Genomic DNA, 144,179 nt, shown 5'->3' with positions numbered 1-144,179 from the left:
GGAAGGGGTGGATTTCAAAACAAACAAGGTGGGTTTCAAAACTCACAGAATGAGAATCAGAATTCGCAAGGATAATTCAATCCAAGGAGGACTAGTCATGCGGGCTCCTCCTATACGATGGACTTGTGGGATGACAGGACACATTGCACGTACATGTGGGAGCCAAGGGTATGTACAAAATGGCCAATTCTCAAGAGTGGGGACAGCTTATCATCCAGAATATAGCTCACAAGCTAGGGAAGGGTTCGCCCAAGATCAGACAGTGTATCAGGCAAAAGTGCCGCAAATGCAACAGGTACAGCAACCACAGCAACCACCTTTGAATCCACTGCAAGAGCAGTCACAGCACACCCCCATGCAGATATAACAGAATGCAAGCACAGGACAATTATTGACACCTGGAATAGGGGGTGCCACTGTGGTAGGAGGAAATCCTTTCACGGGTACGGGGGCATGCATGTATCTACAATAGGACACCTCACAGGGCGACTTGATGTGTTCAATACTATCAGTGCCACCAGACCCCCAAGAGGAACCAAGGGTTGATGTGACGATAGGAGGCACATCTTTTTCATTTCTAGTAGACACTGGAGCTAAACGCTCATGTTTACGAGAGGAAAAACATCCAATGTCAGGAATTGCCACGAATGCTCAATGGTTCTCTGGCGCTATAAATCGAGCTCCTTTCACTAATGAATTACCAGTCTCTATAGGAGAATGTGACATTGTTGTATTCATTGCAGATACCAGTTAACATTTTGGGAAGAGACCTAATGACAAAGCTTAACATGATGATTTCTTTCACTGACAAAGGCATAGCATGTTCCACTCCTGGAATACATTACATGAATGTGGGCGAATTTATACTGGCATTCACAGGGCAAGTGGCTCTGCAAGGTGTACCGATGGAGCCAGAAGGTTTCCTTTATGGGGTGAGCATTCTCTTAACATGACTACCTGGTTTAGTGGGAAGAACTATGAGGATACCGGATGAATTCTTGTTTAGACCACAGATACCAATGGACGAAGAGGGGGGACAGACTATCCCCCTGGAATTAGGTGCAGCCATAGTATGAGGGGATATGATAAGTCATTTATAATGCGACTGTACACAAGTGTTTCTAGCTGCAACAAGACAATGGAGGGAAGACAGAGGGAGGACAAGACAAACAATCTTACTAGGCCTTGTGCCATTCAGATCGTGCAAGTGCGAGAACGAGAAGTGCAAGGAGAAAGGGAGGGGGGAAGTGCAAGGGAGAGGGGAAGAAAAAACAGGGCAGCAACGCTCTGACTAAGTGCAGCCAGGACAGCGCATCTCTTGATAGTACAAGGAGTACAAGGGGCTGTAGGGTTACAGTTACAGCCCCTAAGTCTATGGTAGGCCTGGAGGCAGTGCAAGGGTGACTGATGAAGAAAGACCCTGGTACCCAGTGAGACTCTGAGAGTAGCTAAGCAACCAGTCGGTACAGCAGACAGGTAGGCCAGCAGGGGAGGGAGAGAGAGAGAAAGAAGAGGAATGTTTTTAGCTGCTTCCGGAACTTCAAGTGGTCCGGCTGAAGTTGGAGAGGGACATGGAGGCCATTCCAGAGGGAGGCACCTGCAGAGCAGAGAGCGATCTACCCCCACTCTCTCCCTGGACAAGGGTCTAACCCTTAGAGAGTTGGAGGTAGCAGAGCGAAGGGCTCAAGAAAGATTCACTGAAGCCCTGTTGGGAATATTGTCTATTTATTAGCTCTCTGCCAAGAGATGGAGACAGAATTCTCTCAAGCAGAGGCATGCTCTGGTTCTTACCAATCCCAAGTGCACATTTCTTTTTACCAGCTGGCCAGACCAGACAAGCACTAAGTCCAGATTAGAATGAAGGGGGAAACAAGTTCTGAGTCACAAAGCTAGATACCTGAGAATAGACAATCCACTCGAGGATCTTAGAAAGAAAAGGAAGAAGTGAAATAGGGTGGAACATGGAGCGGAAGGAAGGATCCAGCATGGACCTTTCAAGAACAGGAAAAGTAGAGGCATATGTAAAGAAAAAGGGAGAGGCAGTGGTATGAAGAGAGGAATTAAACAGAGCAGCAAGATAGGGAAAAAGGTAGGATAAGCAGATGGAATTAAAGCTAATGGGAGAGAGTCACCCGCTGCAGGAGTGGTATGGGCTTCAAGCATTCTTAGACAAGGGGCAAAAGGAAGACATTAGGGATGTAGGCAAAAAGGAATGATCAGGGGAGGGTAAGGAGGATGAAGAGAAGATGGTGGAGTGAAGAAGAGAGAGGAAGCAAACCATATACAAGCTCATCTCAACACCGCACAATGGCTACAAACCGAAAATGCATCTACGTTCAGTGACCTGTTTCTCTGAACTGAACTTGCCGACAACACATCATACCTCTCTTGCTCTTCTCCCACTCAACCCGACTAACAAACCCTGCTGCCCCCTTGTATTGTAGATTCGAGGTTCAGAGCAGAGGGGAAATGGTAATGCTTAAAAGAACGGATGACGAGGGTAGACCGTGGAGAACAGTTATTGCCATTAGGGAAGGGTGTAGATTGACTGACATCACTGATGATGACATGTTTAGAGACGATCCATCAGACGATGAAGTGTTGTTCTTTATGAGCATTACATATTGGATTAGGATAGAGAAAAGGGAGAACCCACAGCGTATGGCGATAATGCGGCAGCGCCCAGCATTTTTTTATGAAGAATTAGAGAAAGTACCAAGCGCCTTATGATGTAGGCCTATTGAAAGGGATAGGGGAGGTTAAAATAAAACTGAAACCAGGAGCAATTTTACCTTTAGCAAGACAGTACTCAATGTCTCGAGAGGCTGATGAGGGCATTTTCAAGACTAGTTCAGCACTAAAGGAACAATGTATCCTGGTGCCATCAGAATCATTGTGTAATACTGCGGTGTACCCTATGAAGAAATCAAAGGGAGGGTCATGGAGATTTATACAAGATATGAGACAGATTAATTAGATTGTAGAAACAGGGTTTCCTTTAGTCCTTAATACTGCAATGATATTTTGCAGTATCCCAGAAGAAGCTCAATTGTTCATAGTGATCCATTTAAAAAATGCGTTTTTCTCAATCCTGTTGCACAAAGATTCACAAGACTTGACTTCATTTACGTTTCAACAGACTTGTCTGAAACACACTAGGCTGCCCTAAGGGTACTGTGAGTCTCCATCGATCTTTAACAGAGTCCTACAGATGGACCGAGGCAATATTGATATAAAGAGCACTGTGATACAGTACGTAGATGACATTTTAAATTGTAGCACAATGGAGGATGAGTGCAAACAGGACTCGATTCAGTTAATGACTATCCTAGCAGACAAGGCATACAAGGTAGACAAAGAGAAGCTACAGTATTGTCAAGAAGAAGTGTTATACATAGGACAGTTGATTTCACATGAGGGAAAGAAGAAGACACCTGAAATGGCTGAGGCGATCATGAAGACTGTAAAACCGCACACGGTAAAGCAGATGCAACAGTTCTTGGGACTATGTCATTATGTAAGGGCATGGGTGTTTGATTATAGTTCATACACAAGACCCCTTTTGCAGGCTCTAAAGAAAGCACAGGTAAACAAGGAAAAAATAGAATGGACTGAGGAAATGGAGGAAGGGTTTGAAGAGTTAAAGAAGGTAATTTGTACAGCTGCTGTTTTAGGAATTTCCAATTATGCTGAGGAGTTTTTCTTGTTTTTGCACACAAATGGGACAGTTATGACAGCAGTGCTTACACAGAGGACTACATTAAGGTACACACCTCTGGCATATTACAGTGGGATATTAGACACAGTTATGAAAGGACACTTTCCTTGAGAACAGTCATTGGCAGCTGCTACATTCACAATTGAGAAGTCTGCAAGTATTACTATTGGGCTGTTCTATGACACTTTTTGTAGAACATGCTTGTATTGCCATTTTAGAGAATCTCAAAGGCACATTGATGTCTCAGAGATCTTCTGTGTATGAAGTAATGATCTCAAATCCAGCGATTAAAATTGTGAGATGTAAAATAGTGACTCATGCCACATTTGTAGCTGAACCAATAGATGAAGGTGAGCATGAGAATGATTGCGCAAATTATGAAGAGGTTTATGATGATATACCACGCATAAAGGAAAATGCGTTAGCAGGAAGGGAAATTCTCTATATAGATGGTTCTTCGAAAATTGATCAAACAAGTGGAGAAAGGCATTCTGGTGATACAGTAGTAAGACATAGAGCAAATGGTGAGTTTGATATTGTAGCAAGTGCAAGACTACCATCTCACTTTTCGGCGCAAGCAGCAGAATTGGTAGCGCTCATTGTCGCGCTCGAGAATCATGCAGGGCAGGAAGTGACGGTCTATAGTGACTCGGCCTATGTGACATCAACCGTACATGAAGGGCTAGAACATTGGAAAAGGAGGGTCTACCCCCGAGCAGATGGCACTCCAGTGCAGCACGCAGCTTTACTGGACAGGCTTATTAAAGCACTACAACTCCCAGTAGCTATAGCGATAGTCAAATGCACAGCGCATACTAAGCATACTGACTTCATCTCTTACGGGAATGAAGCCGCAGACGTAGAGGGCAAGAAGGTTGCATATTCACCAGATATTTCAAGTTTTGATGCTCCAGATGTTAAGGAAAAGGTAGTTATGATTATGGTAGTGACAAAAGGATTTAATCATTTACCAAGAACCCAATTAATGGCGATTCAAGGCAGTACACCACCTACAGTAAACTACATTGTATGTCAAAAGTTTACCGCTGGGCATACACTGCGAACGATTAGAGGAGTAATTCCTTGACCAAATGGTCCTTTTCAGCATGTACATATTGATTATGTTGATATGCTGCAAGTATGTAATCGATACAGGTATTTGATAGTGGTGGTGTGTACCTTCTTCTCCAGGTGCATCGAAGCAGGTCCGTGTACACACCCTGACGCCACTTGCCCAGTGAAGTTTTTAGTACGTGAAGTCTTTCCAAGATGGGGAGTGTCTGAGGTGTTGAGATCCGATAATGGGCCACATTTTGTTAATGAAGTATTTGAACAAATAGGATTATTGTTGAGCATTAAGCACAAGTTTTCTTCTGCTTATAACCCGCAAGCCGACGGAAAATGTGAGAGACTCAATGGCCTCCTTAAAGAGAGAATTGCTAAGCTCAAGTTGACGCTTAAGAAGGGAAGGCTACATTGCCTACCCTTATATGCTTTCAGAAATAAGCCTTTGAGGAGTTGAAGTGATGCCTAGAGTACAGCAGAAATGTTAGGAAATTAGTTATGTGCCTATTTGACATGTAGGACTGCTAGCATCTCTGTCATTCCACATCAACTTAAGCTCCAGGGCCGGTCGGTCTCAGAACACAGATCAAAACTATTCATCAACCAGATCTTCAGAATTATATCTGTACCAAGACTATTTCCTGGCGACACTGTGCTGATCAAAAGCTTCACTTGGAAGTGGCACGAGCCAAGGTTTGATGGTCCTTTTGTAGTTGAGAATGTTACTCCCTCAGCAGTAAAGGTCCAAGGCAGTTGAGCATGGATCCACCTGAACGACATCAAGCTCTACATCGGAGAGGCCGCAGAACCCCCAACAATCTATTCAGAAGTAAGACAAGAAAAAGAATTTCGGCGTGTGCAGACTCAATCGATGACAAAGAAGAAGGACGATAAATCAACTAACTGATAAAAAATGCAGATTGCATTTGGACTGTGGCTTGGACACTCTTTATAGATATTATAGCAGGAGTGCAATTCTTTGCTTAAGTCACAGGAATCTTTGAAAAATTAACTTTAGAAAGTTGTTGATGTATCACAAAAATACCTGAACTGGATTTTAAGTTTGGATTTGATAACTGGAAACGTGAGCAGTACCCAGATTATTTTTCCCTGAATGTTTATTTAGCTAGCTCTATGGTCCTGACCAACAGAGATGCCCATAGACTTCTACTTGCTGTCTAGGTGTTTGTTTTTCTAGTTTATTCTGCCCTTGTTAGAAAAGCTGTGGGCATTCACACTTTCTTACCTGATCCTAAGAATGGCCGTGTGTTAAGAAGGCTGATTGTAGCGGTAGTAGAAGAAATCCTGCAACTACCAGTCCTATCGTAATTGCCTGATTAAAAAGTTTTTCCTTCCTTAAACCTCCAGCAAACATGAGGAATACTGAAAATTGTACGGTTTCAGAGAATGAGCAGACTCAAGAAATTACAGAGTGGCATAAGTGGTGGGGATTATTATGTTGGTTTGCGATATACATATGCACAGTTATGCTTTGTGTCTTTCTGTTTCTTGTGATTCACCTTTTCTATTACTATGATCCAAAAGAGGCAGAAGTCCCTTTGATCCTCCCCACTCCAGAACTGGTGTAGATTTGCTCATTCCCCAGGAGTCAAGGTCACCATCTATTGGCCACCTAGTCAGATCTCCTCCTTCCTCTCTGAGTGGGCAGACCTCTCCTCTTCCCTCCTGGTCTTGACCACTCAACTCCTCCTTCTTGGAGATTTTAACATCCACCTCAATGCTTCCTGTTCTTCCTCTGGACTCTCTTGCGACCTCTGCGACTCTCTCTCACTCTCTATTTTCCCATCTGGCCCAACTCACTCAGCAGAGCACTCTCTGGATGTTCTGAACTCTTCAGACCATCCCTTTTCGATCTGGCTCACCACTCCTGTGTCCTGGAGTGATCACTTTCTCCTTTCCTCCTAGCTCACCCTCTCAACCCCCCAGTCCAAGCCAACTCCAGCACTACCTTCTCGGTTATCCAACCCATGAAGCGTGTGTCACTTTCTCACCCTCCCACCCCCTTGGCTGACTCACACCCTGACACAGCCCTTTCCATGCTCCACTCTGCTATATCTGATACTCTTGATGTTCTTGCCCCTGTCATGAGGATCCGCTTCAAGCCCAAAGCCAACTGCAACTCTTGGTATGACTCTGACCTCGTCACCCTTAAACGCAAGTGCAGGGTGGCTGAGAGGAAATGGCATGCTTCTGGTACATCCTCTGACAAACTGGCCTGTGGCCTGCTCCAAAGGCAATACCGTCTCTCTGTCCCCACCAAGAAGAGAGCCCACATCCATGCATGCGCCTCTGCATCATCTAACAACTCGGCTGAACTCTTCAAAATCTGCAAGGAGCTGGCCAATCCTGCTGCAGTCTCTACCTCTCCTGTCCCCTCTGCACGGCCTGGCTTCTCATTTCATCTCTAAAACTTAGGACATCCTGTCCTCTCTCTCTTCCTCTCCCCCCTCCCTGTACCCCCTGCTCTTCCTCTGGCCCATCTTCGGCCACCCCTCCTCCCTCCTTCTCTGCCTTTCCACTGTTTTCCCAGACGAGGTTACTAGACAAGCCTGATCTATAAAAGTCTTGTCAAAACAGGTTCAACCTTGTTCCTCCAAAACCATCAAGGACCACATTGCCACACTGGCACCTGCTCTGGCCGACTTCTGCAACCACTCCTTTGCCACTGGAGTCTTCCCTTCTCCCCTGATGCACTCCCTTGTGCACCCTCTTCTTAAGTAACCCTCTGCTGACCCTTCCTGTCCGGGTAATTATCATCCAATCTCCATCACTCCTTTCCTGGTCAAACTCCTGGAAAAGCTAGCCATCTCCCAGCTTAATCTTCAAACTGAATCTGTTGGTTGTCTCCATGACCATCAGTCTGACTTCAGAGCTGCCAGAAGAACGGAAACTGCTCTCCTGAACATCCATGAAGACCTGCTCTCCAACCTTGACTCCAACATCCCCCTCTGTCCTCATCTTACTTGATTTCTATTCTGCCTTCGACACGGTCAATCATGCCATCCTGCTCAACCGTCTCTGTGATAACCTGGGTGCACCGATCAGGCCCTGGCTTGGCTGACGTCTTTCCTCTCTGATCGACCCTCCAAGGTCCAACTTGGGTCCTTCCTCTCCTCTATCTTTACCTGTGTTGTTTCCCAGGGGTCTACCCTCTCTCCCTGGCTGTTCAACCAATACCTGGTACTTCTTGCCCACTGCATTGCCGCTCTCTGCCCGAACATTTAGTGCTATGCGGATGACCCAACTCATTTTCATGCTCCCTTCCACCACCTCTTCTCCTTTTCTCATTTCTGACTGCCTGTCTGCTATCCAGGATTGGTGTGCCGCCAATGATCTCTGCCTTAATTTCAGTAAGGAAGGGAGCCCTGGCAGGATCCCTGTCCTCTCCAGCCGGGAGAAGCTGTAACGCAGGCCAGCCAGAGCTCCCTGAGGCTGAGAAGTGATGTCCCTGGCCTTTGGTGGCTATCTCCCATATGGGTCGACCGTTCCCAAGTCCAGCGGCAGTTCCATGGAGCCCCGTGGTCTCCATTTCTCCCCGGAGGCGAAAGGTCCCCATTCCTTCCCAGAGGTGAAATCTGTAACGCAACACAGCCAGAGGTGCAGCCTGGGCTTACCGACAGTCAACCCGGTTATAGGTCAAAGTGTCGAATCAAAAGTATCGAATGACAAAAGGGTCGAAAAGGACCGAAAACAAAAGGTTCGAAAAAAATGTTTTTTTTGTTTTTTTACATGTTTTGGGGGGGGGGTCAACCCCTGTTTTTGTGATAAAAAACACTTTTTTTTTACCTAAACGGAAACCCAAAAAAAATATATAATTAAAAAAAAAATGTCAACCTTTTGTTTTCGATCCTATTGACTCTCACCTTTTGCATTCAAACCTTTTGTATTCGACCCTTTAACTGGACACCAGTCAACCCACATGGGAGACAGCCACTCCCAGGGAAACACCAATGGTTTTAACTACTCGCATAACATTGCAGCTCCTCGCAAAACAAACCTGTAAACAAAACAAAAAACATTAATTACCTATGATCAGCCCAACAAAAACAAATCATAACCAATATTCTCCTCATTGGCACTCCTGCTCCGTCCTTTCCTGTCACTCTCTGGCCGGCCTCTCTTGCCCCTCTTCCTGCTCCCACCTGTGAGGCAAAAAACCTAAAGGAGAAACTTCGACTCTACACTCTCCTTCTCTCCTCACATCTCTGACGTCTCTAAGATGTCACACTACCAGCTGCACCGCCTCAGAGGTATTCTTCCTATCCTCACCTTCCCCCAGAAGCTCACTGTCTCCAGAGCTCTGGTTCTCTCTAGGGTGGACTACTGCAACAGCCTCTTTCTAAATCTGCCTGCCTCTACTCGCTGCCCTCTGCAACTCATCCAAAACAGGACAGCAAGACTTGTCCTTGGCCTCAAGTCCAGGGATCGTATCTCTCCAGGACTGAAATCCCTGCACTGGCTCCCAGTGGCTGTGAGGATTAAGTTCAAAACCATCTGCATTGTCCACAAGGCCTTTTGGGGCCTGGGTCCTCAATACCTTCAACTCTCTCTTCCTAAATATATTCCTTCTCAAGCTCTTCTCTCATCCGCCTCCAACTCCCTCAGGGTCAGTTGCTTCTCCAAGCAGCGAGTTGGTGGTAGATCCCTTTCTTCTGCTGAGGCCTCCACCTGGAACAGCCTCCCTGCCTCTCTGAAACTTGAGGAGAACCATCTCCGGTACGGAAGCACCTCAAGACCCTCCTCTTTGCTTCTGCTTTCTCTCCTCCTCTCCCCTGCTGAATTCCTGGCTGAAACTGTAACTGCAACTGCACTGATTACCTGGCTACCGGCTGATCTTGGGCCCAGGTCCCCTCCCCACCAGTTGCACACCTGCACTGCCCCCCTCGCAACCTGTGTACTCGGGGACTGTTTCTGCATCCATACAGCCTCTACCAGCACTTGACACCTCTAGGTCTGCCCTTGCATTTGCCACCAGCTGGCCGCACTTTTATTTATGTTCTTTATTTATTTTACTGTTATCCTATCTACTGCACTGCCCCCTCCCACCCATTTCCCCTTGAACTTTTCCCCCATGCCCCATTCACTGCACTTACACAATCTCAAAGTCACCTGGCCTAGTAAGATCGTTGTCTCTGTCTTCCCTCTGTTCCCCCCTCCCTGGCCTCACCGCGCCTTGAAACACTTGCGTATAGGCGCGTTATAAATGCCTTATCATATCTTATTATGTCATGTGAGGTCTCCCCAGCATAGAGCTGCTTTAGATTTATTTCCATGGGCAGCTAAAGTTTTAAGTGCAGAGGAAGACAATAATGGGATAAATAATTATTTAGATAGCACAGCACATTTGGGTCATAACATGTGGTACCAGCATATGAAACAGGTGGGAGAGAGAACATCCAAAGAGAGTTGTTATGTTTGTGCTCTCATACCATATGCCATGAATGCTGCCAGAGAAATTCCAGAACATGATGCTAGATGTCTTGTTCACCTTGCTGCATGTATGACAGTTCCAAGGAAGTTGGGCCACTCTACGATGGAGATCGAAATTATCATTTCCATTCCAGGATGATTATATCAAGACTACGCAGATAGAAAGGGAGCCTGCATGGAAAAGCAAGATGCTCATGTATCCTAGGGCAGGACAGGATGAAGCGGTCATAAAGCAGATTAAGAGAATGTACTGTCCTGATAAAATAGAAACACCTTGGGCGGCTGGATGCTGGGAACGATATCAGACGCTAGTCTATGGACAAGTGAAAAGCAAGAAGGGATGGGAAGAAGGACTGATGTCTTGTGCAGCTCATCTATTGAAGTCAGAATACGTGTGAGAAGTGCAAAAAGGTAATGATGAGTGTTTAAAGTCATGGGCCGAACATGCTAAGCTGTTGACATGCGTAGAAGATGAATCAGGTCCAATGATGGTGATCCCATTGATAAATGCGACGTGTTTCCGAAAAGAGAAGAAAAGAAGCATGTGGTAACTAACATAGGCTGCAAAACTACAGTTAATGTCTCCAAAATGGGAGCAGGGACAGTTGTCCTGATGGATCGATATTGGGCTTGTGGATACACAGCTTACATGAAGCTGCCTAAAGATTGGGGAGGAAAGTGTTCCATAGTGATCCTTCATGTTCCAGCGTTAGTGATTCCTCAAAGTGACCTAAACATTGGTTAAATTTCCAAAGGCAGATGCCCATATGAGGAGATCACTTGAATTTCTCAACCGAACAAGGAGGGAGAACTATTTTCAGCAAAATCAATAGAAGCCTTTGATGCGATTCCGTATGAACAAATGCTGTTCAGCAAAACTGCTTCAATCTTCATGAATATCTTCATGCCAGGGATCCAGATGATGGCTAATGTGAATCCTGCCGACGATCAACACTACCATAAAGGGATTTAATGCTGTAAGGGAATAATTGAGAGCTATAAGACTGATGACTCTCCAGAACAGATACGTCCTTGATATGATCCCAGCAATGGAAGAAGGCCAAAATCGGGCCATCATTTTGCACATTCATACCTTCTCATGACGACGAGAATGGGACCCTGACAGCGACCATAACATTGCTGATGGACTTGCACAAGATGGAAGATGAGACAGAAGACATTGCAGATGACAGCTGGTTTGCGTCGATCTTCTCATGGATTCCACACTGGATGGAGAGTTTTTTCAAGTTTCTTGGAGCAATCTTGGTGATGATCATTGTCGGATTCTGTTTAATTAGGATAATAATCACACAATGCAAGTAGACAGCAAAGAAGGCCGTAGGAATGAAGATCATGATCGATGTTGAATCAGGATTTAAAACAAAGGAATTGACATATGAAAAAATCAGAAAGTACATAGAGGCCAGCATTGTAGCACCTGAGGGAACAAAGTTCCTGTATCCAAAGAATCACAAGAATTACGTAGGCCGATGGGTCTACTGCAATCCGAATGGACAATGTAGCTATATGACTTGGAGTGTTGATGAACACATGAAATCAGCAGGATCCCTGAATGGAGTAGTAAAGATCTGGACCCCAAAGAAGCACTTCTTCAAAAGAGGATGTCTGGATGTGAAGATCGATGAAGGTGTGGTTGATGGATAAAAGAGAGGGGGGAGTGTAGAGGAGCAGCCAAATGCCTCTGCAGGAAGTCCCGCCCCACTGCTACCCGCATGCTAGAAACCAGAAGTCACGGCAAGTTTGATACCAGTAACAGTGACTATTCCGCGGAGAGTCTTTGAGGTGAAGTATCCATTAAGGAAACCTTATCTGATGTATCCTCGGAGAACTGATGATCCCCTGGATGAGGTCCCCGAAGGAATATGAAAATAAGAGAAAATAGAAGTTGGTGATGTCACAGGAGGTGAGCGTGACGCACTGAGAAGAATGGCCAAAGAAGAAGATGCATAGACCTTATAGAAATCTGATGACGAGTAAACTTTGATATGCTGATTGAAGATTGCACGTGTGAAGAGCACAGCAGAAAATGCAAGCCATTTTATAACTGTACAGATGCAGCAATGCAAGTAGACTAAGTAATCGTAAAGGCTGGCTATACGCCATTATTTAGAATCGGATGTTCAATGTCACAATTTTAGTAAGCTCAAACCCACGGAGAAAGAAGGATTGATGGCTATGCATGAGTCGCAGCAAGGAAATAAGCTGAAGCGCGAACGAAAACCAAGGAAGGCTGTCTGGCCTGGTGTCAAAGGCTGAAGCAGCCAAAACTGGTTATCAGTCCTTGAAGAACAAAGAATGTGAGATGCCAAGGCATCCCTTGTTAAGTTGCAAAGAGAGAACATCATGAGTGCCAAGTTTCTTCATTTAAAACAATTAAATTCTATAAAATGGGCCAAATCATGGTCTCCTGTCATGTGAGCCAAGGATGCAAATAGGAGTTGGGGCGCACAGACCAGAACTGCGATAAGAAGGGCCGATACTCCCTTTTATTCTCAGGAGCAGTGATATTTTGCAAGGATGAGTTCAAAGACAATTTGAATGGCAGACGGCATGAGTGATGAGGCATGTAGAGCTAATTGTGTGGTGAGACACAGTCAAGTCCACCTACTGACACCTGGTGTACCAGCTTACGTGCTGCTAGTAAATCGAACGTTCCAGAAGGGTAAATGCGTGCCAACCAACTGTAGAAGGCCATATAACGAAGGGCCTTATAGTTTTAGCGCCAATGATATGTATCCAATGACATGTATCTAATAACTATTGAAGATGACTTGCACTAGGGGTAGGCATAAGTTGTCCACTTGACTGTAGAGACCCAATTATAACCCATGCCTATATAGAACGTATACTTAGATATTCCCATGAAGCCGATCACAATCCCACGTATGTTTTACTTGTTTGCCACGTAGTTTGACATCACGTATGACACATTTTTGCTTTATAAGAATGCTTTTTTTATTAAATACGTTGAGACTGTGCAATGCAAAGTACATTGATGTCCGTTTTAGAGAATTGAAAATAAAACAGTCTGACAAGACATTTTGCCAACTTCCTGAGTCGGTCTTATTATTTGGTGTAAGAGTTATTCTGCATCCCATCCATCGTAGAATGTGTTACCTCAATTAATGGACCATAAGGGTTCAAATTGAAGGCAAATGCCTGAACGTTCAGACCTGAGAGAATACAACCCGTTAGAGAAGAAAGGCCTAAGTCGATTATGTAAGGATAACACGTTTTAATCTCACACAAAGATGGAACAGCAAAGAACTCTGCTGCCAAGAACGTTCTGCTGAAAAAGGGTACAACCAGAGACTTAAGAGGAGACACATTGCCATGTGACGCAATACTATACAGTAAGAACCCACATGGCTGGTTGGTGTGTGCCTATACAGGATCCGCCTGTCCCATAAGGAATGCCAGGTCATTCGTTCCAGCCCAGTCCGTCCTTATTCCATCACGTGGGTAATGCACAGATCATCTTCTTCTCACCAACAAAGGTCAAAGAACAAATTAACTACACCACTTAGACAATGCTACTTCATCATTATACTGTGCACCTGGCAGGCTTTAAGACTGGCACAAAGGAGGTTCTGGGTAGCTCTGACCTCCACGCACACATTTCACTCACTCCCTTTCACGTCATCCGTCATTTATCCCTCCCAGCACCTTGCAATACAAATCATATGGTTGTAGCTCACAGATGTGCAATGTCTGTTGTCTTTGAACATTCAAGATCTGTTACTTCAGGGGTGATGGTCGAAGGTCACCTAGTACCATGGAATTCAGTGATTCTTAGTCAGTTATATGGGCTATAACTCGTGGTCGCCTGGGGGTGGGCTGGGTCAGGCTTTGGCCAGTGCAAGATAACATGCACACCAGGCGCCAGTCTATGATTGTAGCCCTGTAGGGCACATTCAATTTGGGTAGAAAAACATCTTTGCAACACTTTTAGAACAATGAATGAGCATTATGGCAGTTGGGGTGTGTGTTGTCCTCATAGGAGCTCAGGCATGACTGGAAGTTTCCCTTGTCTCGCAATTAGGGTCTAGTGCATGAAATGTGGCATTCGCTGTGCAGGCCTTGTCTTCTAACTCTGATTACTAACATCTATGCAAAATGCACTAACCTCTACACAGAATGGCAGTCTTGTTCATGTCTTGGGCTACACTATGTGGGATGATTATATTGGAGTGGAGTCTTACGACCGTCCCTCCTCACCCCCTGGCCCATCATAGTGCTTCGAAAGCAGCTCGCCTTACTCTGAAGCACTTAGGGGGGTGGGACAGGGCCCCCCTTCCCTACACCACCTTGGGAAGGGGGCACAACATTTTGTTTACGGAGAATTTTTTCTCCCAGACTTCACCATCAAGACATCAAGAGTACTTTGTTATTGGAATTGTAGATGGAGATGACTCTATGCTGTGAACTGAAAAGTTCTATAAAAAATGGTATTACATTCTCCTTTTTGGAATAGGAAACCATTTTATTGTGTTAAAACAAGTTTGTCATTATTTGTTTTAAATTAAATTAAACTTGGAAAATAAGTAATAATGTACTTGCGTTATAAAAGTGGGTGACCAGATATAACACCAGAACAGTCTCCCACGTGTGCATGTTTCATACATTAATAATAATTTCACATGGTTTGATTTAGAATGTGTCTATTAATAGTCACTTTTAAAGTAAATATGATTTACTTGTGAAGAGTAAAAATATTTCCTTATTTATCTCACAAGTGAAATTGGGACATGATATGTTTAATTTCTGCAGTAAAGCCGAAAACGAAAGCTACGGAGACCATGGGAGTTTGAACTCACAATGAAGAGTTTCTTTTATAGTTTTCCCTGAATGTATTGTAGTAAACATTTCAAGGATACAGTTTAGTAAGTAAGCCAGCGGAAAAGATAAGATGCACTTGTAAGAAACAGAAAGGATGAAATTCAAGTATCTATTAGTTAGAGCTGTCGAACGAGAATGAGCTGCGTTTTACATTGCTAAAATAGAAAGTCAACAAATCATGTAAGCACATTTTTTGGTATTGCTATAATGTTTACGCAAATGTGTGCTTTTGGAGAGTAATGATGTGCTACATTGATCTTCAACTTGACACAAAGACAGTCCATTTTTGTTATTGAAATACAACATATACAGACAAAGTCATTTTTAATTGAATGTTAATTGTGGTCATTATTTTGCCAATCGGTACCAAAATAATACCTCATAAAGATGTGCGTATGTCATGGCAATCATCTGCCCATCAATGGTTTCTTCAACCAGAATTGGAGTTTCTCCAGTCCGAATGGAACAATCATCAGCATCTTCTGGGATGATCGACCCACCCAAAATTGCCCATTTGCAGTATCCGTCATCTGAGCGAACTTGCCTGCATTCATTCAATGTAGACATGCAGACAGCAACATCTTTTCCTCCAAAACGGAACGCCATGTACTTCGATAGAAAATAGGTGATAGCACATAATGTTATTATATTTTACTCCCCAAAGCTTTCACTTCAAAAATCCAAGCATTGGGATTAAAACAACAAAGAATGGAATCTGAAAAACTGCATGTAATGTGACTGTCTAACTAAAAAGGAGTATGCAATCTGTTTTCCACCGATTATGTGCACCAAATGTTTGAATGTCTTGTTGGCTGAACTCAACTGTTTCTGTTGAATTAAGAAATATAACAAATTGGTAAATTCCCAACTATGAGTTCTTTTTATTTATTTGGTTTTTATTGAGTTTTCAGAATCACATCAAACACAAGAATCAAGAGTTTAGTCAGTCAGATTAACAGAACATAGAGTAAAAGCATATCAACATATCGAATGAACAGACTGTGCTGGTGTGTTACCTTGTATTTCTCATCCCTCCTTGTTAACCCCCCCCCCGCTCCCGATTGCATTGCACCGCTGGCTCAATTATATAATTTTTTACCAATTGACATCATCTGAGGGACCCCTGCAACACATAGGGCGTTTGCATTTCATTTGGCACATACATCTTTTCAAGGGGTTGTTACATGTTTAATCATAGTTCTTTTGACCGTAGCAAGTATGTGATCATTATTTCAGTGATCATATTTCGCACAGAAGTCATGCCATTTCAACAGAGCCCTGTTCCCCATGGATGGCTGCAGTCAAGCGGTCCATGCGATACAAATTACACGCCACATTAATCCATTCAGTCTTTGTCGGCAGAGTGTTTCTTTTCCAAGATGTCGTGAGACATGCCCTTGCAGCTAGAAGCCAAACATGAGCCATCTTTGGTAGTTTCATAAGTTCATCATCTTGCACTTCTAGACCAAACAATATTAACATTGGTAGTTTGTCCCTTATATCCCCATCTAAGTCTTTAATCCAACTAAGAACCTCGTCCCAGTATGACTGAACCACTGTGCAACCTCACCACATGTGCCAGTAATCCGCTTTCATTCCACATTCACGCCAGCAAAGGGGACTAACTCCTTGGTACATCTTAGCGAGTCTAACTGGGTCATATCACCATCTGTAGAGGAGTTTAATACCGTGGAGTTTGTATTGGTAGGCTATGGATGTTTGCGAGGTTCTTCTGCATATCTTAAGCCACGAACGTGGGGACAGTTCCCTCCCCAAATCAACTTCCCATTTTTCCCTTAGTTTGTCAGATGGGGAATTGTTTATTTCTACCAGGGCTCTATATAGTGCACCTATCAGACCTCTGGAGCCTGCACCAGTATTCAGTATCTTCTCGAAGGGAGTGAGCTCTCTCTGCAGTTTGTCTTTCCAGATTTCTCTGGTCATTATTCCCCTCAGTTGTAAATAGAGAAAGACTAGAAGTGACCCAAGTCCCAGTGCCTCCGCGAGTTCTTGTATCGTGATATAGTCTCCCCCTTTCCATAACTGTCCTGCCCTTTCGAGTCCGGCCTCAAACCATGCTTGAAACCTCTCTGGGTCTGAAATGGCGTTCCTGATTCCAGGTACCCATTTGTGTCCCATAGGGGATGCCCATGTTGTGACGCCCTTCATCCCCGCCCTTGGTTGCCAGATACACCACAGGATTCCCAGTATGGGGTGTTCCCGTATCCTTCTAAGTAACTTTGGCCTGGGTACCCACAGCCACTCCCTTAAAGTTGCAGGACAAAGGTGGTGGTTGTCCAGGCCTACCCACTGCAGGTCTTTCCGTTGTCTGCGGAACTGGGAACTAGGATCCTTAGTTGGGTGGCTTCATAATATAGGCATATGTCTGAAAGCCCCACTCCTCCACTGTATTTGTTGAGATGTAGCAATGCATAAGGGGCTCTAGGTTTCTTACCCTGCCACAGAAAGCATAATAGGGAGGCCTTGGATTTCACAAAGCAGTCATCGGGTATCTGTATGGGAAGCATCTGGAACAGGTATAGGATTCTCGGTAACATCACCATTTTAATGGTGTTAAGTCGTCCCATCTATAAGAGCGTTAATTAAATCCATTGTGTGAGGTCGTTTTCTACCACCGTTATCAGGGAGGGGAAATTTGCCTCGTATAAATCTTCAAGTTTCCTGGTGACGTTTATGCCTAAGTATTGTAATATCCCCAGACGGACTCTCATGCCCAAGGGTCTGAACCGTCCCACATCTGCGTCTTTATTTTTATCTATTGGGAGGAAGACTGATTTTCCAGGGTTTATTTTGAGCCATGCCAGTTGACAATATGTTTCAATTACCTCAATCGCTGCTGGGATCGATGTTAGGGGGTTCGTTATGTGCAGCAACATGTCATCTGCATAAAGCCCCACTTTTTACATCTTGCCCCCAACCATAATACCCCCCACCCTCCGATCTTGTGGCAATCTCTGAGCGAGTGGTTCTAAGAGGAGAACAAAGAGTAGTGAGGATTCTGGGCACCATTGTCTGGTCCCTCTTCCCAGGTTGAACCATCGTGAGTAACCCCCATTGACCGCTATGCAGGTCTTCGGGGAAGAATATAGTGCTTTAATACCTCTGAGGAGTTTCGGACCGAGCCCAACCTTCAAGAGGACCCCATCTAGAAATTCCCATGCTACTCTATCAAACGCCTTTTCCGCGTCTATCGAAAGGAGGGCGGCGTCTCCCCGCATTCCCTGAGCTTTGTCCATTTTTTCCTTATTGTATCTGCTCCCTTGCCTCCTAATACAAATCCTACCTGGTCAGAGTGCACCAGCTTTGGCAGGTGACCATCAAGTCTGGCTGCAATGACCCTGGCATATATTTTGGCATCGATGTTCAGGAGTGATATTGGGCGGTAGAAGCTACAACATCTGGGGTCTCTGCCCTCTTTGAGTATGACTGTAAGCGAATAAGCCAGGTGCCTTTCCCATCTTCAGTATGTCATTAAAGAGTGCCGTTAAGAAGGGGATCAGAGTTGGCGAAAATGTTTTGAAGAACCCTGGGGTGAAGCCATCTTTGCCGGGTGCTTTTCCCAGTTTGAGGCGTCTGATGGCTTTTTCTATTTCGTCTCCTGTGATTGGAGTTTCGAGCGTGTCAGCCTCTGCCCTCGATAATGAGGGGAGGTGAGATTCTATAAGGTATTTCTCAATGGCTCGAGCAGGCGCCGTTTAAACCCTGCTGTATAGGGTTTCGTAGAAGGAGGCTAATGCCTCCTGAATCCCCTGCGCTACATCCGTATTATTTTGATCTGATCCCTCTATCTCCTTGACCCATCTCTCGACTTGTTGTTTTCGCAGTCGTGCCGCCAGGAGGGCATTGGCCTTGTCCCCCTTTTCATAAAATTTTTGCTTGAGGAACTGCATGGTTCAGACAATCTTTCCTTCTTCAAGTAACTTCAGTTCCTCTCTTAAGTCTCTGGCTTCCCTAATATAGTTCTGTCTGTCTCTGGGAGAGGACTGTGCGAGCCTCTTGGCTTTTTTCTATTTTGCCTCTTAACCTTTTTTCTATGAGTGCAAGTTCTCTTTTTTTCTCAGACCCCTTCCCTGATGAGGATACCCCTCCAAGTGGCATTGGCCGTGTCCCATACCGCCCACTTCTTCATTTCCCCCGTGTCATTAGCAATGAAGAATTGTTTAATTTCGTTCTCCATTTCTTCTCTGAAAATCAGGTCCTTCCACAGTGAGTCATTGCACCTCCATTTCGAGTTTCCGGTGCATAGACCTTCCCAATATATGTCAGCTGATACCATGTCGTGGTGTGACCACGAAATTGGGTGAATGTGAGAATTCCCTAATAGCACCGGTAGTTCTCTTGAGATGTATAGATAATTGATTCTCGTGAGGGTGCCATGCGTGCTAGAGTAGAAGGTGAAGCCCTTCTCCTGCTGGTGACGATATCTCCAGCTATCTGTCAATCCATTTAGTTCCATGGCCGTGTTTAGGTCTGCTCCCCATTGGCCCTGAGGTTCATGGTTCACGTCTTCCCTAGTTTGTCTATTCAGGGTCACGTTCATCCATGTGTTAAAGTCTCCCCCGAGTATAAGGTGTCCCTGCGATGCCCCAATTATTTTTTCTGTGGTCCTCTGCAAAAATCTCTTCTGACCTTGGTTAGGTGCATAGACTGTTGCTAATGTGATCTTTGTGTTCTGAATTTGGCCTGAAATCAGTAGAGCTCTCCCTTCGGTGTCTTCTCATGTTTTAGTGACCTCAATACGTATCCCCTTCCATATCAGAATTCCTACACCCGCCTTCTTCAGAATCCCATAGCTTCAGTATGTACTTCCAATCAGACCACTAGGCATCCTACGTTCTTCGTTTCTTTGATATCTGGTCTCCTGTAGAAATAAGATATCCGTACCAGATCTCTTGAACTCTCTGGCAACTAAAAATCTTTTCGAGGGTGAGTTTAGACCCTTGTTATTTAAGGGGCATATTCGAAGTGTGCCGCCTTTATGTGACCCTGCTAGTGCCGCCATCTGTGGCATTTGCGATTCTCACCCACCCTCATGTGCTGTATAAGTCCCCCAATGTAGTGTTCTTAGTTGTGATAGAAGCCGTCTCTTGAGCCATGTGACTTATAAAGTTTCCTTTGGAATCTCCCCCCTTTTCCGCTCCCCCATACCTTCCTCTCCCATCCCCCTGCCCCACCCATGCTTCTCTCCATTTGAGGCACCCGGTCTTTCCCAGTTGTGTTCACTAGGCGAGTCCGGGACACCAGCGAGGTCCTTGCTCCAGATCCCTGCACTTTACACCACCATGTCGGGTGCCCCCCGTAGAGCCTGAGCAATGATGCATCACTTAACTATTATAGTCCCAACATTGCTAACATATTTTAACATATTACAACTTTACCAGGTTACGATGTGGGTGTTTTCTTGCACCACCATTTCTCTGATTTTACAGTGTCCTCATGGCGCGTTAGGTGAGGATGCGTTGAGTTTCATGAGCTTTCTTGATCCTGGCATCTTTTTCCTCCTTGATCCTTTCACTTGTCAACTTGCATTTCTACCAGTTTCTGGTTGGTTTTCCAGGTTGTGTTTTTCACCTCCAAGTAATTCCTTTGTGGCATTGTTAATCTCAGTTTCTGTTACGAGTTTGTATTTATGTCCATTCAGCTCAAACGTGATTGAGAACAGGAAACCCCATCCGTAGCGTATTCCCTTGTCTCTGAGCCATTTGGTCAATGACTGGCACAATCGTTGCTTTGCAAGGGTGAGTGATGACAAATCTTGGAATATGCGATGCACGTTGTGCCCAGCATCACTGCTCCTTTAGTCTTGGCCTTTTTGAGTATCTTGAGGTTGTCGGGGTAATCGTGAAAGCATACTAAAACAGATCTTGGACCCCCGGCCGGTCCACCAGCTCTGCAGAATCTTTCAATCTTTGTAACATCAATTGAGTCTTGTCAAATAGGTGTTTCACAATCTGGTGAATCACATTTTTTAGGTCGCCTTCTGTCTCTCCCTCTTTTTCTGGAATACCGTCATTTAGCCGGACGTCCATTTTCATTTCCAAGGTGTCAAAGGAGGACTGGTTGTGTTCCACTTCTTGGCGTCTCTCCTCCATTTTGTCTATTCTGCTGTTGATCTTGTCTACTTTGCCACCTATATCTGCACGCATGCTCCTAATTTTGTCTAACAGCGAGGCGATATCAGCTTTTGTGGCCATTGAGTCCTGACTCCCTGGTGCCATGGCTGCATTGTCAGTGAGGTCACTGTTGTCTTTTCTTCCAGAATAAGCGAATTCCTCCAGCCTGTTTCTGTGTTCCATAAGTAAGCGCTCCTACCTTCAGCTATTCATCAACGTTACCGATGTCTGGCGTGTTCTGCGTTTGGAAGTGCCGCTCTAGAGGTCACCAGGGCACCAATGGTGGTCAATTGTTGCCACCAGGAAGGGCTGCTGTTGTGGAATACTGGATATGCGTGATCCCTTGATGCTGCGATAACCCAGCGTTCGTTGTGTGGGCACTGTTTGGCTGAGGGGCCACCCGATCACTACGATGGGGCTGTATTCGGGCTCAGATGTTCATCACAGGAGGGCACATGTGCCGAGTTGGGGGCCACACACCTTTAACACCCTTTCCTTGCCCTGCTGCAGGTCAACCTTTATCCCTGTTTGATCAGTGGGTGCTCCTTTTGTCACCGCAGGGTTAGTATCTTATCATGACCTTTGTAGAATGTAGCTGTTGATGGTTCTTTGGTCCTTGGCTTGTTTGCACTCCGATTGCCCAGTGTGGCACTTCTTGGGAGGCCTCGACCTGTTATGATGTGGGGAGGCTGCGTCGTAGAGCCGCCGTCTAGTGTGTCCTGTTTCACGGGAGAGGAGACCAGGTCACTCACTTGTTGGTTAGCCTACTCTGTGCTAGGTGTTAAGGCAATTGTGCCTGGTCTGCAACATGAGTTTACACCACACAGATGGAGGCCCACGCCTCTCGTTCCGTGCTCGGGTCTTCTTTGTTGTGTCTAATTGTCCTCCCAGGATCTCCCATTCACCAGCGGCGTATGCAGTCGTCGCTATACCCTCAGAGTCCTACCTTCTCGTGCTGCGTGGGTCTGTGTCCTGCGGTCGGGCCGTTTCAGCCGGGGCCTCCACTGCGAGGACCAGTGTCAGTCGTCTCAGGAGTTTGGAGCTTTCAGCTGCACAGTTGATTCAACCACTGAAGGTGGGATGTTAGCGTAGTTTGGGTGGCTCCGGACCACCGTTACACAAGCGGTACTGTTTGTGGGTAACCTCTTCCTTTCCACATACAAACGGTCTCCTCCAGGAAGTGGGCAGGCCACACTCCACGCTGTGCTTTCTCTGTCAGGAGCCTGCCTTGGTTTCGGCAGTGTATCTTCATGAATTGTTAGCCGATTTTGTCCGGATTTTCACCTGTTGTGTGCTCCGTTGATCGGCCAACCCACTGGGCGTTATAGTACTGTTAACCTGGGGGCAAATGTGGGCACCTTTGCCAAATTGAGGGGTCAGGTACACAGAGGAGCTCTATCCTGCTTCCTCCATCCGTGCGCCCCCAAATGGCCGTCTCCAACTTTTTTTATTGAAAAGTGTAAGTTGTGTGAAAATCAAGTACATTTTTACTGTGTGTATGTGTGTGTTCATCTTCTAGGTTGGCAATTTGGTAACATAATGACGTAGTTGATGACAGTGTATGTTTGGCTACACTGTGCACCAACGTCAGTACCAAAGGCATAGCATATCCATTTGACATGTCGATGTCAGCATGAGATTGGGGGTGTTATGATTTAATGCCACAAAGGCACTTGAACATAGGGTGATTGATCAACAGATAAGATTATCACAAGATGGCAGTTCCCGAACTGTGCGGTTCACATGTCTAAATGTCAGAATATCAAAGGTAGGATGCATTGGAATAACAATTCTGATCGATAGAAATATGCTCAAAAATAAACAGCCTTCCCATTGGGACAAAACAATCCCTGAGTGAACTGTCCCTTTAAAAGTAAATGTTTGTGCACACAGCAAAGCAGAGACCCGCTGTTCCTGTCATCTGTGTCCTCGGTCAGCCGCCTAAGGTGCCACAAGCAGTGAGCAGCAAGCAATGGTGTCAGAATGGTCCTAATACATCAAGTCTGGCCCCATTGTACTGAAATGGGTGCACCAAAATGGAATTATGCATGGAAGGGCTATACATCCTTGCACCAAGACTGAGTATGGTAAAGCACAGGCAAGAGTGAAGGGAGCCCACAGTGGGCCTTCTTCAAGAATGGCCAAGAGCAATGTTGGGTTTCTTTACAATGTACACAGAGAGAGTTCAATTTGTAAACAACCCCAAACTCTTGGCTCAAAGGGGTCCAAAGGCAGAGAGAGGAATAAAGGCTCTCTCTCATACAAGAGGCCATACCACCAGGTCTCAACAGACCCATAGGTATGGATCACGCCTTCCCTCTAGAAGGATGCACTAGATGCACAGATACTGCAGTAGCAAATGGTGGAGCCCAAATAAAGAACCAACTGTCTTTCATTAAACATTGTGCAAGAAAAAAGAAACAGAGTGCTTCAATTTGCAAAACTACAAGAATAGCTGTACACAATGTGATGTAGAATACATTGCTTGTTAAAATCGTCCAGAAACATGTATGTGTGGGGTGGAAATAAAACTAAAATATCACCAGAAAAGTGGCAGACTGAGAATGAGGTATAGGTCTTAACAGGAAGTATCTGTGCTGCACACCACATGATCATATTTTTTTCAGTGTAAGATTCAGTGAGTACTGAATCACTCATGCATTGAATGATGTAAAGTGTGGCCTGGAAAACTGCCTCTTGCACCAATATATCAAAAACCGCACTCTGTGTTGAAGCCCTAATAATTCAACACAGGCTGCTGATGCACACTACACAATAATTCAATGATTCCAAAGTACAATTTTTAGTTATATAAAAAATATACATGATACCCATAAACCTGGTGTGTTTTCCACTTCAGTGATCCATAATGCTATTGACTTGTGTATTCTGTGATTAATCCTGTGGCGTCATCACTGATTCCACAGCAAGGATCTCCTCCCATGTTGCCAGGGGATGGCAGCCGCTACCTGATCCTGAGCCTTGGGCTGGTACAATGGGGGAGGATCACATGGGAGGAGACGGTTATTGCGGGAAGGTAGGGACCCCATCAGGAGAGATGCAGTATTCTTTCCCTTCTAGAGAGAAGGACCTCATAATTCCTAAGTTCTTGATGGCTTGTTGTCATTATACAAATCAGCCCGTTGTAAAACCCAGAAACCCCTTTCTGCAAATCAATCTAAGCAAAATACCATTCATACTTCATACACACACCTAACATCTCATGTCTCTAATGTTTTTTAAATAAAAGCCCTAAACAATATCACTCTAGAAATTGTATGGACTTCAGCTCCCTTAAAGACTCAAATACTGAGATGAGGAAGGAGTTAATGCAGATTGAAAAACACAAAGTTGAACATGTGGTCTAGTTGTTTTGGTGAAGCACGAGTGAGCGGGACATTTGAAAATGGTGTCCGCACTCAAGAAGGGAGCAGAGCCAGAGAAGAAGGCAGAACCAGAGAACAAAGCAGTATGGTGAAGAATCGCTGCTACATGCGTTATTTACTGGCATGGCGCGAGGCCAGGAGGCACACAGCAGGCACCGTGGAGGACCATCGGAGTACCGGTAGCAGCAGCAGCAGAGCTCCCGGAGACACGGTTCTGCCAAGAAGAAGCAGTCTTGCCAGAGGGTGAGCACGAAGCTGACGGGTGCGCTGGAGGAAGGGCTGCAGTGCGAGGGAGGCCGTCCCAAACAGGAAGCTTTATTACAGCAACGTGCAACGGGTTGGGAACGCTGCAAGACACTTGTGAGTCTGCCCAGATCCACTGGGGACCCCAGGGCATACCGAAAGGCATGTGAGCAAATATGAATATTTGAATAACAACCAAGTAAAGTAAAAAGACAGAACTTAAACAAGTCCCCATATATGAGATGTCAATGCGGGAAAAGTTGGAGCAAGTGTTATCCCAAGCAAATAAATACTAATGAGCATATTAAAAGGCAGATCTTGAACAAGTCCGCATATATGAGGTGTCAATGTGGGGAAAGTTGGAACAAGCAGTATCTCAAGCCAATGAAGTAGGAGCACAGTGAAGTAATACAACTGTGCTATACTCAAGGACAGTGAAACTGTGAAGAAGTCCTGGGGAAAGGAGTACATCAGGCAGTGAACATTTGGGAGGGAGATACATGGCAGAGAAGTGTATCACAGGGATCTGCAAGACCCCAGAAAGGGATTCCTGGAAGGGGAGTATACAGGCAATCCACTCAAAGTATATGGAAGTATAAGTAGTTGTTGAAAGGAAGCCCTGGCTAGCAAAACACCATGCACTTTGAAATTGAATAAGAACTTTAAAATTGTGGGAAGATACCTGGCAGGAGAGTACACCAGGGCACTTGAAGAACCTACTAAAGGATTCCTAGCATTCCTACCAGGAGTATACCAGGAGGTCCACTAAAGTCTCTTAAAGAAGCTCATTTTCTTTGAAAAACACATAGTAGAAAAGTATACCAATAACTCTAGGGGAGCACATGGAAAAGATAGTTGAACAAAGACCTTTTCATGTTGAGACCAAAAGACCTGGCACAGCGGTGTGCCCAGAGACCTGAAAAGCTCACAGGAGGGTACCTGATGGATAAGCACATCAGGTGATCTGCCAAGATACCAAAGAGGTCATGGGAAACCTTATATTGAAAATGTCATCTGAATAAGATCGTTTTTTGTGAACTCAGTGCAAGTAATCTAGGAAGAGCTAAATGGTATGGAACATATTGTTTGCACAGGAACTTTCCAAACCTGGTATAAGGAACCCAAGGAATTTTTGTTTGAAAGAGACACTTTTGCCATCCTTAACAGATTGTTGTTTGAAAGAGACACGTTTGTCATTCTTAAGAAACTGTTGTTTGAAAGATACACTTTTGCCATCCTTAAGAAACTGTTTGGAAGAAAACACTTTTGCCACCCTACTTAAAGATACAGGGGGAGGCAACCACCCTTTATATCCAAAGGTTTCTCCCTGGAAAAGACTGTGGGCCTCATTCCAGGTTTGGAGCTAACCATGGAGTAATTAGCTCCATGGTTGTCTCCGAAACCATCCCAAATCCGGCATGGTGAATGGAGTAATTACCGGTCCATTCCAGGGTTGGAGGGACCGGTAATTCCCCATTCACCCTTTGCCCTTCCCCATTCCCATTTCTGCCCCATAGGGCTCAATGGGAATGGGGAAGGAGGTAATTACAGCACTGTAAATTACGGTACCGTAATTACCTCCGAAGTACCTTTGCGGGTCCCGTACTTAATTCCTGCTAAAAGCAGGAGGTAAGGAAGGACCCGCAAAGGGACCTCGGAATACGGAGGTAAGGGATTACCGGCCTCAGCACCCTTACCGGTGCCGGTAATTCCTTACCTCCAACCTCGGAATGACCCCCTGTTTCTGTTGAATTTATTTACTTGCTTTAATTGTGAACACTTTTTTCAAACATAAGTCAGAGACATTTCCTTACACCGTTAGTTGTTAAGTTCAGCTGTGAGGGTCAGACTAGTGTTTTGGACACAAAAACAGTTGATATGTTTTCACGACTAGACACAGACTGATCTTTAGTTTTAGTTTCCTATGTAGGGAAACTCTCTTTAGGATAGGGACAAGGAGGCCTTTATAGAACCCTGTTATTATGTCTGAAAACGAAAATATTACAACTTTGTGTCCGCCTCTCATTTCTGCCACCTCACAATTCCTAATGACTTCAGTATTGGTTTGTCATAATTCATGCGGATACAACCAAACATTTACATATATATAGAGGATCCAATTGATGTTTCATGCATGCATCTAAGCCTTATTGAGTGTGGGAGATGCCATGAACGCAGACTTATGACATGTCTCCAAGTCATAAGCCTATACATTTAAGGAGGGTCACTATCCAAGGTGATGATAACTCCTCCCTAGGTCTGAAAGACAACAAACACAGAGAGATGTGCAACTACAAAGAAAATACGATTTTAGGCTGCGGCTCAAGTGAGAATATTTGGACCATGATCTATATCAGAGAGTATAGACCGCATTCCAAGTTGAAAAGAGGCCTATAATAGTATTCCTCTGTTCATTAGGCTTTATAGACCCTGTCCAAGGACTGCATCAAGCATTATGGCCCTGAAGTCTGAATTAAAAGCATTAGCACAGCAAGTGCATTTAACAAGTTTGACAGTCCCATAACATCTGCTCTTGCCCTATGTCTCTGTCTAGGAAGTTATTATTAGCCTTATCCCCCCTCACACCTTTGACAATAGTTTAGGGAAAGAGGAAGGGTGGCAAAAAGTAATTACTATGGAGAGAAGGCAGTTTTTGGGAAATTGCTAATAGGTTGGAAAAGCTGTGAATATATTGAGGGTTTACGCCACTATGGGGGTGGTTGCACTATTGAGCACTTTGAATGAAGCATGCATCATTGCAGTCTGGACACCCTATCATTGCTCCATGATCTAACTAGAGACGAGGAAGCAGGAGAAAAGGACCATTGAGGACGGTGTTGCAGAAGGGAGCCACTCTGGGCGTGTGACAGTGCAGTGAAGGGAGAAGAGGTGTGTGGGGAAGGAAGACGAGAGTGGTCAGACAGAAGAGTGAGGATAAATGCTGGAGGTACAATGGGGAGCAGTATGGGGAGGGGAGGGAAATGTTGTTGCAGCAGAACTGAACCAGTGCATGTTGAGTGCCACACTGAACAATCTGAGGGCTATACCAGTTCATGAGATCCACAGACTGTCAATAAAAACTCTACAGACATTTCAAGGGTTTTAAATAAGCAATAACACCAGATTGTTAGCACCGGATCGGGTGGTTAGCCCCGAGCATAGCAAGGACCTTACCATTAGGCCCTTGCACCATTACCACACGATGTGAGCTGTGTGATCAGGTGCTATTGCTATTAGAACCCTGGGTTTTAAATCCGGAAACCCGGGGTGCTAAGAGCAAGTTATTTTGTTTCAATGAACGGGAAAGGTTAGGGGGGTGGGTGCCAGGGGAAGCAGCCATCAGGTTACTTGGAACGCAGGATTCAGCCTGCGATCTGAGCAACCTGATTGGTTGGCTCACCCGCCCCGGGTGATAATTTGAGTTTTTAAACAAAGTTATCTTCAGGAATGACCATTATCTCTCCAGTAATAAAATGGTTTTGCAAAATCTTTAAAAGAAATTCATTCTACCTCTTCTTTACCCAACACAGAAAAGGTGAAGTCTGGACTTGATTGAATCTGAAGTTCCTCAAATCTACCATCCAAAATAAGAAAGCTGCAGGGAATGGAGCAGGAAAGTATGTTTCAATTATACCCAAGAAGGACATACTTAATGGTCATAGTGGTCTTGTATGGAGTTTTCAATTGAATACTCAGCCTCTATTGGTTGGCTAAAAAAGTCACAATTGGTAAAAATCATAGGAATGTTTCAACTCTTTCAAGGTCAAGGCCGGCTAAAAGTGCATTGGGACCCATTTCAAAACAATGTCTGGCAGCCCACCTTGTCTATGGCTGGAAACACCTGTCTGACTATGTCAACAACAAAAATTGATTGATGTGGTGTAGTTGAAGTTTTATAAATGTCAAATGGCAATGGAAACATGACATACATGTTTTTGGATCATTTTGGTACAGTTCTGTAACCCCTGGTGGACCAAGTTCATCACGCAATTAGAATACAGTAGTACCAGGAATGGGAAAAATTCTTGCAAAAAGATCTATTTTGTGTCTCATGTTTCACAACTTTTCAACACCTTCCTTGCTAAAGTACTGTTCTCCTAGATCTGCATTACAAAAAATGTATGGTTGTATTCACTTGCTGTAGTACTGGGAGTGCCTTTCTACTAAGGTGCTTTTGGAGCGTATCTAATCTGATGACCTTCGTCACTCTTTTAGTCAGGGGAACTCTGTTTCTGAGACCCTACTAGTTTGAGAAATTATGATTGTCAAATCATCTTAGTCTGGGTGGTTCTTACGCAGACACTCTCCTCATAGGGTTCCCTGAACTTAAATTTATCATAGTTTCTGAATTCTGACACTCTCCTAAACTGAGTACCTCCAAAGCTGTGCCTCTGTGATTTTCGAAGTCTCAGACCAGTGTATGCAGGGCAGAAAAACAAGAAGCGGTTCAATATTTCTTTGTTTTCTTTTTTACAAAATAACATATGTCCGTTTTTGACTTGTCCCACTTTACACTTGCTCCTGCTAAAGGTAAAGGATTCATTCAAAATGTTGTATACAAGTTATTTTTCTCAGGCAGGTGACCAACTCTAGGTATGAGTGGCAAGCCCAAGCATTTGTCAAACAGAGATATTTGATAGACAAAGGGGCTATGCATGGTTGCATTAGAAACAAAATGTCTCAAAGTCCACTCTTCATATATGTTCTTAATGGCGTTATAAGATTCTCTAAGATACAAATTCCCAGAAAACCACAGGTGGGATAACTCTTTCAGAAGGAATTTAATGAATTGGAGCCATTCCCAATTTCTCCTTTCCTTTTTGATTTCTTAATTCACCCAATTTCTATGCAGTCATAACTCTTCTTTTGTATTTAGGTGGCACCAGAAGAGTAATATTCTCATTTATATTTCATATTTAATTCCTAACATGCCCACCTTGCAATATGAAATGATTGTGGGAGCACTCCTTGGAAAACAAAGTAAAGATTTAAAAAATCTCTTTTCACACAGTTTGACCATACATAGGTTTGTATTTCCCCAGAATTCTGAGCCATAAAGCATAGATGAGTGTCTGGGATTTGTAAACCCCGATAATTTCCATGCTCACGTTTCCCCTAAATGTATTAGACAACCCAAGTACAGCACCAGCTCACTGGCTTAACAGGCAACAATTTCGATCTGTTTAGTCAATGAGCCATTACTGGAAATGTTCACACCTAGATAATGAAAGTTTTTAACCTGCTTGACGGGTGTGCTTTAGGGTGTGTCGTAGGAATGACACTGTTATATTACATTTTTGAGAAATACCATGGCTACCGTTTTTGCCAAGTCCACCTCCAAAGTCCACCTCCAAAGTCCAATTGTCACAAAACATTTCTAAACAGTACAACAATGCGTCCCTAAGGATGATTACGAAATTAAAACTATATCTTCAGCATATAAAAGATTCACAATTTTTTCGAGAATCCAATTTTGGTGAATAACATTGTAAAGTAAAATGCAGAAAAAGATGATGCCCTAAAATAAAAGTGAGCTGAAAAAGAGCTTCCTAGCAGAGCAAGAGAGACACAAGTCATATCATTTGTTGGAGAGTTATGCCTATTGTGTGCTGCCACCATTAAAAAAGGATGCCATTTCAAAGTGCAAAGAAATCTACACACAATAACATTGCAAATATGGTAAAAGTAACTTTTGGATTCCAATAGTTTTTTAGGCAAGATTTCACATGTAAAGCCAATGGTGAGGACTACATATTTTCCTTCAACTAGTGTGTGACAATTCAAAAGAACAAGGCTGAAAACCAAACAAGAACTATGCTCCATCTAAAAGAAAAAACCTTTGAATGCATTTTTGAGGAAGAACATGGCACAGATACAGGAAACTTCAGGATATTGCCATCAGTGTGAGGCTACTGGATTCCCAGCATACAAAGAAGAACAATTTGTATTTTATATGTGGTGTGTGCAGAAATGTATCTGCAAGTTAAATGTGATTTGTATTCAATGACTGCACTTGCAGGTGGTTCATTTACATAAAAAAATGAAGAGTCATACATGAATCAACATAACAGTTCCATTTCATTATGCCATGTATATTTTTCACTTGAAATCCTTGCATTGAGATTTAAAGTGACGTGCTTTACTCTGGTGATTGAAGGGGGCAGAGTCTTGAAACTGCTAAAAAGGGGTATTAGTAAAAGGCCTTACCCAGCCCATGAATACATATCAAGGGTTTACATACAAAGGGCCTTAATGTCCTGTTTAAACCTCTACCAAAGATTATACAAATCCAAAACCAAAGATGTTACTAATGGATCTTGGGGCTTTCACCTTCAATTGGGTTGCCATCATTTGTCAAAGGTCCAGGCATCTCATAACACCTGCATTAACCCAGGTCAAGGGAAAGGTTACTGAATTGTATGTGCCAGGCACAAGACATCCTGCCATGAAACATATAAATAGCATAGAAAATATATGTAGGCAAAGCACAACCACTGAAACCTGCAGGAAAAAAGTTACTAATTTCCCACTAGCAAATCTGATTCATAAGAACATGAGGAAAACCTTAGATTAAATGTCTAATCACTAAATTGATCACTGGGTCACAATGCAAGCTCCAATCATCACATCATTTTGACAGTTTGTAGATGGAAGTAATATCTATCAGATCCTGTAAAAATATATATAACGTCCCATCCTTTGAATAGGAGAAATATGGCAAAAATTCACAAATGCACAAATCTTGTCATACCTCAATCATTTAAAGTCTCTAAATATGTGCACCGACTTGCAGAAACTGAAAGTTTTATTAATCTTGCATATTTTAATCAGGAATCAGAGTATAACAGTGAAATAGGCGTTTCTCAGTAGGACTGGTTTCCCTCCCAACGTTGAGACAGGAAAGGCACACCTCTGCCAAAAGGCAGAGGTGGAGTCAGAAACGATATATAATTGCATGCACATACGACAGCGGAAAGATGGACTACTGCGTGAAGATTAAGAATTGAAAAAAACTGGAGATTGGCGAGCAAAGCTTGAAGGACTGGCTGCAGGAAGATTGGAGACCAGCTCATTGAGAGGAAGACCTTTCCTTTGGAATTTGGGGTTCGAGATAAGCCACCTGAAGAGAGGGTTTGGTGAAAGAATGATTGCCGGCTGACTGGGTTCCCTGCCAGTTCTCCAAAATCAGAATCCATATTCAGAAGGTATATTGAAAAAGATTGTCCTTATAGATTGACTAGGGTAAAATCTGGGACAATAGAATAAATAGAACTGGAGGGAATGCAATTTGAAAACAGGGGCCAATGTATTAATATCTCAATGCCCTGTGTTCGCCATCTACAATGACTACAAAGTGAGATATTGCTCTTCAAAGTCTAATCTATGTTGTATTGCAAAACGGAATTTAAAAATGTAATGCCTTTTGGTGCCACTTTAATGTGAAATTGCCTGAGTGAAATTAATTACTACTTCAAATACAATTAGTGGCCTAAGCCTGTCGAGAGTCCTTTGGACCACAGCGTGTTTCACAACATACTACTGTTTGAGGAAAAGCCATAGTCATAGATCAGATGCTGTCGCAACAAAAATGAGTATAAAGAATGAATTCCTTTTACTAAGAATTGTGCAAAGTGCAAACCCCTGCATTCCCTTACCTTTCAATGCAAAGGCAGACTCGGGTGCAATGTCTAAGGATATTTTTTTTTACATTCTACATGTCACGGGGCATAGAATATGTTCAACGGGAAAACACATGCTGGCTGAAAACTACACACAGAGATACATTAAAGTTGTGCAAGCATATGCAGATTGAAAGGTTGCACAAGTAAGTCTCTTGAAAAAAGCACATTGTGATGAATCCTGCTCGAGTCAGAAACCCTACCTAAAGGCCAGGGAAAGGCAGGTGCTTCCTGACCCTGGCTCTGGGGGTGGTATTAGCAGGGTGGATCACCTGGGAGAAGGGCCCCAGGGGAATTGGAGGACTTTGTGGAATGAGAGCCAGTATTTGTCTTCCTCAAAGAAGAAGTAATTGTAAAACCAGAATATGTAATGGCTTGTTGTCATCAAGAACCTTTATTTTCTCAATCTAACTGTCAGACTGGGGGTGAAGACCCTGCTAATCAGCCAGGTATTAGAAATATGAACCATCCTTTTAAGGGTTACTGACATTCATAGAAGTGTGAGCTTTTAGAAGTCCCAGTGACTGGGTAATCGCCACCAATTTAAACCCTGAAAAATCCCATTCTTTAATAATACCACAAACGTTGTATAACCATTTTGAGATTCCATGTTTTAAAATATGTGAGAAGAGTAGTCAACTTAATGAGGTTAATTTCACTGTAAAAACCAAACTTGATGTTGGGGACTTCAAGTCCCATAATTCCCAGAGTACTGGGAAGAGGACTGCATAGGCACCAATACCCGAGGAGAACTAGGAGGCATAAAAGCCCCCTCGGGTGCAGGCCAGAGGAGAAGGAGGAACAGAAGGTGAAGGAGAAAGCAGTAGTAGCAGATGAAGCAGTTTTGTATTCTCCATGAGGCAGCAGAAGCCGAAAGCAGACAGGAGCAGAGACGATGGAACCTCAGCTGTGATGGCATTGTTATGCCGGTCCAGAGCGGGTCTCAGAGGCTCAGGTTTGCAGCTGCAGAGGTCACACAGCAGAAGACGTACCATTTTGTAGCCTTTCCCACTGTCAGATGAGCACAGAAGTCGGAGGAGTTCCACGTTGCTGTGGTAGCCGGGAGAGGTCTGGAACTGACAGATGGGAGCCACGGGATGCCGTGCAGAGGAGATTGCTGTGCTGCGCAGGGAAACCTAAGCAGATGACTTGGAGGCAGCGAGGCGAACGGACACGCACACCAGACCCAGTGAGTTCACTGTTATATTGTGACCATGGAGCGCTCCGTAACTGCTGAGCGTGAATTAAGAACTATGCAATCATACCAGAGAGGTGTGATTGTGACAATGTGGGGCAGAGTGGGAGCCAACAACCACAGAAGGCAATATAACTAGAAGAAAAGAGAAACCACCATTGCCAAAGCCAAAAGAAAAATAAACCAAGGCAGTTACAAAAGAACCAAAATGCCCAAGCCAAAAGAAGGTGGTTAAGATATTGAGCAACGATAAAGACTGTTGCCCCTTTAAAAAGTGGTCTCAAAGGAGAATGGCTTAAGCCCACATTGCCAAAGCCAAAGAAGTGTGAAAGTGGAGCAGAATTCTTATCAGCAGTTGGTTGGCAGAAAAGGGAATAAACAATAATGGCAGGCCTGCTGCCCTTCTGAAAGAGAATATTCACTGCAATATATGGGCCTCATTACGACCCTGCTGGTCCGGTACCAACGGTGCCAGTAGGCTTACCGGCACCGTTGTTACCGGACCGACAGAGTACAAGTTTGCGGACTGGATGCCCACCCGCCCACCAGGTCAGACCTGGCGGGTGAAACGCCACCTGTGCGCAGACTTTGACGGTAGCACCGGCACCATTATAAATGGTGCCGGTGCTACCGTCCTCCCCATTGCCATTGAGTCCTATGGGACTCGAATGGGAATGCGTAGTTACATTTTCCAACGCCTGGCTTCAAGGACTGCTGGGGCTGTAATGCACCAGTGATTCTCTAAAGCCAGGCGCCGGAAAAAAAACACTACTCCAGCGGCAGCCTGCCGTTTTTACCGGAATGGCTACCGCCGGAGTTGTAATGAAGCCAATTGCCTTGTTAAGTTGCGTATGTTTAAGTGTGAGGGATCAAATCCTTTTGTTAGTGTGTTTCTTTTAGTTTATTTGAGGCAGGGAAATCGTTGTCAGGGTAGGGATAGTGGGGCGTTTATCCAACCTTTTGAATGAATAAAATGGCATCTTTTGAAAGAATCTTCACAAAGTTGACCGCCTCACAATTCTGACCCCTCACAACATACCAACTGCAAGTAGCACATTCATGTTTAGTGAAAGCCACACATGCATGATTAGTAAAAGCTGCACCCACATTTTTTGAGAGCACAATATGCATGTGTGTTAATCTCAAACCCTTAGCCCTCAATGAAAACATATTTCTGAAAAAAGCTCCTTGGACTGCCTGATAGTGCCACATATCTAATGCTGCATATGGAACTTGGCCATAGAGTATTCCATCAAAATAACGCCATTGTCAATCAATTGGCTCCGTATATAGGCCTCACCTGAATTAACAGCATACAAAGATGCCATGTTAGGCGTATTACATTCCTTTAGAGAACTCAGTTTGGCTTGGACTGGACATGTCAACCAAATCCTATATATAATAGGTTGGGACCATCAATGGCGACACCCAGAGAACATAAACCTCACATATACCCAGAAGGTTAAAGACTCATGTCATCAATGAGCTATTACAGAAATGCTTAAAAAGGGCAATGGTTAGTGCCTGTTTGATGATTACATGACAGTAAAACATGAGTTCCATATTTCTCATCACTAGATTATACTAAGAAGTGGGCCCCTAATTGCAGCACAGTAAGTACGTTATGTCAACATCCCACTGAAGACACAAATCAGTTTTTACTTGGGTGCTCTGTCCTGACAAAGCAGAGAAGAGACCAGCTATTGCCAGTATTTAGGAAGTACAATGTGAAGACTGTGGAAGAGGCATATAGGCTGTGTAAAGACACTGCAAAGAAAGCTGTAGTTGTTGCCATAAACTCATATCTTGAGATAACGTGGAAAATTGGATAAATACATAGTAATTAATAGTTTGGTTCTTAAACGTCACCTCCCTAAAGAAAACTAGATGTTGTTATATAATCAAGAATGTATTACTGTAAATATCTTTATGAGATAGGGTGTACAATCCACATAATATGAGATCCTACATATGGGCTTTGGGATCAAGGGCCCTATCCTTATTTAATCAAAAGAGATCTTGTAATGTAGTATAAAATTATGTATTTATATGTATATCGTATTGATATGAAATGTGCACTGCTTTGTATCTTATCTTTATTCTATGTTGCTCTGATGGATTTTTATCTGAAAAAGTTTATACAAAAAATATACAGATTGAAAAGTTGCACAGAGAAGTCGATTGAAAACAACACATCCACACACGTGAATTTAAAGCTGCATATTAGCTGTAATCACAGTCATGCATAGGTGCACACACACAGATACCAACTGCAAGTAACACATTCATGTTTAGTGAAAGTCACACATGCGTGATTAGTGAAAGCTGAACCCACATATTTTGAGAACACAATATGCAGGTTCAGAATAGAATCATCACCTCCCTTATATTATTATTTCTAATTCGAACCCACAGGAGATGCATGCAAGCTGGCCATTGTCTACAGTAAAGTGGCCTGCACATGGCTATACATCGACACTACCTCCCACTTAATTAGGGAAATAAACCTATTGTAAATGTATTCAAAACATCAATTATTCAAATAACTTTCTCTGATGCCAAACTTGTTTTGATACTGAATAAAATGGAAAGTTTGAAAGACATTTGCATCATGTTGAAATGTAATCTTTAAGCAACTGGTATTTAGAGAGAAGCATATATAGTAGAAATGCTTATAATATCTTCTATCTTATAGAACATAATATATTTATATGAGAAATGTTTAAATTTAGAGTGATTGCTTGCAAGGACTGATAATAGTGAGATCTATCTAGGCAGGTTATTCGGCTTTAGAAAAGATTTTTGGATTTGCTATGCATAGCTTTTGATTGAGCTCCATGGTTTGAAGTTGGAGACTAAGTTGGTTGAAGTTGAATTATAATTTTAAATAAATTTCGATTTGTGATACTTGACTGCCTACTCCTTGCCCAGAATCATGGGATGGGATTGTATAAATGGGAGGGTCGGATTGGCATGCCACACCTGTGTGAGCCAATAATAAAATACATGAAATGATCTACAATTTGCCAGATTAGTAATTTCCTCAGATACAAAGTTAATATATAAACAAAATGCTAAAGGTGATCAAACCCAACCCTGTTTCACTACCATTTCAATCTCAAATGTATCAGTACATTCCCCCCTTTGGCCAAGTTGTTACTGTAAAGGGCCTTTACTGCAGCATGAATCAGGGAAGTTCCAGCGCCGTCCATAATTTGTCACTATCCACTCTAACAAACGGTGCTTTGAAGTCTATGAATATTAAGTATAAAAACTTTTTTTATTGCAATATTTTTCTATTAATGCATTAAGAAGCAAGCAGTGTTCGATGCTACCTGTTTTTTCTCTGAAGCCCCCTTGGAAATCATATAGGACATTTTATTTTACCCAATTTTTCAGCCTAGTCTGTAAAATATTACTGTATATTTTATTAATTAACAAAATGGGGTGATCAGTCTCTGGTAAATTTGTATCGCCTTTTTTAAAAATAATTGGGATAATTTCTGCTGACTGCTACCTATCCTAATAATGCCATTATTGTTAATTAAATTGTAAAATGTATTTATTTTATTTATTTGACATTTGTAGAGCGTGCCGAACCCTTAGGTATCTGGGCGCTGGAAAGTACATGTTGAATACAGTCATCGAGCATGGCATGCAGTATTTACATAAAGTATTTGCCTGCTATATATTTACATGTTATAATTACAGTGCTTAGTAGTGAGAACGGGTCAGGCATATGTTCATTAAATATTTACAGTTTTAGCAGCGAGTGAGGATCCTAAAAAATAAGTTGTACTGGGTATTTATGCTAGTGTGCTGGAGGATCTTGGGTGGAGAGGTGGTCATAAATTATAGGTTGTGGGTTCTGAGCCAGGTTTTAAGTTTTTTACGGAAGGTTGTGTGTGAGTGGTCGGATCTGATGGAGAGGGGGAGGGTTTTCCAAAGTTTGGCTGCCATGAAGGGGAAGCTGCGACCCCTGCTTTCGTTCTCTTGAATTTTGGTACTGCAAGGTGAGAGGAGGAGGCACAGGTGAGCTTACTATTTTGGGATGGTGAGAGTGTATTGGTGAGGTATAGCTAATTCGATCCTGGACCGGGAGCCAGTGGACGCTCCGTCTAGTGTCAGAGATGTGCTCTCTCTTTGGTATTTTAAGGCCTGCTCGCAGGGCATTGTTTTGGGTGACTTGGAGCTTTTTGGTGTTGCTGGTAGAGGATCTTTCAAGCAAGAGGTTGCAGTAGTCGAGTTTGGATAAGATGAGGGCTCTGGCTAGTGTAAGGCAGCTGTCTGGGGTGAGGAGAGGTCTGCAAGCGTTGATGAGCTTAGCGGTGTAGGCTGCCGAAGAGACTGTGGCGTTAACTTTTCTAGAGAGCGTTAGTGAGGTGTCGAGATACAGGGATGGTGCTGCCGTCTATTATGAAGGATTTGTATTTTAGGTCAAGTTTTTTCAGATGATTTTGGGTCCCTACCAGGAGTAGCTCGGTTACGTCGTTGTTGAGGCAGTATTCATGTTGGATGATTTGGAAGATGTTGTTAAGGGTGGCAGAATCTTTTTCATAGTTGCCTGTGATGTGCAGAAGGATCTGTGTGGCCGTCGGCATAGTTGGTATATGTCACATTGAGTTGGTCTAATCGATTGAATAGAGGCTTAGTAAATATGTTGTAAAGCGTAGTTGACACGCACGATCCCTGCGGCACACCACAGAGAACTGGAGCAGGCAGGGCACTGGCTATGTTGGAGAAGACCCTTATTGTTCTTTCTGAGAGGAAGGAGTTTTTCCAGCCAATGGCTTTCGGGGAGAAATGCGCTGCACTTGATAGGTGCTGGTACAGAATATCGTGGTTCACTAGGTCAAAAATCGAGGAGGAGTAGGATATCTAGGTTTCCGCTATCGATGATAGAATCCATTTGGATTTTCAGATCTAGAAGGACTGTTTCAGTCCCATGTCTAGGTCAGAAGCCTGATTGTTGCAGACCTAGGATGTTGTTTGTTTCGAGGTGTTCTTGTATCTTCAAGTATGCTGCTCGATCAAGAATCTTAAGGAGGAAAGGTAAGGTGGTGATGGGTCGATAGTTGGTGGGGATTTTCGGGCCTAGCATGTTTTTTATTTAGGAGAGGTAGGACCCATGCATGCTTGAGATTTTTTGGGACAGTGCTTAGCATGAATGAGCTGTTGATGATGGTGGTGATGAATGGGGCGAGCTCCGTGATGCAGTCTTTCATAACTGGTGCGGGACAGATGTCCTCTTGGCATCTCATTGGTTTGAGACTGCAAATGATTTTGGTGACCTCTAGGATGGTGACAGGTCTGAAGTCAAATGTAAGGTTAGGTTTGCAGTGGCCTGTGGGTGTTACGCTCCCCCTGGTCTCTGCGGGGATGTTGGGGCACGGTTGGAACCCTCCCTGGACTTGGCTCCCCTGGATTGGTTCTCTCCCCCAGCTACGGTAATGTGGGCTGCTGTGGTTGCTGGTACTGCCCCTGAGAGAATACGAGAGGCAATGAGAATTGTGTGGTTGGATCGTGATTTCCCTCGAACCCTTCGGTCCAGAAGGAGGACAGCAAGCGTTTACCCAAATAGGCTCACCTGATTTCTTGTGAGGCTGAGCTCTCCGTCCTGCTTCTCATCAGCAGGGGTGCCTGAGGTGGACCTAGTTGCTTCACTGGTCTGTGGGTGTGGCGGCCCAGGCCGGCTGTGACCGTACCACTTTGAAGATAAGTGTTCTTAACAATGATTATTGTCTGTATCCTTGTTCAATGTCTTTTCACCGTGATTATTGTCCGTAATTCTTGCAATGTCTTTTCTCTCCCCAATAGGTGTGAAGATGGTCACGCGGAGTCGCACTGTTGAGAGCGAGTCCAAATGGTGCCAAAGGGGATAGCCAGGCTCTCAATTTAGAAGGTAAATTGGCTTTCAGGGTTGAACGCAAGGCTCAGGTGTTGAGCACCAAGCGTAAGTTATTTATGCAGTTTCCAACCTTGTATGTTCTTTTCTCTTGCAGGGAGGGCATGGCGATGTCAAACGGGAAGCGGCTATCCGAAGACCCGTCAGCGATCACTGGATGGATGACTCTGCGAAGATGATGGACGAGAAGAACTCCACGTAGCTAGACATCCGGAACAGGTGAGGATGCGCACCGACTCCGATGACAATGGGAATCAGGTAAAATGTGATGCGCTGCAGGCAATGGGATTGCAGGAGACAGATAACATGCCCATTCAGTGGTGATGTTGCTGGAGCCAGGTAAGCTGCGCGTCAAGCAGTGGTATTGCTGGAAGCAGGTGCACGCTGAAGAAGATGCACTGGAACCAGGAGAGATGCGCGTTGAGATGATGAGCTGGAAAACAGGTAAGGTAAGCGGCGCTAAGCGTTACGCTGCTGAAAGCAGACTAACGTGAAGCGCCTGTATGCGGGTGGGGCTGGCTTAAATAGCCTCGTCCCAGCCCTTCCCTTTGGCCCCGCCTTGTGGCTCCACCTTGCCACTCCCAGAGACCCCTGCACGTGCTCCGAATGTTCTCAAATGGCCACGCCCGGCCTGAATGCACCTGCCCTAGACACAAAGTGTGCAAAGCACACTTTTTAATGAGCCTGGTGCCACAGGCACCAGGACTGGGTCCATTTGGACCCTTTAGATGGCAAAGATAGTGGCCCTTGTCCTGTGACCATGACAGTGGGCTCAGTGATAGGGTCTAAAGTGAATACCTTGGTTTTTTTGTTCGCGATTTTGGACTGTAACATTGTTAATTTCCCCAGGATCACGTATTGGGTGTCAGTTATATCTTTGAGACATGATTCTGGTGGGTTAATAGGGGTTTCAAGTTCCCTCATGATGCCAAAGAGTTCTTTGCTTCCTGATTTGGCGTTGGCAATTCGCTCGTTGTATGCAAGGCTCTTGGGTTTGAGTTCAGAATGTTTGCATTTTTTTGCTGAGGTGAGGAATAGATCTCCGTTGGCTTTAGTTGGGGAGGTTTTCCAGGCTGACTCAGCAGTGCGTTTGTCTTTTTGGTTCGGCGTAAACCAGGAGTTGATGTGGGCTTTTGGGTTGGGTTTACGGAGGCTCATTGGTGCTATTTTGTTGATCACTTTTAGGAAGGTGGTGTTGTAGAGTTCTACCATGGAGGCTGTGTTGTGAGATGAGGGTGTGCCTTCTGTGATGGCACTCAGCAATGGGAGCAGGTTATAGAGAGGTTAATGTTACGTAAGTTTCCTGCTAAAAAGGCTGGGGCGAGTGGGGGCAGGGGTTTGGGGGTGTTTTGTTTGGGTATGGAGAAGGTAATGATGCTGTGGTCCGACCAGGGGCAGGGGGCGTTGACCGTAATACTAGTGTATCCGTTCAGATCGGCAAGCCAGTTTAGGATGCCCATTTGTCGTGAGTAGGATGATTTATGCGCTGGGTGAATGCTAGTGAGGCAATTGTGTTTTGTAGGGTGGTGGCATTAGTATCTGTGTTGTCGTTGAGACCAATATTGAAATCACCTAGAATGATGATTATGGACGATGGCTTGGTGTTGTTGGATAGCAGTAGGTATTCGTCAAAGGATAGGATAGGTCCTGGTGGACGGTATACAACATGGAGGGTCAGTGAGGTAGTGTTTGGGATAAAGAGTTTAATTGAGAGTATGTCTCATGATGTGAAAGGGTGGCTCAGTAGCTCTCTGAGAGGCATGTCAGACTTAATGATGAAGGCTACCCCCCCTGCGTTAGCGAGGGTCTTTCCCGATTATAGTGAAACCCTCTGGTATCGCTAGGGATAGAGTGGGGCCTGATACTGCATGTAGCCATGTTTCCGTAATGGTAAGAAAGTCGAGATGACTGGTTGTTATGAGGTCCGAGAGGTCGAGGGCATGTGCCAATAAGGATCTGGCATTGATGAGCCCGCCCTTAATGACACTTGGTGAGGGAACGTTAGGGGTGGCAGTATTGTGTGCTTGTGGTTCGTTTTAGTGGCAGGGATATTTGATTCTGGGGAGGGGGGTGTTGAAATCAGCTGCAATAGCATTTAGTTGGCTGATGTAAGGGTGCTTGGACATGGAGGCAGCATATTCAAGGGCATCAATGGCTAAGCGAAGTTTGCACAGTGTGGCTGTAGCCGAAAAGGCCAGGCCGTGACCACAAGTGGCAGCAGCAGAAGCACATGATTCGAGGGTAGGGAATGGCAGTATTTGTGTACGCAGGGCTATCCCCGACAGATACACAAAGATCGTAGTTGCGCAGGTGGCAATAGTGCAGGCAGGGTCATGGTCACATGAGCCAGCAGTAGGTGCGTATGATTTAACACATTGGAAGGGGTAGAATTTGTGCAAATGGCAGTGGGAGGTACACCAGATTCAACATTAGGGGGGCTGCATTAATACAGGTGGCATTAGCAGATACAAATGATTCAGCATTGGACATGGCAACATTTGAACAGGTGACAGTAGCGCTATGGAATTCAGGAAACTACTCAAAACTTGGCTCTTTGCTCCAGAACCAGAAGGAAACGACTAGGAAGCACGCACTCAAGGGGGGAAACAAGAACCTCAAAGAGTAACCCATGGCCCTTACTTAATGTTCCCTAACCGGAGGGCGGGGGAGGACACCAACCCATGTCCACATGAAAATTTCAGTAGGTAAGGGCCTCCTAACCCCCAAGTGACAGGCAGGGTGTGACCAGAACCCTCTTATCACAATATTCATCAACCCAGGCTGGGGAACACACCAGCATCAGCCAGGTAGACATACCGCTAGAGTAACACAGAGGAAAACTGGCACTCTTAAACGTTCCCGCCAACTAGGCGGACAAACTACCACACCAAAAACACAGGATAAACATAGATGTTAAGGACAAACGCAAAGACAAAGAGTTAAGGAAAACCTGCAAACCCAACTCTAAAACCTCAACTTTCCGCATACGCTTCCCATACAGAAACTCGCACAACCACATCTTTGCACAGCAATACGAATGCACGTCACAACACTGCTACAACAGACCACCAACACACAACCCCTCGCAACAGCACATGGGAAGTTGCACTGACATGAAAAGCGCATTTAGGCTTACCGAACGGTGCAAGCCGAAATGAAGCTGTCAACAGGAAATCGCAACTCTTCCTTTCCTATCCCTACTAAACCCTCTTATTTTTTTTATTTTTTATTTTTTTTCACACCCTCCTTTTCAGATCCGCCAAAGCGCTTGGGGACCGCTCAGTGGTGACGGTGCGCAATACAAATACCTTTAACATTTAACCAAAGCCCAAAACTCAGGATTTCATCTCATTGTAATCATGGATAAGGCATCCCAAGGTGGTCATATATAAATGTCCCATACAAGTACACTCAGTAAGGACATGCTGGACGGTCTCTCGATTTACTCAGATTTTACACATCCTACAAAATCTGGCATCTTGCGACAGCTTTCATTTGGCACCACACACCGCACGAACTAGCAGCTGGTTGGTGCGCATTTTTAAATGAAAAACTGCGTACCGCCGGATCCGGACAAATTAACAGATATAAATGGGGTTTCATGAACCTAAGGGCCACATGATTAAATCCATTTAACTTTGCCAGGTGATCCTAGTTACATTGTCAGTCCCATTTTGGCAGACGGCAGCTGAGGGACCGTTTTTAATGTGCAAAAAACGGAACATTGCTTAAAATTAGCAAACCAATCCACTGGATCACAAATATCTGTAAAACATGTCACAAATGGCCCTTTCGAGACTATGGTCTGGATCGGGGCCTTCATTCTCACCCAATTTTGTCAGAAGACAGCAGCTTGGAGACATTATTGCCTTTAGGCACCTCTATGCTTCAACAACTGCGCTTTTAATAAAAGCAGCCCTAATTCAAGGCGTACATATTCGATCGCGGCAGACCTTGATGAACCCTAAAACATTCCTCCAAAAATAAGCCTCTATTACATCTAACCATTTCAGGTTCTTTAGCACCAATGCCCCTACGCCATACAGAATCATAGGACAAAACCACTTTTTATAGCGTAAAATGAAAATACTGCGAGTTCAATGGTAAGTGTTCTCACCAGACAAGTGATTTTGTTTTGCCCTTCTGGATTTGGCTTCAGTTATGTCACCATATCCAGAAGTAGCCGACATCTCAATCCCAAGATACTTATATGATTTAGTATACTCAATGGGGCCAACATTCACAATCAACTTAGATCTATTCACTTTCTTGGCAGACGCCCGCATTACCTTGGTTTTGTTTACATTTACTGATAGCTGATTCTCTATTGACTACTGCCCCAACTCATTCAACATGGACTTAATCCCTGTCAGCAAATGGTCAAATATTGCCAGGTCGTCCGTGTACAACATCATCGAGACCGGGCCAGTACCGATGTTTGGTGGGCATCCAGCACTACCTTTCCAATGTCCCAGTAGGTTGGAGATATAGATGTTGAACAGCAGGGGAGCAAGTATACATCCCTGCCTTACTCCCCTGCTTAGTCTCATCACCCAACTGAATCTGTGGCGTTGTGTGGAGCCATGATGACTTCCAACAACCAACTTGCACAGCCCCACCTTCTCATTTTATTCCATAGAATGTTGCGGTCCACTTGATCAAAAGTGGACCTAAAGTCCACAAATGTAATATATATTGAGGGATTGTGGCTCAGCTTTGTCTGAGTAATTAAAGTGTCCAATACACGAGTATTATGCGTCGTACAGGACCAAGGTCGAAAACCTGTCTGGAACAGGTGAAGAATGTTATTGCTACTAACCGAGGTATGTGGGTGTTCCAACACATAAGAGGCAAACACCTTGCCAGTGTTTATCCCTTATCTTGAGACCCTAGATAAGAGTAGGTGTTAGCTTCATCTTATAATTATTACGTTGGTAGTAAGGAATAGCGACCATAGCGTAAGTTAATTTCTGCAATTGCTGACAAAACCTTGGATCTGAATATGCTTGAAAGCCTATATACATTAATTGATTTATTTTCTCCAATTTCACATCTTATAATAACCACATAAACATTGAGTAGTACTTATAAATGTAAGATTTTCTTACATTTCTTAGCATTGATTGAAGATTTTTTTCTTCTACATATGCCATCTTTTTTAAAAGATGCAGCAGGATAATCGGAGTATAGTTAAAGGATAGTTCCAGGACTTTTTTTTTATTGTCCCTACAGTTCGGCCATGTGTTTTTAAGCATAAATCGGTAGATCGTAGAAAACTTTCCTATGGACCATACCCGACTTTTCGTCCATTAACGCACTCGAAATCAGCCGCCATTTTCTGATAATCCTATCACTTGCCGCATCGCCCTGGCTCACCTGCTTTTGCGGCACTAAATCAAATCCCCCGCCCCTGAAACAGACTTTATCAAAACATTCATATTCCCCGCCTCTATCCGTGACGTGACTGAGCTGCGTAGGCAAACGCGCCCAGGCGTCTTCTACGCGACTCCACACAGAACCCGGAAATCAACACAGATCAGCTCACAACACAGCGCGCCACAATTCGGAATATGAAACTGTACTTTAAAATTAAACTTCAAGATTGTAAATTTGGTAAAGTACATTTATTTGACATCAAATGTTTAGAGAATATTCAGCGATTTTCATTTTTATTTGCTCACGTTCCAAAAAGTTCTTTTTGAGGCATGCGATGTTCCTTTGCTGTACACAGGGTCTTAGATCATCTCACAATGCAGCGCCACAATTCGGAATATGAAACTGTGGTTTAAAAGCAAACGGCAAGATTGTACATTTGGCAAAGTACATTTATTCGACATTAAATGTTTAGAGAATATTCTGGGATTTGCATTTTTCTTTGCTCTCGATCCAAAATAGTTCGTCTTGAGGCAAGCGATGTTCATGTGCAGTACACAGGGTGTTGGTTTACGATAAAATAAGCTCTTCGGTCGCACTGATAATCGCATGGCTGTTCCAACAACGAGGCACTAGGCCACCACAACGGTCTGTATGTTGCATCTAGCCGTTAGTACCGCGTAAGGGCATACTTGTACTTGGCGATCGTCCCATAAAATGGTCAGGGTGGTAACGTTGTTCACGCGGAGAAGCAACTGGCGGCTGTAAAAGCCATCCGCCGGTGTCTGGTACTCGTGACACGGACAATAATGTAGAATGTACCTGTTTTAAAAACATAAAAAATGAAATTAGTCTCACCATCAGATCTTTATTAAAATTATTCATTTCATATATTAGGTCGGGAAATTATTTCATAGCTAGGACAGTGCAACTGGGTATTATACGTCATTTCCAGTAACCCACCCCCTCTCCTCCGCCTTTTTCAGAGCCGCCTGAGCGCCAGTGGACCACTTCGTCACTGATATGATATAATATGGCATTTGCAACGCGCCTATACACAAGTGTTTCAAGGCGTGGCGAGGCAGGGAGGAGGGGGGGCAAGGAGAAGACAGACAACGACCCTACTAGGCCAGGTGTAATTCAGATCGCGCAAGTGCAGGGGTAGGGGGAAGGTAAAAGTGCAAGGGGAAGGGGAGGGGGAAGTGGAGTACAAGGTAAGTAGCATAAAATAATAAATACATAGGGCCAGCTGGTGGCGAGTGCAAGGTAAGTGAAGAACAAGTGCTGGGAAGGGGGGGCTGTAGGATACTGAGACAGTCCCCCAGTGCAGGGGTTGACAGGGAGGCAGTGCAGGTGGAGAGTGGAAGGGCCCAGGACCGAGGTCGCAGACAGTGGACCAGTTGTAGCAGGGGAGAGGGAGAGAGAAAGCAGAAGCAAAGAGGAAGGTTTTGAGGTGCTTCCGTAAAAGGAGATGGTTCTCCTCAAGATAGTGCGCGGTACAAAACAATATGCCACATAGAACGAACAAGTACAACTTAACCCGTCTTTAAAGCTACTGTATAGTAATTAAATTGCGGTATAAACTCATCTAAAGAGTTACTTACATTATATTTGCATTTTCCATTGTGTCTGTGCGTAGGGCAGCCCCGAAATACCACTCCTTCTATGCCGACGTTATTTCTTCTAATGAACGAACATTAAATGGCTATCGTTTCTGAAATTTTATTCATTATCGTTTCTTATGTTATTGCACCACACCCCCAAAAAGAAGTCTTTCGGGATGGTCCCGGCCTGTCAAGGTCAAATAACAATAGAACCTTATACTGAGTCGTGGGCCATTCCGGCACCCGAGCAAAAAATCAAAGCAGCTGACCTTCACTTTGAACGAGCACACATTCCAAGTTAGCTACATTCAGTGTAAGGCCATCTCACAGGACTTGAAATTTACACTCCATCTTTGCATTTTGTCTGCGTGCTTTGGAACCCCAGAGAACCATAAATACGGAGACATTGTATATTTTTTGAAAAATGATTTATATTACTGTTTGGTTTAATTTAATGCGCAAATGAACAAGGTTGGATAGACACATTGCATGTACACTGAGCAATCACTTTTATTTACACAATACATAGCTACACATATTCAATGGCCCTGCGACATGAGGAGACTCGAGAGCAAAGTCACAGGTGACACCCGGGTGGTTCGCACTACTGCAAGGTGAAGGGAGGGGCAAGGGTGGAGAGACACATTGCATGTACACTGAGCAATCACTTTTATTTACACAATACATAGCTACACATATTCAATGGGCCTGCGACATGAGGAGACTCGAGAGAACAGACAATCAAATGACAATCATTTAAACCGTGATGTGTATTTCTCAATGAGCTCTGCTTTAGGTGGACATGGAACAGAGGCAATGTTGGGTGGCAATGCAGTTGTCCCCTGCACTGGTTCGTTCACTACTCCGTGTATGTGCCTATCTAGGACATCAACAATAAGTCTCTCAATAAACTCATATTGCATATCCTCAAACACTGGTTTGATCACCCATTGTTTACTTCTTTTAGTGAAGGCCTTATTGTAGCGAAGCGTCCCTAAAGTTCCGGTCGTCCTACTTTGTTGACGGCCAACATTATGGTTATGTGCCAAGACCGCTAGAAGAGTCCGATTTATCATGCCCTCCATGCCAAAATGCAATCGTTTTGGCCTGTACTTTAGGCACATATTGTGGAACACCTCCAAATCTCCTGTGTGGCAGAATTCCGTGAGTCCCCTCAAATCTCTTGTTATAGTTTTATCAAATACAATCCTTTCAATGGCTTTGTGAGTGGGTGATGAAGGAATCAACCACCACTTCTTCCGTGCCTCCTCTGTGGACAAATGGCCATGTTCACAATTGTGGAAATGTTGGTTTGTGTTCCAAGTGTGAACGTTTGTACAGTGTAGCATTACTGACCGCCATTTTTCCAGTAGAATTTCCAACGACCCTCCACATGTTTTTGAGCTCCACCAAAGATGGTTGCTGATTGACTTGGACCACTGTGAAATACCTTGCGTTTCTTTTTTTTTACCTGCAGCAGACATTTTTTTATTGATTGTTTTTGCAAGATGCCAAACGTCAAATTGGTGATTTATATTTTTGTACTCTTCTCTCATTGTCTTGGCAATTGAAACGTGTCTGTCCGTGGCTATCAGGTCGATCACCATTCCCCGCGATTGTAGTTCTTGCAATGATGCTACAAAGCCAACTTTCTCCATGGCCACTGAGGATGTACTTTGTGACACCTGCACGACCACCGAACTCACAATTTTCTTACTTTCCATGTCCTGAAAGTGGTAGGTGCAGTACTTGGCTGAAAATCCTGGGCTGTCGCACTGTCCATCACCGGCTAGCCTGAACCATTTGCCCGCAAATGTACTATCAATAGACATTTTTTCCATTCTCCAAGCTTCGCTAATGGCTGGAAATAGATAATCGGTTTGGTATTTGTAGAACTGAGTTTTCGCAATGAAATGGATTCCCACAAACTGAAAGAAAGACTCTAACTTTTTAAAACTTGAACCACTAAAAAGTGCAGCCGCTGCACAAAGTAGATTGCCTGCTGGCAGTTGCCCCAGCATGGGTTGTGCAGACCATGAGAAAGGATGATATTTTGTACAGGTGGCATGTATTTTAAGGTTAGTGCCTCGAATTGCACGAGTCACATTAATCAATGGCTCCCCACATACTTCCCCACCAACCGAATGCCCACATTTCATTTGAATAATAATATCAATCAAACAACTATCGAATACAATGAATTTGGCCTCTTTCCTTATACTGTCACTCTGCATCCCAGCTGGTTCAGCCTGTAACGTTGAGGACATGTCACTCACATGAAAGGTAGAATCTCTGATATCGTCTTCCGCTATGTTCAGTGATATTGATGGTGTTTCATTGCCGTCCACTTCATTCACTTCCATAGCAACATCTGTTCCTTCTCCGGCGATGGGTGAATAAAACAATTTCTTCAACTTTCTCGCGGTCTTAGTTTTTGCGGGTGTGGATTCTGTGAACTGATCTCCGACTGCATCCGAACTACCAGGAGGACATTCACTATCAATGGCTGGATGTGGTATAGCTCCGTTGTCAATCACTTCATATTCTTCCCATTGGCACGATGCATCTCCAGTCTCAAGTCCCTGCCAAAAGGTTTGACAAGCAACATCTCTCGTTCGCTTCACTGTCTGTGTAGATCTAGTTCGTACACCCACTCGCAACTAGAGGACAGATTGGAAAAGGGATGTTCAGTTTAAACACAACTTACAGTATTGAACTATTAACAGTGAAACACCATAATATAGTGACCAGGACACTAACCTTCTTTTGCTTTCTTTTCTTTGAAACTTTCTTGCCTCGAACTTCAACATCAGGACGCTGTTGCTCCGACTCGTGTGTGTATGTCTCCACTTCCTCTTGCGCTGTAACGACTGTATTTTCATGATAAGCACAACCATCACGCACTGACGCTCCATCGACTCTCTGAAACATAGAACTTTCATTAGTATGTATAATAATATCGAAAACACAAAATGTACTTGGGGACCAATATCCACGTACATCTCAATAGCAAAACACGAATGAACGCTTTGTGTAGAACATTCAAACGACAATTATTCACGCATTGTTGATCTAGTTAGATGGAACTGTCAAGATCCATACCTCGGGCTCCTCATAGACTTCCATTGATGATATTATTGAAGATGATGCTTCAGTGACTCCCTGAAACACAGTAATTGCATTAGTCTGGTTTTCTATTTTGATAAAAAGAACAGAAACTTTGTGCAGGCGTCAACGGCTCATCTAAATAGACCTGCACAAATGATCAGTTGTCTAAAATAAATAATGGATATGTAAATATGATTCGATTTGCTCGATCGTTGGAAGTGTCACCACCCAGAGATCTGCATCAACTACTAGGGGTGATGTTCTTGTAGAAGAAGGTCCGTCATCTCCCTGAAACATAGTACTTGCGTTAATAAAGAAGGAAGTATAGCGGATGTAATCACGTCATATGATTTCGCTTGATCGAACTGTCAGTATCCATTCCTCGAAATGCATAAGAACATCAAGGGACGATGTAACTGCGGTGCACACTTCTGCAAGCTGTTGCGCCGACCCGTAACTGCATGCTCCCCCTTCTTCTTGGACTAATGCTCCATCGACTCCCTGAAACGTAGGACTTTCATTAGTAATGAACACAATATTGAAAAAAGAAGACACATAGGAGGGCGACGACAGAAAGACATATCAATGGCTAAAAACGAAAGAAACATTGTGTGTAACAATCACGCTACAAGAATGCAAGATCTGATGATCTCCATCGATGGAACTGTCCGGAAACGTACCTCGAGCATCTGAGTGACATCAACGGTTGTCGTCAATACGTTGGACTCCTCAGCATCTCCCTGAAAGACAGTACTTGCATTATTTTGGATAACAATAATTATAACTGAAAACAAAGACTAGAGGACGAGTACAAGGGTGTACCATTAGGTAAAATAATTACACGATCAATTAAAACTATTGATTTACATGCCTAAAAGAAGTCAATGGTAGAATAGCCAAGTAAGATTACCCGATAGGCGCTTGAAGTGGCTGATGACTGCAATAACGACACGGATGGAGAATCTTCCGCCTTCATAGTGAGTGGATACATAAATGGGGAAATAATTGTTAGCTACTGCTACACACTACCGCAAGGCCGAGAGATAAGTACGTAAACTTGACTCACCAGTGGAGGGATGTGGACGAATAGAGTGGGAATAGCGGTTGAGAGCAATTTTCGCCTCGCTCGCGGTGTGTTCTTCTTTATTAGCATTGATGTGGAGTACATGTCTGAGCTAAAGTGCCTGCTGCAGATGCGGTATCGATCACCCCTCTTGTCCGCAAAGACTTCTAGGACTCTACTTTCAAGCTCAGACGGTGGATATCCGCAATATCGGACCCATTCTCTGATCTGATCTATTGTCTTAGGGAAAACATGCATTATAGTACCTTCAGATTTATTATGGGTCTTCGAAGGGCAACCGCCAATGGAACAGGCAGGCATTGTGGAAAGTTCTGAAAAGTAAAGATCAACAATTCTCTATGAATACCAATGTGTTAAAAAATTAAATGACACATAAAAGGTTCAATGCAAGGTTCGTTTTGTTTCTTGGAACTATACACGTTATTCACATGCGGATAAGTATTTGAATAACTTTAAAAAAATAGAAAGATAATTTGACTAGACTCAGAACATGTGACTAGTTCCTTGCATGTACTGTCTTGAACGAAAAGAAATTGGACGCAAAATGATTATGGTACATGGCCTTACCTTGACGAACAAACAGTTAGATACAGGGATCAGAGTAGTTTCTTGTCGTAGAACAGGGAGCAGTTCACAGGTTGCAAACTGACGAGTTTCCTCGAAGTGGTCACGGAAGTTCACAGAGACGAAGAGCAGATAACCAGCACCTTCACGGGTTGACTAGCAAAGCGCAAAGAAGTGCTCATTAGAAATATAAAGTGGGTTATAAAGAATTCGAAACAGGGGTGTGTTTGTGAATGAATGACGTCTATATGTCGTGGCATTATGCGGATTGCAGGGGGCCGTCCAGCGTGAGGGGGGATGCTTGGCAGGAGACACGGGGTCTGGAGGTAGACATGGGAACAACAACCCATGCTCTATAGACCACTTTGAAGTGTACATGGTCTTTGGCACCTCTTGGCCTTTATCGCTCCCTGACAGCTCCACTTGGCAGCACAAGTACCCCGGTGCGAACTGCCTTTGATAGGGCGGGGGGGTGTGGATTGGGGCGGTGGTCGTACAGACAAGACTCGTTTGCCGCAGGGCCTCACCAAGGAGAGGCCATCTAACTGCATGTAAGAGGCAGGCTGCAGGATCTAGTACATGGAAGGCAGGGGGTGAGTTTATAAATACCTCACCCTCCCAGGAGAATATATGGGTGCAGTTCACCCTGGAGACCCTGGATGCCTAGGCAGTTAGTCTTATTATGATCAACCATATTGATTATTTACCTATAACCATGTTTTGTGTCAATAAAATCCAACGGCCTTCCTTTTATTGCCAACGCTTGAACAAAGTGGTGTGGTAAGTATTTTTGGGGGAGGAGGCAAGGCCGGGAGGCTTGATGCCAACCCGCAAAATAACATATGTATGTCTGCTGCATATGGGTTCAACGAGACATGTGGTGTGACAAGACAAGGCACAGGAAGACTATTCAATGGCGACACACCAGATTCATTTAAAAAATCAAAACAACCATTGTTAAAATATATGTTGGGTTTTATTTTAGATCTTAATTTCAATTGAACATAAATAATAAACATTACACATTGTAAAGTTCAGGTTGCAGCACATCCAGGGAAAATCCGCGGTATTGTCCACTGTCGCTGGGGAAATGTTGTCTAATGGCAAGTACCGCACAGGCAGGTATTACTCTCCGAACGCGGTGTCCGAGCCTCCCGTGAAGCCACCAAGTGAAGCAACGATAGGCCACCAGCCGGTACCACCTGTGAAAATGAAAGATGCAAACTGTATTAAAATGACAAAACTTTCATATCATTATGCTTTGAAAATTAATTCGATCTAGAAAATGCACAATATGGAAACAATTTACATGCATTCGAATGATATGTAGATGTAATTTTATATGTGGGAGACGACCATGACATAGTAGTGGCATCACTGACATCACAACCAGAGTATACTTACTCGTTACTCGGATTACGCGGACGAACAGTGCCGCGAAGTTCATGCATAAGCACCATCATCATCCTCAACACGGTCCGTGAGAGGCAGGCTTCCCTGAACTCTGGCAGCTCGGTGATGCATTGCGGACTTGGCTCGCCTTCCGAAATGTAGGCCAAGCACCCGGAATTTTCACGGCAGCAGCAGTTCTCCTCCTCAGTTGGCATTAGCTCGCACCGATTGCACGTGCACCAGGTGGAGACGCCGTCCATGCGACATGGTCCAGGCTCTTCATCCGTTGACTGGTCCTCCCAACTGCCGTCCGAATCCCCATCGTTTTCGCGTGCTTGCCTTTCCAGTAGTTCTTCCTCCGTGTACTCGGGCTCGTACATATACGGCATTATTGTAGCCATTGTGTGGTAAAGAAAGTAAAATAATTTACAGAGATGGTACAGGTGTTCACAAGGCCTAGAAGCGGCGAAGGTAGCTGACCAGAGCACAGAAACGAGTCACAGAATACTCAAAGTAACACAGAGAGAGGAATGGAATCGAAAATCTGCTGCTGTGTGTTGTGAAACGGTGTGTTTATACTTATTGAGGAAAGAGGCGTCCTGCCATTTCCATGGCGACACGTCATTAGCTGAGGCGCACCGATTGTTGACACGAAACGTGCTTTGGCGTTGGGAAATGGGCGGTACGCGTCTGCTGATGTCAGGCTCAGGGGCGGGGGATTTGATTTAGTGCCGCAAAAGCAGGTGAGCCAGGGCGATGCGGCAAGTGATAGGATTATCAGAAAATGGCGGCTGATTTCGAGTGCGTTAATGGACGAAAAGTCGGGTATGGTCCATGGGAAAGTTTTCTACGATCTACCGATTTATGCTTAAAAACACATGGCCGAACCGTAGGGACAATAAAAAAAAAGTCCCGGAACTATCCTTTAAGTAGGACTTTGTCCGCCGCCTAGACCAACTAAGCGAGTTGCAGATAATCCTATTCAGGCAGAAATTAATAAGTAGAATACAGGACTTTCCGGAGATCCGAATATACAGATTAAACTAGCAGGTTGAGAGCACCCTATTTTATCTCGGAACGACAACAAAAAGTGTCAGTTTCTTTTGTGAATATATCACTCGCATCTAGCCTCACTCGAATTTTTGTGCAAGTAACGCGATTATCACTTTTAGAAGACCTTTCAATGCCTCATCTCTTTAATTTAGTCCACAAGTTTGCTCTAGTTGCCCGATCGAAGGCTGCTGTAAGATCAAGACATGCAGTGTAAACTGGTAAATTACCTGTCATACTGATCTGTATTTGTAAGGGATTATAAATTAAACATTTCAAATCAGTGCTTGTACATTTACGGAATTCCGTATGGAATGTTAAAACGCCTTCCGAACCCATGGCCCACATGGTACGGTCTTGTGGGACTAAGGAAGCAAACGTGTTGTTCTCTCTGTCCAATAAAGCACTTTGGCAGTAATTGCAGGGATTTACTCTAACACTAGTCTTAAAAAAATCAGTATTACATGTGCTACATGCTACATTTTGATAAGTTGAGCAATAATATTTCCCTGAGCAGTATATGTAGGCGTATTGCCCATGTTGTTGGTTTTTGTCATTACAACAGTTTCTAAATCATCTGCGCCAGGTGCCCTTGATTTTTTTCAATCTGCAAATCATTCTCTCAATTTTGCGAAAAAGGGAATCTTCTCTCACAATTTGGCAATGAATGCCAATCAATGTGAGCCTCTTCAGAATTAATGGGGGCATATAATTATGTAAAATGTTGCATCCAACTTCCTTGCCTACTCTTATTGCTATTCATCTTCCAAAAAGTTGAGGTACAATGCATGATTATGTATGTACAACCATTTTTTATAAATGTCGACTTTTAGATTTTATAATGCGTTATCTATCGCTAGTTAGTGCCCTATCTCTTAAGAATTCCATAGCACCTTCCGTGTTACACACTGCTTGATTTGTATCTCTTGTTCGATAGCATGCAAGTGTTGAGGATTAATGAAAGGCTTTTTTTGCACGTCCTTGTTCTTGGCTAACTAATGTCCACATTTTAACAGTAGAAGAAAAATTACCACTACCCAGTAAAATTATTTGTTCTTCTGCAAGAGAATCCAAACTGGATATATTATATTGGTTTAATTGTTTTATCTTTCTGAATGTCCTTCTTCTGTTCCCCTTTGTTAAGGCCCAAATAGCTTGTGTTGGAATAACAGGTCATTTTTAGGTAGGCATGGTTACATTGGACATGAGTGATCACTTTTTTTCAGAACCGACCACTTTTCATGTACTTGTATTGATGTAATTGTGGGAATGTAAAGATGTAATCTATAGCGGACTTAGACAATCAGAATGCCAAGTAGGTTGGAATGGGATATCTCCCAATACATTCCATTTAGCTTGATCAGGTCGTGGTCACTCATGGTTTCCACATACTCCTCACTTGTGAATTCTGTTACCTCTGTTAATTTGTTTTGGAACCCCATCTGTGTCTTGTCCACAGTGATTATAGATAACGATTGCATATCATAATTTAAATTAAAGTCACTGAGCCAAGTGTCTGAGGCGGGCCACCCATAACAAGCCAAGTTGTCAGTAGATCATTCAGGACCATGATTATCTTTTGGTCATTATGACTGATGCAATTCTCATGTAAGTTAACCAACAGGAAATCTACACTATGAGTTATATTGGGCCAAGAAAGACTAATAGCCTTAGCCAGAATGGTTTCTGAGGTAGTGTCCCCCATTTTAGTTTTCAAATTAAGAGCATTATTAATGGCGGTAATCATTCCACCTGCAGATCTACCCCTAAGGCCTTTCCTTGCTTTGTTTAAATAAAAAACATGTATCCATCCATACATGGTAGGTCTTGGAGACGAACCAGCTGCAGTAATACAATATCAAAAGGCATTATATCTTGGGATATACTCTCAGAACCTACCTTTCATATGCCTGCTAACTAGCATTTTGCCCCGCCTCTAACCTGCCTCTGTCCCTCACTTTCTCTGCCTTCACTCTAGCACTTCACCCATCATGGTGACATGTCGAGCCCAGCTGGCCATATCGCCTACCGGGGATTTATAAATGTCCAATGTTGCTTGTCCTTTATGTCAACTTATGCATTGTCCCCAGTGACTGTTCCATTTACTCCACTTCACAACCTGGTCAGAATGTCTCTCAAATTCACCCCATTGTAAGAAGCTCACTGCTTCCACTCAAATCCGATTTCTTATCAATTGTGCTTTCTTTTGTGATCAAAAGAGCATTGATATTGATATTTTATTTCTATTGTGCTCGTACACCAGTGTTTCAGAGTGCGACAAGGCAAGGGAGGGGAACTGGGGAGAACAAAACAGCGATCTTACTTGGCCCAGTGACCTTGAGAACGCGCAAGTGCATGGGAGAGGGGGAGGGGAAAAGTGCATGGAAGGGGGGGAGTGGAAAGTGCGAAGCAGAGGAGAAACAGATAAATAATAAATAATAAAGGCAACAAACAGTGGTAGTTCAGCCAGCAATTTGCAAGTGCTAGGTTTAAGGCAGCAGACAGGGTAGGTCTGATAAGTGCAGGAAGAAAAAGGGGGAGGCTGTATAGGTACAGATACAGACCCCAGTGCAAGGGGTGGCCTGGAGGCAGTGCAGGAGGGTGGTGGGGTGAGCAGGTACCTGGGCCCGGAGGACAGAGGGTGGCCAGGTGCACGGTGCCAAGAGAGAACAGATCAGCAGGGGAGAGGGGGAGCAAAGGCAGAAGAAAAGAGGAAGGTCTTGAGGTGCTTCCGGAACCGGAGATGGTTCTCCACAAGTTTTATAGTGGCAGGGAGGCTGTTCCAGAGGGAGGCCCCAGCCGAAGACAGAGATCTACCCCCAGCTCGTTTCTTTGAAAAACGACTGACCTTGAGGGAGTTAGAGGTAGAGGAGCGAAGAGCTCGAGAGGGGAGGTATTTGCAGAGGGATAGCTGAAGGTATTTTGGACCCAGGCTCCAGAAAGCCTTGTGGACAATGCAGAGGGTTTTGAATTTAATCCTTGCATCCACTGGGAGCCAATGGAGAGATTTAAGAGTTGGAGAGATACGATCCCAGGGCTTAAGGCCAAGGACAAGTATTGCAGTCCTGTTCTGGATTAGTTGCAGAGGGCGGAGAGTAGAGGGGTAGATTTAGAAAGAGGCTGTTGCAATAGTCCAACGAAGGGAGAACCAGAGCTTGGGATACCATGAGCTTTTGAGGGAAGGAGAGGAAAGGCAGAGTACCTCTGAGGAGGTGCAGTAGGAAATTTGACTTTTTAGAGACCTCAGAGATGTGGGCGGAGAAGGAAAGGGTGGAGTCAAAGATGACCCTGAGGTTCTTAGCCTCACAGGTGGGGGTAGGAGGAGGGCCAAGAAAGGCCAGCCAGAGAGTGAGGGGAAAGGATGGTGAAGGTGTGCCGATGAGGAGGATCTACGTCTTGTTGGCATTCAGACAAAGGTCATTGGGGGCACACCAATCTTGAATGGCAGTTAGGCAATCAGAGATGAGAGAGAGGGAGAGGAGGTGGCAGAGGGCAGCCTGAAAATGAGTTGTGTCATCAGCATAGCACTGGAAATTTGAGTAGAAAGTGGCAATGCAGTGGGCGAGAGTTGCCAGGTATTGGTTGAAAAGCCAGGGCGAGAGGTTAGACCCCTGGGGAACACCATAGGTAGAGAGGAAGATAGCTGAAAGGAAGGACCCAAGTTGGACATGGGAGGGTCGATCTGAGAGGAAAGAGGTCAGCCAGGACAGAGCCTGATCAGTGATACCCAGGTTTTCACGGAGACGGTTGAGCAGGATGGTATGGTTGACCGTGTCGAAGGCAAAAGAGAGATTGAGGAGGATGAGGACAGAGGGAATGTTAGAGTCAAGGTTGGAGAGCAGATCTTCACGGATGTTCAGGAGAGCAGTTTCCATGCTCTGGCAGCTCTGAAGCCAGACTGGTGGTCATGGAGACAGCCAACAGAATTGGAATGAAGGTTAAGCTGAGAGATGGCCAGCTTTTCCAGGAGTTTGCCCAGAAAGGGAGTAAGGGAAATTGGGTGATAGGTAGCTGGACAAGAAGGATCAGCTGTGGGTTACTTGAGAAGAGGATGCACAAGGGAGTGCTTCAAAGGGGAGGGGGAAGGATCCTGAGGCACAGGAGTGGTTGCAAAAATCAGCAAGGGCTGGAGCGAGGGTGTCAATGTGGTCCTTGATGGTTTTAGAGGAACAGGGATGAAGCTGTTTTGACGAGGCTTTCATAGATCGGACTTGTCTAGCGACCTCGTCAGGGGAGAAAAGAGGAAAGGACGAGAAGGATGGTGGGGGGGTGGCTAAAGGAGGGTGAGCAAGCACAGATGGAGAGGGGAGGAGAGGAGAAATGGGGGTGGACAGGGTGGACAGGATGTCATGGGTTTTTTAAATGAAGTGAGAGGCAAGGGCATTGCAAAGAGCCTGGGAGGCAACAGGAGGGGTAGAGACTGCAGCAGGGTTGGCTAGCTCCTTGCAGATTTTAAAGAGTTTGACCGAGTTGTTAGATGCCGCAGAGACACGAGCTTGAATGTGGACTCTCTTCTTGGTGAGAACAGAGAGACGGTATTGCCTTTGTAGCAGGCGACAGGCTAGTTTGTCAGAGGATTAACAGGAAGTCCTCCATTTCCTCTCAGCCGCCCTACACTTACGTTTAAGTGTAGCTAGGTCAGAGTCATACCAGGATTTGCACTTGGCTTTGGACTTCAAAGTTCCTCCTGATATAAATAAATAAAATATGGTTCCCTAAGAAGCTATTATGGCACATATAGTTCCAAGATTCAACAATTGGGCTCCTGGTTGGGAGCCTATTCTACCCAGTGGGGGTTGTTTAGGAAACAAAAATTACAGATGAATAGGTCCAAGTTAAACTTTGCTCAGAATATACTCCTACTCCTTGTCACCCTCTGCATATATAAAGAAAATAATCACTTTTTCGTACTCTGTTTGTGAAACCAATGTCGTTTTTTTATTTATCTAGAGTTGTGTAAATCAACATACAATGAACATTTAAGAGATATGACATCAAACGGTGCTTAACCGAACATACAGACAAAAATATTTACAACACACAGAGCCAAACATTTTTTGGCACAACTGACGATTTGTGTGTGCAAGACAAACTTGATCAATCGTGGCTTGTCAAAGAGTTCACATATTGTAGTATACACATAAATCATTCAACATTGTATCATCACATAGAGGAGTTGGAGACGGGGGTTCTCTTTGTATTGAAAAGTGTCAATGCACTCAGAGAACTTTTGCATTGGCACTGTTTAATACAGGGAGGGCTTTTGTCTTTAACTTTTCTGTTTTTTGGTAAAGGGAATTTACGGTTAGTTGCCGTTTAGCAATACTACCATAGTTTAGGTTCTGGATATATAATAAAACCAAGTGATTAAAAAAGGTACAACGTCCATTCATCAGCATTTTCTTTTTCGCTGCATTTTTTTGCGCAGATTTTTTTTACCGCAATAAAACATCGAAAGAAATATGGAGTGAGAGGGATATAAGGTGTAGGTGGGTGCAGGGACTAGATTGCAAATAGGTTTGAAGGGATGATTGGGGGTAACCCCACCCACCACCCCCCAAAACAATCAGAAGAATTTTTGCAGCAAAAAATGCTGCAAAATAAAATTGGCCGATGGAATGGCATGGAACTATTAAAATTACCCATTTAGATATATAATCCTATTATACACCATCCTTGAATTAATATAAGCCATACTATCTATCCAACCATCATCTGTGAATTCAGTCTGGCCTATATTAGATGGCACTTTGGAGAGAAGTAATTGTAGATGGCAAATGTAAAACTCTAGCACGATTTAAAGGAAATGCATTTGAAGCAGTAGAATAAGCTTCTAAAATGAAGGCATAGGTCAATTTTGTATATTTTTCATTAAAGTATTAGGAACGACTTTAGCCGCAATTAAGGAACAGCCATATCTCTAGGTCACTATTTTCTCATCACTCTGGCTCCTTATCTATCTTTTACAGGAGGGTCAAGCTTCCCGGTGCTAGCTGCCAAACTATGGAATGCTATCCCGATCAACCTTAGAATGGAACCCTCATTCTGGACCTTCAGAGCTAAAACCAAATCTTGGCTCTCTTAACAAGAAAGGTGCCACTGCTTGAATATTTACCTGCCTGTGCATGCATTGCTCCTCATACTGTCTCACCACTATGACCACTTTGTAACCTGGTCAATTGCACTTATATCTACTGTCTTGTATAACTCTGAAAATGTTTTGTAACCTATTGAAACTCGCTCTAAGTTTCTGGCACCCAGTTACCTTTGGGTTTGGCGCACGGTACAAATAAAGAAACTAAACTAATTATAAGTGTGACACAATTCATCTTAGGAAAGATTAAATTTGATACCCTGATTGACCTATGGCATGGGGTCTGCAACCAGTGGCTCTCCAGATGTTGTGGACTACAAAGCCCATCGTCCTGCACCATTGACTATGCTGGTTTAGGCAGATGGGAGATGTCATGCCAAGCATCTGGAGCGGAACAGGTTGCATTCCCCTGACATTTTGTGGCGTGAAATTGAGCAAATGTGTGACATGATTGACATTCTGTAATGCATTTGGCCTTTACAAGGTGAGAAGACCTTGTTAGGAAGGAGAGGGGTTCTTCCCACCCCCTCAATACCAAACAAGATGCTAATCGAGTACGTCCAGGGGTAGAGGAGTGCACAGGGCGTACTGGAATGCAGGAGTACAAAGGGCGAACTGGAATGCATGAGGGCGTGGAGCGTACCGCAAAGTAGGGAACAGACTGGGTGCATAGAATAGATAGGGTGCATGGAACGGATGTTGTGAAGTAGAAATGATAGTTTGGAATGCTGAAAATGTTCGAATGACCACATAACCCACCATATGCTTACTCTCTCCTTTACACCACCACTCAACTAGAAGACAGCAATACTATGACACCATTCGATATAACTGTTCTCATACCAACAACCGCCACATACTCCACATCACTCTATGAAAACACTGCTGGTTTCACACCCCCAGCCAGGCTTACTCCTCAGGCCTAACGCAGCCACATCCGGTCTGGATAAACCCTGCCAGAACGAACACATATTCCTGACCCTGCAACCACCACACCTACCGCTAAGAAGCAGCTATTTCACGCTCAAGCTGCACACATACCTGGTGCTCACACGCACCTTTGACTCTCCCTTACTCCCTCTACTGATCTGAACTTCAGTTCCCAAGGGTGTTCAACCTACCAGCGCCTTCAGACCATACCAATGGTATATAAGGCGCTATATAAATGCAAAATAACATAACATAACATTTACATAAGGTTCAGCATTGGATGGGACAGCAATTGTGCAACTGGCAGTAGCAGGTACACATGGTTCAACATTAGAAAGGGCAGCATTAGTACAGGTGGCAGTAGCAGATACACGTGATTCAGCATTGGACGGGGCAACATTTAAGCAGGTGATGGTGGCATTTACACAAGGTACAGCATTGGATGGGGCAGCAGTTATGCAAATGGCAGTAGCAGGTACACATGATTCAGCAATGGAGGAGGCAACATTTGTACAGGAAGCAATGGCATTTACACATGGTTCAACATTAGATGGGGCGGCATTAGTATCAGTGGCAATGGCGGGTACAAATGATTTGGTGTTGCGCGGGGTAACAGCAAATACACATGGTACACAAAGGGCATGGCAGCATTTGTATAGACAAGGTCATGGTCCCATATGGCCACAACAGGTACATGTTATTCGAAAGAGTGCGGGCTAGCAGCAGCAAGTACGTGCAGTTCAGAGTTGTGCAGGGCAGCCTATGCACCGGTAATGTCAGAGCACTCAGGTCCTAGGCGCAGGAGCGACGCAGTACCAACCACCCCCACTATGGTCGTGGAACCTGCAAGTCGAAGCTTACGCAGGCTACCCGGACCAGAGCAGGGAAGGAGGGTTAGGGTCTCGTTGATTGGATAGGTTGGGGAATTTTAGGGAAACCGGATTGAGGGTTGGGTAGAGGTTGTGGATAGGACGGGGAATTGAAGGGTTGATTGTTGCACACTTTAGATTGTACTTGGTACCAAGTAGCTATTTGCACACCACCTCCCCATAGTCAGACTTAGGCCCCCTCACTGTTCAATCTGATGCACAAGTCTAACCCATGCACCTAACTCTGTCCACAACTAGTTAACATTTTTTCAGCATGCAAACTTAGCTCTGGGTTTCAGTGTCCAGTCCAAGATGAAGCCGTCAAGTCTTGTGGCAGGTCCGTAATGTTCAGTGCTGGTCCAAGAAGCTAAAAGAAATAACACAAGTTAGGGTGTTGCCTCCGCATTCCCATAACCTTCTCATTCATTCTTCACACACAAACACACAACATTCTAGCTGCCACCCGGGCTCAAACCACGGGCTTTTGAGTGTGCCAAAGTTCGCCACTCTTCGGGGCTTTCCACTTATTCCTGATGTGGAAAGAAATGCCAGTGTTAACTTCCGCAGGGGGTCTTCCTTCAGACCGCCGCGGTAACTTTTGCGCATGTGTTTTCGCCTCCCGTGCGCCGAGTTTTCCCTGGTTCCAGGAGGCGGGAACACACGTGTACTAGTGTTTCGTAAGGATCACTTCCTTACTACAAAATGCTAGCGCGGATTAGCGACGCGCCTAGGACACGCCCACTTAACTTTCCGGTAGGCGCAGGGGCTAGGAATAGGTGGGCTAAAGCCCCCTGCGCTTCTTCCCCGATCCCTCTGATCCCCAAGATGGATTTAAAGACTTATCTTGCGGGAGCGAGGGGCCGAACTGCTTCTCCGGCGGGGCGGGGCCCCTCGCGATTGTTTCTGGAGGAGCTGGGCTTTGCACGTCCTCTCCTTCCGAAGTCTCAAGCGCAAGCCCCGTGCCTCGGGGCTTGCGCATGCGCGTTGATGTGCCACACCCTGCTGGACTCCTGATTGGCCCGTGGTGCCCCCGAGCATGCTGGGAGTTGTAGGCAGGAGACTGCTTCTGCTGGGAGCTGTAGTTTTTGAAGGCTGCTTTTCTGCAAAAGGGGCACAGCAGCCTTTTAAATGGATACAGCTTTCTGGACCCAACTTGTACGCTCACCACAGCCCCCACCATGCCCCTCTGCACCCCTTGTCTTGGTTTGGTCTTGGCTTTGGCCCTGACAGCACTCCCCCTCCCACGGAAGGTAGGCCCTCCGGGTTTATTTGGATAATTCTTGTGGAAAGTGCGCAACAATCTCGGAGCATGAACGTGATGTGAGGGCTCCCACGAGCGCTCTTCAGGTCCATACCCCACCCAGTCCACTAAATAATACAACTGGCCGTTAGTGCTCTTTTTGGAGTTCAAAATTGCACGTACCTCATATTCAGGTTCCCCGTGAACAATTATCGGGGGGGTTTTCTTAACCGGAGTTCCATGCGGGGCAGGTTTTAGCAGGGACGTGTGGAACGTGGGATGAATTTTCATTTGGGAGGGTAATTCCAATCGAATTGCAACTGGATTCACGATTCGTTCAATTGGGAATGGGCCTAAATAACGGGGCTGTAATTTCCTGGGACCATCCAATCGAATATTGCGGGTGGAAAGCCACACCTTGTCACCCACACGATAGGGAGGACTGGCACGGCGATTTTTGTCTGCATAATACTTATAAGAGTTTTTTGCTCTAACGAGATTACCTTGTACCTCCTTCCAAACGTGCTCAATTTCAGTCCGCTGTCCCGCTAGTGTGGGCAATTCCACTCCTAAGGACGGGACAGCTACGGGAAGAATACGTGGATGTCGTCCATAAAGACAATAAAAGGGAGTCTTTTTGGTGGACGTGTGTAAGGCATTATTGTAGGCCAGTTCAGCTAACCAAGTATGCTGGACCCAAGTGGTTTCCCTGCTTGCAGCAAAGCAACGCAAGTATTGCTCGAGCCCTTGATTTACACGCTCGGTTTGGCCGTCCGTCTCGGGATGATACCCGGATGACAAATGGACTTCCATCCCAACGATCTTACAAAATTCACGCCAAAATCGTGAAATGAATTGTGGGCCTCTGTCGGTGATAACATGGTGTGGAAGCCCGTGTAGGCGAATGACGTTTTGCAGGAAGAGTTCTGCAATTGCACTAGCGGTTGGGACTCCTTTGCAAGGAATAAAATGGGCCATTTTCGAGAAGGTATCAACTACAACCAATATTGACGTGTAACCCTGTATAGGCGGGAGATCCACAATGAGGTCCATGGTTACAGTATGCCATGGTACGTCCGGAGTTGGTAAAGGACGCAGAAGGCCTGCAGGTCTTTGGTGACTGGCCTTATTGCGGGCACAGGTGTCACACTTCAATATGTGTTGCTGAACATCCTGTCGCCACTTTGGCCACCAGAAATATCTAGCCACCAGCTCTTGTGTTTTTGACCTTCCTGGATGACCTACAAGGGATGAATCATGACACCACGACATGGCCTTTTCCCGGAGTGCCGCAGTAGGCAAATACAGAGCATGAGCGTGGTAGGGAAGCCCTGCAAGAACTACGTTCCGAGGGTCCTGTTTGCACCAATGGTGCAGTTCTTGCATAGAGATTTCTTTCTGAATTCCTTCAAAGAAATCAGAGGTCGCTCCAACAATATGAGCGGGAGGGATTATTGATTGGGGCGTAGGTTTCCCCTCTCGAATTGTCGGCTCGGGATAGCGTGACAAGATGTCAGCTTTCTGGTTACTGTTTCCGGGCCTATATGTGATGATAAAGTCGAATTCTGCGAAATACATGGCCCAACGCAGCTGACGCGGGCTCAGGGTCTTGGCGGTTTTGATAAATTGTAGGTTTCGAGGGTCCGTGATTACTGTTATTGTATGACGTGCTCCCATCAGATAGTGCCGCCATTCACTAAATGCTGCCTTTATTGCCAGCAGTTCTCGATCTGCGATGATGTAATTCACTTCGGCTGGCAGCAGCTTCCTAGAATAAAAGGCCACTGGATGTAATAAACCCGTCATGGGATCCCTTTGGGACAGAACGGCCCCCAAAGCATAACTGGAGGCGTCCGTTTCAACCACAAACGGTCTGGACAAGTCTGGGTGTTTTAGTACCGGAGCGTCGGTGAAGGCCTTTTTGAGCTGACTAAAACCCTGTTCGGCTGAGGCATCCCAAACAAATGGGCAACTCTTACGAAGAAGCTTCGTGATTGGAGTAACCAATGCTGAAAAATTCTTAACAAAGCGTCTGTAAAAGTTTGCAAACCCTAGAAAGGATTGTATATCCTTCACATTAGCAGGGGGTGCCCAATCTAAAATTGCCTGCACCTTTTTGGTGTCCATTTGTACGCCGGTTGGGGTTAAGAAATAACCTAAGAACTCCACAGTGGTACGATGAAACTCGCACTTTTCTAGCTTTGCGTAGAGATGATGTTCTCGCAATTTTTGCAACACCGCACGAACATGTTGGACATGTTCCTGGAGACTACTGGAATAGATGAGGATGTCGTCAATGTACACAACGGCACATACATCTAAATATTCTCGAAGTACCTCATCCAGGAAATGTTGAAAGGCGGCGGGGGCGTTACAGAGGCCGAATGGCATGACCTGATATTCATACAATCCGAACTTGGTTCGGAAGGCGGTCTTCCACTCGTCTCCTTCACGTACCCCTACCAAGTGGTATGCGCCTCGAAGGTCCAACTTGGTATAGATGACCGCATTCCTAACTTGGTCAAGCAGTACTGGGATTAGAGGGAGCGGATAACGGTTCTTAATGGTTATCCGGTTCACTCCGCGGTAATCGATACAAGTCCGGAGCTCCCCAGACTTCTTCGGTACGAAGAACAGAGGTGACGAAACCGGAGAATTGGAGTGCCGAATAAAACCACTCTTGAGGTTTGATGCTATGTATTCCCGGAGGTGGTCATTTTCAGCCTCGGTCAAAGCGTAGATGCGGCTACATGGTAATACCGCTCCTGGCTCCAGGTCTATCCGGCAATCAAAGGGCCGGTGTGGAGGTAAAGACTCAGCAGCCTGTTTGTTAAACACATCCACAAAGCCGGCATACTCTTGGGGCAGATCTTCAGGGCGTACCTCTGGTTGACTGCTAGCAATGCAAATGGAGCGTATGTCTGGCAAAGCCTTTTCTAAGCAATGTTCTTTGCAATATGGAGAATTCAGGTCTATTGACCCTGAGGTCCATTGAATGTGAGGGTCATGTTTCTTTAACCATGGCAAACCCAGGATAAGCCCAAATTGCGGGGCGGCAATAACATCAAAGGCAATCTTTTCTGTATGCCCATCTCCACACCGAAGGATCATTACACAGGTACTATGGGTAACGGGACCTGAACTAAGGGGAGTATCGTCAACTGCATGTACCAGTTCTGACGCAGGTTTACATTGCACCGGAATTCCTAAAGTACCCACGAACTGGGCATCGATGAAATTGCCAGTCGCCCCCGAGTCGATTAGCAGTGTAACCTGTTTCCTTTTTGTCAAGAACTCTAAGCAACCCTTCAGAGTGATATAGGGGCCATGATTCGAATAGCCTGCAATTGGGGCCCTGCTGACTAGGCTCGGCCGGGTGACCCCCACTACCGACGAGCCAAGGCGTTTCCCTGGGTTTTTGGTTTGGCGGGGCATTCGCGAACGAAATGCCCAGCCTTACCGCAATACATACAGACCCCGTCTTTTCTTCTCTGCTCTTTCTCTTCTTTTGTTAGGGGGCCCCGGATGGAGCCGATTTGCATCGGCTCATCCCCCTCAGATTTGTCCACCGTCCCACGAGATCCTTTAAACTGGTCTAACCGTGGTACAGGACGAGATTCTCCTCTTCTCTTATCGCCTCGCCTCTCCGCCAAGCGGTGGTCAAGACGCAAGGCTAAGTTTATCATATCCGAACACTCTCTTGGCTGTGGATCAACCTGAGCTATAAGATCTTTTAACTCGTCTTTTAACCCCTGATAAAATAGGGACATCCTCTTTTCTCTGGGCCATTCGGCTTCTGCCACTAGCCGGTTGAACTGCGTGACATAAGTCACCAGTTCCCTATTGCCTTGCCTTAAACTCAGCAATTCCCGATCCTTACAGAGGGTAGCCACCTGTCGATTAAAGATTTTCTCAAATTCCCCTAGGAACTCATCCCAGTCGTACAGGACGGCATTGTCCTTTTGAACCAAAGGATTCGCCCAAGAGGCGGCGTCCCCTGTAAGGTACGATATCACGAAGGCAGTACGTGCTTGAGCAGACCGAAAGGCTGACGCCTTGGTGAGAAAGTGGAGACGACATTGGGTCAAAAATGTAGAGAATTTTTGCGGATCCCCTGCATATCGCTCTGGAGGTGCAAGGGGAACTATGGCTTCCGGGGTTACATGTACCTGTACCGGGGTAGACGGTTGACCAGGCAAGGGCGATGCTTGGGCAGCTAGACTCCGTACCTGCGCAGACAGAGTTGCATAATCTTGCCTGGACGCGGCTAACTCCCCTTGCAAATCCTGCAAGGCTTTAGCAATTTCTTCCATGACTTTGTTGTGAGGGTTGGCTGTGCCGCTCAGGCGCCTGGAAAATACGTGGGCTTGCGCTTCTGTCAGAGCACTCAGGTCCTAGGCGCAGGAGCGACGCAGTACCAACCACCCCCACTATGGTCGTGGAACCTGCAAGTCGAAGCTTACGCAGGCTACCCGGACCAGAGCAGGGAAGGAGGGTTAGGGTCTCATTGATTGGATAGGTTGGGGAATTTTAGGGAAACCGGATTGAGGGTTGGGTAGAGGTTGTGGATAGGACGGGGAATTGAAGGGTTGATTGTTGCACACTTTAGATTGTACTTGGTACCAAGTAGCTATTTGCACACCACCTCCCCATAGTCAGACTTAGGCCCCCTCACTGTTCAATCTGATGCACAAGTCTAACCCATGCACCTAACTCTGTCCACAACTAGTTAACATTTTTTCAGCATGCAAACTTAGCTCTGGGTTTCAGTGTCCAGTCCAAGATGAAGCCGTCAAGTCTTGTGGCAGGTCCGTAATGTTCAGTGCTGGTCCAAGAAGCTAAAAGAAATAACACAAGTTAGGGTGTTGCCTCCGCATTCCCATAACCTTCTCATTCATTCTTCACACACAAACACACAACATTCTAGCTGCCACCCGGGCTCAAACCACGGGCTTTTGAGTGTGCCAAAGTTCGCCACTCTTCGGGGCTTTCCACTTATTCCTGATGTGGAAAGAAATGCCAGTGTTAACTTCCGCAGGGGGTCTTCCTTCAGACCGCCGCGGTAACTTTTGCGCATGTGTTTTCGCCTCCCGTGCGCCGAGTTTTCCCTGGTTCCAGGAGGCGGGAACACACGTGTACTAGTGTTTCGTAAGGATCACTTCCTTACTACAAAATGCTAGCGCGGATTAGCGACGCGCCTAGGACACGCCCACTTAACTTTCCGGTAGGCGCAGGGGCTAGGAATAGGTGGGCTAAAGCCCCCTGCGCTTCTTCCCCGATTCCTCTGATCCCCAAGATGGATTTAAAGACTTATCTTGCGGGAGCGAGGGGCCGAACTGCTTCTCCGGCGGGGCGGGGCCCCTCGCGATTGTTTCTGGAGGAGCTGGGCTTTGCACGTCCTCTCCTTCCGAAGTCTCAAGCGCAAGCCCCGTGCCTCGGGGCTTGCGCATGCGCGTTGATGTGCCACACCCTGCTGGACTCCTGATTGGCCCGTGGCGCCCCCGAGCATGCTGGGAGTTGTAGGCAGGAGACTGCTTCTGCTGGGAGCTGTAGTTTTTGAAGGCTGCTTTTCTGCAAAAGGGGCACAGCAGCCTTTTAAATGGATACAGCTTTCTGGACCCAACTTGTACGCTCACCACAGCCCCCACCATGCCCCTCTGCACCCCTTGTCTTGGTTTGGTCTTGGCTTTGGCCCTGACAGGTAAGGTCTTCATCATTTGTGGTAGCGGTCGGATCAGATGTTTCAAAGATAGGCAGGGCGGTATTTGTGCAGGCAGGGTCAAGATCACCTACCGTCTCCGTAGGGACGCAAGAACTCCGGTTGAGATGGGGCCCCTGCATAGCGATCTCAGGTATGGAGTCAACAACGGGTATGCCCAGGTTGTGGCATTGTGGTGGTAGTTGTACAAGCATTACAGGCAGTGTCATAGTTCTATCTGGCTTCCGGGGGTTTGTGAGTCAAAATTAGGGGGAGGCTCACGTGTGATGGCCCCTGATCCAAGTTTGCGTGCCGAGTCGTGGTTGGTTGTGGGCTGGAGTCGGGGGGCATTGTTGGCACGGAGATGTGTAGCATTGACATGATGTATGGAATTGGCATTCCAAAATAGGGCCAGAAATGGAATGCAAATGAATACTTCATTTAAAAAAAATATTTTGGAATTCTTTCAGGGCCAAGATCCCCAAGTACCTAATTTTTGGTGTATTTAATGACATTCTCACTTCCTCTTCAAGAAAAATTAATTCACACATGTAATTAACACTAATATCCATTACTATGTTATCATCCATTATTCTACTAGACAGGTTTGTTTTGCTACACACATTTCTAATATGGTAATGCATGTCTTCAGGGGTAATTTCTGTAGCAATAGCACTCTGGTTATCTTTTACGGTGCCTTTGGCTACAATGTTCCAAAAGGCGTGTTGATCCTTATTGTGTGTTGCCTTTTTGAGGGTACCCCATAGTTTGTTCATAGCTAACCTTTTCTTTGCATTTAGTAATAACGTGCACTTAGTAATATCTCATACATCTTCCATATCCTGGCAAATAAACATGATTTCTATTTGCCTTTGTCTTTTTTTTTTACATTCTTTATCAAACCAATGGCTTGAGTTGGCCAATTTGCAATGTTTACTAATAATACAGGTGGACTTACGGCCTCTGTAATACTCACATAGTTCATATTAACATTATTGTTTAGATGTTGCATATGGAATGTATCCAATACTGGTACCAGTCTTGAACAAATACCAGGTAATATATGAATAAAATAAATATTAGACCATGTTACGATCTGCCTGATATCATGTTTGAGTATCTCCATACTTAGGGCAGCATTATTCTTTATTTGATTATTGTGCTGCAGTTTGTTACAAACTTTTCACAAATCCAGTCTCCCGGTACAATCTAAAACAAAACAAAACAATAAAAAAAAGAATTCTACATAGTAAAATACCACATTAAACATGTTGTAAAATTAAGTCATGGGACCTTAAAAGCCCTAAAATGTAGGATGGGTTGACCAAACCAAATCGGCCAATAGCGATTACTTGGCCTAGGACCGAAAACCGCTCAAGTTCAAATATTTAAAATGTTATAGATCTTTCTCTAGAGTACGGTATGGTAGATAATGCATGCTTCATGTTCCTCACTCATGAACAAGGCCCAAATGCCTTCCATCGTGAAACTCCCACATAAACCGGCAGCCTGAAGCGCCTGTCGCCTTAAGATCTGTAGTGACTCACTTTGAACCAGCAGATGTTTCACTGTTTGCAACGTGCCCTGAGAACACAGACGACACTGCCTGTGTTCTCTTGGTGTCTGAGTCCAGGCCCCCTCAATTTCCTTGGTTCTGACCATGTTAAATCTAAGGGGGTCATTACGAGTTGGGTCGGTAAGGGGTTAACGGTGCCGGTAAAGGTGCCGGCGCCGTTAACCCCTTACTGCCCTATTACGAGTCTGTTTGTGGGACCCGCAAAGGGCGCCTGTTAAAACCAGGTGCCTTTCGCGGGTCCCGCAAGCAGACCAGGGAGCTAACAACGGGCCCGTTGTTAACTCCCTTCCCGTTCCCATTGAGCACTATGGGGGCTTGAATGGGAATGGGGATGGGTTCCCTGAATGGGGAAATACCGGGTCCTCCAAGGTTGGAATGGCCCGGACCTGATATGCGGTATGGGGGTAGCCATGGCGCTAATAGCACCATGGCTACCTCCAACCTCGTAATGACCCCCTTAGTTTCAGTTAGTCCCAAACCAGTGAATTTCCAATAAAACACTTTCTCTCTTCCCTGGATATAATGTACATATTCCAGGGCATGAGGGTGAGTGGCCAGGTTAACAATAGCTTGTTCCCGGCCAAAATGTATTTCATGTGAGATTTATAAAGGCTGAATGTGGCACCCAAGATGCCACCTGGGGCCTTTTGTACCCATTTGTCTGTGATAGCTGCTATCTTAACAATGTGGCTACCAGGCATCAGCGAAGATCTAGATAGCAGCACATCATATATCAAACCCTGTACAGTAGCGGTGGGAGCTATAGCCAGTTTCCAGAGTGTTGTTATGCAGATCAATTGGATCTTTTGGATGGTGGGCATGATGTTGAATTCCAAGTATACCATTTCAATTTTTAAGATGGAATGCTCTAATTTGCCCACCTCCTCGAAAATTGCCAGTGCCTAGGTAATAGCCCCATACATAATGGAGTTGATGTTGGTCTAATACAATTGAAGGAGCGTTACAAGAGAGAACCCCCCCTCCCTTGCTAGCAAATGCACCAATGAGTCCCAATGTTAGAGATGTGATTGCTCTTACCTGATCTGAGCATTACCTCTGAGCCTAGAGTCTAGGTGAATCCCCAGATATTTGTAGACAAAGACCTTTTCAATACACACACCCTCTAAATTACAACGTACCTTTTGTGGGTGTTTCTTAGATGGATTGAAGACCATAATCTTTGTGTTGTTGATGTTAATTACCAAAGTATTAAGATCAGCATCCCTCTTGAGGTTGTTCAGAGAGGACTGAAGACCCCCAGGAGTGAGATCAAGGATGACAAGGTCATCCACGTAACCTAACCACTGTAGCACAGTGGAGCCAAGTTTGGGCGGGGGTGGTTGATATATCATTAAAAGCACATCCCAGATCAGAGTGTGGGGTACATTTATCTGCCCAGCAGAGCTCCCTGTAGAGATGTTGGTTAATGCAGGGCTCGCGCTTGCCGTCGCTCGCTGTCCCGCATCACGTCTGCCTTAGATTCTATTGTGGGCGCGAGGCGAGACGCGAGTGACGGTTGGCGGAGCCATAGATTGATGTGTGCTCCCTGCGGGCCTGCTATGAAAATAAAGCTAAAGCTTTAACTGCTTAACTGCCTCGGCCCATTCTTTTCAAATGGCGACGAGGATGGGATGAGCAGGCCCGCGGGGGAATGGATGCAAGCGGTACCGCTCTTGTTTTTTTTGGCTCCTTTGAAGTGCTCTGTGGCCGCGTCGTGAATATACCTCCTAGTGTTAAGGATTGCGGAAAGGTCCGTCTGGGTTGACGGGGCCAGTGTTCCTCACACTGCTGTGTGTCAGTCACGCCCCTCCCTTCAGGACATTTCGTGCAGAGGTGAGGAGGAAGACAGGAGGGAGGGGTTTGGAAGCAGAACATATCGAATGGGAGGATCTTGGCACTCAAAGTGCGGCCCTTTCTGAATGCTGTCCCTGGACATCTCAGTTACCGTATTACTGCTAGTAAGCGCTCAAGAAAAAAAAAAACAAAAAAAAAACAAGCGTTTTTTTGGATGGAATCCTGCCAAATTGGGGCACAGTGAGTGGTGATCTTTTGCTGTTGTGGCAAAGGCAGTGTTTTAGCTCCAAGGAGCGTTTGAGTGTGACAGATCTGAGTATTTGGAGGAAGGATACTCTTGTAGGATCTGATGACTGGAATTAAATGCTGGAGAGCACTATTTTTACATTTGGGTAAAAAGCCCACTGTTGACAAGAGTACATTTTAAAATTGGGGCGCTGTTTCTGATTCAAGTTAAATTCAAAGAACAGGGGCATTATGGCTGCGGCAAGTATGGCAGCACCCCCACCTTTCCTTCCGGAAGCAGGCACAGCCAATATAAGATGGGACAGATGGAAAAGGCTATTTGATACTTATCTCATCGCAATAGGTGGAGACAAATTTTCATCTGCAAGGAAGGAGGCCATCCTCCTACACAATTTGGGCGCGGAAGGGCGCAGTGTGTACGATGGGTTACCGGAACCGGCTCAAGAGGGCCAAGGAGAGGCTGACCCTTATGGCACGGCAGTAAAGAAACTGGAAACTCATTTTGAACCCAGGAAAAATGTTACGTTTGAGAGACATAAGTTCTTTAAAAGGGGTCAGGAGCCGCAAGAACCAGTTGAGAATTTCATAGCTGCGTTGAGAACTCTCAGTCATTCATGTGATTTTGGTAATCTTGCTGACTCATTAATAAGGGATCAATTAGTACGTTGTACTAATAGTGAAAGGATACAGGAGAGGTTGCTATCCAGAGATCTTCCACTAGAGGCGGCGGTAGAGTTGGCACGAAGTATGGAACAAACGACCAAATATATGTCAAATATGAAGGCGGACAAGTACGGGAGTGAAGTTGCTGCAGTTAGAAGTCCTACTCCAAGGAAACCAACATTTTTCAAGGAAATCAAATGTTTTAAATGTGGAAGCAATCGGCATATAGCCTCAAGTGTTTTCTGTCCGGCCAAGAATATTAACTGTTTAAAGTGTAAAAAGAGAGGTCATTTTGCAAGGGTTTGCAAGGAGTCAGGACAAGTCAACAGTGTGGAGATGAGCACTCCGGAACAAGAGGAGAGTCGTAGTGCACCACTTCAGGGAAGGCACGTTTTGGAAATTGCCGAATTATACCCTGAGGGGAGAGGTCCTACAGATGTTTTTTTGGTCCAGGGCAGAGTAGTAACAATGAAAGTTGACAGTTGTTCGCCGTGGACCCTCATATCGAGGAAGACGTATGAAGGATGTGTACAAGGGAAAGTGGAACAGCTCAGCGAACATGATATTGAGCCGTATGCTTATGGAAACATCAAGATCAAGGTTCTTGGAAAGTTTTGTGCGTCCATTAAATACAAAGGGCGCAGTTGCGATGCAGATGTGTATGTTACACATGAAGGTTCATCCTTGTTAGGGTGGGCAGAACAAAGGAAGTTGGGTATAAGAATCCAAGCTAATGCAGAGTGTCCTGTGACAGTGGCAGAAGTGAAGGATGTTTGGGAAAAAAAATATCCTAGGGTGTTTACAGAGGATTTGGGGGTATTGAAAGACTTTGAGCACAGTATTGTACTAAAGAAAGGTGCAGTACCCAAGGTGCACAAAGTTAGACCTATTCCACACAATTTGTATGATAAGGTGAAGCTAGAATTGCAAAAACTGCTGCAAGGTGGTATCATTGAAAGAGTGGAGAGCTCTGAGTGGCTTTCACCGGTGGTGGTAGCAGCAAAGTCCAATGGTGACATCAGGTTATGTGTGGACTTAAGGGACCTAAATAGAAACATTTTGGTTGATAAACACCCTCTTCCAAATATTGGGGAAAAACTGTCCACGCTTGAGGGTGCAACGGTGTTTTCTGTGGTAGATTTGTCACAAGCGTATCATCAGGTACCATTATTGAAGGAAAGTCAAATTTTAACGGCATTTGTGACTCCCTTGGGTACATTTAAATATTGCAGAATGCCTTTTGGGCTGGCGTCGGCAGCTGCTGTTTTCCAGAGAGTAATGGAAACTGTGTTAGAGGGTGTACAGAATGTAGTGGTTTTTCAGGATGACATTCTTGTCTATGCTGGCTCGGAGGATGAACATGATGTGATTTTTGCGAGAGTATTGGAGAGACTGGATGAAGCAGGGTTGACAGTAAAGAGGAGTAAATGTAAGATAAAAGTGAGGAGTGTGGAGTTCCTGGGACATGTAGTAGACAGTGGTGGTGTGAGACCTAGAAAAAGTTTGGTAGAGTCAATCAAGAATGCGCCTAGACCCGAGAATAAGGAGCAAGTGAGATCGTTCCTTGGTCTTGCTGAGTATTATCACAAATTCGTGGAGAACTTCGCAAGCTTATCTACACCATTGAGGTTACTCCTGGGCAAAGGGACAACATTTTTGTGGTGCAAAGAGTGTGAAAAGGCATTTAAAGATATTAAAGAGGCAATAGTGAATGCACCGTCAATTGGTAGGTTTGTAGTCCATGATAAGTGTGTGTTGGTTGTGGACGCTAGTGGTGTAGGATTGGGGGCAACCCTTTTACAGTTTAACAAGGATAATGTGGAGAGAGTGATTGCATTTGCCTCACGGCCACTGAGAGGGGCTGAAACGAAATATTCAGTTATTGAAAGAGAAACGCTGGCTATGTTCTGGGCGGTTCACCATTTTAAATTTTTCTTGTGGGGTAGAAAGTTTGTAGTGAGGTCTGACCACAAGCCTATGGTTCAGCTTTTTGAGAGTGCAAGATGGGCAATGGGCTCGCCCAGGATTAACAGATGGGGTTTGGGACTGCAATTGTTTAATTTTGAGGTGAGTTTCTTGCCCGGAAAGAAGAACGTCGTAGCGGACTATTTGTCTAGGTTGCCAGGGAAAGAAGAAAGAGAGATTGAGAAGGGTATGAAAGAGGAGATATTGGATGAGGCAGTTGTAGCTGAGGTTGAGCAGGCGGTTACGCGGGATGTATGGTTGCGAGAAGGGCAGAAAGATGAAAACTTGGAAATGGTGAGGACATGGACTATGGAAGGATGGCCAGAAAAAAAAAGGCTAGACAGAAACTTCCACATTTGGTGGGACATTAAAGATGAGTTGTATTGGATGGATGAAAAGTTGTGGAGGGGAAAACATTGTATACCACCAGAAGGTATTAGGAAGTTATTGATAGATTTGGCTCACCAAGGTCATCCGGGAGAGGGAGCTATGAAGAGGAAGTTGAGGCAAAGCTATTGGTGGCCAGGTTTGGACAAAATGGCAGAAATGAAAGTAAAACATTGTGCAATGTGTCAATCCTGTGATAAGAGTAAAGTGGTTCGTGAAACTCCCATGATCCCTAATACTGTTCCTAGTCAGCCTTGGGTGAAACTGGCTGTTGATATTATGGGCCCAATTGCAGGTTTGGGAGAGAGTGATAAGTATTTACTAGTATTGGTAGATTTCCATTCTAAATGGATAGAGTGGGAGTCAGTGAGAGATGTGACAGCAAATGAGTTAATCACATTTTTGGAAAATATCTTTATGAGAGAAGGTGTTCCGTCTGAACTGGTAACGGACAATGGTGTGCAATTTGTTTCAGTGAAAATGAAGAGTTTTCTATCTAGTTATGGTATAACACACACAAGAACTGCGTTATACCATCCCAGAGCTAATGGACTAGTTGAGAGAGTAAATAGGTACCTCAAGGCCGGTATTCAATTAGCTTTGAACAAGGGGCAACCATGGAGAGAGGTGTTAAAACATGTGACGTGGAGCTATGTAACCACTCCACACTCTATTACTGGGGTTGCACCTTTTGTTTCGCTCAAAGGGAGAGAACCAGGGACTAAGTTGTGTCCAGGTTGGCTTGGTTTGGCAAGGTCGGTTGTGATTGATAGAGAAGAGATTATGAAATTAATAAGGGAAGGTCAAGGAAGGAACAAAGAACATTTTGATGACAGGAAGAAAGTAAAGGAGCGTGAATGGTATGTAGGTGAAGAGGTATACATTAAAAATCCTAGGGTTGTGGAAAAATGTACTGAAAGCAAATTTATAGGACCTAAAATTATTTCTGCTGTAAGGAATGGTGTTGTTATTCTAGAAGGAGGTGAAGTTTGGTCAAAGGGAAGACTAGCAAAAGCTAATGAGATAGATCAACCTGAGGATGAGGACGTAGATTGCCAGTGCAGAATGAATGAAGAACTCGGGGGTCAGAGTGGGATGTATGAAGAGTCAAAAGATAAAGTTGGTTATGATCTGGAGCCGATGTGTGAGGGAAGTGAGAGTGTTACTTCAAAAGGAAGAATGGTTAGGAAACCAAGTTGGATGAGAGAATATCTTGGTTGAACTATATCTTGTATTTGATATTCTTGGAATTTCCTTTAATCCATGTATTAGTATAATAGAATTTTAGCATTGTTCATATACATTTGTTTTCTAGTTGCATTGCAACTAAATATTTTAGATCTTGTTGTTTAAGATTTTTTTTATTGGGAATATTACTTAGGGGGTTTTTCACATATGGTTTTGTTATTATGTTACTTGTTTTAAGGGGGGGAGATATGTAGAGATGTTGGTTAATGCAGGGCTCGCGCTTGCCGTCGCTCGCTGTCCCGCATCACGTCTGCCTTAGATTCTATTGTGGGCGCGAGGCGAGACGCGAGTGACGGTTGGCGGAGCCATAGATTGATGTGTGCTCCCTGCGGGCCTGCTATGAAAATAAAGCTAAAGCTTTAACTGCTTAACTGCCTCGGCCCATTCTTTTCACTCCCCTACATCACCAAGCTGCAATTCAGCAGTACCAGCAGAATGGCTGCACTGGCTCCATTGAACACCATTCCCTGGCATCAAAACTGTGTTTTGCTTACTAAAACTATAGAGGAAATGTAACGGACGAATTACCTACCCTTCATGGAGAAAATCAAATCAAAACTGATAGACTGGGGACCACTATCTATCTCATGGCTGAGCCGTATCAATGTCTTAAAGATGGTCGCCCTGCTGCAACTGCTATACCATTTTGCGGCCCTACCAGTAGGAATCTCACGTTTCTTTTTTAGAGCCCTCCCAAAAGTCACAAACTGATTTATCTGGAATCATAAGCAACCGAGAATAGCCGCAAATCTCACGAGGACGCCAACAGCCCAATGGGGTATGAGGGAACCGGATTTCAGAGCATACTACACGACAGCACAAATCAGAATTCTTAGAGATTGGCAAAGGAACGACCGAGGCAAAATGTGGTGGCCAATGGATAGAGCGGTAGTAGCAGGGCCTTTAGAGAGAATGCTATGGAAACCAAGGGCAGATATGACTCTGCAAATGTATAGCAACAAAATCACCTCGACCATAGGACAGATATGGGACACCACAGTTAAAAGGGCACATATCACTACCTTTCCCTCCCCCTTCACACCCCTTTTTGACAATCCACAATTTACCCCGGGCTGTAACACCTCGAACTTCGGCCCCTGGTATCTAGGGGGATGTTGGCTGCTGCGAGACATGTATGGGGAGGGCAAGGTTAAGGATTTTGAGCAGTGCAAATCCGAGTTTGGGCTGGGAGAAAGGCACAGATACACATATGTACAGCTCAGACATTGGCTATCCCATCCGGAGATGAAGCACGCCGGCTCCCAAGCCCTGACCCCATTTGAAAAATACCTAGACACACATGCAGGGGACAGGGGCTTGATGTCGCAATATATAAACATATAAAGGAGGGGGAGAAGCCACCGAACAGAACCTACATGAGGAAGTGGGAAGCAGACACAGGTACCGAAATAGGAGACAGAGAGTGGCAACACCTGTGGGCGCAGATCCTGAAACTAACCAGATCCCAGCAGATCCGTGAGATCTGGCTGAAGTTGATGTTTCGGTGGCACTTAACCCCAGTCAGATTAAACAAGATGTTTCCTCAATCCTGCTGGGGAGAGGACAACTCTGCTGGGGGGAATGAGGGGGAACTGGCACCTGGGCCCACATATGGTGGGAATGCCCGAAACTAGACACATACTGGTGGGAAATACAGCAGGCCATTTCCCAGGTCCTGGGGTTTGTGGGGGGGAAGAACGGTGGAGTAGACTTGATAGGTCTGAATGTGGCTCTAGTAGATATCCACACAAAATCACGCCGAAAATTATACGTCATCATGATGATGTCGGAAGCAATGGTGCTGGCGCATAAGTCGAAGTCGAAAGACCGTCCCCAGGAACATGAGTGGGTCACCAAAATCTGGTCACTGCTGGCTGTGGAATGGTTAACGTACTCAATACAAGGAGACTCGAAGGTAGTAAAAAATCTGGGAGTCCTAATGGACAACACCCTAACCCTGGAACCACAAATAAATGCAACAGTGAAGAAATGCTTTTTCCTCCTCCACACGGCAAGAAGAATTCTACCTTTCCTGTCCTTCACGCACAAAAACTCACTATCGCCGCCCTAATCATGTCAAAAATCGACTATGCAAACAGCCTTTACTGCGGAATACCAGAATACCTCCTGAAGAAACTGCAACGGATGCAAAATGCAGCAGCAAGGCTACTCCTCAAACTATCCAGAAGAGACCACATCACTCCAGCCCTAAAAACACTACACTGGCTCCCAGTAAAAGATCGCATCACCTTCAAAACAATGTGCATAACGCACAGGGCAATCAGCGGACAAGGAGCAGAATTCCTACAAAAGAAAATAACAGTCTACAAACCAAAGAGACCCCTCCGATCAAGCAACTAAATCTGCCTGGAACTCAAACCATACCTTAAGAAAAAACTTGGAGGCACCTCCTTCTACCACTTAGCCGCAAAAACCTGGAACAACATCCCAAAAGAAATAAGAAACACTGAAGATCACCTAAAATTCAGGAAATCACTAAAAACCTGGCTCTTCAACACCACAGACTAAATCTGGAAATCAAAACCGGAAAAAGGATGACTAAACCCGAAAGGACATGGACATCCCCGACCCGAGAGGGTAGCTCCCATGGCACCAGGACGGGTGACACCGGATAGACTGGAACACAGGCGGCACGCACGGAGACTGAGTCAACTACCCCAGACAATCCCACCAACACTTTTGCCCGCCCCTTAGTTATCGCCAGGTACCACAGTAGTGTGGAATTGTCGAGATATTGGCAATCACCACACTACCTGAGAGGTTGACATTGGCAGGTGCACTAGCCATAGGAGTATGAAGGGAGGATAAGGGGAGCTATGAGAGAGCATGTTAGAGGTGGGGGCCAGAGGAGTAAGGAACCTTGTATGCCAGCCGGACCCAGATCAGGACAGAGCCGCATCAGGGGAGACTATGCAAGCCGAGCGCCTCAACTAGGATAGAGACGCAAACTAACCAACCCTACTAACAATTTCCCTTTCTACATACAACTCTCAAACTCCAAACCAAACACAACCAAAACCTACAGCACAACAAACCGCACAAACTTCACTACATTGCAACAACAAAACAAAAAACACACATAGTCTTGCACAACAGTACACGATGAATACCGGCCGCAAACACCCCAGGCCCAGCCAACGGACCCACCGGGCTGAGGCCGCCAACAGCACATCACTGCTCTCTTGCATTTTCCTGCTTCATCCCACTAACTCAACCTCCCCTCCTCTTTCAGAGCCGCCAGAGCGCCAGGGGACCACTCCGGTGGTGATAGTGCACAGTACAAAATGTCCTTTAACATTAACATTAACATGAAGTTTACAACCGACTGGTCTGCTCTCATAATATATCTAAAGGTGGCAGCGTGCAGAGCATGGTGCCCTAAATCAATGACACTGCTGGGAATTATAGATCCTCAAGCGGGCTCTGATCCATGAAGGCAGGAAAGGAGGGGCTACCTAACTTGTCGAGCCCAGGCAAGGGGAGACCACATAAATCTCCCAGCCGCCACTATGGGATTCCCCGGGGGGGGAGAAATCTTTGGTCAACTCCTAGACTGAGGGGGAGTGGTAAAGGGAAGGAGAAAGAGGGGTGGGGGTGGTGTTCTAACTGTTGAATGCTGTAATAAAAATGCTAATAAAAACAAGTTGAAAAAAAAACTCTTTTTGCAGCTACAAATATTATGGCTGCGCTGTCTTACCAGGCACATATGGGGCGAGATGAAACACAGAATACCTTAAGAATTGCTGCCAGTAATTTCTTCATTTGCACCAAAGAAAAGAAGTCAAGGGCAGTACTGCTATGCTGGCAGTTTAAAATGTCCCATTGAGAAAGAAAATATTCTGCCTTTTAAAATGACTGCGCCCTGATGCTCTTTTTCATCTGTTCAACAGTACACAGTTCTGATCCAGTAAGACCCAGTTATGTCCTTCCATATACAGGTTGAGCTCCAGCAAAAATGGGGTGTTTCTCATTGAATGACAGGCTGTGTCAGGCAAGATCTGCGAAATAACAAAGAACTTCACTCCAAGCTGTACGCAAAACACTTTCCTTTTTGCAACAGAATTACACAGATAAACCCTTCATAAGAAGCTCTCTCTCTCTCTTGGCTCATATGTCGGTTTCATTGGAGCCTTTCTTTGAATAGATTCCTGTACAGTAGAAATTGAGTATGGCCATGGAAATGCTCAGAATAAAGATACCAAGAAAAGCTGCATTTGAAAGTGACAGTCAAGGAAAATTAACCACGTGTGAAATGGTGCTTTTTACAAACAAGAAAATATCTGTTTAAAAGTCCTTGCATAGAAATGTGATGGGGGGGTTGTTTTAAACATATATATGATATTTAATTCCAACAGTCTTGCTTTCAGGTTGAGAAATAAATAAATAAATTTGCTGTGAGGCCAGCCAGAAACAGGTTTGACAGGTCCTGGCTTCAGAGGGCTCCTGCCTTTCCTGGGAACAGAATTCACTGCCCCCCAAATGGCCAGCCCCTTGGAAACTATGAATGGACCAAGAGGAAGCATCTTGCATGCTCGTCAGACATTGCGGCAGTGCTCCAGCCTTGGACAATGGATTTCTGGAACACATAGGTGTGACTTTCAGGTAGCACCTCCCCTCCACTCAAACTGGGGAGCTTCAAAGACAAATCCATGGCAACACAGGGCTGGTGCCTGACAGTTGGCTGTGGGATGAAAAAAAATGCCCTTATTTGGAAGACAAAGCCGGCCCATCTGGGGCAAAAGACTTTTCTTATTTCATAAACTTTAAGACTCTTATTTCTGCAACCGGAAAATGCAGGAATGTTTAACAGTTTAAATGTAATTTTTGTGGCATTAAAACAAGACATTGTGGCTTTCCCTAGTATGTATGAGACGCAAACGGCAAGAAAATGTAAATGAGGGGAAAAGTGTACATGATATAACTTTGAAATTTAAAGCAAACATGCTCTGTGATAATAGGTATGCATATATAAAACTGTAGAATTTTAAGTGAAATATTTCCCACCAAAACTTGTGAAAGATTATTAGAACGACTAAACAACATCGTACAGATGTGTGAATTGTAATGACAGGTTCAGTGTAAAATATGGAATCGGCTAATGTGATTTTCAAAAGAGCCAAAACTGTAAAAAGGTGCAATTTATGTCATAACTGATTTTGGCTAAGAGAACTGTGGGAGGGCCATGGGTGTTGTAAGCACACACCATAAACATTGATGTCATGTCCCTTATGTCCCACCTGCTGACATGAAGGCGGTAATAGTCATCCCTGACCAATCCAGTTGTTAGAGGCATGTCAAGCCAAAGGTCTGCCCCCATAGTAAATCCTGTGATGTCATGATCCCTACATAAAGGGGAGGCATGGGGAGCTCTGGACACACACACTTCTGAATTTTCCAGCTCCTGCGCATCCAGATATTACATATTCACTCTACAAGATTCCAAATTCCACTGCCAGGCCAGAGCATAGCTGACCCTATCCAGGCAGGACCACTTATCCAGAATAACCCCACTAAAAATCCCAATAACTCAGGGAGAAAGGGGAAAGGTGGCTGAATCCTAATTGGGGTTATCCAGTACTACTTGAAACACTTGTGTGTAGGCATGTTATAAATGGCATATCATATCATACCAGCTTGCCCTGCTACCCGCTTTTCCAGCCGAGGTGCTGCTGTGCCGTGACCAGACCTTGCCCAGCAGTTTTCTTCTAGGAGATTCTGCCGCTGTGACCAGTGACCAGATATTACCTTGCTGTCCAGAAACACTGTCCGCTGTCCAAAATACCCCATTCAAGTGCTTGTTGTGAGTATTTCCCTTCCCCAACAACCACAAACTGCATCCCTTGCTCTTTTACATTGTACAGGGTCCAATCCCATAGAAATCCCATAACTGCCTTAGCAGAAATCCTTAAAACTGTCAGAATCCTCTGTGCATCCTGTCCTTGATCTCCAAGTGTTAGCGCCATTCTTCCACTCATTTCTGTCTTTGTGTAAATCCTTAGTACTATTTTGATTAAATAAATTAATTCTCCCTAAAAGAGGCACACAGCGTGAAGAGGTTACAAATGCAGCTTAAACTTCTTATTCACGGGTGGCGTTTCTCTTTTCAAGCCACTAAAATCTAGTTTAAGTGAGACATGTCCTTTCCAAACCGATTTTTCCCTGTCCACTGCTTTCACTTTTAATACCGAATTTCCTTTCCTGTTAAGAATCTCATCCAGTCATTCATCTAGAGTTCCCATTTCACTTTCATATTATCCTTGTGATGTGTATCTGTCCATTAGCAAAAAAATCGCAATCCGATTTTGTCTAATCCACCCGTTTTGACATTTAAAACTGTGAAAGTAAGCAAATGCAATTTCTACGCGTGTGATTTGGCTGCATTGTGTTTTCACGTCAAAATTGATTTTCTGAACTATATGCCTGCTGTTAGTACCTTGCCTTATAGTTTGCTAGTGTTCTAACATCCCTGGTACTGCTATAACTCATATTTACTTCATTCATTCAACCCCACATGTAAAACAAATATTTACTAATTCCGAGTGCTATTTTGTGCAATTCGTGGGGGAAGGTCGGATTTTAATTCTGTTTGCTGCCTAGCATACCTCACTCCTTGCTACTCCTTTCTATCCACCCAAATTCAGTTAATCGGGGATTGAGGGTGTGTTGCAGGGGGAAATCTTAACTGGGTGCTGTCTACCCAAAAAGTAATATTGCTCCCATTCAATTGTGCTTGTTGTATGTCATATTAGAAGGTCAAATTAAGTCTATTCTATCATTTTACAGTGTAATTATCACCCCGTTGGTGATTGCTGCCCAATATTACATATGTGAGATTTTGATGGAAATTTAAAAATAAACAAATATTGTATTACCACCCACCGGCCTGGTTCATGGTCCATTGTGGCCCGGGGTATTTGTAAAAGGGGGTGTGAGACGGATTGGGTGCCATCTCAATCTGAATTCTTAGAAAATAAAGTATAAGTGTTTTAATTGTGCGCTGCAGCCTAGGCCAGTATCAAGAGTCCTGGTCTGTTGTGTGACGCCCCATTAGAATCCTTAACAAAAGAGATAAAGGTTAAAAAGCATCAGGGATAAAAATGCATCCTTGTTTTAAACCCCTACCAGTTAAGATCCAGCTAGATGAACGGCCATGTTGATCCAGCCTAACTTTAACCCTTGTTTGGTTATGAAGGAGAATATTCATCTTAAGGAGACCCGGTGGGATACCCCAAGTTTTCAACTTATTCCATAGGCAGGCACAATCTACAGTATCAAATGTGGCACTAAAATCATCATAGGCCGCATATACTGGGATCTTTCTAACCTCCGATGAATGTTGGATTGTATTGATGAGGGCCAAAGAGTTAGTGGTCGTGCAGTAGCCCGTCCAAAATCCGGTTTGGTTGAAGGGTATGATATTACAGGAGTCAGCACAAATTTACAACTCCTTCAATAGCACTCGTGCAAATAGCTTTGCTGGAGCTTCCAGCATAGCAAGAAGTGGTAGTTACGTGGATCTTCATAGCTCCCTTTCTTCCAGACCAGTACCAAAATGCTATCCCGCTATGAGGTAGGAATGTCTTTAGTCACCTCAATACAGTGAAATAGCCTTAGAAGGGCTTGCGACCAGGTGACAGGGTCGCGCTGAATGAGCAAGCTGCAAATCCCATCCGGGCAGGGGGCCCTACAATATTTGCTAGCATTAATCAGCCTACAGATATCATCAGCATCCTACCGAAACTTCCATACTGCTAGTGTCTGTTCCATTGTCAAAGCCTCTGCCTTGATGACTCCAAAAACCTGTTATATATGGTGGACCCATGCAGTTTCAGAGACTGCATTAATGTCTCTGATTTTGGCTTTTGTCCCATTAATTATTTGCCAAAATTCAACAGTGTTCTTACTGGTAACTGCAGGCCCCATTCTGTTTTTAATTAATTGAGCTAACACCTCTAGGAACGGTTCAGGCAGCATGGTCTCAAGTACCGTAGCTGTGATGTCCTTTGCCAGAGGGTTCCCCTTGATCTTCCTCTGTCCTCATGGGAGATATAGTAATTTTGCATGTATATAGCGCTACGAACCCTCAGGCATCTGAGCACTGCTTATTATTACCAACGGCGTGTGGTGCTCATTTATCGACCTCGGAAGGATGAGAGGCTGAGTTTGGCTTTGCCGGGATTCGAACCTGCGTCGGCAGGCTCTGCACGCGTGTCAAAGCGAGTGCTCTACTCGCTGTGCTATCTAACCTGCATGCAGAAGAATCAACTTATCCAACTGGTGTACCGTATTTGAGGGCTTAAAAATATTAAATAACAGAGGTCTCAGTACCTGAGTATTTGTTAACACTAATTGTGGCAGAGATTGACTAGGTTCAGCCAGAATTTCCTGGGTGTCTGGAGAAAACTGGCGAAGAATCTTCAGGTTTGCAAGTGCAGTGGGTTACCTTCCCTCGTATTCATGTACCTGGAGATGGGAACTGTGCGGTCAGTCTGGGGTTTGAAGGCTCTAGTTGCCCTACCTAACCCCCTGCCACCTCCAGCCTTCCTCTCTGTCCCCTAGACGCTGCAGACACCACTGAAGACTGCATCAATAGGTTGCCCATTAGTACAAATGTTTCTACCCTGGGATCCTCTTATTTGGTGTCCTGTGCTTTAGAAACATGTGAGTTTGAATGGGGTCCATCCCAAAGACAATACTAGATCATTACTTATGTTTCCATTGGCAAGAATGACTTTGCCTGATGAGAAGGCAATTTCCCGAACACTCCAGAGGTTTCCGGTTTGTATTTTGGAATAATCTCCAGAGCCTGCATGGGCTTTACCAAAATCTCATATAATAATTTAGAAGGATAAATAGAAGCCTGATCGCCATCTGATTCAGTATCTGTGTCTCTCGACACTTTCTGCTTCTTGTACAAAGAAGTAGCTTCCGGTACCTCAGTTCTTACAGGTGTCGGCATAGGTAGTGGTGGTGTTTCTGTAGAAGTCACCTTTTGTGGAACCTCTGCAGGCCCCATTTTGTCTTTCATTAATTGAGCTAACACCTCTAGGAATGGTTCAGGCGGCATGGTCTCAAGTACTGTAGCTGTGATGTCCTTTGTCATTTCAGAGGGTTCCCGTTGATCTTCCTCTGTCCTCATAGGCGATGTAATAATTTTGCATTTATGTAGCACTGCGAATCCTCCGGCATCTGAGCGCTGCTTACTCACGGTGTGTGGTGCTCATTTATCAACCTTGGAAGGATGAGAGGCTGAGTTTGGCCCTGCCGGGATTCAAACCTGCGTTGACAGGCTCTGCACGGATGTCAAAGCGAACGCTCTACTCGCGGTGCTATCTGACCGGCATGCAGAAGAATCTAATTATCCAACTGGTGTACTGTATTTGAGGGCTTAAAAATATTAAATACCAGAGGTCTTGGTATCTGAATATTTGTTAACACTAATTGTGGCAGAGATTGACTAGGTTCAGCCAGAATTTCCTGGGTGTCTGCAGAAAACTGGGGAAGAATCTTCAGGTTTGCAAGCGCAGTGGGTGACCTTCCCTTGTATTCAGGTACCTGGAGCTCAGACCTCTGTGGTCAGTCTGGGGGTTGCAGGCTCTAGTTGCACCACCTAACCCCCTGCCAATACCAGCCTTCCTCTCGGTCCCCCAAAGGCAGGCCGTCATGGTCTGGGGATGAGCTATTGCAGGGGTGGGCCGGCCGTGGAGTGGCTTGCCTCCGTCGCTGTGGGAAGCCCTGTTGCGCTGCTGCAGAAGACGGTGGGTTCACAAGCTAAGCGCCTGCAACTTGTTTGCTTAAAACCCTGATGGTCTTGGCCGACTCCCAAGTGCAGAAGCTAGAAAGGGCGCCAGGCCATTTTGGTGTGCGCTCAGGGCGAGTGTACAGCATCCCTGCAGCCTTTCCTGCAACAGCGGGTGGGGCCAACCTCATCCAGCAGGCAACCTCTCCCAAGGCAGGCTTCGGTGCAGATAGGGACAGAGCAAACTCAGCCGTGCTGGAGTCACAGACCTGGAAAGCCCCCCTACCCCCAACAGCCCTGGGCCCATGGCTGGCCGCCTGAGCTACAGCTCCCTGACTACGACCTCAGATCAGACGTGGCGACCCGCTGAATTTAAGCATCTTACTAAGCGGAGGAAAAGAAACAACCATGATTCCCTCAGTAATGGTGAAGGAAGAGGAAGAGCCCAGTGCCGAATATGGTGGCGGGTGCAGGGAATTTGGTGTAGAGAAAACAGACTCCCCAGCTTCGCTCAGGGAGCCCAAGTCCTTCAGATCTAGGCTCTCCCCATGGACGGTATTAGGATCAAAGCAGATCCTAGTGCACCGGGTTTGAGTCTCCTCTGAGTTGGTTTGCTTGGGAATGAAGCCCAAAGCGGGTGGTAAACTCCATCTAAGGCTAACTACGGGTGTGATACTGATAGCCAACAAGTATTGGAGGGAATAGTCGGAAACAAGTTTGAAGAGAAAGTTCAAGAGGGCATGACACCGTCAAGAGGTAAACGGATGGGATCCATGCAGTCCACCCAGAGGATTGCCTGGAATGGTGGATGCCTCAATGGTGCATTTCCTCCGCTGCAGTGCACCGCCTTCAGCTCTGGGTTGGCTGAGAAGTTGGCTCTCTGCTCTGGCAGCGAGTGTTATAGCCCCCTGGCAGCAGTTTTGCTGTGTCCGAAGGGCTGACAGAGATTGTCTGCCACTGCACCCTCCTCTGGTAATTGTCCTGGCCTCTCTCTTTCTCGTGTCGATGGAGGCGGTGACAGGAAACAGGGCCCACTGCTCCCGGTGACCTGCTGACTGTAGTGGACTGTCCTCAGTGCGCCCAGACTGCATTGTGCCACCAGGCGGAGGAGGCCCACGAAGAATACCAGGTGTTTGTGGTGATGGTGGTTACTGACCCGTCTTGAAACACAAACCAAGGAGTATAACACAAGCGCAAGTTGGAGGGGGGAATGGAAGTATGTAGCGCAATGAAGGTGAGGGCCGGCGTGCGACGTCTGAGCTGGGATCCCGTTGTGGAGGGTGCACCACCTGCTAGTCTCACCCACTCTGTTGGGGAGGAGGTAGTAGTAGTCATTTATATAGTGCCTTTTCCCATTAGTATGGTCCAGAGTATAAGAATATTCTCAGAAAGGGCTTACAATACATGTGTGCAGGTCGAGCATGAGAGTGTGTGATAGGACCGGAAAGATGATGAACTATCCCTGGGCAGCGCAATGCCAGAGGAAACTCTGGTGGAGGTCCATAGCAGTCCTGATGTGCAAATCGGTTGTCCGACCTGGGTATAGGGGTGAAAGACTAATCGAACTATCTAGTAGCTGGTTCCCTCAGAGACCCCAGTTTTATCTGGTAAAATGAAGGACTATAGGTCTTGGGGCTGAAACCTATTCCCAAACTTTAAATGGGTAAGAAGCCTGGCTCGCTGGTGTGGAGACAGGCATCAAATGCAAGTGCCCAGTGAGCCACTTTTGGTAAGCAGACTGGCGCTGCGGGTTGAAGTGAATGCCAGGTTGAGGCACCTGATGCTGATGCTGACACTCATCAGATCCCAGAAAAGATGTTGGTTGGTGGTGTGAGAAACCACAGGGTGTCTCACCCGCTAGTCCTCAGGGACTTGTCATTCAGGTGGCCAGGACACGGCCATTGCTTTTGGATCCAGTTCCTGGGGTGGACCAGTGAGCGAGGATCACCTGGGTGAGGGGTCCTCAGGGAGTGGGGGGTGAGACAGCCGATGGTGAGATGCGGTATTCCCCCCTTTTTTTTGTTCATCTACCCCATCCTATTTCATAGAATTTTCTGAAGTCCCAAACCCCCCTTTTCACACAAACACTGGGACGAGGAAGAGAGTGACTGAGAGTAACCAGACTAACTCTCTCACATCGTACTGGACATGTCCTGTTAATTGGGTCAGGCAAAGTCAGGCACTTTACACTAAGTGCAAACACCTGATACCAGTGAGCCCTCCTCACACGAATAAAAGGCAACACCTAAAGACACACTCTGAGCAAAGCAGAACACGGGTATGAGCAGAACTTCTGGGATGAAGGCACACCTACTGGAGCAGAGCAATGGACCAAGGGACAAGAGCAGCCGGCCGAAACCCAAAGGGTTCCCTACTGGAGGTTGTTGCCTCCGACAGACTGCAAAAGACACATGGAGAAGGCCAGAGCCCACAAGTGAAGATTGCATTGTGTTTTGAGGAAGCAAGCGACCTTCCCAGACGAACGGCAGACTTGGGGAGGCAAGGCCAAGCCTGTGGTACTAAACTTGACTCGTAATTTGAAAATAGCAAAGCAAGAAAGAAGCGCACACAGCCGGTGAGTTGGAAAGCGACCTGAGAGACCGGTGTGTGTCAAAGCAAATGAAGTTGCAACAATTGATCACAAGTGAAGGGTGCACGCATGCGGATTGAGATGCAAAGAAAGACAGACCTATGAATGAACTTCGAAGTGAAAGGCAGCTGTGAGATCAGTGATAATAAGTAACAGAGTGGTCCGACGAAAGGAAGTAGCCCATTCGAAAGTCTCCTTGAAAGGTATATTGTTTGAAGCTATAAAGTGAATTAAGCACTTGTGTCATTTGACTTTGAGTCAAAGTGGTCCTGCAGAAAAGGAACCATGCACATTCGAAAGTTTTCGACATCCGAAAGGTGTCTGAGCCCAGTTGAGGGATACCTGGAATACAAAAATCTTGGGGAAGGGAGCACCGGCAAGGTTGTGTTGAACTGGGACATGAGAGGTCTGAGCCTGACAGAGCAGGACCTACATAAACTGTGTGCTGGAAGGTGTGAGCCTGGCAGAGGGGGACCTTTGTAAACTTTACGTTGGAATACAATTTTGAAAGTCAAGAAAGAGACTTTAACGTGGAAGGCCAGGTGGGCCTCAATCCATGATTTGGAACTGCTTAGTGTGTTAGAAACCGAGCCGGAATGCATCATCCTGCCTACAAGGACAGCCTTACTCTGTGAGGTTTAATGTGAGGAGGGGAGCTGGTTCAACTACCTTTATTCTTTTGAACACTGATTTTTCCTTTGCATACATTTCTCCTTTTTACACTTTTTGTACAAGATAAAGGGCAGGCATTAGGTTTTTGTTAGTATATTAGTATAGGCCATGTTGATTTGACAGACTCCACTGGGACTGTTTTGTTTATCCTTTGATGGTCGAGACTGCTCCCTTTTAGTTATAGGGCCAAATAGGAGTTTCTCCGACCCCAAGATTTTCAATAAAGGCTTCAATAAAGTGGCGAAGGGAGTCAGAAACCACTAAGGAGTGTGTAACAACTCGCCTGCCAAATCCACCAGCCATGAAAATGGGTGGTGCTGGAGAGTTAGGTCCATACCCGGACGTCATTGTCACTGAGAACCATGGGGGATAAATCAGGACGTGTAGGATGGCGGCAGCGGTGCCCACGGAGGTCCGGTGCAAAGGCCCAGGTGTAGCCGCTGCATGTGCTGATGTGGGTGGTAGAAGCAAATATTCAAAAGAGAACTTTGATGTTCGAAGTGAAGAAGTGAAGTGAAGAGGGATTCGTGTGAACAGCAGCTGAGATAGGTGAGCGCCATTCAGAAGGGACGGGTGATGGACTCCATTGCCCTCCACCAATCAAAAGGGAGTCAGGTTCAGATCCACATAACAGGAGTGGTGGAGACAGGCGCCCTCAGGGCATCCAGTGTGGTAACACAAACACTCCCGGCGAAGCCGGCAGGAGCCCAGAGGAGAGTTCTATTTTCTTTGTGAAGGGTAGGGTGCCCTGGAATTGGTTGGCCTCAAGGAAGGGGTCAGAGACTTGGAAAGCAGCACAGTTCGGTCAACATCCGGTGAGCTCTTGCTGGTCCTTAAAATCCAGGTAAGATGCATTAAACCTCGTGCCGGGCCGTACCCATATCCGCAGCAGGTCTCCAAGGTGAACAGCCTTTGGCATGTTTGGACAATATAGGTAAGGGAAGTCGGCTCTATAACTCTGGGATAAGGATTGGCTCTATGGCCTGGGACGGTCAGTCTGGGGCGCGAAGCACGACTGAGCGTGTGCCACGGCTGGGTGAGGCACTCCCCCATGGGCGGCGCAGACCCTGGATGTGGATTGCCCCAGCTGCGGTGGTCACCTCTCTCCGTTCCCCTCCCAAGGTTTGGGACCAGTGTTCTGCCTCATCCGACACCTAGCAGCTCACTTAGAATTGGTAAGGACCAGAGGAATCCAATTGATTAATGAAAACAATGCATCACAAAGGCCTGCTGTGGGTGTTGATATAATGTGATTTATGCTCAGTGCTCTGAATGTCAAAGTGAAGAAATTCAATGAACCGCAGGTAAACGGCGGGAGTAACTATGACTCTCTTAAGGTAACAAAAAGCCTTGTCATCTAATTAGTGACACACTTGAATGGATGAACGAGATTCTCACTGTACATACCTACCATCTATCTAAACCACAACCAATGGAATGGGCTTGGCAGAATCAGCGGGTAAAGAAAATACAGTTGTGCTTGACTCTAGCCTGGCACTGTTTCGGCCAAAACATTGTGAATAAAAAAAGCTGAATGCACATTTACTGTGCATTCGGCATGGGGAAAAAAATGGAAGCCTATAATATCAAACAAGGAGAGCAGCATTATGGGCTTCAGAAGTTGTGGGGCTGGCCCCCGCTTCCTTGACATTGCAAGCGGGGGACAATAAAGTAAGAAAAAATAAAAACAAAGGACCCTGCAGCGCCAGCTCCAACCCACGTTACAGGTTAGTGGGAGGGAACTGATGCTGCAGGGATAGAGGGGCATCAGCGGCACACACAGAGGTGTGCTTCCAAAAAGGTAAGTAGGAGCAAAGGGGTATGGGGATGCAGGATGCAGGAGAAAGTTATCTATGTGATCACTGTGCGGTGTGATTTTCAAATTCGACGTTTTCGGAATCGCAATTTCACGCCAGGTAGTAATCATGTAGATCCGTCTGGCACTATGAAGTTACATTAGAGGTGTAGGATAAATCGGAGGCCTTCAGGCTGCTGGTGAAATACCACTACTCACCCGATAATGAGGGTAATAGAAGTGTCTGGCTTAAACCATCCTCTACGGCCGTTGCTGTTTCTAATGAACTAAGCGGGGCTTGACTGTCTTCTTTTCTGCAAGCCAACCATCGGTCTCGTCCATAGCAAATATGTTTAGTGTGTTATCCTGGAAAGCGTGGGTTAACAGTCACTTATTTGATAACAAGGGATTATTTTCAGATTGAACTTCCATTACCATCTTGGCTCTACAGGCTCACTGACGAAATCGTGCTTGATGGCAGAAGTACCATTAAAAAAAAAAGCCAGGAAAGGCAACAAGAGTTTGCCTAAGGAGGGAGAGGGGGTTGTTAATCAGTGTCAAAAACTGTTTTAACTTGGTTGAGCTACCCACTTCTTGTGACACCATATTGGCCGGCATTCTTCCCTGGCCTTCATCTAAGACCTCTAAAAGATCCCTGCTTATTGTTACGATCTATGACCCACGTGGTAACTCTCCAGGGTGTGTAGAGGAGCAGACGTGTATGTCATTGATAGGACCCGACAACTCAGCTCCGACATACTAGACGAAGGACACAAAGACACTGTGCATGACACTAGGATTCATTCCCATACCACAGCAGGTGTATGAGAGAGATGTTATGCACTCAGACACCCGTACCGAATGTACCATCAAACTGAAGTGGTAGCAGGAGATTTTCAGACACCAATGAACATCGAAGAGCTGTAAAGAAAATCTGACGGATGCAAAGTGATGTCATAAGAAGAAGACACAGGATGCAATGAAACAATGTGGGTATACTTAAAGAATGAAGATGTAACTGAAGAAACAAGAGTAGCCTACATACAAGCGAGAAGAAACCATGTATACAAAGAAGATAAATAACTGGATGAGTAGTAAATGTATATACGCAGGAATGGAAGGGAGATGAGTCACATGGAAGCTTGCTGCAGTAGAAAATATAACAAGGGTAAAGCAGCCATGTTGAAAATATGGGCTTCAGCTCTGAATAATACTAAGTGAAAAGCTTGAAGGAAAGAGACTAGGGCTGAAGAGCTGACAGACACTGGAAGTGAATTTGTGCATGAACAAAGAATAGCTGTTGGACAAAGATCAAGGATGCCACAGCAAGAAGCAATTACACAGTACAAACGGAGTCAACGAGGATAAGCAATATACACGGGACATATTTCTCTCAGATTAAGTAAATGAGCGAATATTTGTGAATGCCAAGTATTGAGCAATTAAAGATGCAGAAATCAGATGTGAGATGAAGCAACACAGTCTCCAGAGGCTATAGAGAGTCATGACAACCAGCATAATTGAATCAAATAGCACTAAATAGAAAGGCAAGATGGACAAAATCATGGTCTCTTCACACGTGGTGCAAGACCAGAAAACAAGGTCTATACATAGCCCCCAGATGAGAATAACAATGTACCTTAACTCCCTTTAAAGATCCAGAGAAGAGAACATTTTGCAAGTTCAAGTACAAAGAAGAACCCTTGGTTGAAGGCCTGGCTGATGAGAGATGGTAGACTAATTGGGCAAGTGGGCAGTAGTCTGATGATGTTCTCTGCACTTGGGTTTTGTTTTGCTTACGTGCTGCTAACAAGTTGAATGTCCAAGGTTGGGAGAGAATGCCAACCAATCAGAGGGCCCATGCAATGGTGAGCATACATTGTTGCAGGGGCCAATCTGCTGTTATGTTGTTATAATCTCTATTATACGTAGTTAGAGGGAAGTTCAAGGAATGCCTGCAAGAAGAGTGGCCGCCAATGATGTTACTAACACTTACAGAAACTATAAGTAGATCTGTTCTCCCTAACCAATCCCTCCGTCCAATAGGTTTTATTTGCCTCATAGGATGACATCATAGCGGATGCACATTGAGGTATAAAGCCTTTGTGTAACTGAAATGTTATTGAGAGTGTGTGGACTATGATTTGTTGTTTGCCAGGTTGCCCTACTTTATTGAACTGATAATAAAGTAGTAGCTTGCCCTATTCTTTGAGCCTGTCCGGTTATTTGGGTGCAAGATCATTTATTATGGTAATCCCATTCTGCACATAAGAACGCCCAAAGGTGATACCGCATAGGGGCGTAGTGGTGTAATATATATACAGCCTATGTAAAGTCCGGAGTCGATGAGTGACAATGTCGAATCAAGAGGAGTCATGTCGAGCTATACGCCCCTAGTCTAAAAAGTTTCCAAGTAGCTGACACTGGAAGGATATCTATATGATGAGGAATCTGCCGGAGAATGCAATCCAATGAAGATTGTCGCCCTGCTGTTATGGCCTGGACCTGCAGGAACTCTCATGTGGCCAGAGTGGAAGGGAAACCCAGGTCAGTATGAGAAGGTAAATGTTTTTGAAAATGTCCCTCTCCATGCACAGGGCAGAAGTGGGTTTTGCCATGACTCCTGGACTGGGTCTGCACAATGAGCCACAATGTCTGTCCGTTTATATTGGACTAGGACAACAATCTTGGCCATAGTGTTTTGAAAAGCTGCATTAGAGTTTCTGTAGGTGGAAGCTTGCTGGAATAAAAGCTCAGGAGACTTGTCCAAGACACAGACCTTGTGCAGTCCAAAGGCCAAAGCAGTCAAGAAAATATCTGCAGGTTTAAATTTCACCAGGAGTCCAGTCACCTCTCCAAATCCCATGGGCTCTAACCCATGATGAAAGGGGTCACCATTATCAAACATCTGTCCCACTTCGATAAGAATGCGGACCTGGAAACAGGCGCAAACTCCATCAATGTGTTGCCATTAAGACTGGAAGAACCTGCACCAAGGCTGCAATGGGTGAAGACAGAGCAAAGTGGTGCCATGGAGGAGCCTACTCCCCTACTGGAGCAGGTCAGAGCAACCAGGCATGCAGCTGCTGCCCAACAAGTCTTACTGACAGACCTGGAAGGCATATTGATCTCTGATTGGCAAGAGCGCTTGGGCCATAGCAAAGACTTCTAAAATCTGCCACTTCTGAACGGCTGAAGAGCGATGGGGGAAATGGTAACTATTCCTTGGACTTCTTTGGTGGCACATCCTCTCAGGAGTCTTTGTCACTATCTCTTTTTGAAGGAAAAGGAGTGAACGAGATCTCTGGTGGTAGTGCTTGGTCTTGTTCTTTCTAGTCTCCTCAGGCATGATAACGTGAGAATGATAAAGCAAAGGTGGGATTCTGTAAGAGTGCATTGATTGTACAGAAAAAAGTAGCAAGAGGTAATGGGGCTCTGTGAGTTCCATATATACTACCCACAAAGCCATATCCAAGTCATGGGAATCATTGACACTGAGCCTGCTGGAGCTGCACTGCGTGCCCTGGTGGCTATAAAATGTTCCAACGACCAGCTGGCATTAGAAAACATCGATGTAAGTTGAAGAATCACTGGAAGGAAGGAATCCATTAGAACCTGCCTTTACTTATTGACTGCTGGAGAAGCCAAGCGACACAGTTCAAATGGCTGTAATTGTGAATTAACACACCATATGTCTGTAAGGTCTAGTAGTAAATTGATTCAAGAATTTCATGGTCAAGAAGGGTTGTGGGTAAGTCACTGTAGGGGAAATATGGTATCACAAGTATGACACTGACAATAGTTACAATTTGTAAAACCTTTATTGAAGTTTCTGAGGTTGGAAACACTCTTACTTTGCCCTATAAGTAAAATGGGAGTAGTCTCAACCATCAAACGATAAACAAAACAGTCCCAGTGGAGTCCTTCAAATCAAAATGGTGCATCCTAATTGTGATGATGGAAATGCATTGGAGGGATAGGGCCTCCATGTCCTTCTGCCTCATTACGGGTTTGGCGGTAGCCATGCCCTTATTGAGGGCATGGCTGCCTCCAAAACTGTGTCCGGGTGCCCTGAATGGGGAATTACCGGGCCATTCCGAGTTTGGAGGGCCCAGTAATTCCTCCCTCAGGGAACCCGGGCCCGGACCTTCCCCATTCCCATTTGAGCTCCCATAGGGCTCCAATGGGAATGGCAGCGGGAGCTAACAATGGGCCGATTACGATCGCCAGTTCACCCGGGTCCTCTTCTGTCTGATCGATAATATGGTGCAGTCTTCTATGGTTATCAGTTATGTTCCTGCCAGGGACGTAACCTGTTTGGTCGGGGTGTATCAGTTTGCCGATGACTCGCTTCAGCCTGTTAGCTAGCACTGCTGTAAGGATTTTGCCATCCTGGTTAAGCAGCGATAGGGGTCTATATGACCCGCAGTCTGTGCTAGGCTTACCCGGCTTTAGAAGTGGAATGATCACCGCCTCCCGTAGGGATTCTGGCAACCTACCATGCTCAAATGCCTCATTAAACATATCCAGCAACGGGGGAAGCAGCTCTTGTTTGTAGGTTTTGTAGAATTCGCTTGGGAGCCCGTCTGACCCTGGCGCTTTACAAGTGGGCAGGTGCTGAATCACTATCTCAGGTTCATCTAATGTGACTGGGGCGTCCAGGTCTGCCCGTTCTAAATCATCTAAGGTGGCCAAGCCTATATCTTCTAGCGTTTCCTGGATTTCTTGGTCCCTCTATTCTCCTGGGTCCTCATAGAGACGTTTGTAATATCCAAGGAACTCTTCATGCACTCCCTCTTGGGTATCCAGGATCTGGCCTCCCTCCCCTCTAATTTCCCTGATCACCGGCTGTGCTGCTTCGCTCTTATATAGCCAGGCCAGCAATCTGCCCGGCTTGTCTCCCCCGCATGCTGTCTCTCCACATATTTCTTATAGCTTAATTTACATAGCCTATCCCAGTGTTCACCGCTAGCTTGTTGTAACTGTCTCATCCTGACCCCATCTTCCCCAGAGGTGCCACCCCTACGCATAAGGTCTTCCAACTCCTGCTCCACTTCCTGCAGCTCTCGTACAAAGCCCCCCTGGAGTCCTCTGGATTTCGACATAGCCACCCCCGCACTACTACCTTGATCGCCTCCCACACAGTTCCCATAGTTTGAACACTACCGGTGTTAATCTCAAAGTACTCTGTGATCGCCTCGCTTAGATCCTCCCGGAATCCCGAGTCCTGCAGAGCCTCAGCTCTGAGTTTCCACGTCGGAATCCCTGCTCTAGGGGGTTGGTGTCGCCACTCTAGGACCAAAGGGGAGTGATCTGAGAGCTGCCTAGCCTCATATTCTGCGCCTCTCATCTCGCCTACCAGCTCGACAGCGGCGAACACGTAGTCCAGCCTCGTGTGCAGGTCATGTGGTGCTACATAGTGTGAGTAATGCCTATCTGCTGGGTGCAATTGCCTCCAGATATCTATCAAGTCAAAATCTCTCAGGAGGGCCAGTAGCACCTTTACAGCCGGGGTGGGTTTGTCTAGTTTACAATCTGATCTGTCCATCTTAGGATTCAGTACACAATTAAAGTCTCCACCCCATAGGATCATGCCGCCCAATAGGGGGCTGATTTTGCCATACAAAGTCCGAAAGTAAGCTGCTGTATCCTGGTTAGGGGCGTATAAATTTATAATACTCACTTCCCGGTTTTCCATCATCCCTCGTACTACTATCATTCTACCTTCTGGGTCTCCCGTAGACTGGAGCAATTGAAATGGTACATGAGGTGCTACCCATGTGATGACTCCCCTTGTGTAGGCCGAGTATGTGGCTCCCGCAATGCTCCCTCTCCACTTCCTCTTGACCACCTCCAATTTCTCCCTGGTAAGGTGGGTCTCCTGCAATAATGCTATGTCGATCCTCATCCTTCTCAGGTACATCATTACTTTGTTACGCTTCAACTAACTATTGAGGCCCCTGACGTTCCAGGTAATCACTCTAAGGCACCCCGACGCCATAGGTATAGTATATCGCCTTCTTTCTCCACCTTCCATCCCGCCTAACAAGATTCACAGATTGGCTTGTTACCCACCCTCCCCCAACAAACTCCCCTTCCCCCCCATGTCCCAACAACAATCCCCAACACACCGCCCTTCTCCCCCCCCTCAGCCCCAACAGGTGCCCAGTTCCATCCCTGGATCTCAGGCGACCCCGCGTTTGGTCCTGCCTCGGAATGCCGAGGACAGGAGCCCGGCAGGGTGTCACCGGACTACAGGTGACCTAACTAAGCTACTCCTTATGGGGGTTTGAGGACTAGCTCTGCATGGCTCCCGTGCTCGTATCAAGAGTCTCAGTGTTCACGGATCATATCCACTTATATCCCTGAATCTGCACGCCCATAAGCTACATCTTATACGATAATCAAGTCCCATTGTCTTAGGCTACAACACCCCTTGGCGCCACTGACACAGATTACTTATCTTCTACTTCTCCTTCTCCCATCTGGATTCCTGACTCCTGAGGGCAGCTCTACGTGTCAAGCCACCCCATAGCTTCTTCCGGGGATTCAAAAAACAGGGTTCTGTTTTTGTGGAACACCTTCAACTTCACTGGGTAGAGCAGCATATACTTGTAGCCTGCTTCACGCAATCTTCTCTTCACAATCCCAAAATTCATGCGACTACGCTGTACCAGCAGAGTGTAATCTGGGTATACCGTTATGTTTGCTGTCCCTCTTTGTATTGTTCCACCCTTCCGGAAGTGTTCAAGGATTCTTTCCCGATCTCGATAGTTCAGAATCTTGGCAATCACCGGCCTAGGGGGGTTCCTGGCGGCAGTCTCCTCATTAGGGCCCTGTGCGCTCTTTCCACCGCAAACCCCTGGGACAACACTCCGCCGGTTATCTCCTGCAGCAGCATAGATTCGATGAACTCCGTAGGGTTGGGTCCCTCAGCTCCCTCCGGCAGGCCAACAATACGGATGTTATTCCTCCGGGCACGTCCCTCCGCCTCCTCCGCTCTGCTTTCTAGGTTGCCCACTCTTTGCACTAGGGCGTGAAGATCTGATTTTTGTGTTGCACAGTCCGCTGTGTTCAGGGCCACCTCTTTCTCCAAGTTCTCTGTGCGTTCTGCCAGCGACCTGACATCTTGCCGGAAGAAGATTCACTTCCTCTTGTACTGCCCTAACTTTGTTAGTGCTGCTTTCAATTCAGTCATAGCCAGTCCCAGTTTGGTCTCCCAGGCCACTTTCAGGTCAGCGATCGCAGCAAGAACTTCCTGATTCGTGCCCATGGTGACTGCACTCCCAGCGGGGGTTTTGTCTTTACCCTTGGCTCCTTCCAGGCCCGATGGTGTTCTGGCATATTTGTCCAGCGTGGGTTGCTTGCCCTTTGTTCTTAGAGGTTTGCTGGACATGGCGTTGTGCCAGAAACTTGTAGGCGAGCCCCACCGCCTGTGGCTACCGGTTTCAGCAGGGTTAAACTGCTATTAGCGGTTGGGCCCAGACAGGCCACGCAAGGGGCATCTTGGAACTACTTCTTTGCTGCAGGAGTGGGTTGTGTCCTCCCACGTAATATTGAGAGTCTGCACTCCGATCCTACCAGCACCCTGCGGATCTGTGGGTCCATCAATTTTAGGTGCGGTGTGTCCAGGCTTGCTGCGGGCCCGAACAGGTCCTCCAGCTCTCTTCATATGCCCCGCTTCTTACACTCGCTCTCTACTCTTGTGCATGCTGGGTGTTTGCGGCTTTTTGGGATACTTTTCTCCCTCAGTCAGGCAATGTCCTAAGTCTCCGCTGCACCGCTCTCTGTCCTGGACTTGCCACAAATTTGAGCTTATCAGCCGGCCATTGTACCCTCACTGTTGCCACAAGGTGTGGGAATGTTAAAGGTGCTTTATTCAGTATTCCCAGGTACGCAGCGCGACCAGAGCGCTTCTTTATGAGGCCGCCGGACACCGCGCACACTGTTTGTGTCCTCTGGAGCACCACTGTGTCCTGGTGGGCGCTTCTTGGTTCAGCGCCACTGCCTCCGACTCCCTAGGCAATCAGCTGCTGGGCTGGGATCAGCCACCCGCCACCTCAGGCCCCGGGATGTCCAGAGCGCTACACCGCTCTGGCCGCAAAGTCCATTACGTATGCGGTCCCAGCGCCGGCCGCCCCTTAGCCTCGCTTCACCTACAGCCCCTTATTTCTGTAAAGTCGGGGCCAGCAGGAGCATATTATGCTCATCAATGTCACACAAGAGAATTGTTCTTTCCCTGGTCCGCTTTGTCCTCCAGCCGCTCATGCAGTGGGTGCTGCTATAAGTCTATGTGTTGATGCTTTGGTTCTGTTCCGGTCCGGGATGTCCCCCATTTTTCGTTCCCAAGTCTCTGTCCTTCAAAACTTCGTTGTAGCTGCAGTTGCGTTCAGAGTGTGGATCCTCCGATACATATGTATCCAGCCGAGGAGAGGCACGCGTCAGTTTCTGTGCCCGGAATTCCACCACCTTATTCACTCATCGACACTCGAGACCGGGGCCACAATGTAACAGTGTCCGGGCCCGGTCTCAGCTACCCAGCTCGCTTCTGGTGTAGGTTTCTCTGCCAACGCAGCCCGCCTTTCTGCCCGCAGGTCGCCGTGACCAGATGAAAGGCTATGCAGCGTCTACGGCACCGCCGCTGCGCTCCGTTTCGAGTCCACACGCCCAGGGATATCTGCAGATACTATTGTCAGGCGGCCCCTCTGACCATGTCCGTCCACTTTCCTTTGTCTCTCAGGCGGTGGCCATCTTTTTTTCCCGGCGATCGGATCCTCTGAAACTTCCCAGGCCTGTAATGTTGCATCTGCCTGGAATTACTCCTCCATACCGTGTCCATGTGCCCTGAGGCTTCCACTGTTCAATCCTCCTTTTGTGGAACTATTGCATTGTTTTTAACGCAATCTGAGACAGGATGATGAACGGATCGGCAGGAGCTTCAGCTGAGACACGTCCACCTACATGGCTCCTAAGCCACGCCCCCCTGCTGCATGATTTGTATGCTATATAATAACTGTTAGCAGTTGATGCATTTTAAAGGAATATAAAGCTTAAGTATGGTGCCATATATAAATTGTATATATTTGCCATATTAGAATTACCAGAGTACAAAGTGTGTTATTAAGCGTGTATATATCTCTGAACCTTATTTTTATATAAAGAACTGTGTTAGCACATAACATAGTGTGTGGACATTCCTTTGTGGGGTCTTGGGAACTCACTGTACTTAAGAACCAGCCTGCATCAACCCCTTCGAGCTTAAGCCTTAGTTGCTTGTCCATAAGCTACCATGTAGAGAACCGTGGCTGGGGTGCTCTGTGCCTCTGCTCTGCCATATTGTTAGGACAGTTTTTCTGAAGTACTACCCACTTCTTCAAAACCATTCAACTGAGGCAGTACAAGACTCCACTCTTAGTATAAGACTGTACCACCGGAGTACATGGTAGCGTAGGCAGAGCAGCCAGGCTTATATTAGGAGGGAGAGAGGGCAGTAGATACAGTAAAAGCGAAATTGTAATACAAATGGATCCAAAGAAACACTGAAACACTATGTATTGTAAAAATAAAGAATTTATTTAAATACAGGTAGGCCCAGATAAGTCTAGGGGTTAAGTAAGTACTAACACATTATATGAAATCACAATATAAAACACAACACTATACTTGAAAGTACACAGACCCAAGTATAGACCTTATTTGGAACACCTAGCAGTAGTTCTAGGGAAGTCAAAACCTTGTTATACACATTTAGTATAGGTCAAGCCTATTCTTGGGGAGTAAAAGACCAATGGTTACTTTTAGATTACTTTTGGTAATACAAGGACAGTAGGCCCTTCCAGTTGTACAGTGACTCTTGGAACAAATCACATAAACAGTCAACTGGACAATATACTTTTTGGTGAATAGTGAAACACTTATTCTAGGTGCAGTAGAAACTTATAACTACTTTTGTCATAACACACAGTTATACCAGGTGAGTAAAACCTAAGGATGTAATATACAATTACAGATGCTTTGGAAATCAGGGAACCCCAGATTGAGGTAAGCAATAACTCTGGTAACTTGTTTTGGATGGCACACAGCTAACACAAGGTAATTAAAACCCACTTAGTTTAACTTAACAATGAAGGGAAAAGTAAAACCCAATGTCACACTTTACTGAATAATTATTCTAGGCAGGCAACAACCTAATGTAGACTTATTAAGGACAGGCTAGCAGCAAGTCAGGGGAAGCAAGACCCAGTTGGGTGGGGGACACTCATACAGCTATCCTAACAGGACTAACCTGGTGATACCAACAGTTGGAGGACACTCATACAATGACCCTACAGGAATAATCTGGTGAAACCAACACATTACTTTTGTAAAGAGGCACAACCTAATCACAGGAGAGTAAAATACCTTTACATCTACTTTCTTTTAGACTGGTAAAACAGTGGCTAAGGAAGAAAAGATGTTAACCATACTTTTAAAAATAGTGCATCACACATTCAAGATCAGTAAGAACTTTTGTAACTGTTCACTCTGAGATTTACAGTTACCCACCAACTCTTCACAAGTAAGTAAAACACTTGATTTCTTTTCTAGGCAGAAGTCCCAATCGCTTCAAAGTCTTTCCCTTAGAGCATGAGTGTTCTCAGTGGCAGAAGGTGGGGTCACTAGGACTAGTGACCAACAGGCAGTGTTAGAATAAGTTCTTTAGTAGCAAAAGTCAGAGTTCCTTAGGAAAACTGGGCAAACAGGTGAGTACTTTACTTCTAGGGTTAGATTAGGGTCCAGGGGCTTCACAGAAGACACTCCTGCAGGATTCTAGTAGTGGGACTGGGTGCACTGTATGAGGGACCTCCCAATCACAGAAGACACCCCAAAGCTACACAGAAATCCCAACAGGCTTAAGGTAAGTATATACCCAAGCCAACACAGTACCTCAGCAATGAAGAAGAGATTGCAGCAGGAAAACTTCAGGGACTGCAGCCAAATACCCGGTCAGTGGATTCCTTCTCCTGGAGACTGAACACAAGACCTCAGAAGGGACTTTGCAGCAGGGATCGATGAAGAAGGCTCTAGGCAAGATTTCTCTCGCGGCTGAATGCGGTTCTGTGGGTTTGGCGCCCTTTCAAGGAGCACAGAAGACAGAAAATCGTGGTTGAATTCTCGTCGTTACAAAGGTCCAGCACTCTTCTGAGGGGACATTTTGGACTCGATTCGTGTCTCTGGAGATACACCAGGATGCCCACGAAGTTTCAGCGAGATTCAGAATTCGGAAGACAGTGCACCGCACAGTGGCTGGAGGTCCCAGGGTATTGGGGTATTGCAAAAACGCAAGGTCGCAGCAACCCGTGGGATGGGTCAAAATGCAGGTCGTCTTGAGTTTAGTGGGTCTCACCAGGCTCTGAGTTTGGGTCGTCGTTTTCAGAGACCCCACTTTTCCTTCGTCATCCTCTTCGGTTTTCTGTTCCAGTGGTTGACATGACTTCAACTTCCAGGTTTCCAGTATTTATCAGTAACTACAACACAACCTCTGAATTCTCTCCCCGCATTTTACAAGAAAGAGGCGTCTGGCTGTCCAATCAGGACATCCAACCCCCCACTGGGATTTGGCCCAGTTGAAGGATGGCATGAGACAAAGGAGGGGAAGGTTTTGGACTCCGCCCCTACTTCCTGTGCTTACAGACTAACTGGAGCCTGGGCGGGGTTTCCATGGGACTCCCACCAAAGACAAAACTCAAACAAAGGAATTTCCTGCCCTGGATGTCAGGGGAAGGAACAAGAAACAACAAGAAACACTAAAATGGCAGAAAAAGAAGACAGGGGCCATTTTGGTAAAATTAGCACCCTTAGGTGCCTTTACTGCAGCTGTGATTACAGCCCGCGGTACAGTTGCACCAAATTAGTAAAAAGGTATCACTGCCACCAGCCATTAAAGGTAAGCTTGTCACTGTAACAGAATTGTTACAGTTTTAATGTGAAAGGGGATACATTGTATCTCCCCAGCACTCCACATAAGGTGGGGTGTGCTGGTTTCACAGAATCAAATGTAAAAGGGATCCAAAGATCCTTTCTACCCTTATGAACTGTAGTTCACTCAAGGTTAGCACAAGAAAGTTAAATGGGGAGCCTCTAGGGCAACCCAGCAACAACAGGCACTTATTGCCAATAAGTTGTTAGACATGATAACTTTAAAAAGACACTATGGAGAGTCTTAAAAATGACACCCATAAAAAGAGTTAAAGACAGGTGAGTGTGGAAAAAGGTTCCCACTCACTGAGGTATTAATGAAAAATATCCCACTAGATAAACAAAAGGTTCTGGAGTTGAACCAGGAAAGGAAGATTTACCAGCTCTGTGGAAATCTTACCTAACACATATACAGGGCAGATGTACAGATACCCCCTCCAGTCTTTACACTGGTGGCAGCGGTGGGATGCTAATGGTTTTAAGACTCATTGTGTAACCTTGCCACCTACAAAATATCCACACTTTGTTAATTTGAGGTTTAGTTGTACATACTATAATAACTACATTACAAGCAATGGAATCTATTGCAAATGGCAAATTGACACGGATGAGCTTAGAGGCTCTTGACTTTGAGGATAAGTCTAGGGCAGAGCTTGTAGCTGCCCTGGTGGACTACCAGACTGATTGTGATGCTCTTGATGAAGGGGTGGATGGAACCACTGAGGACCATACCCCTGGGGTGATTACCGAATCTGTTTCTGGTATTTCCACCTCTGCTGCCACTTCTATTCCGAAACCCAGGATTGTCTCTTCAGGGAATGCCTTGGAACTTGAGTTATATTAAGGATTGGCCTTTGAATATAAAAAGTTGGACACTGAAGCTGAATTGAAGGAGGAGGAGTTGGCACAGCAAGTGATACTCAAAGATAGGGCTCCTGAACGCCAAAACAAGGACACTGAATGTCAAAGAATCCAGCTAAAGAAAGCGATAGTGGAGACTTCAGCCAAACCAGTTGAGAGTGTCAGGTTCCCTGCCACCAAGTTTATGAAATATTTGGTTGGTGTGTATGTGCAGGACTCCGATATCCTCCAATGGATAGAAGCATGGCTTTTGGAATCCATGATGTTGATAAAAGAGATTGGGCTAAGTGTTTGTTAAGCAGAGTCCCTCAGACTGGTTATGACTGTATTCTGAAACGGAGTGTGGAAGAAAAGGTCCGTATAAGTGCATGAAAGCTGCTTTGATTGCAAAGTTTGGCAAGACACCTACCCAATACCTTAAAAGGTTCAGGGAATATAAGAGGAGAATGTGTCTTGGGTAGACTGGGTGAGTGCTGCGCATATGAACATGATGGGATGGATTGATGGATACAAGGTGAAACATTTTGTTGAATTGTCCCACCTGTTTTTTTAGCATTATTCTGAAGCCTGTTCACCAGAGCTGTGTCAGTACATTGCTGAACAGAACATTTTGGATCCCTTTAAGCTGGCCAGGCTGGCTGACAAGTGGGTCTCCCATTGGGTGGTTCCCTAAGGAGCCCAGTGTCAGGATCGGAATCCACTTGGGTAAACCCAGTCTCAAATGGCAACTGGGGTCTCCTTTCACGGGGAGACTCCCCCCGCACCCCCACCTCCCAAGAGCGCCGCCTGCAGAGGATAAGAACCTGTCAGGCTAGGGCTCAGGTGAAAAGGCAGGAGCTAAAAAGGAATAAACAGAAATAACAAATCAATGCCCCTTCTTTTCCTAAAGGGATACAAACCACACCACCTCAGACAAACCGCACTGCTATCTGTTGTGATGTAGTTGCAAGCGATGAATCTACTTGCACAACTCCAGCCAGAGTAGTTCAAAGGATTCAGGGTTCCAGGAAGAGAGTTGAAATCCAGGAAAGGTCCGACAAGATCTTTGTTGCACGGGAAACCTGACACGACCAGCACGAGGGCGCAATCGAGGGGTAGAACAGTTCAGGGTTCCAGGATGCAGGCAGTCCAAAGAACAAATGTACCCAAAGAGTCAATCCAGGAGAATGTCCAAGTTCAGCTCCAAGGAGGAAGTATGACATCCAGAGAAGAATAGAACCAAAAGTCCTCAGAGAAGGCAGCAGGAGAATCCAGTGAAAAAATCTGAGTAATCATCAGCCAATAGGGACAAAGAAATGTGGCAGTCCAGTGAAGCAAGAATCAAGATCAAGGGGGCCCAGGTAATCAAGTCAAGGGACCAAACGCCAGACAGAGAGGAGGGCAGATGCAATAATCGGCGTCAGGAAAACTGATATGCTGAGGTCGAGGGAACCAGGCAGTCAGTTCAAAGGGGCCAAGCGCCGGGAACAATGAGGAGCGACGCACAAGCAATTCCAGATATCGAGGCCAGGTGGTTGGGAAAAACAAAATGCCAGGTCCAAGGAAACAGGACAACAGAAGGCAGCCTTGCCAGGCGAACGCAACGGTTTAGGAGCACCGCCCGGCAGTCCTCCTTTGCTTAAATGTAGTCCCTTCCGGATAGCACATCACGTGGGCATTGAGTGCTAAGGTTGCTGGGGGTTGAAGTCCACAGCGAACGCCGGAGCATTTGTTGAGCCAAGTGCCAAGGCAAAAGCCACTGATCCTGATACTTTGTGTTCCAGGAGTGACAACCACTCAGGAGCAGGCAGAACGCGACACCCAGTGCGAAGGACAAGGACAAAGAGAAAGGGACCTCTCAGAAGCCTGAAGAGTCCCATAAGCAATCAATGTCGAGTAAACCTAAACATCTCTCTCCTAAGACCCAAAAATCTAGTGGGGCTAAGTCTCATGGGGGTGGGAGCAAGAGTAGCGGTTCTCCTCCTGTAAAGCAGGCTCCCAGTGGATCCAGTACAGTACCTCACTTTCCTGCCACTTGTTGGGATTGTGGGGCTCTGGACAGAGGAAGGGTGACCCCTAAAGGTAAGGCACTTGGAGTCCAGTCTGTCAGACTGACCTACCCTTGCTTCATGCCTGAGGTGGAGGCCACTGTACTCCACTCCAGAATCACCTTTGGTGCTCCTGCAGAGATTTCCCTAGTGTCCCATGGGGCCTGGGACCAGTATGTAGAAGTACTGGCTACTATCCCACAGAATACCCGCAGAAATTTGAGAAATGTCCTCCTAAATGGCCAGCCTTCCACTGGTTTGAGACACTGGCACAAGTTTGACAGTGGTGGACAGGACCCTGCTCGTGCCAAAGGACTATGTAGGTGCTCCTCTGAGAACTACCAGGTTAGCTGGTGGGCCTCCCAAAATATCTCCTGTAGCCCTACTCACCATCCAGATTGAGGACAAGACAGAAAAGCTTCCCGTCCTGGTACAGGACAATGTGCCTGCCCACATATTGTTGGGGAATGATCTAGTAGAGTTGGGGTTGATCACTGATGGACTACCCCTGACTACTGCTGCAATCACTAGGTCTCAGGTCGCTCAGGGTACGACTGCTAGTCAGCTACCCATGCCAAAGTGGAGACCAAAGGCAAAACAGACGAGCAAGAGGACTACCTCTGCGAACTGGGCTCCTTTTCCTGCTGTTTCAGCAGCACACACTGGGATCCAAGCTCCGGATGGGCTAGGTCCAGTGTTAACCCGAGACTAAACTCCTGAGGGAGAAGAGCCAGAAGACCCTCCTCGGGGAGAGGGGATTAACCCAGAGGACCACCCTGACATTCAATGCCTGCTGGCTGAAGGTGGGCCCTCTAGGGGAGACTTCTGTAAGGGTCAGAGAGAGTGCCACTCGCACGAGGGTCTAAGAAAACAGGCCCAGGCGCCAGGCACAATGCTAAGTGCCTAGGTCGTTCAAGATTTATTGTGAGGGTGAGCTCCTTTGTAGTGAGCCCACTAAGCCTGAATCTGGTGCCCTCAAAAGGTTGGTGGTAACCAAGGTTTACAGGACCTTCCTGCTGCAGTTGGTGCATGAGGTGGCATTCCGTGGTCATCTTGGTACTAAGAAGACTAAGCAAAGGCTCTCTGCACATTTTTATTGTGACAGGATGGGAGTAGAAGTGGAGTCCCACTGCCAGACCTGTCCCACTTGTCAGCTGTCTGGCAAGACTGAAGGCAGCATCATTGCCCCACTGCAGCCTTTGCCAGTGGTTGGCACACCATTTGAGAGGGTAGGCATTGTCATTGTCGGTCCCTTGGACCCTCCCACATCAGGTGGATACCAGTTCATCTTGGTACTGGTTTATCATGCCACCAGGTACCCTGAGGCAGGCTATACTCCTTCGAACCATTACTGCCAAGGTGGTTGCCAGGGCTCTCCTGGGCATTTTTACCAGAGTTGGTTTCCCTAAAGAGGTAGTCTCTGACAAAGGATCCAACTTCATGTTTAGTTACATGCAAGCGATGTGGACGGAATGTGGGGTGACCTATAAGTTCTTTACCTCCTACCATTTCCACACTTTGTGTCTGGTTGAGAGGTTTAATAAGACTCTCAAGGGCATGCTGGGTGCTTTGGAAGAGCCTCTAAGGAGGAAATGGGATCTCCTCCTACCATGCCTGCTGTTCGCTGATAGAGAAGTGCCTCAAGAGGGTTTTGGTTTCAGCCCCTTTGAGCTTCTCTTTGGACATACTGTGAGGGGGCCCTTGCCTTAATCAGAGAAGGTTTGGAAGCTAGACCTCCAGGTCCTGCCAAGCAAGTGGGGGACTATGTGTTAGGCCACAGAAGAAGGATGGCACAGATGATGGGCCAGGCATCAGCGAATATTTGTTGTGTCTTGACTGTCGTGTAGCCGAAGAGTCCTCTGTCCACAAGTGCCGCACAGAGAGAATCAAAGTCACTCTCTGTACAGCCTTTGAGGCCACAGGTGGGAGATGTTCTTCCGGAACTGCGGTACTCGTGGAACCCCGAACCACTGTAAAGGAAACACCGGTTAAGTGACAAGCCAAAACAGAATCAACAACCAATCAACAAGTAAGTGGAACGGTCTTACCAAAAGGTGTCTGTGGAGTGGTGGTTGTACCTATGGGGAGGTTCCGAGACCCAGCAAGGCTGTTCTTTCAGTATGTAACTATCCCAGCAATGTTGCAAGTGCCAGGCCCACCTGATGCCAGAATCCGCACAAGAAGGGCGGAACGTAGTAGGAGTCCGTGAAGCAGTCCGTGGTCGTAACAATGATCCAAAAGCAAGTACCAAAGCCAAGGGTTATCCGTTGCCAGTCCGTGAAACAAATCCGAGGTCAAGATCCAAAAAGGGGTGAGACAAAAGGTATGTAGCACCGTACAGGAATCTGAAGAAACAGCTGTAAAGCACCGAAGCACCGCAACAGAGCCGTTTAAATACTGGCGCTGCTATTTCCTCCCAGTCACATGACCCGCGAGCGCATCACGTGAGTGTAGTCCAGAAACACGTAAGCGGAAGGCGGCGGTCATGTGATGCGGAAGAAGCCGGTCTAGCAGCCGCCACGGAAGAAGCCACAGGGGTAGACGTCTCCGCGGGCAAACAGCATGCCGACCCAAGCTTTGTGGCAATCGGTGCCGTGGCAACTGGGGCGAAGAGAGAACCTGTGAGTCCCGGAACCGGGCGAGGGGTGTTCGGGGCACGGGGATGAGGAATGGGACCCCCAGAGGGATGAGTGGAATGTGTGACAGAGCCACCCCCCCCCAAAGGCCCACGACCCCGTGGGCACGAGGGATGGTCCCTATGGAACCGTGCCACCAAACGGGGAGCCTGGACATCAGTAGCCGGGACCCAGGACCACTCTTCGGGGCCATACCCGGACCAATCTACGAGGTACTGGAGACACCGCCTAGAGACACGGGAACCCAGAATGGCAGACACCTCAAAAACATCTGGAGTGGATAGAGACACCGGGGCCACAGGAGAACGAAGCCGTGTGGGAGCGGGACAGGGCTTGAGCAGAGAAACGTGGAAAACAGGGTGAAGCCGCCAGGAACCCGGGAGAGCAAGTCAATAAGACACAGGGTTGATAACACGAGTAACCGTATAGGGACCCACAAAGCGAGGTACAAGCTTGCGACAACCCACCAAGTGCAGATGTCGGGTGGATAACCAAACGCGGGATCCCACAGTATACAACGGGGCCATCACCCGTTTCCTGTCTGCCTGCGCCTTCATGGACGCCTGGGCCTCGACAAGATGAGTCGACACCTGAGCGTGGACGGAGGCCAGGTCCCTAACACATGCAAGGGCAGCTGGATTGGCAGAAGTAGGCAAATCCGTGAAGGGCATAACACGAGGGTGCTGACCATAAAGTACGTAGAACGGGGAGAAACCAGTGGAAGAATGGACAGCGTTGTTGTACACGAATTCCGCAAGATGCAATACGCTCAACCAGGAAGACTGCAGCTGTAGGGTCAGACAACGTAAATACTGCTCCAGCGTCTGGTTCAGTCGCTCGGTCTGACCGTCCGTCTCAGGGTGATATGCTGAGGAGAAGCGGACGTCCATCCCGAGCAACCTAGTCAGGGCCCGCCAGAAACACGAGGTGAACTGAGAAACCCTTTCCGAGACGAGAACCGAGGGAAGCCCGAAAAGACAAAAGACATTCTCAAAGAACAACCGGGCCAGTGTAGGCGCCGAGGGGATGCCCTTACAAGGGATAAAACGAGCCATCTTAGAAAAGGAATCGATGACCACCCACAAGGTATCGAAGCCCCAGATCCGGGGTAGGTCAGTGACGAAATCCATGGTCAAGGTGTGCCACGGTTTGGGAGGGACAGGTAAAGGAAGCAAGAGACCCACAGGGCGACCCCTACGGTGCTTACACTGTACACAAACCGCACATGCGTTGACGTAAGATTCAACATCCTTTCTCATAGACGGCCACCAGCACCACCTTCTCAGCAGCGCCAAAGTGCGTTTCTGACCAGGATGACCATGAACCAGGGTGTCGTGAGACCATTCCAAGGCCATATTGCGGGTGTCTACCGTGGGCATGAATAGACGATCAGAAACAAAGGGGAGACCATTGTGAACCACCAAATCCCAATCGGACAACTGGCCTGGGTGTGAAGTAACCCAATCCCGTATCGCGTCAAGTAAGGGCAGGGTTGGAGTACACAAACAAACCACCTTGCCGACGTCCAGAAGGGTGTCTGGAAACGTCGGCAAGGCCACCCCCTCAGGGGAACGCGATAAGGCATCGGCTTTGCCATGGGTATTACCCGGGCGATGTTTGATCACAAAGTCGAAGGCCGCAAAGAAGAGATGCCACCTGACCTGCCTGCTGTTGATACACTTCAGAGATGCCAGGTCTTGTAAGTTCTGGTGATCGGAATAAACCGTGACACGGTGCTTAGCACCCAAGAGGTGATGCCTCCAAACGCGGAATGCGTCCATGACCGCCAGTAGTTCCTTTTCAGTCACGGTATAGTGGGATTCGGCATCCGTGAATTTACGGGAATGGAAGGCCACAGGGTGAAGGCGACCAGAGGTAGGGCAAGTCTGTGACAATATAGCACTTAGGGCAAAGGATGAGGTATCAGCTTCCACTATGAATGGCAGATCTGGGTCTGGGTGCTGCAAGATGGGGTCAGTAGTGAATGCTGTATTTAAAGCCTCGAAGGCCTGTTCATGTGTGTCCGTCCATAGAAAAGGTGTGTGAGGACTAGTCAGGGAAGTGAGGGGTGCCACCAAAGAAGAAAACCCAGAGATAAATTGCCTGTAAAAGTTAGCAAAACCAAGGAAAGACTGGAGCGCCTTGAAAGAATCGGGGACCGGCCAATCCAGCACTGCGCGAACCTTGAAATTGTTCATGGCTAGCCCTCCAGACGAGATGTGAAAACCAAGAAACTCTTCGGAGTCGGCATGGAACTGGCACTTCTCGGGTTTGGCAAACAAGGAGTGCGTCCGTAGACGAGACAACACTTCCCTGACGTGCTGTATGTGGTCCTTCATGGTCTGGGAGAATATCAGGATGTCATCCAAGTAGACCACCATAAAAACGTCCAGGACGTCAGAGAAGATGTCGTTCATGAACCTCTGGAACGTGGCCGGAGCGTTGCACAAACTGAACGGCATGACCGTATACTCATACAAGCCATAGCGAGTACAAAAAGCGGTCTTCCATTCGTCCCCGGAACGCACACGAACCAGATTGTAGGCACCGCGGAGGTCTAATTTGGTAAAGTCAGTGGCATGTGTGAGAAGGTCCAAGAGGGGCGTGATTAGTGGAATGGGGTAGCAGTCTTTCTTGGTGATGGCATTGAGTCTGCGGTAGTCCACACAAGGCCGTAAGTCACCCTCCTTCTTAGGAACGAAGAAAATGGGACTCGCCACCGGGGATGTAGAAGGACGTATCTGGCCCAGACGGAGGGACTTTTGAATGTACTCCTTGAGGGCTAGATCTTCAGTAGGAGACAGGGAGTAGATACGACCTGTGGGGATAGTGCTGTCCGGAACCAGATCTATCGGGTAGTCGTACGGGCGATGTGGCGGTAGAACTTCTGATGAACCATGGTCGAACACTTCCAGATAGTCTTGGTATTGGGCCGGAATGAGTGTGGAGACCAGTCCAACCGTGTGGTGTTCTGTGGAGGGGACAACGGGATCCTCTAGAGATAATTGAGCCATGACCCCCAATGCTTGAGCGGGTGTCTCAATACTGGTGGCTGCGGTTAGACAGAAGTGTTGACCGAGATCGGATTTGAAATGCACCGAACCCTCTTTGCAGTCAATTAAGGGGTTGTGCTCCCGTAGCCAGGGTATTCCCAATATTACACCGAACTAGGGCATTGAGATGAGATCGAAACTCAGGGTCTCCCTGTGTATAGCCTGTATGGTCAAGAGCATCGGACGGTCTGCTGTTTGATTGGTCCGGAAACCAGAGCAGTTCCATCCACTGCTTGTACTGGTTCCGGCCGGGTTTTGGCTAGAAGAGGTAGGTTCAGGGTTTGGGCCAGTGTGATGTCCATATAATTACCTGTAGCCCCGGAATCTATGATAATCGTAACTGGGTGTGAGATGTCAGGTGTGGGTTGTAGAATGGCCTGCACATATATGGGTCTGATGCGACCGAAAGCAAACACGGGGTTCGGGGTATGATAAGGAGCGCTCAACCCGGTCCCCGAGTTTAGGGTCGAGCACTCCGTAAACCTGATGGTTTCAGCTTGGGGCGACGGGGACACTCCTTCACGTAATGGCCAGGTAGACCACAATAATAGCAAGCATTGTCCACCCTCCTACGTTCCCTTTCTATGGGTGTGATCGGGCTCCTGATGCCCCCGATTTGCATGGGTTCGGAACTGGTGTTTGAGGGGGCCAAGGTGGAAGGAGATGGGGCAGTGGTGTGCATGAAACCGGCCTCAGCCCTACGTTCAGAACGTCTGGCATCCAATTGCAGAGTTGAATCGACTAGATCATGGCAAGAGGTCGGTAAGGAGGGAACAACCGCAAGGGCATCCTTCATGGCGTTATTTAAGCCGCGATAATACACAACGGCTTTTTTGGATTCAGGCCAGGAAGTCTCGGCTACAAGCTGATTGAACTTAGTAATGTATTCGATTAAAGACCCCCTACCCTGCCCCGGGTCCAGGAGTTCCAGGTCTCGGGACTGGACTTTATGGCGCGTATCGTACACTCGGGACATCTCAGTGACCAACAGATCAAAATTGTAAAGGGCTGGGTTGTCGTTTTCCAGGAGTGGATTGGCCCAGGCAGCAGCAGTGCCTGCTAAATGAGAAAGAGTAAAGGCTGCCTTAGAGGTGGAGTATGGAAAAGCCATGGGTCTACACAAAAAATGCAACTTGCATTGATTCAGGAAGGTTCTGAATCTGCCGGGATCCCCATGATATCTCTCAGGGGCAGCCAAAGGAAAAGGAGAGGGCAGTACTACGGGGATGGGGTTAGGAATGGGTGGAATGGGAGGTTGGACGGGCGGGGGGCCTGGTGGGGTATCCCCAAATTCAGCATCTGAGGGTAGAGGATGTCTAGCACTCTGGATGGTATCCAAGCGTTGGTGAATGGCTGTATTTGCTGTGGCCATGTCCGCACGTAACACGGTTATGGCCTGAACCATAGTGGTCAAGGGGTCATCCGCAGCTCCCTCCATAGCAACACGACAGGATGGCTTCACGGTCTGTTGTGTCTTGACTGTCCTGTAGCCGAAGAGTCCTCTGTCCACAAGTGCCACACAGAGAGAAACAAAGTCACTCTCTGTACAGCCTTTGAGGCCACAGGTGGGAGATGTTCTTCCGGAACTGCGGTACTCGTGGAACCCCGAAGCACTGTAAAGGAAACACTGGTTAAGTGTCAAGCCAAAACAGAATCAACAACCAATCAACAAGTGGAACAGTCTTACCAAAAGGTGTCTGTGGAGTGGCGGTTGTACCTATGGGGAGGTTCCGAGACCCAGCAAGGCTGTTCTTTCAGTATGTAACTATCCCAGCAACGTTGCAAGTGCCAGGCCCACCTGATGCCAGAATCCGCACAAGAAGGGCGTAACGTAGTAGGAGTCCGTGAAGCAGTCCGTGGTCGTAACAATGATCCAAAAGCAAGTACCAAAGCCAAGGGTTATCCGTTGCCAGTCCATGAAACAAATCCGAGGTCAAGATCCAAAAAGGGGTGAGACAAAAGGTATGTAGCGCCGTACAGGAATCCGAAGAAACAGCTGTAAAGCACCGAAGCACCGCAACAGAGCCATTTAAATACTGGCGCTGCTATTTCCTCCCGGTCACATGACCCGCGAGCGCGTCACGTGAGTGTAGTCCAGAAACACGTGAGCGGAAGGCGGCGGTCATGTGACGCGGAAGAAGCCGGTCTAGCAGCCGCCACGGAAGACGCCAATGGGGTAGACGTCTCCGCAGGCAAACAGCATGCTGACCCAAGCTTTGTGGCAATCGGCACCGTGGCAACTGGGGCGAAGAGAGAACCTGTGAGTCCCGGAACCGGGCAAGAGGGCGAGGGGTGTTTGGGGCACGGGGATGAGGAATGGGACCCCCAGAGGGACGAGTGGAATGCGTGACAATATTAAGGCAAGCCAATAATTAAATAAGTACTGGAGTGTAGAACAAACCATTGCTAAACTTAAATTGTCTTTTAGGAATTGGATAAAAGGACATAGAGTACTCCTCTTTCAAGCGATGCTCAGAGCACTGTCCTCCCGTAAAATGGCCAATTTTTGGAGTCTAATTCGAGTGGGGGGGTGGGCAATTTGCAATTTTTGTTGCAGCATCAGTCTATACCAGTACAAAAAAGAAGGTGGGTGAGGCGCGCACTCCCGGTCCTGGTCAATTGAACCTGTTGCAAAGAATATAATAAGTAGCTGGGTCAAGTCAGGTACTCAGTAATAACAGGGTTAAATCCCTCAGCTGCAGTTCTGTGGTCTGTAGTTGTTCTCCTCCTAGCGCTTTCTTATCTCAAATAATCATCAGGGAGGCTGTTGAGCAGGTGTGTCTAATTAGACTCAAAGGATTCTGGTAGCTGTAGTGAAAACGTTTTTTTCTGTTCAGGTGACCAGCAACCGACACCCCTCCAAAGCACAAGTCCTTCCCAAATTTGGGGGAGGGGAGAGAACCATCTTTATGATTCTCCAAAGTGGGGCACAGTCACCCCGTGGCGCTGCCTCTGGAGCCCGGGACTCCCATAGCATTCAGTACAAAAAAGAAGGTGGGTGAGGTGCGCACTCCCGGTCCTGGTCAATTGAACCTGTTGCAAAAAATATAATAAGTAGCTGGGTCAAATCCCAAAATGGACAAATATTCACAGGGTTAGATCCCTTCTGCTGCAAATCAGGTACTCAGTAATAACAGGGTTAGATCCCTTGCTGCAAGTCAGGTACTCAGTAATAACAAGGTTAAATCCCTCAGGTGCAGTTCTGTGGTCTGTAGTTGTTCTCCTCCTAGCGCTTTCTTATCTCAAATAATCATCAGGGAGGCTGTTGAGCAGGTGTGTCTAATTAGACTCAAAGGATTCTGATAGCTGTAGTGAAAACGTTTTTTTCTGTTCAGGTGACCAGCAACCGACACCCCTCCAAAGCACAAGTCCTTCCCAAATTTGGGGGAGGGGAGAGAACCATCTTTATGATTCTCCAAAGTGGGGCACAGTCACCCCCTGGCGCTGCCGGGACTCCCATAGCATTCAGTACAAAAAAGAAGGTTGGTGAGGCGCGCACTCCCGGTCCTGGTCAATTGAACCTGTTGCAAAAAATATAATAAGTAGCTGGGTCAAATCCCAAAATGGGCAAATATTCACAGGGTTAGATCCCTTCTGCTGCAAATCAGGTACTCAGTAATAACAGGGTTAGATCCCTTGCTGCAAGTCAGGTACTCAGTAATAACAGGGTTAAATCCCTCAGCTGCAGTTCTGTGGTCTGTAGTTGTTCTCCTCCTAGCGCTTTCTTATCTCAAATAATCATCAGGGAGGCTGTTGAGCAGGTGTGTCTAATTAGACTCAAAGGATTCTGGTAGCTGCAGTGAAAACGTTTTTTTCTGTTCAGGTGACCAGCAACCGACACCCCTCCAAAGCACAAGTCCTTCCCAAATTTGGGGGAGGGGAGAGAACCATCTTTATGATTCTCCAAAGTGGGGCACAGTCAACCCGTGGCGCTGCCTCTGGAGCCCGGGACTCCCATAGCATTCAGTACAAAAAAGAAGGAGGGTGAGGCGCGCACTCCCGGTCCTGGTCAATTGAACCTGTTGCAAAAAATATAATAAGTAGCTGGGTCAAATCCCAAAATGGACAAATATTCACAGGGTTAGATCCCTTCTGCTGCAAATTAGGTACTCAGTAATAACAGGGTTAGATCCCTTGCTGCAAGTCAGGTACTCAGTAATAACAGGGTTAAATCCCTCAGCTGCAGTTCTGTGGTCTGTAGTTGTTCTCCTCCTAGCGCTTTCTTATCTCAAATAATCATCAGGGAGGCTGTTGAGCAGGTGTGTCTAATTAGACTCAAAGGATTCTGGTAGCTGTAGTGAAAACGTTGTTTTCTGTTCAGGTGACCAGCAACCGACACCCCTCCAAAGCACAAGTCCTTCCCAAATTTGGGGGAGGGGAGAGAACCATCTTTATGACTCTCCAAAGTGGGGCACAGTCACCCCGTGGCGCTGCCTCTGGAGCCCGGGGCTCCCATAGCATTCAGTACAAAAAAGAAGGTGGGTGAGGCGCACACTCCCGGTCCTGGTCAATTGAACCTGTTGCAAAAAATATAATAAGTAGCTGGGTCAAATCCCAAAATGGACAAATATTCACAGGGTTAGATCCCTTCTGCTGCAAATCAGGTACTCAGTAATAACAGGGTTAGATCCCTTGCTGCAAGTCAGGTACTCAGTAATAACAGGGTTAAATCCCTCAGCTGCAGTTCTGTGGTCTGTAGTTGTTCTCCTCCTAGCGCTTTCTTATCTCAAATAATCATCAGGGAGGCTGTTGAGCAGGTGTGTCTAATTAGACTCAAAGGATTCTGGTAGCTGTAGTGAAAACGTTTATGAGGGATTTAACCCTGTTATTACTGAGTACCTGACTTGCAGCAAGGGATCTAACCCTGTTATTACTGAGTACCTGATTTGCAGCAGAAGGGATCTAACCCTGTGAATATTTGTCCATTTTGGGATTTGACCCAGCTACTTATTATATTTTTTGCAACAGGTTCAATTGACCAGGACCGGGAGTGCGCGCCTCACCAACCTTCTTTTTTGTACTGAATGCTATGGGAGTCCCGGGCTCCAGAGGCAGCGCCAGGGGGTGACTGTGCCCCACTTTGGAGAATCATAAAGATGGTTCTCTCCCCTCCCCCAAATTTGGGAAGGACTTGTGCTTTGGAGGGGTGTCGGTTGCTGGTCACCTGAACAGAAAAAAACGTTTTCACTACAGCTATCAGAATCCTTTGAGTCTAATTAGACACACCTGCTCAACAGCCTCCCTGATGATTATTTGAGATAAGAAAGCGCTAGGAGGAGAACAACTACAGACCACAGAACTGCAGCTGAGGGATTTAACCTTGTTATTACTGAGTACCTGACTTGCAGCAAGGGATCTAACCCTGTTATTACTGAGTACCTGATTTGCAGCAGAAGGGATCTAACCCTGTGAATATTTGTCCATTTTGGGATTTGACCCAGCTACTTATTATATTTTTTGCAACAGGTTCAATTGACCAGGACCGGGAGTGCGCGCCTCACCCACCTTCTTTTTTGTTCAGTCTATACCAGAACAGGTGTGGGAGGAGTACTTCACACAGTGGTATGCCCTAGATGGTGCCAAAAAGGGAGTCCGACCATAAAATCTGATGTTTCTTGGGGCACAGATGTTTGGGATCTGTTAGAAATTGATTTAGCAGGCATTTTGTTGGCCATAAAGAAGGCTAAGGAACAAGTTACTTACCTGTAACTGTTGTTCTCCAGCATGGGTCTGGCATGGATTCACATGCTCATGAATATTCCCCGTCGTCAGGCTGGGAATCCTCAATAAAGAAAAAATCAGTATCAGTTTCGTTTCTGATCTGTCTTTCTTAGTAGTAACCAATCACTGGTCTCTGGGTCATACTGCCCCCAGCCAATGACTGCCATCTCCCTAAGCCCCGCCCCTGGCAGCCATCCTCAGATTTGGTAGCATGTAAAGTGGCAGTATGACCAAGTGAAGAGCCGCAGAGGGGTAGGAGGGAGGGTTCGCATGTGAATCCATGCCAGACCCATGTTGGAGAACAACAGTTACAGGTAAGTAACTTCCTTCTCCAGCATGGGGTCTGGCATGGATTCACATGTTCATGAATATAAGAATACTTAGCAGTACACACATGCACAACCACGGGAGGTGGCAAGGCTGAACATTAAGCATTACATAAAACTCAACATTAAGCGTCTCTTACCTCCTCACCAGGCTCACCTTAAGCGAACAGGTTGTGCAGCACTGCCTGGCCGACTCTGGACTCCTCCCTGGAACCCTGGTCGATGCAGTAGAATCTTGTGAAGGTGTGCGTCGACCTCCACGTAGCAACCCTGCAGATGTCCAGCAGGGGAACACCAGACAAGAACGCCGTGTTAGCAGCGATCACTCTGGTCGAATGGGCTCTAGGACGGCCGGGCAACGGTCGGTTTGCCAACCGATGACAGTGCATGATGCAGCCGGAGAGCCATATGGAAATGGAAGCCTTCGAGAGAGCCTTCCCTTGGTTCACATGTCCAAAGTTCACAAACAGCTGTGATGTCTTCCGAAAGCTCTTTGTTTGGTCCACGTAGAACTTTAGTGCTCTAGCTACATCCAGCGAGTGCAAAGTCCTCTTGGCCGGCGACGAAGGCGACGGGAAAAAGACTGGTAACACCAAGGGCTCGTTGAGCCGGAAGTCCGACGGCACCTTGGGCATGAAGGAGGGGTGCATCCTCAGCACCACCCTCGTCTCGTGGAAAGTCAAGTATGGAGGCTTGCAGGAAAGGGCCTGAATCTCTCCAACGCGTCCTGCAGAGGTGATGGCCACAAGGAACGCTGTCTTCCACGACAGAAACTTCAACGGAGCCGAATGCAAAGGCTCAAATGGCGGGCCCATGAGCCTCGTCAGCACCACGTTGAGTTCCCACGCCGGAGCTGGAGCCTTCACTGGCGGGAACGATCGGAACAGTCCTGTCAAACTCCTTCACCAGGCGATGAGACCACAAGAACGACCGTCCTGCAGTTCTGGTGTATCGGGAAATCGCTGCCAGATGTATCTTGATGGAAGCGTGAGCTAGTCCAGCTTTGGCCAGCGACAGTAAGTACGGTAGCACTTGAGGGGCTGTAATCCATAGAGGGTTAATCTTCTGCGCACGGCACCAGACAGAGAACCTCTTCCACTTGTGTCCGTAGCACTTGAGAGTTGACGACGCCCTGGCCTTTGCAAGAACCTCTCTGCAGTCATCCGGGATATCGTACCCTCCAAACGCTAGTGCTGCAGGAGCCAGGCCTGCAAGCTCAGTGACTCCGGGTCATGATGAAGAATGGTGACTCCTTCTCTGGAGAGAAGATCTGCGTCCGTCAACAGTTTGACTGGTGGGGACGCTGACAAGTCCAGAAAGTCCGGGAACCATATCTGTCTCGGCCACCTCGGTGCGACGAGGATCATCCTGCACCAGGACCTCGTGAGTTGGTTGATGAGCCTGAGCAGCAACGGCAACGGCGGGAACGCATACAGGAACAGGCCGTCCCAGGGGAACGAGAAAGCATCGCCCATGCTCATCGGCTGGGGGAACCTGCTGGTGAACCTCTTGCACTTGGAGTTCGTCGCTGTCGCGAACAGGTCGATTTGGGGTTTGCCCCATCGCCGGAAGAGTTGATCCACTTGATCCTGGTGTAGTTCCCACTCGTGGAAAGAGCGCAGCTCCCTGCTGAGCAAGTCGGCGATGGTGTTTTTTATCCCTGCTAGATGAAAAGGCACCAGAAACATCCCCTGGGCAACGGTCCAGTCCCACAGATCCTGGGCTTCCTTGGATAGGGCTGGGGATCTGGTTCCTCCCTGCTTCCAGATGTAGAACATTGTGGTGGTGCTGTCGGTGAAGATCCTCACCACCTTGCCCTTGAGGGACGGGAGGAATGACTTGAGGGTCAAGAACACTGCTCGGAGCTCGGGTATGTTGATGTGGAGCGGCCTCTGCTCCGGGAGCCACAGGCCTCTCGCGTGAAGATCTCCAGTGTGCGCTCCCCACACCTCCAGGGAGGCATCCGTCTTCACCGTCACTTGGTATGCTGGGGTCTGAAAGTCCGTGCCTGCTGCGAGATGCGCGCGGGTGCCCCACCATCGAATTGCCTGGCGGAATACTTTGTTGAGCGAGATCTTGTCCTCAAAGCTGTCCGTCGCTTGTGTCCAAGGGGCGTCGAGGAACTCCTGCAGAGGACGCATCCAAAGCCTGCACAGGTGCACCAGGTAGATGCAAGAGGACATCATCTCGAGAAGGGACTTGATGGACCTCACTTTGGCCACGTCTGTGGCCAGCAGACGCTGTACCTTGCCCAGGATAGCCTGTGTTCTTTCCTCCGCCGGCGAGGCCAAGTGCGCTACTGTATCGAGCTTGGCTCCCAGAAACAGCGCGACCTGCGACGAAACCAGGTGGGATTTGGGCAAGTTGATGGAGAATCGTGAGCAGCCGGATGGTCTTTTCCGTGTGTTCGACGGCGAGTTCCCTTGTCCCTGCTCGGATGAGCCAGTCGTCCAGGTAGGGGTAGACATGGATTCCCTGCACCATGGGCGCCGACTTCAATCCGAATGGGAGGGCCTTGAACTGGTAGTGCCGTCCTTGGACTATGAACCTGAGAAACATTCGGTGTCCTTTTAAGATGGGGATGTGAAAGTACGCATCCTCCAGTTCCAGCGACGCTAGTAAATCGCCTTCCTCCAGTTGTCCCAGCACGTGCTGGAGGGTGACCATCCGGAACTTCTGTGCCTTGATGTATTTGTGTAGCTGACGCAAGTCCAGGATGGGACGCCAACCTCCTGTCTTCTTTCTGACGAGGAAGTATCTTGAGTATACTCCGGAGCCCCAGAGCCTCTTTGGGACAAGCTCGATGGCTCCTTTCTTGAGCATCGCCCTCACCTCTAACAGCAGTTGAGGGATGTGGTTTTCCTTCCTGGCCACTGGAGGAATTTGGGGGCACTTCTTTAGGAATTCCAGAGTGTGCCCGTGGGCCAGAGCATCCAGCACCCAACGGTCGGTGGAGATGGACTCCCACATGCTGACGAACTTCGCCAGCCCGCCTCCCACTGGGGTGCTTCAGTGGGGGCCCGATGCCATGGCCGGTTCAGTCTTGTTTGGAAGCAGCCTTGCCTCCTTGGCCTCCATGGCGACGACGGCGAGATCCACCGGACTTGCCTCGTCTCCGGTAGGCTTCTTGCGACGAGGAACGGGCCTCTTGACGGTAGGTCAAGGAGCCGCCGCCGAATCCTTTGGAGGCACCTTGCTTCCCTCTGGAGTTCCGAAAGGGCGGCCGCCACTGCTGCAGAACTCCCAAGGCCCAAGCCGTCTCCGTGTCGGTCTTGAGGGCCTGCAGTGACTCATCCACAGTCTTTCCAAACAGATTGTTCCCGTCGAAGGGCATGTCCAAAACCTTGGCTTGCACGTCCTGGCGGAAATCTGTCGCCTTGAGCCACCCCCGCCGTCAAAGGCAAACGCCGTTGCCCAACTGGCGGAAACAGGTGTCGGCAATGTCCGTGGCCACAGGTATGGCTTGGTCCGACGCCACTTCACCCTCCTGTAGGATCGCCAGGGCCTCTGCCCTCTTGTCGTCTGGTAGGAAGTCCAACGGGGGGGCCATTTTGTACCACAATTCCCTGTCGTAGCGGGCCACAATCGGGAAGGCGTTAGCCGCCTTAATCGTTGTCGCCGCCGACGAGATGACTCATCGTCCCACGGCGTCCAGCTTCTTTCCCTCGCCGTCCGGTGGGGAAGTTGAGGGTGAAGCCGATGCCCCTGCCCGCTTTCTTCTTGGCCGCCGCTGAGACGACCGAATCCGGGGTCGGCTGCGCCCTAAGGCACAACGGGCCGGCATGGGATCCGGTACTTCTTCTCGTACTGGTCCCTCTTGGCAGGTGTCGTGGACGGGTTCTTGAGGAGGGCAAGACCCTCATCCCAGATGTCATCCAGCAACGGCACCGCGAGGACCGTCTTCCTTTTGGCCTTGCGCCGTTGGTAGAGGAAGCCTTCCTTCTTCTTCTTCTCCTCAGGGCAGAGTTGAAAGAGCTCGGATGCCCTGGCAATCATGGCGTGAAAGGAGCCAATCACGTCGGGCGTGGACGCCAAAGGAATCGGAGACGGGAGCCCAGTCCCGTCGTCACCGCCGTTGTCATCCATCCCCGTCATGGCCGTGTCCGTTCCCGTGTCGTCCCTCGGGATCGGGGAAGGCGACAAAGGCTGAGAAGGCCGTGAGGGCTGAAGGGGCACTGGATGAATTCTCCTCCTCTTGTTCGGTGGGCTTCCCGATGGACCCGGTACAGCTGGGTCATCCGTCGGGGGTAGGGGCAGTCTCGTCCTTATCTCCGTGCATAAGGCTTGGATTTCCGTCAAAATGGCCGCCGAGTTGTCCTGAGGCTCGGGTTGCGACGGGCGTGCCGGGAGCGACAGTTGTTCCTCCACGTGAACCTCGTCGTTGTTGCCGCCCTCGTTCTCGTCGTCCCCCTCCTCGGGATTCCTCCCGTGGGGCTGGGCCTCCTCCAAATTCTCGGTCAGTTCCTCCTCGGAGGTTCTGTCTGTGTCCATAACAGCCACCGCCTCCCCCTCTTTTTTCACCGGGGTCTTCACGGGGGTCTTCTCGATGGGCTTAAAAGAGGATTCCCTCCGCGGAGGCAGGGAAACTCAGGGCCCCGAGGTCGCCTCCACTGGGATAGCCTCCACAGGCTTCGCCAGAGCCGCAGCGACTCCCTCGATAGAGGCCTTAGCCAGTGAATCAAGGCCTTAACCTTAGGGGGAGGGTCACCGCCTCGCTCCCCCTCGGCCGGTTCCTCCAAGATCAACTGGGCCTCTCCAGAAGCTTAGCCGGGTTCTCGGATTTTCTCTTCCCCGAGCCAGAGCGTTGGCTTGCGGCTGATGGCGTCGGTGAAGGTGCGCCCTGCCTGGCAGCCGAGGAGCCCGACCGTTTGGCGCTCCCGTTGCCCGCGGACTCGCGGTGCTTTGCCTTCTGTTGGGCCCCCATCGCTGGGGTGCCCTCACAGGACTTAGAAGACCGCTCTGACTTCTTCTTCTTCTTCTTCTTCTCACCTGCTGGGCTCTTGCCTTCCAGCCAATTGGAGAGACGGATCCGGCGATCCCTCATCGTCCGATCCGACATGTTAAAGCAAAACGCACAGTCCTTCTCCACGTGTGTTTTGTCCTTGTGGAGGAAGTAAAGGCATTTCGAATGCTCGTCCTCCTTGAACACATTTTGTAGGTTGCATCCAGGGCAGATCCTGAACAGTTTGCTGGGAGTCAAGCTTCCCTTCTCCTGGGCCATGTTCTTCTCGTCCACGAGGTAGGCCTCAGAAACTTCTGGGATCCTCCAAAAAGCGTAACTCGACGAAAACCCTTGAGGGGCGTAGATAAATCCGAAACGGGTACCCGTTGATCGGAAGTAGAAACAGTGGAGCTTGAGGCTCTATTAAACTGAAAAATTAGATAAATCTCTTTGAAAAAAGCGCAAAACGCAGTAAAAGCTCGAGAGCTATAGCACGAGGACTCTCAACACTTGAGCGTGCGGTAAAAATCTGAGGATGGCTGCCAGGGGCGGGGCTTAGGGAGAGGGCAGTCATTGGCTGGGGGCAGTATGACCCAGAGACCAGTGATTGGTTACTACTAAGAAAGACAGATCAGAAACGAAACTGATACTGATTTTTTCTTTACCGAGGATTCCCAGCCTGACGACGGGGAATATTCATGAGCATGTGAATCCATGCCAGACCCCATGCTGGAGAAGTCCTCAAATGCTTCTGGTCCTAATGGTACAACCAATTTAACCCTGAAATCCGACCTTTATTATGGGCTGCTGTCTTACTACAGCTGTACGGCAATGTGGTAGGGTGGAATGTGTGTCCTGCTACATGGAGGGAAGCCATCATTGTTGTAATGTACAAAAAGGGTGAAAGGGCAAATCCGGGGAACTATCGCCCCATTTCCCTCTTGGACTACTCGTATAAAATCTTCTCGGGATTCCTAGTGCACGCTTTGGAGAGGTGGGTTACATCAGCAAACAAGTTGGACTGTAAACAGTCCAATTTTCATAAGGGTACAAACACAGACCTTAACAGTCCGATTCTTCAGCTGCTGAAAAATCAGGCTTTTCAGACCGAACAGACAACTAAGCTATCTTTCCTTGAAATAACCAAAGCTTTCGATTGTATAGATCGTAATAAGTTATGGGGAACACTTAGGTTGTGGGGTTGCCCAGAGACCCTTATTTTAATGTTGGAATTTCTAAACAAAGACCTGAGGATCAGGGTCTGGCTTGATAAGCAAGGGGGTTATTCAGGGTGGATTTCGGTTCAACGTGGTCTACGACAAGGGTGTGTTCTTGTTACTTTGCTTTTCAATTTGTATATTCTGGGCATCAGGGCTGCACTGGTAGGTTCATGGGTTAATCCCCCCCGAGATTGGGTCATATCACAATACAAAATCTTTTTTATGCAGACAACCTCGTGTTAATTGATTACACAGCAGATGGACTTCAGAGGTCTCTTTAGCGAGCCCATAACTTTTTTAGGGAATTGGGCCTGGAGATTAGTGTTCCAAAATCAAAAATTGTGATCTTCAATCGTAAAAAAAATGTCTCTGGGAGAGCAAACTTTATATATCGCATTGAGGGCAAGAGGCTACAGGTGGTAACCAAGGTTAAATACTTGGGAGTCACCATTAGCTCCAAGCTGCTGGTGCCAAATGAAGTAAGAATGAACATAAGAGCGGCAGCTCAACTCTGTGTATTAGATAGAAATTACGGTCGCTTTTCTTTGACCCATGCCCTAAAATTATACAATCAGGTGTCTGTCCCAAAATTGACATACAGAGCAGACATTAAGGACGCCAAATTAGACTGGGGCAAGGAAGAGGCATTTTTGTGGAAATGCTTTTTGAAACTTCCAGGTGGCAGCCCATTTCCTGAGATAAAGCACATTTTGGGCATCACTTCATTAAGTTTGAAGGTAGATTGGAAAAGAATCTTGCTCTTGCGCTCTGTAATGTTCCCTCCTGTTTTCATTTTTTTTTTATCAACTTCATGTTCTGCTTATCAAGGGGAACTGTGTGGTTTTCGAAAATTGGCTGAAATCTGTTTGGTTGACGCTGGCTGATAAATGTATTCCCATTGAAGAGTTGGATCGTAATCCAGGCAAAGTGAAGAAGGTGCTTTTTGAGGCCGACTGGATTATAAACAGGGACAAGCTTGCATTATATAAAGCATTTGATAATTTTTCAATGGACATCAAACCATTCAATGTTTTACAGAAATGTTTGATTAAGCATGCTTCACCATTCCTCAGAGTATTTTGGCTATGCATTAAATTGATTCTTGTTTTAACAAATGATGTCATAGGGAGCCATTCTGTGTTACTACAACCTGATCGTTTATGTCGTTGCTTCAAGTTGGGAGTTGAAACCTTGAAACATTTATTTGTTGACTGTTCAATCTTAACAGCTCTTCGGGAAGAGACTTTTAAAGGATATTTTAGTACTCGTCCATTCTTAACCTGGGATGATTTGTGGTGGAATTTGCTGAATAATCCAAATGATAGATTTTTAATAAAAGCATCCAATGTTTTTAAGTTGCTTTTAGCTCTATATGAAATTTCTTTGTTTTAGTTATGTTTCATTTTTTATGAATTGTTGCTTGTATGTGTGTAAAGACTGATTTTAAACTAAGTCACATTGGACTCCAGGCCAGAAAATCCTTGTGATGGAGCCTACCAATCCTCGAGCTCGGGCAGATAACTGGACTGGACCCTTCAGGATATTCTCCAAGATGGGTGAAGTCAACTATGTGGTTAATATGAGAGTCCCTGGGGTAGCCCCTCAGGTATTCCATGTTAACAGGCTCAAGCCTTTCCACAGAAGAGAGGAAGTCTCATGCCTTCCGAGTATGAGAGTGAGCCCCTTCCCGATTTGCTACATAGCAACCCTCAGGATGGATGGTTCAGTAGAGGGAGTACATTTTTATTTGATTGCATTTATAAAGCGCACTGGCAGCCCAGGGGCATCGAGGCGCTGTTTACAAGAGAGTGACTTAGTTACAGGTTACATCATTGCTACTGGTTACAGGAGGCGTAGCACACTGCAACAGGTTCCATGTTAGGCATAGTAAGTACAAGACAGAGTTAGGTCAAAAAGGAAGCAGTGAAACATTAAGACAGTGCAACACATTTGGAGCACTATGAGTCAGTAATGGGAGATTTCAGATGAACGGACATGTTTTGATTTCTTGCGGATCCCTCTTAGGTTGGGTGGAAGGGAGTTTCACTGGGTAGCAGCGATGAAGAGGAAGCTGGAGCCTCCCGCATGTGCTTTGTTGACCTTAGGTATTGAAAGAAGGTTAGTTTAGGGGGTTTGATTGGTCTTTCTGTGAGTGGTCTGGTGAATCTCTGAGATAGGTATTTAGGGGTTGCATGGTGGATGCATTTGTGGCAGAGGGACAGTGTTTTGAATATGACTCATTCTTTGAGGGGTAGCCAATGGGCTTGTTTCCTGGCATCTGAGATGTGTTCCTTTCTTGGGATACCAATGGCAGCCGGAGTGCATTATTTTGGACAATTTGTAGTTTTTCAATGTTCTTTGTGGAGGTCCCGATCAGGAGGATGTTGCAATAGTCGAGTCAGGCCCAATTATAGCTCTGGCTATAGTCAAGCAGTTTTGTTTAGTAAAGGAAAGGTCTAGCTGAGGTAAGGAGTTTGTACTGATAGGCTGCTGACGAGGCAATGGCATTTACCCGTCTTGTCATAGAGAGGTTGGAGTCTAGATAGACTCCCAGAGTTTTTATGGCCTGGGAAACTGGGATTGGTATGTTGTCTATGGTAAAGGCATTGTATTGATGATCACGTTTAAAAAAAATAAAGTTTCTGGTGATCCGATTAGCAGTAGTTCTGTCTTGTCTCCATTTAGACAAAGCTCGTTCTGAGCCATCCACCTTTGGATAGTGGAGTAGACAGTGTTTAGGTTTTTGGAGTCAGTTTTGTAAACACCTGAGAGTGTTAGGAGGACCTGTGTATCATCGGCATAGTTTGTATACGTGATGCCTAGGGAGTCGAGGATGCTGAACAGTGGCCTAGTAAAGTTGTTGTACATGGTCGGCGAGATGCATGAGCCCTGGGGGACACCACATTGGGTGGTGCAAGGGTGTGTGCTGGCTAAATCTGAAAAGACTCTCATAGCTCTGCCTTGGAGAAATGAGGTGATCCATGCTGTTGCATTGGGCGAGAAGTGTGCGGCAGTTGAGAGGTGTTGCCACATGGTTTTTTGGTCAACAAGATCAAAGGCCGCCGAGAGGTCAAGGAGTAGTAGTAGGGTTGGCTTACATCTCTCTCCCGATCTGAAACCAGAGCAGCAGTGGGCGTGCAGGGCTTTGCTCCGGCAGTATGCCCCTCTGTTCTCACGGTCACTAGGCCTCCCCCTGTGGTGTAGGCACGGAATTGACACTGGTGACTGTACCTGTCAAAAGCAGATGCTATCGGATGTCAGATACTGTTAAGAACCACATCCAGGCCGAGGTTGCCAAGATGTTGGATCTGGGTGTAATTGAACCCTCAAACAGTCCAAGGTCCAGCCCTGTGGTCCTTGTACCCAAGGCAAGTTCCTAGGCAGGTACCAAAGATTGGTGGTTCTGTGTTGACTAGAGAGGGTCAATGCCGTCACCAAGACTGATGTGCACCCATTGCCCAGAGCTGATGAGCTTGTGGACACCATAGGGGTTGCCAAATCTGTAATTACCTTTGACCTCACCTCAGGCTTTTGGCAAATAGCTCTGAAGGACGAGGCCAAGGAGTTAACTGCATTCTCGCCACCCGAGGGGCTCTACCAGTTTCGAGTCCTGCCTTTTGGGTTGAAGAATGCACCTACCCCTTCCAAAGGTTGGTCAATCATGCGCTCAGTGGGCTGGAGGCCTTTTGTGTGGCCTATCTAGATGACATTGCTGTCTACAGTTCCACCTGCGATGAGAATTTGACTCAATTGGATAATATGTTGCAGGCTTTGAAAAGGGCTAACCTCACTATCAAGGCCCCCAAGTGCCGGATAGCTCAGGGGAAAGTCACTTACCTTGGTCATGAGGTAGGAGGGGGTTGAATCCAACCTCGCCTCAGTAGAGTACAGGATGTATATGACTGGGAGACTCCCAATACTCAAACCCAGGTGAGAGCTTTTTTTGGGCTTCACTGGATATTACTGGAACTTCATGGCAGACTATGGCACCATAGCTGCCCCTATGACAGCTCTGACATCGCCCTAGCAACCTAGGGAGGTTAATTGGACTGAAGGCTGTCAGAGGACCATTGTTGGCTTGAAGGAAAGTCTGTGTAGGGCAACTGTGTTGTGTGCTCCTGATTACAGCAAACCCTTTATTGTTCAAACTGATGCCTGTGACACCGGAATTGGAGCTGTCTTGTCCCAGTTAGACGACAAAGGGAGGGAACATCCTATAATCTTCATCAGTAGGCAACTCAAAGGTAGATAAATTAGGTGGGCTACTGTTGAAAAGGAATATTTCAGTATAGTTTGGAGCCTTAGGCGTTTTAGGCCTTACCTTATTGGGCCTAACTCCAAGGTCCAAACTGACCATAAGCCCTTAAATTGGTTTATGCAGATGAAGGTGAAAACCCTAAACTTCTCAGGTGGTCCATTAGCCTGAAAAGGCTAGACTTCACTATTGAGCATAGACCAGGGAAGAGTCATGATAATGCAGATGACCTTTCCAGAAGGTATGTTGACTGTCTGGATGAGTGTGTCAATCTCGTGGGAGATTAGACCACCCTAACCTCAGTCTAGGTGGGCCACTGTGATGCTGGAAATGCATTGGAGGGACAGAGCTTCCATGTCCTTGTCCCGTACTCCCTTATCATGTGTTGTGTGTTATTTTCTGCACAGGAGTCCAGTTGGGACCCCTGGAAGTGCAGCTCTTCCTCTTTTTGGTCATGGTGAACAGAGACCCTGGGGATACCCTTATGAGACCCATGGGTGGGGGTACAACCTTGTACCGCTAGTGTATGTTTCTGGGCACCTGTGTGTTGCCCACAGAGCAGGGTATGGGCTGGTGGCAGCTCCATGCTGAATTTGACAGGTGCTCTGACTATCCTCCATTTTGGGATACCCAAGCCCTGCCATAGGAATCAGTGGATTCCTGATAGAAGGACAGATGGCCTCTTGGGTAAGCCCCGACTCTGTACTTTTCCCCTGACGGGATATTGGGTGGAAGAACCATATATGGTATTGTGGGGGATGTCCAGGCCAAACTGGCTGGAGCCGTCCCAGTGACTGTATTTTGTGGGTATACCTGTGTGAAGAACAAGTTACTTCTTACCTGATAACGTTCTTTCGATGGGATGTTCCGACGACGTATTCCACATCTCTGACAGTAATGTCCACAGCTGTGCTGTTTGGAAAAAATGTCGGCGTCCTGCGTCGATGACGTCGATACGCTGTCCCTCGAGGGCCTCTGTCGAGCCGACGTCACCGGATGTTATAAGTAGGACGCATGACGCCCATAGCCTCAGTTGTAGTTTTTTCCCCAGAACCTGTGGCACCAATCTTCTGCCAGTATGACTACAGAAAGCCTTGCGGAAACGTAAGCTGCAATCGCACAAGAAATTCTGTAGAGGGGCAGGCTGGGAGGGTTCGATGTGGAATACGTCGTCGGAACATCTAATCGAAAGAACGTTACCAGGTAAGAAGTAACTTGTTCTTCGAGGGGATTGGTTCCTCCGATGTATTCCACATCTCTGACAGACTCCCAAAGCAGTACCAATGCCTGGAGGTGGGAAAAGAATTTAGAATTTTAGAATGCCCAATCAAATTGCTGAATAGAGGACCGCCTTACCAAAGGCCAAATCCTGCCCATGGATGGAATCCAGGGAATAGTGTCTCACGAAGGTATGGACAGAGGCCCATGTGGCAGCTTCACAGATATTACAGAAGGGAACACCCCTCTGCAGAGCAGTGGAGGCAGGCACACCCCTAGTAGAATGAGCCCGTAAGCCTACCGGAGGGTCCTTACCCGCCAAACGGTAACATTCAGAGATCATCAAAATGATCCATCTGGACAAGGTCTGCTTAGAAACAGCTTGACCTAAACGCCTCCCAGCGTACCCAACAAAGAGCTGATCGTTCACTTTGACCCAGGCAGCCGTGAGAGATAGAAACTCAAAGCTCTCCTAGGATCCAACCTATGGAGCCTCTCCTCTTCCTTACCAGGATGCGGAGGAGGATAAAAAGCCGGAAAAATTACCTTCTGGCTCAAATGAAATTCCGATACAACCTTCGGAAGAAAAGAAGGACGACCCCCAAGGACAACCCTGTCCTTATGGAACACTGTGAAAGGTGGCTTGGCGGAAAGTGCCTGCAACTCTGCAAGCGGAGGTAACCGCAACAAAAAATACAGTCTTAAAGGACAACAGTCTCAATGGACAAGACTGTAAGGGCTCAAACAGAGCTCCCATAAGGAACTTTAAAACCAAATTCAAATCACATCCCGGCACCTGGAAAGGTGACGGCGGAAACACATTAGTTAACCCTTTTAGAAACTGAGAAATCAAAGGAATCTTAAAATAAGAACATTCCTCAGACGAGTGCTTAAATATGGACAGCGCCGCCAGGTAACCCTTAATGGTATCCACTTTCAGGCCCTTGTGGGCTAATGAAAGCAAAAAAGATAGAACCACAGGAATTGAACAAAGAAAAGGATCCACATTCTGTGCCCTGCACCAGTCGCAGAATTTTCTCCAACGGCAACGGTACAGGGATTTAGTTGCAGGCCTTCTGGCCGAAAGCAACACCTCCAACACGTCTTCGGGGAGGTCCCAATCCTTATACCCCAACCTTTCAGATACCAAGCATGAAGCCTGAGGGACTTGACCTCGGGATGGAGAACCCGATCCTCCTCATGTGAGAGCAGATCGTCTCGGTAGGGAAGGCAGCGTGGAGGGCAGATGGACATGTCTAGAAGGTCCGGGTACCACGCTCTCCTGGCCCATGCCGGAGCAATGAGGATCATTCGGAAACCAAACCTCCGTAACCTCTGCAACCCTTGTGGAATGACGGGGACTGGAGGAAACGCGTACAGCAGTGGGAAGGACCACTCCACTACGAACCTGTCCCCTAAGGCTCCTCTTGGAGGAAATTCCCGTGAGCAGAATCTTTCGCACTTCCAGCTGACACTGCTGGCGAAGAGATCCACTTGAAGGGTCCCCCAAAGGGCGAAGATCTCCAACAGAACTTCCTGAGGCAGCTCCCACTTGTGAGAGAACGTGCTCTGCCTGCTCAGAGCGTCCGCCGCCGTGTTTTCGTCTCCGGCCAGATGAACTGCCGAGATCGAAATTTCCTGCTGGATGGCCCAGAACCAGAGCTGCATCGCCTCTCTGCGCAGTGGGAGTGACCCTGCCCCCCCACCTTTTGTTGACGTAGTGCATTGTCACTGTATTGTTATCCGTCATAGTCAGGAAATGTTCCCCTGCACGGACGGCAGAAAAGCCTTAAGGGCTAGCCTGAGAGCCCGCAGCTCTAACAGATTGATGTGGAGTCTGGACTCCGACGGAGACCAACGACCGCTGACTGTCAACTCGTTGGCATGAGCTCCCCATCCCATCAGGGATGCGTCCGTCACGATCATCACCTCCGGCCAGGGCAGCCAAAATGGTGCACCCCTCATCAGATTGCCTTCGGCAGCCCACCACAGAAGATCCTGTGCGACCGAGGGCAGCACCTGAACGGGATCCGACATCCTGACTGGACACTGCGGCCATTGCATCTTGAGAGCTCATCCGCAGCCTGGCCTCTGGCACCAGTAGAATGCAGGATGCCATGAGGCCGAGCAACCTCAAGAACTCAAATGCTGGGAGACTCTGGGCACGTTGAAACTTGTCCACCATCTGCAGAATGTGATGAGCCCTCACCTGGGGAAGCGAACACTGCCCCAGGGATGTGTCGAGCACTGCTCCGATGTACTGGAGCTGCTGGGTAGGTGTCAAATGAGACTTCTTTAAGTTGAGGGAGAAGCCCAGCTTGTGAAGGGAGTGGCAGGTGACGGACAGATGATCCAGGACTAGCTCGGGAGAGCGTGCCCTGATCAACCAATCGTCCAGGTAGGGGTAGACGTGAATCCCCCTTTCCTGAGATACGCTGCCACCACCACCATCAGCTTGGTGAAGACCCTCGGGGCGGAGGGCAATCCGAACGGCAGGACCCGATACTGAAAATGCGAGTCACCAACCGCGAACCTCAGGTACTTCCTGTGCTTGGGATGAATCGGCACATGAAAGTAAGCATCTTGAGGTCGAGAGACACCAACCAATCCTGAAGTTGAAGGGCCTGGAGGACTTGAGAAAAAGTAACCATCTTGAACTTGTCCTTCCTGAGGAGCTTGTTCAACCCACGCAAGTCCATGATGGGTCTCAATCCCCTGTCTTTTTTTGGGATAAAAAAATATGGGGAATACCATCCCTTGTTCCTCTCCGCTACAGGCACCAGTTCTATGACGCCTTTCTCCAGCAGGGATAGGATTTCCTGCGCAAGGAGCGCATCCGGACGCTTCAAAGAGAGCTTCCCTGGTGGATTGTCGTGAGGCCTCTGCCGAAAAGGAAGACAGTAGCTGCGGGTTATGATCTCCAGAACCCACACATCTGAAGTAATGGCACACCATTCTACAAGATGCTGCGCCAGCCTTCCCCAACTGGTGAACCATGGGCCATGGCCTCATGACTGAGCAGAAGAGGCTGCAGCAGTGCCTGAGGGCAAAGAGGCAACTGCCCGAGCGGCTTTGGCACCTCGAGTACCTTGTTTACTACCTCTGGTACTGCTACGTTGGCCCCTTTGACTGACTGGCAGCTCCTCTCGACCTACGAAAGGAAGAGTAGTATCTAAAGGAACCTCCCCTCCATTGCTGTCCCCTAGGACGAAAAGGCAGAGGTTGACATACTGCACAGCTGAAGGACTTGGCTGCAGCTTTGGAGGTTTGCAACCTCTCAAGGCTCTTGTCAGCCTTGCTGCCAAAAAGATGGACACCATCAAAGGGCATGTTGAGAAGCCGGGACTGTACATCAGGAGCGAACCCTGACTTCCGCAACCACGCAAACCTGCACATTAGGGTGCTCGCCGCCATGGACCAGCTGACACAGTCTGCCACGTCCAAACCCGACTGAACGGATTCACACATGGCATCCTTGCCATCCCGTTCCTCCCCTTCGGGAATATGTTCAGCTGCCAAAGATACAGAATTCCACAGAGTGTGAGTGAATCTTGCCAAGGCACAAACTGAGTTGGCTGCCTGTAAAGCCATACTCCCAGATGAAGCGCTTGTCGTCCCTATCCAGAGGGATGGTAGGGTACGCAGCCTGCTTCGCTGGGGCCGGGGCCATAGCCGCCTGCAGCACCAAACTCTCCAGAGTAGGGGGTGCGTCAAGTAGCAGGGGTCGCCACTGGCTGGACGGTATTTTTTCGGTAACGACTTACTCACTGCCAGGAGACTCTCCGGAGCAGTCTAAGCCGCCATCACCCTTCTCTGTAAAGCCATATGAAATGGCAGCACCGGGTCAGTGGGTGGACCTTGGTCCAATATATCTGTCAGGTCATCCTGCAGAAAATCCACAGGTGGGGCAGACCACCCCAAATACTCAGTCACCCTTGACATGAGACTCAGCATGTGTACCAGGCTCGGGCCTGCCAAACTCAACCCCCGGAGAGGTTTCCAGACCACTGGTGCCATGTAAGGACTGACGCAGTTCTACCAACTGGCTGTGACCAGACAACAGGTAATCAGGAACCTGAGGAGGTACCAACCCCTCCTCATCTGACCCTTCATCCACCTCTAAAATGTAATCCAAAGGCTAGAATAAATCCCTGGATGAGGGTACAGAAAAAGGCTCAAAAACAGGCCTTACTGATTTACTGAGGGCCTTCCATGGAGTTTCCACCCTCCAGGGCACCTCCGGTAAATCCTCCTCAAAAGGCGTTGAGGGCACCGATAGAATAGGTGTGGCGTCGACCGAGGCGCCGACGACTTTGACAATGGCTTCGGGGCCGGAGCCCCGAGCGTGTCTTTCGATGGCCTCGGCGCCGATGACTTCCTTGGAGCCAGAACCTCGAGAGAGTCCCTCGGGGGACACGGAGTCGATACCTTCTTAGAAGGCCTCACAGTCTCCAACGGTCTGGAGGGCGTCGAAAACCTGGACCTGGCACGTTTGCTATGGCGATCCACCTTGTCCGATCGGGACCTCGACGGCTCTCGATGATCACGCCGACCGCCCAAGCCCGAAGGCGTGCAAGCGGTGGCCCTAGCTAGTTCCATACTGGCTTCTCACGGATGGAACGGTGCCCTGCAACTCGAAAATCGGCATCATATCCTTGTGGAAGGCATCCCATTCCGCCGGTGATGAATGCTTGGTGGGACAAGCAACCCACCGTTTTACGGAGTTCTCCGACAAGGACGGAGAAGGCAACCGGTGACGGCGCTTCTGCAAGTGCCTAGAAGAGGCAGAGGAATGGCGGGACCCACTCCGGGACCGAGACCCCCTGGACTTATGCCAAGGCAGAGAGTCGCACCGCGAATCGTCAGTCGAAAGTCCAGCGGATTTCGACTTACTGGGTTTTTCTTTGGAAACCCTACCTACGGACAACTTATTCTACTCCTGCAAGGCCTTCGACATCAAAGACTGGTATTCGTCGCAGTCATCGGCGGCGTGGCTCTCGCCGAGGCACCAAAGGCAGATATCATGCGGGTCCGTAAGTGGTCCGTAGCGGGTCAAGTGGCACAGCGAGTAGAGCGCTCGCTTTGACATCGGTGCAGAGCCTGCGAATGCAGGCTCGAATCCCGGCAGCGCCAAACTCAGCGTTTCATCCTTCCGAGGTCGATAAATGAGCACCACACACCGTGGGTAATAATAAGCAGCGCTCAGATACCTGAGGGTTCGTAGCCTATATAAATGCCAAATTATTATTATTATTATCTTGGAATCGCAGTCCCGACACTTCTTGAAGTCTCACCTCTTTGACGTCTCTAAGAAGTCACACTACCAGCTGCACCTCCTCAGAGGTATTCTTCTTTTCCCCTCCTTCCCCCAGAAGCTCACTGTCTCCAGAGCTCTGGTTCTCTCTATGCTGGACTACAGCAACAGCCTCTTTCTAAACCGGCCTGCCTCTACTCTCCGCCCTCTGCAACCCATCCAAAACAGGACTGCAAGACTTATCCTTGACCTCAAGCCCAGGGATTGTATCTCTCTCCAGGACTGAAATCTCTCCACTGGCTCCCAGTGGCGGCGAGGATGAAGTTCAAGCCCCCTGCATTGTCCACAAGGCCTTCTGGGGCCTGGGACCTCAATACCTTCAACTCCCTCTTCCTAAATAGCTGCCCTCTCAAGCCCTTCGCTCATCCACCTCCAACTCCCTCAGGGTCAGTCGCTTCTCCAAGCAGTGAGTTGGTGGCTGATCTCTTTCTTCTGCTGGGGCCTCCCTCTGGAATAGCCTCTCTGAAACTTGAGGAGAACCATCTCCGGTTCCGGAAGCACCTCAAGACCCTCCTCTTTGCTTCTGCTTTCTCTCATCATCTCCCCTGCTGATCTCCTAGCTGAATCTGCACTGGTTACCCTCTGATCTCGGTCCCAGGTCCCCTCCCCGCCAGTTGCACACCTGCACTGCCCAGAGGCAACCCTTGCACTTGGGGACTGTTTCTGTATCCCTACAGCCCCTACTCGCACTTGACCCCTGATGTCAGCTCTTACCCTTGCACTTGCCACCAGCTGGCCACACTTTTAAATTATTATCTTTATTTATTTTACTGTTATCCTATGTACTGCACTTTTCCCCTTCCCCTCCGACCTGCACTTGTGTGATCTCAATGTCACCTGGCCTAGTAGGATCCCTGTCTGTCTCCCACTGTTTCCCTTCCCTTGCCTCGTCGCGCCTTGAAACACGTGTATAGGCACGTTATAAATGCAACATAATCATATATCATACATTGGGGTAGTTGAACATTTTGGTTAGGTAGCCAGACTTATTAAACATTTATGGACTGGGCTTGTTAATACTTTTTATTTACAGGTTGCCCAGGGGGGGGGGATCCTCACTCAGAATTGAGTCTTAGTAGTGAAAGAAAGCATTCTGCCGTTGTTTAACCTAACCTGCCTTCCTTCCTATGATCTAGGTTGATACACCTTGCTGCATGATTTGTATGCTACATACTAACTGTTAGCAGTTGATGCATTTTAAAGGAATCTAAAGCTTAAGTGTGGTACCACATAGAATTTGTATATATTTGCAATATTAAAATTACCAGAGTACAAAACGTGTTATTAAGTGTGTGTATATATCTCTGGACCTTATTTTTATATAAATAACTGTGGTAGCACATAACAGTGTGTGGACATTCCTTTGTGGGGGTCTGGGGATTCAATGTACTTAAGAACCAGCCTGCATCACCTCCTGAGAGCCTAAGCCTTGGTTGTACGTCCATAAGCTACCATATAGAGAACCTTGGCTCTGTGCCTCTGCTCTGCCATATAGAGGGCAGAAGTACAGATACCCCTCCAGTCTTTACACTAATAAAACCTAATGCCTGCCCTATCTCTTGTACAAAAAAGTGTATAAAGGAGAAATGATTGTAAAGGAAAAATCAGTGTTCAAAAGAACAAATGTTCTGAATCAGCTCTCCTCCCTATGTTAGACCACACAGAGTAAGGCAGTCTTTGTCGGCAGGATGACACAGTCTGGCTCGAGCTTTCAACACAATCAGCAGTTCCAAAATGTGGATTGAGGCCCGTCTGGCCTTCCACGTTAAAGTCTCTTTTTCCAAACTTCCAAATGTTTCAACAAAAAGTTGATGCAGACCCCCGTCTCAGAGGCTCAGACCTCTTCAAAACACAGTTCACATGGGACCCCCTCTGTGGGGCTCAGATCCCCTCAGAACAAAGTTCAACAATACTTACAAGTGGGCTCCCTTGCCCAAGCTTATTACACTTTGGGTCTCCCTCAATCGGGCTCAGACCGCTGTCGGAAGTCGCAGACTTTAGTATGTACATGGCCTTCTTTGCAGACCTCCGCAGGACCACTTCCACTTTGACTACAAGGTCAAGGTTCAACTTTCACTATCTCCTTCTCTAGGAGTTAATTTTGCTTCCTTCGCCTTTTGCCGTTCATTCGCTTCATCGTTATAAACAATGCACCTTTCACAGAGACTTTCGAGTGGGCTACTTCCTTTCGTCGGACCACTCTGTTACTCAGTGGCGCTAACTTCACAGCTGTCCTTACTTCACGTCTCATCCACATGCGTGCAGCCTTCACTTGCAATATAATGTTGCGACTTCAAACTTTCTTTAACACATACTGGTCTCTCAGGTCATTTGCCAACTCACTGGCTGTGTGCTTTTCTTTCTTGGTTTTACAATTTCCAATTCACAAGTCAAGGTTAGTACCACAGGCTTGGCCTTGCCTCCCCAAATACGCAGCTCACCCGGGAGGGTTGATGGCGTCCTTGAAACACAATGCAGCCTTCTGAAGTGGGATCTGTTGTTCTCCATGTATCTTTCACAGCCTGTCGGCAGCAACGACCTCCAGTAGGGAACTCTTGGGTTTTTCCATCTGCTGCTCTCGTCCCTTGGTCCGTCACTCTGCTCCAGTAGGTTTTCCGTCACCTGGAAGTTCTGCTCGTACTTGTGTTCCGCCTTGCTCAGAGTGTGTCGCTAGATTCTGCTTTTATCCATGTGAGGAGCACTAAATGGTATCAGGTGTATGCACTTAAAGTCAAGTGCCTGACCGTTTAACGGGACATGTCCAGTACAATGTATGAGGGTTAGTCGTGTTACTCTCAGTCACCCTCTTCCTCGGCCCAGTGTTTGTGTAAAACAGGGGGGAGTTGGGGCCTCGGAGGATTCTAAAACATAGGATGGGTTAGATTAACAAAAGGGGGCGGATACTGCATCTCACCATCAGCTGCCTCACCCCCACTCCCCAAAGACCCCTCACCCAGGTGACCCTCCCGCACTGGTCCACCCCCAGGATCTGGATCCAAAGGCGATGGCCATGCCCTGGCCACCTGAGAGAGAGATCCCCATGGACTAGCGGGTGAGACACCCTCTGGTTTCTCACATCACACACCAGCTTGCTGGGGTTATGGGGAGACAGTGAAATCTTGGTAAAAAGAGATGTAGCTCACATTGTGCTGCAATGCCAGATTAGAAGCTGACCTCTAAGTAGTGGACCTCTACACCATCTCTGGAGTGAAGACTTGGAGGACTCCAGGGGTGACGAGTTGGAATTCTCTGGAGGTGATATTAGGATTGAGGCAAAGTCCAGTGTAGTCAAAATAGAACTGCCTCATGGCTCTGAGTGATCTGCAATTGCACAATCTCGGGTGTAAGGTGAATGACCCCCATAAATGGATCCCAGGGGGAAGTCTCAGGCATCACCTCAAGCACAAGCCCGGTAACAGGTCTCAAGAGAGCCTGTTACCCCAAAAATAGGAGCTCAAGAGCATCCAAGCCACCACCAGTAAAGTGGTGGCTAGTCACTAGCCACCAGAGGACCACTGGGATATCTCCTGGACATAGCTTTCCTGGGAATGACTGAAAGTGCTGATGCACCACAGAACAAATAGACATGCTTACCTTCTTCCTCTTTCTTGCTACTAACTGCTGCAGATGATCCAGTGGAAAAGCAGAGAAAAAGAGAAAAGAATATTTTAAAAACAGACAGGAAAAGTAGAAAATAAGTAATAAAAAGCTATTGGTCTTGTTTAGCTATCCAATCTTGTTGGCCTAACAGGCTTTGTCAGGAGCGAAGCCAGAATATGGGGGGGGGACACCTCCAGCATTCATGCTGGATCCACACCTACATTGAGGACATTTGCTTTACAAAACGCTGCTTACCTGTTTCAATAGGACAGCCTAACACATTTACGAAGAAATGGGGATAGGACACAGGATTATAACTGATATTTAACTCTTACTTCGCTTTTTAATTCGTTTTATTATACTGAGAATTCCATTGGTTATCCTTGTCATAGGCAAAAATCAGTATGCAACCGTATAATAACTGGATGTACATAAATGATCATAACGGCCCAATATCGGACAAAACAACTGTCAATTTACCAAAAACATATGCCACGAGAAAACAGCACAACCAATGTGAAAAATAGGTTTTTAATTTACATAAAACCAACATAATAAACAAAGCAGTGTACAGAATTCGGTCCCATTGCTCATGTATACTCTATTGTAAAATTGTATCCTTTTTCCACAGTTAACAAGGACCTGAAATATGCTTTTTTGGCAATATTGTGCAAACAGAATAACAAGGAGGTGCTTGAAAACTAAATCCTACTGGCAGCAGTCTTTCACTGTCATTCAAATTATTGGATGAATATTTGAGAAAGACAAATACGTATAAACCCTAAGCCACCGAGTTCACTGTTCCATTGAAGACTCCAGGATTGCCTATCCATGCTTATGTACTGTGTACTTCAATTTGTTTTTCAGGAAATAAGATTCATTTTATTTCTTCCAGTTGCTTGGACAATCCTCAAAGCGCCATAGTTCGTTTTACATCTTGTCCATTTTGATTGCCCACTAAAGCAGTGTAAAACATTCTCAGTCCACCATCTCTCTTGAGGAATCAACAATACATATTAAAATCCGGTTCATTGTGATGAATTGAGGCAAAGTACAGCACGGAATCACGTCAAGGCTTCCATGTGTAAGACCTTCAGTGTTTCTGAAATCTGGGAGCTGGTATCCATCTGTCCATACATTCCAACCAGAAAGGCTCTGTGCAGCAACACTGGAGCATGTTCTGAAATATACCAAAGCGCAGTGGATTAAAAATATGGTTCGTGTGGCGAGCTAATGACAACGCAAACATAGAGCAGTAAAAAGTAGGCACCTCTGAATAGATGAAAGAGCACAAACGAGAACATATGCTCTTTGTCAAGGCTGCACGCAGACACATCAGAATGAAAACTAGGCTTGTGCATCGATTTTTGATCTAATTCTGAGGTCATCTTCCACCAAGATTAACATCTATTACCATGAAAACATGTTGAGCAGATAAAATCTCTTTGTACTGGAAAAGGCATCCCTCGGCTCAACACAATCAAATTGAAATTGTAAAAAAATATGTAAACTGAATTCATTGGCGCTCTTGATATTGCTTCAAATGCCACAAAGACATTTCAGAAACACAGTAAATCAAAGTGTCAGCACCTGCTGCAAATATGGCTTCAGAAACATTACAGCTTCGCTCCTACACAGTGCTCTAAAAGAGAAGCGCTATAAACAGTCCAACATTACCAGCCAAGTGGTCTTAAATCGGGTTCAAAACTTGCCTCCCCGCTCCCAAAAGATCCACAATCTAGACTTCTCAAGGTCAAAACGTAATCCCACATGGCCAAAACATGTCTTCAAAAATGCTCAATACTCCTACACAGTCCAAACCAGCAACCATAGGTTTCAAACCAGATTCAAACGGTCTTGACACAACCACAAAGTGATCCACATCTAGTTCCAAAAAAAAAGGTACAATCGTAGAGAGAGGGTCCTAAGAATATGTATAAAATCAAGCACCAAAATGCTCCCATAACCATCCTTCTAAATATTATAATGCCCAGTGAACGCTCCAATATGCCCCACTCACCAATGTACCAAATGAATCCTGTAAAATGCCCCAAATCTAGGTTAAAAATACAAAAAAATGCCCCCAAAAAAAAGAATTCTACACACAAATGCTCAAAAGCCAGTCAATACAATGCTGCAAACTTCAGCTCTAGAAGGCTCCACTAAAATCCCAAAGGCTCTAGACTATTATTCCAATTTAGCTGCCAAAATCTCTCCAAAAGGCTTTAAATATGCTACAACATGCCCATGAAAGTGTCCCAATGCTGTTGGAAAAAGGAAAAATATCTTTAAATCAATTTTAAAAAATCACATTAGCTACTTACAAGGGCAAAGAAATGTCACAAATAAACATCAGAAAGGGTCTATATTGTGGCCATAAACAAGCATCAAACTTGCCCTCTACCCTTTTTATTGTTTTATTATCTTATTTTGGGTATTTGAGTGCAGACCTATCTTATGGACGCAACAGATCACTGAACATCATTAAGGGTTATGCATGGGATGGTGATGGCGGAACAGTCTTTCGAAGTTCGCATTTCCTAATATCATACAGGAAGAGGGGGAAGAGCATGTACATCTAGTAAGGGGACGATCGTGCTGAAAGGTGAAACAGGGAATGGGCTGGAAAGGGTGCACCCATCAGGAGCGTTACTGGGCTTTGTTTGGTTCAGGAAATATGCTCCTTGAAGAGGATAGACCAGATTTCATTTCTGAATTGCATGAGGGTTGGATGTAGGCTTGCGCACATGGGGAAAGAAACAAAAAGACACAATGGCCTGTCCAGCGTTGCTAAATTTACAGCACTTAGGAAAGGAGGAACATAATAGTGGGAAATGCTAAATAGTTGGCTCCTGTTCTCTCTGAGCAAACCCTGGTTGTCTCATCTAAAAGCCTAAAGACAAGCTTAAGTTCAACTTTAAACCTAGTGGTCAATTCCTGGGGATACAAGTAAGGTGAACTCTTACAGGATCCGAAGTATCTCATTGCAGCTCAAAAAGAATACCTCATTCAAACAGTGTCAGGATTTAGGTATAACAAAAACAGGCAAAGGCAGCTTTTCTAAACAGCAATTCATGTGCAATTAATGTGCATGCCTCAATGTACCTGCAGCACAGTGTTTCCCTTGCTGGCTCCTTCTTGGTAGTTTCCTGGGTCCGTTATTGTTAACCTTGTGCCATAAAGATGAGTAGGATCAACACGCACAGCCACTACTTAGAATCTTTATAGGGTTTTGTATTTGGGGTGGTCAACAGATACTCTGCAATTTCTTAACCATAACAAATGTCTCTTGGCCCACTCCCCTGTTTTAAGGGTGAAAAAGCCAGGCGTCTGGTGGATGGGCCATAGATGACAGTTCAAAAGGCCACCCCCGGACCTGGGAAAAAGGTCTCTGCTGGGAACAAAGAAGTATTTAAAGCGGTTCAACTGGTTTCACTGCAATTCCTTATGGATGCTGGGTTAATAGGAACAAGTATTTTCCGTCATGCTCAGGACATGCTTCCCCATGAGAGAAGGCGCAAAAGGCTTAAGGGCCAACATGACTGATCGCACCTCCACCTGTTGATCTGCCTCTGACTCTCCATTGGAGACAAAAGGGCACTCACCTTCAGATCGTCGCAGTGAGCACCCCAACCTTTTAGGGATGCATCTGTGACCACCCTGGCCTGGGGCCAAGGAGGCCAGAAAGGTTCCCCCATCATGTTGTTTCTGCTGGCCCACCAAGTGAGATCGCCAACCATTGACCTCGACACTCTGAGAACATCCTTCATGGTGCCGCAAAACTGGGACCATTGACCCCTCAGTAGCCACTGTAGAGATCGCATTCGCAACCTGGCCTCTGCCACTTGGCCTAAGAGGCAGCTGGAAAGCTGATGTGGCTCTGGAACAGATCGACCATCTGCCTGACACTGGTGACTCTCTCCTCGGGGCTTGGGGGCAGGGGGCCTTCCCCAGGACCACTCAAATGAACTAGAGCCTCTGCATTGGTGTCGTGTGTGACCGCTGAAGGTTTAGAGAGCAGCCCAGCTTGAGCAGCAGCGAACAGGTGTCGTTGAGGTGAGATGAAACCTGCTCTGGCGACTTTCCCCAGATCAGCCAGTCATCCAGTTATGGGAACACATGAATGCTGGATCTCCTGAGATGAGCCACCACTACTGTCATCCACTTGGTGAAGACCCTCGGAGCAGAGGTCTACCCAAAGGGGAGCACCTTGAATTGGCAGTGTCTGTCCCCTATGAGGAACTTCAGGAATCACCGGTGCCTGTGGTGGATGGGCACATGGAAATATGCATCCTGCAGATCCAACGACACCAACCAGTCCTGCGACTGTAGAGCCTAAAGAATTTCTCGTAGCGTCACCATTTTTAATTTGTCCTTCCTCAGGAACTTGTTCAAGGGCCAAAATGGGACAAAGTCCTCCCCATTTCTTTGGTACCAGGAAATACTGGGAATACTAGCCTGATCCTCTCTGCTCAGGAGGAACCTCTTCCACGGCACCCTTCAATAACAGGGCTCGCAGTTTCTCCTGGAGCTCCTGTTCTGGCAGTTGGGGAGCAGGGGTGGTCTGTCTGGGGTGTTTTCCAAAAAAGGAAGACAGGACCGCCATTGGACGAGCTGCAAAGCCCAGGCATCAGAGGTTATCTCCTACTATTGGGTCAAGTGCTCGCCAATCCTCTCTCCAACTGGGAAAATGTGGGGGAAGAATGCAAATCGGCTTCAAAGGCGGTGCCGCCGCTGCAGCTGTTGACACCTAGAAGACCCCCTTCCGAAGCACGGAAAATGCTTCTGCCCTTGCTTGGGTTGTGGTAGATGTGCTTTCTTCCCAAATGGTATATACCGCCTGAAGCCTCTTCCTCTTCCCAGCCAGGCATAATGATTTTGCTGCCAGATTGGAGTCGTTGAATTTCTTCAGAGAATTATCGGCTCCGGGGCCGATCAGGTGTTCACCATCCAAGGCGATGTCCAGGAGTTTTGCCTGGACCTTAGGGAAAAATGCAGAGCTGTGGAGGTAAGCCTGCCTCTGCAAGACTGTTGCTGACCATTATCACAATGCCAATGTAGTCAGCAACGCGCAGGCACAATTGCAGGGACTGGCAGGCTGTCTCCTTTCCATCGTCCACCAGGTGTAAAAAACCTTCCTGTATTTCCACATCAGGGTTATGCTCAGCCGCAGGTTCTACGATCCTCCACAGTGCATGTGTGTTCTTCGCGAACGTGCACTAAGCATTCACGGCCTTGAGAGCCATGCTGCTAGAGGAGAAGACTTTTTTTAGTAAGAGCGTCATATTTTTTAGACTCCCTATCCACTGGTAATTTGGAAGTGGAAGACCTTGTGTTTATGGTGGTTGCCTGAACTACCAGGCCCTCTGGTGTAGGGTAGGTTGAAAGATAGCTTGGACTCCCCAACCCCCTTGCGGGTTTAGATTTTTAAGTCAGCCGAGTCCACCGCAGGAGTGGAGTATGGCCTCTGCCATGACGACGAGATGGGGTCAGCATTGGCCACATTAAATGGTAGTGCCCTTTCTGTAGGTAGACCTCGGTCCAGAATATCAGTCAGCTAATACGCTGAGAATGGCTTTGCTGGTGCACAAAGACATAGAGCCTACACCACTCTCTCCACCCTTCTCCTATACTGGGAATTAGCATGCCTGTAGCGAAAAGCCATTTAGGTGTCCAGGTCAGAGAAGGCGTCCAGGTCGTTGGCGTTCTG

At 46.7% G+C, this 144,179-nt stretch overlaps 1 protein-coding gene across 1 annotated transcript in view; it reads right to left on the bottom strand.

The window, feature by feature from the left end:
* Positions 1-138,981: 138,981 nt before the first annotated feature.
* INTS1 (integrator complex subunit 1) overlaps positions 138,982-144,179 on the bottom strand; it is a 2,112,141-nt gene continuing 2,106,943 nt past the window's right edge. Inside the window, exon 48 of the mRNA XM_069647642.1 lies at positions 138,982-139,649. Coding sequence (XP_069503743.1) covers positions 139,534-139,649 — 116 coding nt within the window. The 3' untranslated portion in view covers positions 138,982-139,533. The remainder of the gene's footprint in view (positions 139,650-144,179) is intronic.

This window comes from Ambystoma mexicanum, chromosome 2q (assembly GCF_040938575.1).
Source record: "Ambystoma mexicanum isolate Mex_15411 chromosome 2q, UKY_AmexF1_1, whole genome shotgun sequence".
Classification (NCBI taxonomy): domain Eukaryota; kingdom Metazoa; phylum Chordata; class Amphibia; order Caudata; family Ambystomatidae; genus Ambystoma; species Ambystoma mexicanum.
Note: the sequence above shows the minus strand (reverse complement) of the source record. Positions and strands in the feature narration are given on the sequence as shown.